Below are 140836 nucleotides of genomic sequence, written 5' to 3'. Positions count from 1 at the left end.
ATAATTTGCTCTTTGTGGCGAAGTTGAGAGAGAGCCTAGGTCTCTTGAGTTCCAGTCCACTGCTAACTCTAGCACTTACAGAGCCAGACACATATTTGGTGCGTGATGCATGTGCTGGATTGAATGAATGCTTGACAGTACCTTCTGGACTCAGCCTGCAGACATGTCTGGGTTGCTCTTCCCGTTCCTTTCTGCTTCCTATCTCACAGAGATTGTTCCCTGCTCTTCCGCTTTATGAAGCCATCCCAACTTCTCTTTCCTTTTCTTTTTCTAAATGGAAATTTCATTACACAAGGAATACCTTCCTATGTCTCTTTCCAGAAAATTAAGCAAGTAAAACCCATTCATTCTACCAGTAGTTATATGCACTAACAATTCTCACACATGTGCCGCAGGACACAGGTGCAAGAAGGTTCAAACACTACTATTTGTAACAGCAAACACAAAGAAAAAGAAAAAGAGAACCCATAGGTCCATAAACGGTAGATTGAACAATAAAGTGTAGTATGTTCACCCAGTGGAATACTCACCGAGTGGAACACTTAGGAGAAATGAAAACATCACTAATGCGGATGAGTCTCAAAGACACAATATCGCACAACCATGTGAATGTACTTAATGCCACTGAATTGTGTGCCTAAAACCCAGCTAAAATCGTAAAACTTATGTTATGCAATTTTACCACAATAAAAAATATATAAGCAAGCAAATAACACCATACTATTGAGCAATATTGAGGGAAGAAGGCAGGCCACAGAAAAGTACATGAGTAACATTCCATATATAAAAAGTACACAAACAGGCAAAACTAAACAGTTTGCTGTTCAGGGATACACACATAGATGGTAGAACTGGAAAGAGAAGTTAAGGGAGTGATGGACACAGCCCAGAGCTGGTCCCACCTGTTGGGGAAGGAAGGGTATGATCAGGAAGCTTCTGAGGTTCCGCTAATATTACAATCTTAGCATAGGTTTTCAATATTGTTAAAACTGGATAGTATCTTGTATATTGGATATAGTTCACAATGAAAAGAGTTAAAAATATAAATTATATAAAGGTATTTATATAAATGTATAAATAAAATGTCTGATAAAATAAACTGCAAAGCTACTTTAAGGGGACATGCCCTCAACCTAGTCCACCAAGTGTTCCAACAGAAAAAGCCTTGTGGAAAATGGACTCATGATTCAAAGAAAACACACCTGAAGCAGTTTGACCTTCGTCTAACTCAATCATTAAAACCAAATATTCGGGGCCAACCTGGGAGGCTCAGTCAGTTGAGCATCTGTCTTCAGCTCAGGTCATGATCTCAGGTTTGTGAGTTTGAGCCCCACATCGGGCTCACTGCCGTCAGCCTGTCAGCGCAGGGACTGCTTCAGATCCTCTGTCCCCCTCTCTCTTCCCCTCCCCTGCTTGTGCTCTCCCAAAAAATAAATATTAAAAATACCTCAAAACAACCAAATATTTGAACTTAGATTCAGATCTACCAATCACTATATATAAAGTATTGAAGCAAGAGTTTGTAAAAATGAGACACACTAAAACAGTGTTCTTACTAAATATTTCTGAATATACTTACGTTGTATAAAATTTTGTTATATATTACTATTTTAGTGGGAGCAAAAAGATCTTTTATGTTGTAAATAAGTAAAAATAACGTTATATTTGTTTTCCGCAACTTTATCTCCTTTTGTATTTAAAAAATTAGAAGTGAAAATGGAAAAAACAAATGGAACAATTCTAGATAAGCCTCAAAATCCCTTTGATCAGTTTTCTCCTCCAGCCTTCGTTCTCTCTCTGCCTCCTCAGAGGTATCACTGTTTCAAATTAGCAACTATTCTTCCAGAACTTTTTCTAAACAAACAAATAAATTATATGTGTATATGTTTTATTATTTTAGGAATGTTCATGACCAAAAATGAGGGAAGATCCCTTTCTCTTGTTACTCTGTATGGTAATAAACAGGTTCTTTTTTTAATTTTTATTTTTAAATGTTATTTGTTATTTTTTTATTAAAAATTTTTTAAGCGTTTGTTTATTTTTTGAGAGGCAGAGAGAGAGCACTAGCGGGGGAGGGCAGAGAGAGAAGGAGACACAGAATCCAAAGTAGGCTCCAGGCTCTGAGCTGTTAGCACAGAGCCCGACGTGGGGCTGGAACCCCGGGAACTGTGAGATCATGACCTAAGCCCAAGTCGGTCACTTAACTGAGTGACCCAGATGCCCCCCCTTAAAAAAATTTTTTTTTAACGTTTAAATGCTCATTTATTTTTGAGGTAGTGTGCACACGAGCAGGGGATGGTCAGAGAGAGAAGGGGACAGAGGAGCCGAATCCTGCTCTGTGCTGATAGCAGCAAGCCAGATGTGGGGCTCAAACTCATGAAACCATAAGAGCATGGCCAGAGTCGAAGTGAGACGCTTAACGGACTGAACCACCCAGGTGGCTCTTTTTATACAGCAGAGAATGGAAGAGCATAACCTCTGCAGACAGACATCTGTCAGCAAAAAATCAGGTGGATCTTTCTAGCAAAGTCTTTTGTTTTTTCTTTGCTTTTCTATTTTTTTAGTCCCTTTTCTTAAAATTTATTTTAATGTGTATTTACTTTTGAGAGAGAGAGAGAGAGCAAGCAGGGGAGGGGCAGAGAGAGAGGAGACACAGAATCCGAAGCACGTTCCAGGCTCTGAACTGTTATCATGGATCCCAATGTGGGGCTCCAACTCATGAACTATGAGATCATGACCCAAGCCAAAGTTGGACGCTCAACCGACTGAGCCACCGAGGTGCCCCTAGTACCCTTTATTTTCTATTTAAATATTATTAAGTGATAATCAAAGATTTCTTACTCTGATCCCAGTCCCTCTCCTACTGAGGACCCTCTCCTTGAATTTGTCAGAGCAGGGAAGATCCCTTGTCTCCCAGGAGGTGGGTGAAAAGCCTCACATGTAGCAGGTGGTCATTACTTCTCCCTAGCAAGGTCTTACGCCCCTCTTTCATACCTGAGATAATTGACGGTGAGGACACCTGATTTTAACTTTTCCTTTCTTATTTGGGGCATGGCAGTTTACCTCTTTTCTCTAAAGTAAATATTACACAAACCGGCAGCAATTCTCCTAATACAGAATAAGATATAAAGCCTGAGGAACAAATCATCCATTGGTTTTCGCCACTTATTAGAAAATTATCTCATGGGGGACACCTGGCTGGCTCAGTTGGAAGAGTGTGCGTGACTCTTGATCTCAGGGCTGTGAGTTCGAGCTCCACACTGGGTGTAGAGATTACTTAATACGTAAAACTTAACAAAAGAGGCTAAAAAAAAAATTCCCCAAAACAAAAAACAAAGCAAACAACAAAAAAATTATCTCTTGGAAGTGAAACAGCCCCAAGCCTGGCGATTTTACGCTCTTCATGTGTTGCTTTTAAAGCTCATCTTTGTCCAGATGAAGAAAAGATTCTTTTTTTTTTTTTATGTTTATTTACTCCTTTATTTAGGCTACGCACTGAGCGGAGCCCAACGAGGGGCTCAATCTCATGATTGTGAGATCAAGACCTGAGCTGAAATCAAGAATTGGGCACTTAACCGATTGAGCCACGCAGGCGCCTGGGTAAAGGATTCTTACTTGGCCTAGCATCTTAGCCTGCCCCTCAGAAATCTCCAAGGGCTTCCGCACACTGGTGTTTTGGGTTTTGTTTTCTCATAAGTGATATATATCATTCTAGAATTTGCTTTTTAAATCCAATAACATAGCTTGGAGATCATTTTATGATATAGAGCTACTCATTTTGTTAAATAGACAATGGATGTACATAGGGTTTTTAGCCATTCTCCTGTTCATGAACACTCCCCCGCCCAAAACATTTCATTATAACAAATGGTGTTGTATAAACATTTCATACCTCCCTGTGCATGTGGGAGTGTGTCTTCAGAATAAATACTGGGCATTGGAATCGCTGAGTCATAGGGTATGAATATTTTTCTCTTTAATAGATACTGGCAAGTTGCCCTCCAAAGTGGCTCTACCAACTCACACACCCACCAGCAGTGGAATGAGAACACGTATTTCCTCATATCCTGCCAAATTTCATATTAGCAAACCATTTCTGACAATCTAATTGGGGGAAAATGCTGTCTCATTGTTGTCTCCGTGTATGTTCTTTTGATTGCCAGTGAGGTCAAATGTCTTCCACAATTATTGGCCGCTTGTATCTCCTCTTTTGTGATGTCTTTATCCTTGTGACGCCACCAGTGTTCTAAAGTCCACTCTTGGCTCTTCTCTACAAAATCCTCTGCTTTGTGACCCAACCTTCAGGGCCTCTGCCAATCCCGTGGATCCCTTCAGATGTTCGCCATCTCCCTAGGAGCTGAGAGAAGCCACCTGGTGGCAGGGGAAGTCATTCTTGTCCCCCCACCTTAACAAGCCTCAGGATACTTCAGATCTGCTCAAAGGTGGTATTTCTTAGCTCAGGTATTTCTAAGCTGAATGTTGGGACTTGGCTGACCTTTATTTAGACTCCTCTGTTTCAGCACCAGATGCCTTCCTAAGATCTATACTGACCTCGAGCCCAGACTGAAGGACTCCTTGGTGCATGTTGACTCTTTTTAAGTTGAGATAAAATTAAACATTTTAATCATTTTATAACGGGGTGCCTGGATGACTCAGTCGGTTAAGTGTCCAACTCTTGATTTTTGTTTCAGGTCATGATCTCACAGTTGTGGGGTTGAGCCTGGTGTCAGGCTCCGTGCTGGGTGTGAAGCCTGCTTAAGATTCTATCTCTCTCTCTGTCTCAAAAAAAAAAAAAAAAAAAAAAAAAAAAAAAGTTCAACCATTTTATATGTGCAATTCAGTTGTGTTTAGGATTTTCACAAAGTTGGGCAAATAGCACCACTATCTAATTCGAGAACATTCCCATCTCTCCTAAAAGAAACCCCATATTCATTAACAGTTAGTCCCACTTGTTCCTTCCCCTCTCTGCCCTCCTCCACCCCCCCAAACCATTTTCTGTGTCTATAGATTTGCCTATTCTCACCATTTCATGTAAATGGAGTCATATAATATGGGGTCATTTTTATGTGGCTTCTTTCACTTTAGCATCATATCTTCAAATTTTATCTATGTTGTAGCATGTAACATCAGTACTCATTCCTTTTTATGGCTGAATAATATTCCATTGATGGATATACCACATTTTGTCTATCCATTTATCAGTTGGTGGACATTTGGGTTTTTTCTACTTTTTGACTATTATGAGTAATGCTGCTATCAACATTCATGTTGACACAAGTACAACATGTACAAGTTTTGTGTGAAGATATGTTGGGTATATACCTATGATTGGAATTGCTGGGTCATATAGTAACTCTATGTTTAACTTCTTAAGGAACTGACAAACTAACTGTTTTCCATAGCAACGGAACCATTCTGCATTCTTATCGATGGTATATGAAGATTTTCGTTTCTCTACATGCTTACCAACACATGTTAATTTCCATTAAAAAATTAGAGCTACCCCATTTAGAATGAAGGGGTATCTCATAGTTTTGATATGCATATCCCTAAGACTAATGGTACTTAGCATTTTTTCATGTGCTTACGGACCATTTGTACATCTTCTTTGAGAAATGTCTATTCCTTTGTTCATGTTTAAATTGGATTATTTGTTGAGTTGTAAGAGATTCTTTATATACTCTGGATACTAGACCCTTATTTGATATATGATTTGCAAATGTCTTCTCCATTTGATGGATTATTTTTTCACTTTCTTGGTAGTATCCTTGATACATAAAAGTTTTTAACTTTGATAAAGTCCAATTTCTTGTGTTGGCATTTTTTTCTTATGATTTTGGTGTCATATGAAATTGTTGTCTAATCCAAGGTCAAGCAGATTTATATCTGTTTCTTTCTAACATTTTTATGGTTTTAGCTCTTACATTTATTTTTTTGATTGATTTTGAGTTATTTTTTTGTATGCACTTTGAGGTAGGGGTCTGACTTCATTCTTTTGCCTGTGGATATACATTGTCCCAGCACTATTTGTTGAAAAGGCATTTCTGTTCACATTGAATAGTCTTGGCATCTTTGTTAAAATCAATTGGCTATAGATACATGGGTTGACTTCTTGAATTGATTCTATTGATCTATATGTCTGTCTTTATGTCAGTACCACACTGTTTTAACTACTGTAGCTTTGTAGTAATTTTTGAAATCAGAAAGTGTGAGTCCTCTGACTTCTTTTTCAAGATAATTTTGGTAATTTGGTGTTTCTTGCATTTCCATACGAATTTTAGGATTAGCTTGTGCCTATTTCTGCAAAACAAGGCAGTTGAAATTTTTATAGGGGTTGGATTGGATCTGTACATTAATTTGGGGGAGTATTGTCATCCTAATACTAATAAGTCTTCTAATCCATGAACACAAGGTATCTTTTCTTTTATTTAGGTCTCTTTTACTGTCTCTCAACATTTCGTAGTTTTCAGTGTACAAGCCTTACACTTTCTCTGTTAAGTTTATTCCTAAGTATTTTATTCTTTTTCGTGCTTTTCTAAATGAAATTTTTGTCTTAGTTTCATTTTCTAATTGTTCATTGCTCATGAAGCATGTTGGCTTTTGAGAGAGGCAGTGGTTTTCCCCACAGAGTTGGAAAGGGATGCCTTGTGCCGTAGGCGTGTTGCTATCACACCCTGTGGGCCATTGCTTGGGCTTACTTGGAACTTATCTGAAGTCACAGATGGAGAGTTTGATTCAGTGATGCAAAAGGGAAATATATCTGACTCATCTTCCCCATACCCCCTCTGCTTCTGAAGGCTTCCTCAACTGGGAGAGGAAGAGAGTGGGTTGGTGGCCAGGGCTTCCCCTTCTCTTACAGCTGCTTCTCCTGACCCTCTTCACCTTCATGGTTTTAAGGGCACCGCTGAAGTTATTCCTGAAGAGCAAGGGCTGTGACAACCTTCTCTCTCACCTGCAAATTGGGCCAGAATCTTTCCTCCTTTGGTGAGCATCTTGTCCATAGAGGAATGTTAAGGATGATAGGCACAGGCAGAGTCCTGGAGGTTGGGAGGGGATGGGTCAGAGGAATCTAGGGAGGGGGTATAAGGATCAACCAGATGGTAAAAATTTGACAAGTGGAGGACCAGTCAAGGTAGATCTGTGCTGCCTAGGCTATGTCCAAGGCCATTTCTCTTCTCGATCACTTGTTAGCTGGGCCAGTGACTCAAGTTGTGAGTCTGTTTCCACTGTAACATGAGGATGCTGATGCTTGCCTCACAGGGTAGATGTGAGCGGTCAAGTGTGGTAACATGGGGACACACCCTGCCGAGGGCTTGACACAGAAGGTGTTAGTAAATACTTCTGGGAGTAGGAGGTGATCATCAAACTCTTTTCCTTCTAGGGGTTAGGGCAATGTGAGAGCTCAGGATTCCTGAAGTGTCACAGAGCTAATAATGGAAGGGAAAGGGTGGAGAAATCCTTCAGGAAGAGGTATAAGGAAGGCCTATGGGACAAATTTCTCCTTTACTAGAGCTCAGAGTTAGCAATGGGAGCTTTAGGATGGGCAATGTGGAGGATTCTGGGGCTGAGAAGACCCCATTACATTTCATGCCATAGAAATGGGACAGGCTGGCTAGGGACAGTTGCAAGAAGTAAGATGTCGCAAGTTTATATGTTTTATATTTGAGAGCATAGAAAAATAGGCTATGCATAGTTACTAGAATTTTAAACAAATATTAGTTTATTAAAGTAATCAATGTCAAAATCTAATTTTCTTATGCTTTTTAAGTTTGAATTACAATTTTTATTATTCTATTTTGAATCTAAATAAATTTGAAAATCTTACTTATTGCTTTTCTTTAATTGCAGCCTATAGATTTTGTTTGATTATTTATAATATAGTAAAACAAAGACAACGATCTTCACTTTTGGGAGCACGTTTTTTTAAAAAAAATTTTTTTTTTTAACGTTTATTTATTTTTGAGACAGGGAGAGACAGCATGAACAGGGGAGGGTCAGAGAGAGAGGGAGACACAGAATCCGAAACAGGCTCCAGGCTCTGAGCTGTCAGCACAGAGCCCGACGCGGGGCTCGAACTCACGGACTGTGAGATCATGACCTGAGCCGAAGTCGGACGCCCAACCGACTGAGCCACCCAGGCGCCCCATGGGAGCACGTTTTTATTGTGGTAAAGTACACATAACAAAATTCACCATCTTAACCATTAAGTATACAGTTCAGTGGTATTAAATACATTTACATTGTTGTGCAACTATTACCATCTATTATCATCTTTATAACCTTTTTCATCTTTTAAAACTGTAACTCTATATCCATTAAACAAAAGCTCTCCATTCTCCCTTACTCCCAACCCTTGGCAACCACCATTCTACTTTTTGTCTTTATAATTTTGTCTATTCTAAGTACCTCATGTAAGTGGAATCATACAGTATTTGTCTTTTTGTGACCATATGACTTTCAGTATATTTTTCTTTTATTACCTATGCCTTTGATGTCATATCTAAGAAATCATTGCCAAACCAGTGTTGTGAAGCTTTCTTCCTGTGTTTTCTTTGACGATTTTTATTGTTTTAGGTCTTACATGTAGGTCCTTGATCCATTTTGAGTTAACAGGTGAGGGTCTAACTTTGTTCTTTTGCATGTGGGCATCCAGTTTTCCCTGCACCGTTTGTAGAAAAGACTGTTCTCTCCCCATTGAATGGTCTTGGCACCCTTGTCAAAATCATTTGAAAAAAAAAAAACGTATGTACAAAGGTTTATTTCTGAGCTGTCTATTCTGTTCCATTGGTCTATGTTTGTCTTTATGTCAATACCACACTGTTTTGATTACTTTAGCTTTGTAGTAAGTTTTGAAATCAGCAAGTGTGAGTTCTCCAGTTTGTTCTTTTTCAAGATTGTTTTTGCTATTTGGGTCTCGAGATTTCATATGTATTTTAGTGTAGGTTTTCCTATTTCTGCAAAAAATATCATTGGGATTTTGATAGGGATTCCATTGAATCTATAGATCACCTTGTGTAATATTGATATTTTAACAATATTAAGTCATCCAATCCACAAACATGGAATGTGTTTTCGTTTATTTATGTCTTTAATTTCTTTCAGCAATGTTTTGTAGTTTTTATTGTACAAGTCTTTTACCTCCTTGGTTAAGTTAATTCCTTAGTATTTTATTCTTTTTGAAGCTATTGTAAATTAAATAGGTTTTGTAACTTGGTTTTTTAGATTGGTCATCATTTGTGCATAGAAATGCAAGTGGTTTTTGTGTGTTGACTTTGTATCCTGCTACTTTACTGAGTTCATTAGTTTTAACAACTTTGTGTGTATGTAATTTTTAGGGTTGTCTACATATAAGATCATGTCATCTGCAAACAAAGATGATTTTACTTCTTTTTTCCAATTTGGATACTGTTTATTTCTTTTTCTTGCCTAATTGCTCTGGCTAAAACTTCCAGTACTGTGTGGAATATAAGTGGTGAAAGTGGCATTCTTTAGGTAATTTCTTATTGTAGAGGACAAACTTTGAGTCACCATTGAGTATGGTATTTTTGTGGGCTTTTCATATATGGACTTTATTACATTGAGGTAGTTCCTTTCTATTCTTTTTTTTGGGGGGGGGTATTTTTATCATGAAAATGTGTTGATTTTTGTCAAATGTTTCTTCTGTATTAATTGAGATGATCATGTGTCTTTTTTCCCTCTTCATTCTGTTGATGTGTGGCATATTACATTGACTGATTTTCATATGTTGAATCAACTTTGCATTCTAGGAATAAATCTCACCTAGAAGATTATGGTGTATCTGAAGATTAAGATTGGTGTATGGTGTATCTGAAGATTAAGAAGATTAAGGTGTATACACCTTATGGTGTATCACCTAGAAGATTATGGTGTATGGTAAGATTATATCATGGTGTATAATCCTTTTTGTTAAAGTTTATTTATTCATTTATTTTGAGAGAGAGAGAGAGAAAGAGAAAGACAGAGGGAAGGAGAGAGAGAATCCCAATCAGGCTCTCTGCTGTCAGTGCAGACCCTTACATGGGGTTTGACCTCATAAACTGTGAGATCATGACCTGAGCCTAAATCAAGAGTTGGATGTTCAGCCAACTGAGCCACCCAGGTGCCCTTATAATCCTTTTAATATACTGAATTTTATTTGCTAGCATTTTGTTGAGAATTTTTTTTTTTTGCATCAATGTTCATAAGGGATATTGGTCTGTAGTTATCTTTTCTTGTAATGTCTTTGGCTTTGGTGTCTGGGTAATATTGGCCTCATCGAATGAGTTAAGAAGTGTTTCCTCATTAGGGCACCTGGCTGGCTCAGTCAGTAGAGCATGTGACTCTGGATCTTGGAGTTGTGAGTTCCAGCCCTACATTGGGTGTAGAGATTACACCCAAAATAAATCTTAAAAAAATAAAATCTTAAAAAAAAACCAAAAAACAAGTCGTCTTCCCTCCTCTTAAATTAAAAAAAAAAATTGAGAAAGATTGGTATTAATTCTTCTTTAAATGTTTGGTAAAATTAATCAGTGAAGTCACCAGGTTCAGGGCTTTTCTTTATTGGGAGATTTTTTTTTAAGATTTTATTTTCAAGCAATCTCTACACCGAATGTGGGGCTTGAACTCACAACCCCAAGATCAAGAGTTGCACACTCTACCAACTAAGCCAGCCTGGTGCCCTGTTGGGAGATTTTTGACTACAGATTCAATCTTCTTACTAGTTATAGGTCTATTCAGATATTCTAGTTTTGGATATGTCTTGCGTTTCTAAGAATTTGTTCCTTTCATCTAGGTAATCCAACTTGTTAGTGTACAATTGTTCATAGTACTCTCTTTTTTTTTTTAATTTTTTTTTTAACGTTTATTTATTTTTGAGACAGAGAGAGACAGAGCATGAACGGGGGATGGGCAGAGAGAGAGGGAGACACAGAATCGGAAGCAGGCTCCAGGCTCTGAGCCATCAGCCCAGAGCCCGACGTGGGGCTCGAACTCACGGACCGTGAGATTGTGACCTGAGCTGAAGTCGGACGCTTAACCGACTGAGCCACCCAGGCGCCCCCATAGTACTCTCTTATAAGCCTTTTTCCCCTGTCAAATAGGTAGTAATGCTCCACTTTCATTTCTGATTTTAGTAGTTGAGTTTTCTGTCTTTTTCTTGTAGTCCATCTAACTAAATGTTTGTCAATTTTGTTGGTCTTTTTGAAAAAACCAAGTTTTGGTTTCATTGATTTTCTCTATTGTTTTTCTATTTCCTATTTAGTTTATCTCTGCTCTAATCTTTGTTATTTCCTCCCTTTTGCTAGCTTTGGGTTTAGTTTGTTCTTTTTTTTTTTTTTTTTTTAAGTTTATTTACTTATTTTGAGAGAAAGAAAGAGACAGAGAGAACAGGGGAGGGGCAGAGAGAGAATCTCAAGCAGGTTCCACACTGTCAGCACAAACCGTGAGATCATGATCTGAGCCGAAATCAAGAGTTGGACGCTTAACTGACTGAGCCATCCAGGTGCCCCTGTTCCCCTTTTTCTAGTTACTTAAGTTGTAAAGTTGGGTTGTTGATTTCAGATTTTTCTTATTTTCTTATTTAAAAAAATTTTAAATGTTTTATTTTATTTTTTGAGAGACAGAGTGTGAGCAAGGGAGGGGCAGAGAGAGAGGGAGACAGAATCTGAAGCAGGTTCAAAGCTCTGAGCTGTCAGCACAGAGCCCAATGTGGGGCTCGAACCTGCAAATGCAAGATCATGACCTGAGCCAAAGTCGGATGCTCAACTGACTGAGCCACTCAGGCACCCCATCTTATTTTCTTTTTAATGTGAGGATTTACAGCTATAAATTTACCCCATAGTACCACATTCATTGCATCCCCCAAGTTTTGGTATGAACCTTTTGGCTAGAACCACCATCTTCTGGTAATTTGCCAGAATGACCAAAACAAAGAGAAAGAGGAGGCACCTGCTATACGTTCTCTAGGCCTTTTAGAAAACAGAGTTGTTCCTTTGGCCATAAGCATGTGAATCTACAAGAAAGGTGATATTGTAGACATCAAGGGAACGGGTACTATTCAAAAGGGAATGCCCCACGGATGTTACCATGGCAAACTGGAAGAGTCTACAATGTTGCCCAGCATGCTGTTGGCATTGTTGTGAACAAACATGCTAAGGGTGTGATTCTTGCCATGAGAATTTTAATCTACGTGTTGAGCTTAAATATTAAGCACTCTAAGAGCTGAGATAGCTTCCTGAAGCATGTGAAGGAAAATGATTAGAAAAGGAAGGAAGTCAAAGAGAAACGTACTTGGGTTCAACTGAAGTACCAGCCTGCTCCACCCAGAGAAGCACACTTAGCTGCTGGAACCCATTACCTATGAATTCATGGCATGATATATATCTATATCTATATCTATCTATCTATCTATCTATCTATCTATCTATCTATCTATATATAGATAGATATCATCTAGACTCTAAAAATGTTTCTCTTAATTGAGTAGAAGTGTGATATTCCTTCTCCTAAAGAAAAATTTAAATCAACACACACACACACACACACACACACACACACACACCAAAAACCAAAGTTTTGGTATGTTGTGTTTTTTTTTTTTGAAGTTTACTTGTCTACTGAGAGAGAGAGAGAGAGAGAGAGAGAGAGAGAGAGAGAGAGAATGAGCAGGGGAGGGTCAGAGAGAGGGAGAGGGAGAGAGGGAGAGAATCCCAAGCAGGCTCTGCACTGTCAGCACAAAGCCTGATGTGGAGTCGTGAACCATGGGATCATGACCTGAGCCAAAACTAAGAGTCAGACGCTTAACCAACTGAGCCACCCAGCCGCCCCTGTTGTGTTTTTATTTGCGTTTGTGTCTAAGTATTTTCTAATTGCACTCGTGATTTCTTTTTTGATCTATTTGTTGTTTAATGGTGTATTGCTTAATTTCCATAATTTTGTGAATTTTTCAGTTTTCCTTTTGTTATTAATTTCTAACTTCATCTCATTATAGTCAGAAAAGATAATTTGTATGATATCTACCTTTTAAAATCTATTGAGACTGGGGCACCTGGGTGACTCAGTTCGTTGAGCATCCGACTTCAGCTCAGGTCATGATCTCACAGTCTGTGAGTTTGAGCCCCACGTCAGGCTCTGTGCTGACAGCTCAGAGCCTGGAGCCTGCTTCGGATTCTGGGTATTCCTCTTTCTCTGCCCCTCCCCCACCTACACTCTGTCTCTGTCTCTGTCTCTGTCTCTCTCAAAAATAAATAAACATTAAAAAAATTTTTAAAAATCTATTGAGACTTAATGCGTAACCTAATATATGGTCTATCCTGGAGAATACTCCATGTACACTTGAGAAGAATGTGTATGCTATTGTTATTGGGTAGGGTGTTCTATACATATCTGTTAGTTCTAGTTGGTTTATTGTGTTGTGTAAATCTCTGCTTCCTTACTCTCTGGTTGTTCTACCCATTACTGTCAGTGGGATTTTGAAGTCTCCAACTATCATTGTAGAACGGTCTATTTCTCCCTTCAGTTCTGTCAGTTTTTGCTTCTTATATTTTGATCGTCTGTCATTAGGTGTATAAATGTTTATAATTGTCATATCTTCTTGAAATATTGAACTTTTTATTAATATATATTAAACTTTGTCTTTTGTAACCTTTTTTTGGCTAAAAGTCTGTTTTGTCTGATGTTAGCATAGCCATTCTTGTTCTCTTTTGGTTACTTATTTGCATGAAATATCTTTTTCCATTCTTTCACTTTCAATCTGTTTGTGTGTTTGGATCTCAAGTGATTCTGTTATAGACAACATTGAGTAGGATCATGTATTTTCATCCATTCTGCCAATCTCTGTCTTTTCATTGGAGACTTTAATCCATTTACTTTTAAAGTAATTACTCATAAGGAGGGGTTTCTTTTGTCATTGCCCTATATGCTTTCTATATGCCTTATAGCTTTTTTGTACCTTATTTCCTGAATTTTTCTTTTTTTGTGCTTAGTTGATTAAAAAAAATTTTTTTTTAATGTTCATTTATTTCCAAGAGAGAGAGACAGACAGAGCACAGTGGGGAGAGGAGCAGAGAGAGAGGGAGACACAGAATCAGAAGCAGGCTCCGGGATCTGAGCTGTCAGCAAAGATCCTGATGCAGGGCTTGAACCCACAAACCACAAGATCATGACCTGAGCCAAAGTCGGACGCTTAACCAACTGAGCCACCCGTGCGCCCATATGCTTAGTTGATTTTTATACAGTGAAATATTTAGTGAAATGATGAAATACTGTGGTGAAATGAAGCTTGTATTTAACATCCTAAAGATATAACACTTTGGTTTGAACTTATACCATTTTAAATAGCACACAAAAACTCTACTCCTTTACAGCTCATCTCCGTCCCCTTTCAGTTGTTGTTGTCACTTTTTATACATTGTGTACCCCAAAACATAAACTAATCTTTATTTTAAGTTTATTTATTTATTTTGGGGCTCGGACTCATGAGCCATAGTCAGATGCTTAACCGACTAAGCCACCCAGGTGCCCCTAAACTAGTAATTTTTTTAACTGCATTAGTTTCTTATATTATGAAGAAAACAATATTTATTTATTTATTTATTTATTTATTTATTTATTTATTTATGTTTTCATTTATTTTTGAGACAGAGACAGAGCATGAGCAGGGGAGGGGCAGAGAGAGAGGGAGACACAGAATCTGAAGCAGGCTCCAGGCTCTGAGATGTCAGCACAGAGCCTGATGCGGGGCTCAAACTCATGGACTGTGAGATCATGACCTGAGCTGAAGTCAGATGCTTAACCGACTGAGCCACCCAGGTGCCCCTAGAAAACAATATTTAAAGTCACAAACCAGAAGTTAAAGTAATACTAGCCTTTCCACTAATAGTTGCTTTTTTCTTTAAATGTATTGATCTCTTAAATTAAAACAAAAAGTGAAGCTATGGACCACTCTTATAATACTAACTTTTATAATTGCCCATGTATTTACCCTTATTGAGATCTTCATTTCTCTACACAGCTTTGAGTTTCTGTCTAGTGTCCTTTCATTTCACCTTGCTGGACTCCCTGTCTTTCAGGGCAGGTCTAGTGGTCATGAAGCCCCTCAGCTTTTGTTTACCTAGGAATGTCTTAATTTCTCTCTTACTTTTGAAGGATAGTTTTGTTGGATATAGTATTCTTTGTTGATTTTTTTTTTCTTTTAGTACTTTGAAGGTATTGGCCCATTGCCTTCTGGCCTCCAAAGTTTCTGATGAGAAATCTGCTGATAATTTCATTGAGCACCCCCTTTATGGGATGATTTGCTTCTCTCTCACTGCTTTCAAGATTCTTTTTGTTTTTGCTTTTTAAAAGTCTGATTATATGTGTCCTGGTATGGGTCTCTTTGAATTTATCTTACTTGGAGTTCACTGAGCTTCTTGGATGCTGATATTTATGTCTTTCATCAAATTTGGGAAGTTTTCAGCCATTATTTCCTTAAATATTCTTTCTTCCCCTTTCTCTCTCCCCCTTGGCCTTCTGGACCGCTTTGATGCATATGTTGATCCTCTTGTTGTTGTCCTACAGGACATCATTTTTTCCCCCTATTCCTCAGACCTGATAATTTCTATTGCTTTATCTTCAAGTTCATGGATTCTTTTTTCTGCCTACTCAGATCTGCCTTTGAATCCCTCTAGTGACATTTTCATTTCAGTTATTGTACTTTTCAGCTCCAGAATTTCTTCATGGTTTCTTTTCAAGTTTTCTATCTCTTTGTTGAAATTTCCATTTTATTCAACACTATGTTTTCTTGACTTTCTCCACATCTTCCATTAGTTCTTTGAGCATTTTATCTTCCATTATGTCTTTTTCAAAGATATTTTCTGTTGATCAATTTTTTTGGAATGGGCTATACTTTGCTGTGTCTTTATATGTCTTGTGATTTTTTTTTGGTTGAACATTGGACATATGAATCTAATAATGTGGTTAACTCTAGAAATCAGATTCTCTCCTTTCCTCAGGGTCTTTTTTTTTTATTGTTGTTGTTAGCTTTCTCTGCACTGAGTATCAGCCTGAGATATAAACTTAAAGTTTTCTCAGATCTTTTCTGAGCCTTTCCCTGGGCATACATTGTCACTTTCCAGTTTTCCCCAAATATGCAGTTGTTTTTAAATGTGCTAGTTGTTAGTGTCTGGCTCCTGAAAGGGGAAAAAAGTGAAAAATTAAGGCAGGAAGGGCACTAGCCTTTTAAGTCCCCTTGACAAAATTTCATCCACAGAGGGAGCACCTTGCAACAACTGGGGGAGTTGCACAAACAGAGCCTCCTGCCTCTTTATCTGCACCTCTCTGACCAGAAGCAGCAGTTAGCTATCAGAGCATAGATTGCTGATATTTATAAGATGGTGTCTTTTTTGCCTGGCCCAGCTCTCCCAAGCTGTGTGCAACCTGCTCCAAGAACATGTGCACAGCTACCTGTCATGTGGCTGGGGACAGGGAATGGATAGTTGCTACTGTGATAGTAGCTGAAATTGACCAAAATTAACCATAATTTACCATCCAAGTCTTTCCCTGGAAGTTGAAGGCCTTCAACAGATTCCAAAACAGCTACATGAGACAGATTCTGCCAGTGCAGATGTTGTCTAGGAGAGGAGCCAGGTTTCTGGTGCTTCCTATGCTACCATCTCCCTAGAATCCCTCCAATAATCTTCACTTTTTTAACATTAACATTTGATTAACTTAAACTGAACAGTCTAAATTCCATGAACAATTTCACTTACAACTATAGCCCACTGAATGTTTTAAACATATCTAAATCTCAAATATCTGGTTTTCTTTTTGAGTGCTTAGATGCATGACTGGATAAGCGTATTGACCCTACAAGAAAAAACTTCCTAAATACTTAAATGGTTTTTGTAAGTCTAATAAATGTTTAGGCATAGTGAATCATAAGTTCCCTCAAACATGGTAATTCTGTTTATAGTAACGCCTTTTACATGCTTGAACTTAGAATCACTAATCGAAAATCAGTACACGTTTTTTTTTATTTCAGATTTTTATTATCACTTACAAATTGTATTTTCTCCTCTGATTCTTTCCATTTATTTGTTTGTTTGTTTTTTATTTATTTATTTTGAAGTATAATTGACATACAACATTATTAGGTATTTCAGGTGTACAACATAGGATTCAACCTTTGTATATATTATGGAATGATCACTTCAATAAATCTCCTTACCATCTGTCGCCATACAAAATTAATACAATATTATTCATTATATTTCTTATGTTTTACATCATGTCCCAATGACTTAGTTTAAAACTGAAAGTTTGTACTTCTTGGCCCCCTTCACCCATTTTGTTCTCCCCCCCAACCCTCTCCCCACTGGCCACCACCCATCTGTTCTCTGTAACAATGAGTCTGGGTTTTGTTTTGTTCTGTTAGTTTTGTTTTTTAGATTCTACATATCAATTCCACGTTTTTAATAAAATAATGAGGCTAATCTTATAACACTACTATGTTAAATTCTTTTAAGCATTACCAAAGCTTTAAAAAATTTTTTTTAAATGTTTTTATTTATTTTTGAGACAGAGAGAGACAGAGCATGAGCAGGGGAGGGGCAGAGAAAGAGGGAGACATAGAATCGGAAGCAGGCTCCAGGCTCTGAGCTGTCAGCACAGAGCCTGATGCGGGGCTCGAACTCACAGACTGTGAGATCATGACCTGAGCCGAGGTTGGACGCTCAACCGACTGAGCCACCCAGGTGCCCCAAGCATTACCAAAGCTTTAAATACAAAATATACATAGATTTTTCCCAATGATTCAAACTTATTTGAAACTTAGCATGAGTTTGATTTGCTGCATCACTTTTGATTTTTAAGAAAATTTTTTTTAATGTTTATTTTTGAGAGAGAGAGAGAGAGAGACAGAACATGAGTTACGGAGGGGCAGAGAGAGAGGGAGACACAGAATCCAAAGCAGGCTCCAGGCTCTCAGCTGTCAGCACAGAGCCCGACGTGGGGTTCGAACTCTCGAGCTGTGAGATGGTGACCTGAGCCAAAGTCCACTGCCCAACCGACTGAGCCACCCAGGAGCCCCACTTTTGATTTGTATCAGTGAAGGTTTGTACTGAGAAGAAAAACCACTATGGGTGACATGGAATAAGGAACTGGTGACGGATCTATGGATGTCTGTTACCTCTGCATCTGTGGTGGGCCTGAAATCGTCACAGGTCAGTGGGGAAGAAATACTGGATGTGAAGTTGGGGAGGGCAAGGGCCAAGTGGAATCTGTATCTGTCCCTCACCACCCCAACCCTGATGGTCTGGGATGTCTGCACAGGGACCTGGTGATGCATACATGGAGTTAGAACCTGAAGGAAGTTAGATGGAAGAGATCTGACAGGAGCTGGAGGCCCTGTGGGACTGGCTGCTACCCATGCCCACAAAGTGAACCAGAAGAGTAGCAACGAGATACATAAGCTGCAGCAGTCCTAGCACTCCAAGCTGACCTTTACAGCATCATGGCTGCTGCTTCAATTCTGCCTTTCTGCCTTTCCGACCTCATGCACGGTTGTCTTGTGGCCAATTCTAACCTTGAGTCATCCAAAAAATATGGCTTCATCATAGCTAAGCTGACATAGCACAAAGCCACCTTGTTAGTTCCAAACCTTCTTGGAGTTCAAAGGACATCTCTCCACTTAAGGCAGCAGTTTTCCTATCTCCCGTGGATGATGTATGACCATGATCTGTGATTACTATCTCAAGATGGCTAAAGTTGTCTATTTGCCAGAGACTTGAGGTTAGGATGCCAGACCTAGGGCTTGCAAACGATCTAGGTGAGTCTTCTCGACTTAAATGTTTTCAACTCCATTTATAAATGTAATATTTTTGATTTTGTCTAAGCTCATACTCTTCGGATGGGCTTAGATTTGCTTCCTGTCTTCTGTATCCAAACTGCACCCTCACTAGAGTACATGGCAGTGTGGGATCCCCACTCAAGCTGCAGCTACTCTTGGTAACTCTTCCCTTTGGCCTAAGTAAATATTGATCCTTTCCTTATTCTTGTCTGAGTGGGTCACTACTATAGAGATGTTTGAATGACATCCCATCTGCATAACCTACAGGGCTGGGTTCATAACCTGGAAATCATACTAAGGACTTCAAGCACTGGGTTCGGATCCTTCGGAGCCCCAGGAGTGACTCCAGGCAGGACATGGAGAGCAGAAGTGTGTGCACTATGTATATCCAGGACCAGGATCTTCATCGGGGTCACCTCTAGGGAAGGGACTGAAGTCAGCAAGAACCACACACAGACTTTGCATTAAAAAGAACAACAAGGTCCCCTGCAAGACATTGGGTGTGGGTAGAAGGGCTTTGTGGACCAACTGTATAACCAGGAGCTCAAGTTTTGGCTCAGTGCCTGGGGAACTGCTCTTGAGTCCTACTGAGCCGAGAAAAGATGCTTGTTGCCCCATCTGTCTGGGCTTTGAGTGCCACCTTGTGGTGGAATAGTGATTCTGATCTTCAGAGGGTCCCATGCCCTCACAGGAACCCAATCTTCTGGCCCCAAGGCCATTACTATTAAAACACAAGGGCGGAGGTGTCAGTCATTTGACATCTCCCCCAAAGCTTTTCTGTGTCTGCGGTGCAGGCTGGGTTTCAGTGAGTCCTAGGGATTTGGGGAAGCCCCTAAGTGAAGTCAACTGATAAGAGGGGAGGGACTTAGTTCCAAAGACTCCAGTCTGTAGTTGTTAAGGATTCTGTCTTTAATAAAATTCCAAAGAATGTGCCAGAGTATTATGTGATCTTAAAAGCCCCTGTACTTTCCAGCCTATTTTAGCCCAGGCTGCAGACCAGTGGCTCTTAGCTCTTTTGGGGTCAAGGGGGCTCCTCTGAGGATCTGAAGAAAGAGGTGGATCTTCCTTCAGAAAATGCACAAGCATACAATATTGTGAATAGAATTTCAGGGAGTTAGTGAACCCTTTGGGATCCAGGAATGCCTACGGTTTGTAAAACCTCTACTCTAGACGGCTGCCTCTGTTAGTATTTCAGAGGCTTTATGCCCTCAAATGATGTGCTGTCCTTCAGAGATTAACAATGTCCACGTAAGGACGAGACATCTGGAGACAGAGAAAGGACATGGTAAAATTTCTTCTCACAAGAGAAGTAACATCATTAGCTTCAAGATGTATAAGGAGCTGTCTTGTGTTGAGAAACAGATGTTCCTTTTGTGAAAATGTCTGAGAAAGACAAGTGACGGAAATAGATGATTTACATAATGAGGTAAAAGGCAAACCACTTTCTGGAAGGGTTTCCTAAGGCAATTCTTTTTTTTTTTTTCCTTCTAATGTTTATTTAATTATTTTGAGAGGCTCCTGGGTGGCTCAGTCAGTTGTGTCCAACTTCGACTCAGGTCATTATCTCCCAGTTCAGGGTTCAAGTCCTGCGTCGGGCTCTGTGGTGACAGCCCAGGGCCAGGAGCCCGCTTCAGATTCTGTGTCTCCCTCTCTCCCTGCTCTTCCCCTACTCTCTTCCTCTCTCTCTCAAAAAGAAATAAACATTAAGAAATTAATTATTTTGAGAGAGAGACAGAGAGAGAGACAGAGAGAGAGAGAGAGAGAGAGAGGGACCACGTAGGGGAGGGGCAGAGAGAAAGGGAGAGAGAGAATCCTAAGCAGGCTCCACACTGTCAGCACGGAGCCCCACTTGGGATTTGAACTCACGAACCATGAGATCGTGACCTGAGCCAACATCAAGAGGGGGATGCTTAACTGACTGAGCCACACAGGTGCCCTGGAAAAGAGGATTTTAGAGTTGGCAGGAACTTCAGGCATCTGTTATTCTGATCCCTTTATTCTCAGACAAGCAACATGAGGACCAGAGATATAAAATGTCATTCATTCATTTATTCATTCATTCAAGCTTATTAATCACTTCCTGTGTGTCAGGAATTGGACTTTGCATGAGGAATAAAAGAGGAAAAACACTGAGGATAATCTACTGGGTTAGAGAGGTATATAGGTAAATGGCCATAATCCAATAAGATTAATCATTTTAATGGAGGCTATTCAAAAAGCAGAGGAAGCTTACCAAAACAACAACAACAACAACAACAACAACAACAACAACAACAAATCCAATACATCTGCTACAGTAAGATGACTTTACAGAGGAGGTAGCATTTGAATTTACAACTCGATGGATGAATGGAGGTTTGCTAGGTGGCCTAGCTGTGTTTGTTCCAAGCTTCAGCAATGGTATCCAGGTTGGTCAATGCAATATGGTGCCAGGCCAAGGGAGGAGGGAGGCCTAAAATCCAGCCTGCACTCCACTGAGAGGAAGAGACGTCTTTTTTTATTTTGCACAAAGGCACAGTATGGGCCTCCAGTTCTGCGATGCAGGCGAAGGCATAGAAATGTAGAAGAGCGGGGCGCCTGGGTGGCGCAGTCGGTTAAGCGTCCGACTTCAGCCAGGTCACGATCTCGCGGTCCGTGAGTTCGAGCCCCGCGTCAGGCTCTGGGCTGATGGCTCGGAGCCTGGAGCCTGTTTCCGATTCTGTGTCTCCCTCTCTCTCTGACCCTCCCCTGTTCATGCTCTGTCTCTCTCTGTCCCAAAAATAAAAATTTAAAAAAAAAAAAAAAAAAAAAAAAAAAAAGAAATGTAGAAGAGCAGGCGTGTCTTGAGAACGATTAGTTCTGCGAAGCATTGGCTCAGCATTGCTAGTGTAAAAGTATAGAGTGAGAGGTGATGAGACCTGACAGGTAACGAGGGCTTTGTCCAGGACCATAGCTTGGAGTAGGACCGCTGGGAATGAGACCTGGGCGTCTTCCTTCCAGACCATTGACCTTTCTGCAGCACCAAATTGTCTCTGCTTAGACTGTGAGCTCTGGGCTGGGTGCTGGTGAACACACAGTGAGGAAGACACACAGGCCTTGACTGCGGGGTTTGCAATCCGGGAAGAGGGCAAGATCTTCGAAGAATAGGAACAGTGAAATGTGATAAGGAGCAAACAGGAGAAGAAGGAGCACAGGACACAGACTCAGGACCCAGAAGCGCTTTGCCTCAGGCCACAGACCAGGCCCTGAGGAGGATTCAAGGTCAGGGCTGTCTGACTTCAAAGCCTTAAAAATGCCCACGCTCTTTAACTCAGCAACTCCAGTGCTAGGAATCTATCCTAAGGAGACAAATGAAGATGTGTTCAACATATAAGGATGTTCTGTGAAAATTTTTTTATAACAACAAAACATTAACAAAAGGACAAAATCTAAATGTCCAACAATAAGAGATTGGGTAAGTGTATTGTATTAAAAACGATAGACTATCAGGGCCCCTGGGTGGCTCAGTCGGTTGAGTGTCCAACTCTTGATTTCAGCTCAGGTCATGATCCCAGGGTCATGGGATCAAGTGTTGCATTGGGCTCACACTGAGCATGGAGACTGCTTAGGATTCTCTCTTTCTCCCTTTCTACCCTTCTCCCCTCTTCATGTGCGCTCTTTCTCTGTAATTAAAATATTAATAATAATAAGTAATAGAATATAAAATAGCTATTAAAATTATGTTTTAAAAACTATATTAATAAGGAAAACGGCTCAGTACTTTATTGAATGAAATGAGCAGATTTAGCTACATACTGCATGATATTGTTTTTATAAAGAGACTGAGGAATTTATACCTGGTAGGGCAGAGTAGTGATTAACTTAAAGAGATGTGATGATGGGTGACTTTTATTTTATATATATTTTGCTAACCTGAATCTTCCGAGTTTTTCCTAAAATGAATATGTCTCACTTATGCAACAACAACACATAAAGTTATAACAGAGTATTTTACAAAGAGTTTCGATCTCCTCCCTGGTAAGATGGGGGTATCTGTTAGGATTAGATACGATAAAGCATTTAACATTCAGCACAGGGCTTGGCATACAGTTATGCGTCATTAAATGTTAACCACTACAGCATTAACTACCACTGCTACTCAAATTACTAGTCCTGTTATGGCAATAGAACTACCCCCACACCAAGACTATCACTACAACTACTGCTGCTGGTTCTGATTCAGGGCCAGGACTTGAAAGGACTGGCTGGAGCTGTGATTTTGGTTTTCAGGACACAGTCCAAGTAAGAGGCTTTGCTTCAGTAGCAAATTTGGGATGCGAGGCAGAGTCAGAGACTAGAAAATGAAGTAGAGACTCAGTTCTCAGTCCAGCTCCCGGCCTTGGTGATGTCAAGTTCAGTGCCAGAGTGCTGGGTTGGAGCTGCAGGTGTGCTAGGTGAAGGCCTGGGCGTGGGAGGAGGGGCTGCAGAGGCTGGGGGCTCCTTGGAGAGCCTCACTGAGCCTATGATTGTCATGAAGGCCCAGTCATGCTTGCCTTTGTCCGTACTGCTTGAACACACAGCAACTGAGAATCCTGCTCTCTCATGAGCCCACCCGGTAGAGCTCTTGCCTACGAAAACAGATCCCCTTTGATACTTTGTACCACTTCCCCCCAAGCTGTTACCCAGCTAGGGGTTCTCTTTCCAAAGCCAGGCCTTATCCAATCTTAGCACTGCTTCCCAAGTCTGCAACGGTTGGTGGTGGTCTCTGGACCATGTTCCTCTTCCAAAATTGTCTCCCACTATGAAGTATCAGACTGCCCCACAGCATCTTAGCCTATGCCAGCTGAATCCAACCACTTCTGGCTATTTAATTGATTTGTTAGCAGTAGGATCCCTACAACTTAATGCCCCAACGATGATGATTATGCATTCTTTGTCTTTGATAGCATTTTCTTTCTTTTTTTCAATGTTTATTTATTTTTCAGATATATATAGAGAGAGACAAAGTATGAGTGGGAGAGGGGCAGAGAGAGAGAGAGAGAGGGATACACAGAATCGGAAGCAGGATCCAGGCTCTGAGCTATCAGCACAGAGCCCCACGTGGGGCTCGAACCCACGAATCGTGAGATCATGATCTGAGCCGAAGTCGAATGCTTATCCAACTGAGCCACCCTGGTGCCACTTTGATAGCATTTTCTGAGAACACATGCAGTGTGGCAGGATGCAGAGGCATCTGAAAAGAGCTTGATTTTTTGTTTGTTTTAAAGAAGTTGACGCTTATTTTGAGGTGTAATGCATGTGCAATAAAACACATAACTATTAAGTGTGCAGTTTGATGAATCTTGACAATTACATACACACATATTATACCATTCTAATCAAGTTATGGAATATTTCCATTGCCCTGGGAAGTTTTTGTGTGCCCGTTTCCAGCGTGCCTCCCCCACCCCATGAAATACAACCATTGTTCTAATTTTTATCACCATAGATTAGTTTCGCTGTTTCTAGAATTTCATGTAAACGGAATTGTTATTTTTGTTTAACTTCTTTTTTTAAATATATATTTTTTAATTTTTTAATTTACTTTGAGACAGAGAGAGAGACAGCAAGTGAGCAGGGGAGGGGCAGAGAGAGAGAGGGAGAACGAGAATCCCAAGCAGGCTCCTCGCTCTCAGCACAGAGCCTGATGTGGGGCTCCAACTCACGAATAGTGAGTTCATGACCTGAGCTGAAACCACCAGTCGGACGCTTAATCGACTGAGCCACCCAGGCGCCCCTTGTCTTAACTTCTTTTGCCCAACATGACGTTTCTGAGATTCGTCCCGTGTTGCTGCCTATACCCATTTCTTTTTGTTAAGTGTATTCTACCATGTGAGTATATGACAATTTATCCGTTCACTTGTTGGTGGAAATGTGGGTTGTTTTCAGTTTTTGGCTAATCGTGTCGAAGCTCCTGCGAACATTCCTGTCAAAGTGTTTGGGACACATGTTATTATTTTTCTTAAATAAATACTTAGGAGTGGAATTGCTTGGCCATAGGGTAGGTGTATAGTTAGCCTTCTAAGAGACTCCCAGAGAGTTTGCCAAAGTAGTTGTAACATTTCAGACTTGCACCAGTGATTTATGAGCTTTCCAGTTCTTCTATGCTAGGGTTTGTGGTTGTCAGCCTTTACGATTTTAGCCAGGCTGTTTTATTAACCATGTGTTTTTATTTATTTTTAGCCATGTGTTTTTCATTTTTTTATTTTTTAACATTGATTGAGAGAGAAAGAGAGTGGGGGAGGGACAGACACAAACATACACACACACACACACACACACACACACACTCACAGAATCCGAAGCAGGCTCGTCTTTGAACTGTCAGCACAAAGCCTGATGTGGGCTTGAACCCACGAACTGTGAGACCATGACCTGAGCTGAAGTGGGATGCTTAATGGACTGAGCCACCCATGGCTCCCCTAGCCATGTGTTTCATTAATGCAGCACTGCCCTTAGACAGAAGCAAGGCTGTCCAGGGTCCCCATCTCAGGGGGCCCTGTGCTTTGGATTGCCTTTCTCATGAATTTTAAGTCCCCCTCCTGTGCCTTGGACCAGTGAGCCTGGCAGTGCCATCTTGGGGGGGGGGGGGCGGGGATGCCTCCAGACTAGACCTGGTCCTGTATGGATCCCTGCCACCAGAACAGTGCTGATACACTGGTTTAGAGTGACTGTCGAATTGGATATGTTCAGGCCTCTGGGATATTAATATGGCTCACTGCCAACCCTTGGGGCTTGAGTCTTTTGTGTGGGCCTGTGGGTAGTCTCTCCTCTGTTCACATTGCTACCATGGTGCTGCTTCCATTCTATAATGCTCAAAAGGGCAGAGGCATGGGCAGGCATCCTACCCTAGGTCACCCCCCACCCCCCGTACTCCAAGGAAAGTCAACCCAATCCCTCTGTAGGCTCTGAACTATGGGGTCCTCTCTTGCCTGCGGCCAATATGGACATGTGTGCTTTTGGCTCAGTCTTTTTTTTTTTTTTTTTTTAACAGTTTTGAGATATAATTCACTATCATACAGTTCACCTATTTGAACTGTGCGAGTCAATGGTGTTTAGCATATTCCCAGAGTTGTGCAACCATCACTATAATTTTAGAGCATTTTTGTCACCCCCCCCCCCAGAGAGACTGGGTGGCCATTAGCAGTCACTCCCTATTTTCCCCATCTCCCCAGCCCTAGGCAACCATTAATCTACTTTCTGTCTCTATGGCTTTGCCTATTGTGGGTATTTCATACAAATGGAGTCATATGATATGTAGTCCTTTGTGACTGGCTTCTCTGATTCAGTGTAATGCTTCTGAGGTTTATCCATGTTGTACCATACCATATATTAGTACTCCATTCCTTTTCATTGCCAAACAATGTCCCATTGTATGACTATACCACATAAAATTAAAAAAAAAAGTTTTTTGAGATATATTAATATACCATACAATTCACTTATTTGGCATGTATAATTCAGTAGGTTTTACTACATTCACAGTGTATACAACCATCACGGCAGTCAGTTTTAGAACATTTTCATTATTGCGCCCCCAAAAATGCCCACACTCCTTAACCATCTCCCCTCATTTTCCCTCAAACCCTCCCAGCCCTAAGCCATAGCCAGTCTACTTCCTGTTTCTATGGATTTGCTTACTCTCAATATTTCATATGCATGGAATCTTACAATATGTAGTCCTGTAACTGTAGTCCTCTTTGACTCAGCATCATGTTTTCTTGGTTTATTCATATCGTACTTCATTCTTTCGTATTGCTAAGTAATATTCCATTGCCTGGCTAAACCACATTTTATTTACTTATGTATCAGTTGATGGACATTTAGATTGCTTCATCTTTTGGGCTGTTATGAGTAATGCTGTTATCAACATTCGTGTCCAGTTGTACAACTTTTTTGTGCATGGACATATGTTTTTATTTCTCTTGGGTGTAGACCTAGAAGCAGGATTATTGGGTCATGTGGTAATTTTATGTTTAACCTTTTTAAGAGCTGTTAGACTGTTTTCCAGAGTAACTGCATTTTACATTCTCACTAGCAGTACACATGAACACTAGTTAGTATCTGCCTTTTTATTTAAAAAAAAAATTTTTTTTTAAGTTTATTTTTCAGACAGAGACACAGCATGAACGGGGGAGGGGCAGAGAGAGAGGGAAACACAGACTCTGAAGCCATCAGCCCAGAGCCTGACGCGGGGCTCGAACCCGCGGACCGCGAGATCATGACCTGAGCAAAGTCGGACGCTTAACCGACTGAGCCACCCAGGCGCCCCAGTATCTGCCTTTTTAAAAAACGTTTCATTTAAGTAATCTCTACAGCCCACATGGGGCTTGAACTCACAACCCTGAGATTAAAAGTCACAGGTTCTTCTGACAGAGCCAGCCAGGTACCCCTATTACCTGTCTTTTTAAAATTATAGCCATTCTAGCTGGTGGTATCTCACTGTGTTTTTTTTTTTTTTTTTTTTTAATGTTTATGTATTTTTGAGAAACAGAGAGACTGAGCAGGCGAGGGGCAGAGAGAGGGAGACACAGAATCCGAAGCAGGCTCCAGGCTCTGAGCTGTCAGCACAGAGCCCGACATGGGGCTTAGACTCACAGACCACGAGATCATCACCTGAGCTGAAGTCGGATGCCCAACTGACTGAGCCACCCAGGTGCCCCTCCTTTACCCATTTTTGAACTGGGTTGTTTACTTTTTTTTTTTTTTAATTGTGTCATAGGAATCCTTCATGTATTCTAAATACATAAAGATGTATGATAAAGATGTATCAGATGTATGATTTTCAAATGTACGCTCCCATTCTGTGCGTCGTCTTTTCACTTTCTTGATGGTGTCTTTTGAAGCACAAAGTTTTTAATCTGTTTTTATTTTTTTAAAGTTTTTAATTTTGATGAAGTCCAGTTTATGCTTTTTTCTTTTGTTACTTGTGGTTTTATTGTCATGTCTAAAAAAACCATTGCCTAATCAAAAGGGTTAAAATAGATTATACCCATATTCCTTCTCAGAGTTTTATAGTTTTATCTCTTGCATTTAGGTATTTTATCCAGTTTGAGTTAATTTAAAAAATATTTTTTAGCATTTATTTATTTTTGAGAGACAGAGAGAGACAGAGCACGAGCAGGGGAGGGGCAGAGAGGGAGACACAGAATCTGAAGCAGGCTCCGGCTCTGAGTGGTCAGAGCCTGCCCAATGCGGGGCTGAGGTCACATACCGTGAGATCATGACCTGAGCTGAAGTTGGAGGCTCAGCTGACTGAGCCACCCAGACACCCCACCCACTTTGAGTTAATTTTTATACACAGAGTGAGATGGGGTCAAACTCCATTCTTTTGCATGTAGATATCCAGGTGTCCCAGCACCATTTGTTGAAAAGACTATTTTTTTCCCATTTGAATTATTTTGGGACCCATGTCTGTCCTGTTAGTCTTAGACTATGCTTGATGAGGGATGGACAGTTCTCATGTGATTGGTTCCTTGGAGCATCACGCCGTAGTTTAGGAGTGAGCTAAGGATTTAAAAACATTTTTTAAATGTTTATTTATTTATTTTGAGAAAGAGAGGCAGAGAGAGAGGGAGAGAGAGAATCCCAAGCAGGCCCTGCATTGTCAGCGCAGAGCCCGATGTGGGTCTTGAACCCACGAACCATGAGATCATGACGTGAGCCGAAACCAAGAGTTGGATGGTTAACTGACTGAGCCACCCAGGCTCTTCAGTCAGCTAAGGATTTGAAGGAGCTTGCTGATTTGGGGGCTCTCTTCTTGTTCCTTCTTTTCTGAGATTGCCTTCAATTTCCAGCTCAACTGACGGTGCCAAAGTCAGACTCATTAACAAGAGTGCCAATTTCTCTTGAGCTCTATCCACCCACCTCCCCCATGCACATCATAAAAACCTCCAAAGTCAGATAAATATGGAACTCAGTATGTTTTCCTTTTTAAAAAAATTTTTTAAATGTTTATCTTTTTTTTGAGACAGAGACAGACAGAGCGTGAGCGGGAGAGGAGTAGAGAGAGAGAGGGAGACACAGAATCTGAAACAGTCTCCAGGCTCTGAGCTGTCAGCACAGAGCCTGACGTGGGGCTCGAACTCAGACTGCAAGATCATGACCTGAGCCGAAGTCGGACGCTCAACCGACGGAGCCACCCAGGTGCCCCTGTTTTCCTTTTTTTTAAGCGCTAAATCTCTTTCAGTTTCTATCCTTTTGGTCACTCTCTGACGTCTTCAAACAACTGTTTTTTATATTTTGTTATAAACACATATACAGTAGTCCTCCCTTATCTGTTGGGGATGTCTGAGAACACAGTGCTGAACCTATATATATACTACGTTTTTCTCTATACATACATACCTATAATAAAGTTTAGTTTATAAATTAAGCACAGTAAGAGATTAATAGCAATCACTAATAGTAAAATAGAACAATTATAACAATCTACTGTAATAAAAGATGTGAACATGGTCTCTTTATTTCTTTCTCGCTCTCTCCCATCCCCGCTCACAACACAAAATGTGTTGTGATGATGTGAGATGATGAAATGCCTCCAGGATGTGATGAAGTGACATGAATGGCATAAGCACTGCAATGTAGCGTTAGGCTACCTTCTGAGCATACATCAAAAAAGGATCATCTATTTTCGGACTGTGGTTGACCACAGGTAATGAAACCACAGAGACTGAAACTGTGGATAAGGGAGGGACTACTGTATATATATATATTCCAATACAAGCTTCTCTGACATTATCAGAACAGTTTGATCTTTAATCTCGTTGTCAGATTTCAGCTAGTCTGTGTAGAAGAGTATTGAAGGACCTGTAGTTTTCTGGGCTAGGAAGTTCAAGATTTTGGCAGAGCCTAAATCTTAAAGGGAAATCAGCTCATTCACTCATCCTTCTAACACTCAGTAGGTTCACTAAAGCATGTGTTAGATATTAGGCGTTATGCTAGTAGGAGGAAATGTCTGACACCTGATTCCTATCTTTAAGTTTACGGCCTAGTGAACAGACATTGGTGTAGTGTTTAACAGTTTACACAGCACACATTCTGTCACATTTAATATCACTACAACTCTGTTATTCCCCCCCCCCCGCCCCCACAGATATGGAAACTCTTTGACCACAACCTCCAGTTCTTACTAAATCACTCCCACTATGCCTGGTCTGCACTCAGGACCCCCAGTGTACTGTCTCTCCACTTGATTTTCAGCCATTAGCTCCTTCCACTTTGACTTCCCTGTCCATCTGAGATCCTACAGGCTACCACTATTTCTGTCGCTCTTTTGTTGATATTATAAAATCCTCTGTCTCTCTGACCTTTAATCACATCTGTGTGGGATACACCCCAATCCTGGATGGACTTCTGTATGCATATAACCGGGTCTCTCTGAGTACCCCTGGGCAGTCTCACATGTCAGCATAGATTGGTACTTCAAGTTTATGGTCACCAACTGTACCCTCAACACTGCCTGGTGATACTGCTCCGTCCTTGTAACTAACATGCCCTTCCCCTCCAGGCAATGGCTACTCACGCTCCCTCCATTCAACCTTCCAAGCCCTATCTCATCCTCCTGTTGTCAACAGCTGACCATCTTTACCAAAAAACTAAACACCACCAAATTTACAGACACACACACATTTACACATATCCTCATTCCCTGTCCTCCTCTACATTGGACGAAGTTCCCTCCTCCTATCAATTCCTCCACATGCACTCTGAACCCCACTTCTTGCAGCCTGGTCAGAAATCTTATGATATTGATTATTCCCTCCCTCTTGATATTTCAACCTCTTCTCCACACTAACTCCTTCTCCAAACCTTGTAAGTATGCCCAAATTTTTCCCCATCCTAAAAAAATACCTTCCACTCAATGTTGTTAATATATCAGTACTCCCCAGCTTGATCTGTAGACTCAACACAATCTCAACTGGAATCCCAGCAAGTTATTTTGTGTATATTGACAAACCAATCTAAAGTTTAGAAAGACCCAGAAGAGCCAACTCTGGATTGGAGAAGGATAAAGTCAAAAGACTGACACTACCAGTTTCAAGACTTACCACAAAGCTTCAGTACTCAAGACAGTATGAGATGGTGAAAGAATAAACAGAAAGATAAATGGAACAGAATAGAAAGCCAAAAGTAGACCCACACAAATAGAATCAACTGATCTTTGGCAAAGGAACAAAGGCAATCAGTGGAGAAAAGATAGTCTTTTCAACAAATGTAACAATAGACATGCAAAAAAAAAAAAAAAAGTCTACAACAGACCTTCTACTTTTCACAAAAATTAACTTAAAATGGATCATAGACCTAGATGTAAAATGCAAAACTATAAAACTTCTAGAAGATAATATAACAGAAAATCTAGGAGACCTTGAGCTTGGCAAAGACTTTTTCATTTATTTATTTTTTAAAGTTTATTTATTTTATTTTATTTTATTTTATTTTATTTTATTTTATTTTATTTTTAACGTTTTATTTATTTTTGAGACAGGGAGAGACAGAGCATGAACAGGGGAGGGTCAGAGAGAGGGAGACACAGAATCTGAAACAGGCTCCAGGCTCTGAGCTGTCAGCACAGAGCCCGACGCGGGGCTCGAACCCACGGACCGCGAGATCATGACCTGAGCCGAAGTCGGCCGCTTAACCGACTGAGCCACCCAGGCGCCCCTAAAGTTTATTTATTTTTGAAAGAGAGAGAGAGAGGACAGAGAGAGAAAGAGCTCAAGCAAGTGGGGGAGGGGCAGAGAGAAGGAGAGAGAGAATCCCAAGCAGGCTTTGCGTTATCAGTTCGGAGCCCCACATCGGGGGCTCATGAACTCATGAGATCATGACCTGAGCCGAGATCGAGAATCAGACACTAAACTGACTGAGCCACCCAGGTGCCCCTTGGCAATGACTTTTTAAATACAATAGCAAAAGTAGTATCTGTGAAAGAAAAAAATTGATAAATAAGACTCCATTAAAATGAAAAACTGTTCTGTGAAAGACATTATTAAGAGAATGAGAAGACAAGCCACAGACTGGGGAAATATTGGCAAGATGCAAGACTAATAAAGAACTCATGTTAAAAATATACAAAGAGCTCTTCAAACTCAACAATATGAAAATAAGCAACTCAACTTATTTTTTTTTTAAAGTAATCTCTACACCCCACATGGGGCTCGAACTCATGACCTCAAGATCAAGAGTCGCATGTTCCACCAACTGAGCCAGACCGGTGCCCCAGCAATACAATTTAAAATGGACCCCCCAAATGGGCAAAAAGCTCTGAACAGATACCTCACCAAAGAAGATATACAGACGGCAAATAAGCATAGGAAAGATGCTCCATATTATATGTCATTAGGGAATTGCAAATTAAAACAAGATACTACTTCACATCAATTAAAATGGCTAAAATCCCAAACACCAATAGCTGGTAAGTGTACGGAACAACTGGAGCTCTCGTTCGTTGCTGATGGAAAGACAAAATGGCATAACCAATTTGGAAGACAGTTTGGTAATTTCTTGCAAAGCTAAACATAGTCTTATCATATGACCTGGCGATTGCATACTTTGGTATTTATCCAAATGAGTTGAAATCTTACGTCTGCACAAAAACCTGCACATGTATGTTTTAGCAGTTGTGTTCATAATTGCCCAAACTTAGAAGTAACCAAGACATTCTTCTAGAGTGTCTTCTAGACACTCATTCTAAATAACTGTGGCACATCTAGATCATGGAATAGTATTCTGCAATAAAAAAATGAACTATTGAGCTCACCCCTGCAAAAACATGAAATAACCTTAATGCATATTGCTAAGTGAAGGAGGCCAGTTTGAGAAGGCTACATATTGTGTGTTTCCAGCTATGACATTCTAGAAAATGCAAAACTATAGAGACAGTGAAAAGATCGGGGGTTGCCAGGGGCTTGGAGAGAGGGAGGGATGAATAGATGAATCATAGGGGATTTTTAGGGCAGTGAAACTACTTTGTATGATACTATAATGAGGGATATACAACATTACACATTTGCCAAAACCCATAGAACCACACAACACAGAGTGAACTCTAATGTAAACTATGAACTTTGGTTAGTAATGATGTATCAATTTGGCTCATTAGTTGTAATAAATGTACTATAAGATGTTACTGCAAGATGTTGATAGTAGGGGAAGCTGTGTGTGGAGGAATAGAAAGAATATATGGACCCTCTTTGTACTTTCTGTGCAGTTTTTCTGTGAACGTAAGCTTTAAGAAATAAAGTTAATTAAATGAAGTGAAAGCAAAACAAAACAAATACTACCTTCCTTCAATTCCATGTCCCCCTCCAGCTATGGTCATTTCCGTCCTCCCATCATGGCCACTCTTCTTAAAAGAGTTTGTCTATGGGGCGCCTGGGTGGCTCAGTCGGTTGGGCGGCCAACTTCGGCTCAGGTCATGATCTCGTGGTCCGTGAGTTCAAGCCCCGCGTCGGGCTCTGTGCTGACAGCTCAGAGCCTGGAGCCTGTTTCGGATTCTGTGTCTCCCTCTCTCTGACCCTCTCCCGAGTTCAAGCTCTGTCTCTCCCTGTCTCAAAAATAAATAAACGTTAAAAAAAAATTAAAAAAAAGAGTTTGAGGACTACAGAAGATAATAATTACATGAACTGAATGCTTATTATGTGTTAAACATTTTACGAAGATGGCTGCATTCACTTCTCGCAACAGTCCTCTGTTATAGATTTGGACCCTGAGGTGTAAAATGTTTGAGTAACTTGACCAACTTCACATCGTTAGTAAAGGGTGGAATCAGTGCTTGAGGACAGGCTGCTGGGCCTTAGAGATTAGAGGTACTGCTCTTTTTTTTTTTTTAACGTTTTATTTATTTTTGAGAGAGAGAGAGTGCTTGTGTACGCATGAGTGGGGGAGGGGCAGAGAGAGAGAGAGAGGGGGATAGAAGATCCAAAGTGGGCTCTGCACTGAACAGTAGTGAGACTGATGCAGGGCTCGAACTCCTGAATCACGAGAACCTGAGCCGAAGTTGGATGCTCAACTGACTGAGCCACCCAGATGCTCCTAAATTAATGCATCTATGTGCCCCTCTCCAATCATAATCAAACTTTCTTTTTCCTAGAGCAATGGCTGCGTGGTCTTTGGCGATGATCATATTAGTTTCACCACTTATGTATGCATCCCTGAACAATGTAGTTTAGTTTTTTAAACTTTACGAATGAAATCACACTGTATGTTTTCTTTTCTGTCTTGCTTCTTACTGTCAACAAAATATGACATTCATATTTATTGTCATGTTTCACAAAGTGCATCCATTTTCAGTACAACATTGCACTGTGTGACTAAACCATTATTTATGACGATTAACATTGGGTTTATTTCCAGTTTTTGGAACTGGAATTATAAGCACTGATTCTGTTGACCCTATCATGCAGGAATCCTTGAAATAATATGCATACATCTCTCTTTGTATATACCTAAGAGTGGACTTGCTGGGCCATGCCAAACTCACTTCCAAAACGATTGAACCAATTTCCACTTCTTGGGCATTATATGGGAGTTCTGGTTGCTCCACACACTTATCAATATTTAACACTATGTACTTTCAGAGTTCTGAATTTTTGCCAATCTGGAGGGTGTGGTTTTATTTGTACTTCTCTGGTGTCTAATGAAGCTGAGCATCTTTTTATGGGTTTATTAGCCATTTGGATTTCCTTTTTGGTGAAGTGAGGGTTTAAGCTTTTGCCATCTCTATGTCTGGATTCTTACTGTCTCTTCTAGTAATTCATTATGATTGCCATCTCCCTGGTGTTTTTTCCATGATTTATGAAAAGTATCCATTATTTTTAGTTGCTTTCAGCCAGAGGTTTAGACTGAAAGAGCTAGTCCGTTATTACTGGAAACTGGAAGTTTTCTATTGGTTTCCTTTAAAAAATTATTATTATTATTTTTAAAAAAATTTAATGTTTATTTTTGAGAGAGAGAGAGAGAGAGAGAGAGACAGAGCATGAGCAGGGAAGGGACAGAGAGAGAGGGAGACACAGAATCTGAAGTAGGCTCCAGGCTCTGAGCTGTTGGCACAGAGCCCAATGTGGGCTCCAAAAATTATTATTTTTTAAAATGTATATTTATTTTTGAGAGACAGAAGGAGGGAGGGGCAGAGAGAAAGGGAGAGAAAGAATCCCAAGCAGGCTCCGTGCTGTTAGGAACCGTGAGATCATGACCTGAGCCCAAATCAAAAGTCAGATGCTTAACCAACTGAGCCACCCAGGTGTCCCTAAAAGGTTATTTTTAATGAAATATTTCTGGCATATAAAAAAGTATAGGTAATAATATAAATAGTCACACATGTAACCATGGGTCTGCTTAAAAAGTAAAACGTTGGATGTAAAATTAAGGCCCTTTGTATATCCCTTTCCCCCTTTTCCCTAGAAGAAGTTAATAACCTGAATTTGATTTCATCATTTCCTTGCATATTTTAATAATTTTTCTAGAAATATGTTCGTAATCTTCTTTGGTATTTTGCTTGTTTCTTAATTTCATGTAAATGGTATTTAACTGTATGTATCTTTTTAGCAGCTGATTTTATTTTGACACCTCTCTACACACACACACATACACACACACACACACACACACACATATCATGTGCCATGTATCAACATGGGTAAATTTCCAATATATATGTATATGTGTATATATATATATACACAATAGTAAGAACGAAAGAACTAAAGCTATATGTATCAAAATGAGTAATTTACTATTTTTACTATGGTATTATATTTATATTACATTATATAAATAAACCCCAATGTACATATCCATTCTATTGATGGATGTGGTTTTCACTTTTTCAACTATTAGAAAACAATACCCGAGTCAACTTTGTTGTTTATGTTCCCTTGTGCATGTGAACAAGAGTTTCTCTAGACTAGATATCTAGTTACCTAGATATGAAATGTGCATCATCTGTAAGAATATGTATCTTCTGTTTAGCAAGATATGACCAAATTTTGCTTCAAAATGATTTAAATTTATTTTGCCATTAGTTATGCATGAAAGCGCTGGTTGCTCCAAATTGTCACCAATTCTTGCTTTCATCAGATTTCTTAATTGTTGCTAAGTCTATATGTTTGTATTTCATGACCTAGTAAGGTTGAGCATCTTTTTTTTAAAGTTTTGATTTAAATTCCACTTAGTTAACATACAGTGTAATATTAGTTTTGGGTGTACAATGTAGTGATTCAACGCTTCCATACAACACTTGGTGCTCATCATGACAAGTGCACTCCTTACTCCCCATCACCTATTTCACCCAAGCCCCACCCACCTCCCCACCAATAACTGTTAGTTTGTTCTCTATAGTTAAGAGTCTGTGGTTGAATGTCTTTTTAAATTATTTTTTTGGCATTGGTTTTCTTCATTAATGAGTTGCCTGTTCATATTCTTTGCCTATTTTTCTTTCAGATCATTTGTCTTTTTCTTACTAATTTTTTTTTAACATTCTGGATGGTAATTCTTAGTCAGTTATATGAATTGTACATATCTTCGCCCAGTCTGTCCTGTGTTTATATGGTCTTTCAGTGCACAGAATTTTTATATTTTCATGTAATCAAGTTTATTACTCCTTCATAATTTTCTAGTTTGATAAATGATATTGCCACCCATTCAGTTGCTAAAGCCTGAAACCTGGGGTCATCCTTGTCTCTTTTTTTTTTCTGTCTTACTTCCCACATCCAATCAGTTAGCAAGTCTAATTATTCTACTTTCCAAATATCTCTAGAATCCATCTTTTATTCCCACTGCCACCAGCTTGCCCAGGTGACCATCATCTTGTGGGCTCCTCCTGATCTCTCCACACACCTCCTCTCTTGGTACCCCTGAATCCATTCTCCCTACTGTAGTCAGAGTAGTATTTTATTTTTTTATTATTTTTTTAAATGTGTATTTATTTTTGAGAGACAGAGACAGAGTGTGAGCAACGGAGGGGCAGAGAGAGAGAGGGAGACAGAATCTGAAGCAGGCTCCAGGCTGCTTCAGGAACAGCTTTATTGCCATAAATTTGATAACTTAGATAAAATGAACTGATTCCTTGAAAGACACAAACTTCTAAAATTCACTCATGGGAAAATAGATAACCCAAAAGAAATTGAATTTGTAGCTAAAAACTTTCTAATTAATAGAACTCCAGGCTGAGATTAACTCATTGATAAATTATACCAAACAGTTAAGGAAGAAATCTGTTCCAGAAAATAGAAGAGGGAACACTTCCTACCCAATAAAACTACCATTGCCATAATACCCAAACCAGACAAAGGTGTTATGGGAAAAGAAAACTACCAATACCAATATTCCTCATGAACATAAGTGTATAATTCCTCAACAATATCAGCAAATCAAATCCAGTAATATATAAAAAAGATACTACAGTATGACCAAATAAAATTTACAAGAATGCAAGTTTGATTAAATGTTAAAAAATCAATGAAACACATCATATTAACAGATAAGGTAGGAAAAACCACATGACCACCTCAATAGATGCTGAAAAAGCATTTGACAAAATTCAACATTCATTCATGATAAAAGCTTTCAGCAAAGAATAGAGGGGCTGATTCAAAGAATAAGCTATTCCTTAGCCTAATGAAGAATATCTGTGAATAACATAGAGATAACACTAAACCTAATGGTGACAGATTGAGTGAAGATTGGGAACAAGACAGGATGTCATCTCTCACCATTCCTGTGACATCATAAGAAATATATGCTTGGTTTCTGCCCTTAGTTCCTGACACAGAGCTCCCCAAAACCCTTGTAATTTCCTGATAGGAGAGGTTTTAAATTTTATTTCTATTTATAGATTCATGCAAAAATTCAGGTTTTATTTTTACTTATTTTTACATTGGTGGAAGCTGATGTCAGGAACTTATAAGAAAACAATAACTTTTGTTTTCTACCCCTTGGCTGAACAAATATACACACAGGGTGGCATTATCATTAAGCAAGACTTGCTTTTTTTTACATTTCATACATGAATGCAATGTTATCCTTTCTTGAACAAAACTCATCAAAATGCCCAGATTACTACGGAAGCCATCTTTGGAGGAAGTGTTTAATAAACCTATTTTCTTTAAATAAATCCTCCAGTAGGAAATGGGAGAATTCATTACCTTTTCCTAGAAGGAAGGCTTTGAAAGTTATTATTTGTTAAATTTATGTGTTCAGCTCACCAACATTTCCTTATTGGAAACATCAATATTTCCACATCACCGTTTCCCAATGATTTTAAAATCTCAAAATTCTGTCTTCTTTGGCTTGCTTCTCTCTTGATTCCACGCGGGCTTCATTAATGGTTCGCTTCATATCATTACCTTCATTTTCATAAATTTTCTTTAGAACATTCATCAATCCCTTGCTAGGATCTGTTTCAGTGTCCCGGGAGGGCTTTTCTTTCTCTTCTCATTCTTTTTCAACCTGAATCAGGTAGTGCCACTGCGTGTTTTCTGCTTTCTTTCTACATAGGAACTGTATCTGTCTTGACTTTTTTGAACTGCCTTCCACAGAGATGGATTTCAAGAGATTGTTCACCATCCTAGAGTAACTCTTCCCATTTAGATTCCTTACCAAAAGATCAAATAATCTCTGGGAAATGCACCTGCACATTCTCAGTGGGGACTTGGACTCCAGTTAAGGTAATGAAGATTTTCACAAACTCATCTGACTGATCCCATCTACAATTACTGATTTTCACTGTATATCCCGTTGTAATGGGAGGAACCACAGCAGCTGGTTTTTCATCGTCAAGAAATTCTGCTTTTCCCTGTGATTTCTGCTGCATCTTATTCTTGATTTCTGCCTCAAGCATGGATTTTTTCAGCTACAAGGTCATCATGTACCCTTTTACTGGTGGCCTTTTCCAGCAGCACCTTCACCTCTTCTAGATCTTTCTGTAGCTCTTCCAAAGCTGAAGTCATGGTCCAGCTGTGTCAGACGAGGCGCGAGCTGCAGCCACACGGGGGAGAGAACAGGAAACGCCACCAGGCGCGCACTCACCCAGAGGCAGACCCGCCGGCAGGAGTCGCAGCGCCCTTAGCCTGTGCGCACACCCAACCTACAGCCTGTGCGCACACCCGACCTACCGGCCTCCTGCACTTGCTGCCTCTCAAGTATGTTTCGCGTTAAAGTCGTGACTCTTGGTGTGTTCCTTCATAGCTTCAGGGTAGGAACTGGTTACTAGAAAGATTAAGCCACGATTAGAAGCTTGGAACTTTCAGCCTTACCCACCCTTACTCTAGGGCGGGGCGGGGGAGGGTAGAGATAGAGTTAATAACCCATTCTGCTTACATGATGAAGCCTCCATAAAAATCTCTAAACTATGGGTTTCAGAGAGCTTCCAGGTTGGTGAATGCATCCATGGGCACCCCAAGCTCCCAAGGTCTGGACTCTTCCAGACCTTGCCCTAGGTACCTCTTTATCTGGTTGCTCACTTGTATCCTTTATAATATCCTTTGTAATAAACCTGTTACTAGTTAGTAAGGTATTTCCTTGAGTTCCATTAAGGTGTTATAGCAAATTATTGTAGTTGAAGGGGGGGGGGTGTCTTGGGAGCCCCTGATTTGTGGACAAGTTGGACAGAAGTGTATGTAACCTACTAGCTCTGTGTAGTTAGTGTCAAAATTGAGTTAAATTGTAGGACATTAAGTCAGTATCTGCAGAGAATTGGAGAATTTCTTGGTGTGGAAAACCCATACATTTCACCAGTGTTGTGAGTAGAAACAGATCCTACTAACTGGTGTCAGACAAGTGGGATTTGCTAAAACAGCCACGGTTCACAGAAACTTACGGTTTGGGAAGAGAAAGTAAGAAAAGGCAGGGAATAAGGAAGCTTTGATTCCTGGACGGCCACTTAGTCCCTCATGGTCTGAAACTACAGCTGTGCTGAGATCAGTTATGATCCAGAAATGGTGCTGGATTTGATTCTCAAGGAGTTGGCTTATTAGATATGTAAAGAAATGCAAAATAATGAGAAGCATGCTAAATGTACAGTCCCCTGGTTATTATCTGTAAGAGCCAAAGTGAAAGTAAAAGAAAGTGGTGGGTCAGACCTTGATGGTGGATCACGAGCTTTAGCCACTAGTCCCAAAGTCTGAGCTTTAGCCTCTAGCCTCAAAGCAGCCTACAAGGGGAAAATTATGCTCTAAGGCCTCTGCTTACCACGAAGGTTGTCAAGATGGGGGGAAGACAAAATCAAGACACTACTGAAGCCAGAAGCATAGTGTGAAGGAGTTGTCTTATTTTGTAGATTGCTATCATTGGTTCCCTGAAGAACTTTTACTGAAATGGATTGTGAGAGTAATTAATTTGGGGGCTGTGTCCTTGGTTTTGAATGCTGCAGAGTGGAAGAGCATGTTTGGATTGATACAGGACTTACAGCTCATCCTTGAAAAATAGAAGGTGGAGATACATGATCCAGGAATCCACAAGAGATTATTCAAGAGGCAACAGCCAGCATGGTGGACTGGACAGAAACCACTGGAAGGCGTGTTTATCCTGAGAAGATGGACTACCCAAAGTCCCCTACAAATGCCAAGTGGAACACCCCAGATGAAGCAGCTATGTTTCATACACAAGCCATGTGGGATTGGCTTTGTGATGGCCAGGATGTTCACCTGCTGAATATGACATTACCTTTGATATATGGAAGTATGTCCTTGACACAGGAGCCAAGTGCCCTGGGAATTCACAACCTGTTGGTGAAGTTTAACAGGAGCTAAGATTGGAGTAGGCGGATATGCAGGTGTGGTAATTGATGGAATTGAAAGTCAGGATGGAAATTGATGGTGGTTCCAAAATGCATGGCCAGTATCCTGTTTGAAAAGCTGCTGTGTTAAGACTGTCAGATGGAAAGACTGGTAGAAGGTCGTCTCTCAATGGGTTGAACTGCGTGCTGTTGTCTAGCTGTGATGAAGTATTGAACATTGGTCAAAAACCCCTGTGTTTGGGTTTTTATGGACTCATGGGCAGTAGCCAACAGCCTGGCCATGTGGTCAAGGTAGCTGGGCAAGCAAAAACTGGACTATTAAGGGGCTGCCTGAATAGGGTGAAGCCATGTGGAAATCACTCTGGGGATTTAAGGAACACATTAAAGCAGGGCATGTTGATGCCCATTGGACAAACTTCCTTCCAGATTTACAAGGTGATGGAAACCACCAGGTAGACCTTTTGGTGCACTCCCTTGAGGTGGCCACCTAGTTTTATGAAATGGGTGGACACGTGGGTGCTGAAGCAATACAGAGGTGGGCTGAATCTAGACATATTCCTCTCGCACTTTTTGAGGCACAAAATGCTAACAAGAGAGAGAAAGACTGCAGATGGCGCTGGGAAAGATGCCCCCGGGAGGATGGCCCTGCACACAGCTGACATGCGGACTACATTGGACCAGTGCTGGTAGGTCCGGGGGACGATAAGTGGGTCCTAAGAGGAATAGACAGGCTGGACTGGGCTTTGCATTCTTGGTAGTAGACCCAAACACTTAAAATGCTATTAAAGGACTGGTACAGAAGACATTGTACCAATTTGGGCCACTGAGTAACATTTCTTCAGACCAAGGGATGCACGTTATAGCCCATAGTGTCCAACAGTAGGCAAAGAGATATCACATCAAATGAACAAATCATTGCATATCATCCTGAGAGTAACTCAGGCAGATGGTTGTGTAACTAAATCTTGATCAAATTCTTAGAAAGTTTCCCTGGTTATAACTGACAATATAATGGCGGAATGCACAAATACATATCACCCTTGTTTTTGTGGATAGAAAGCTAAATATGGATAGTTTTGTGGATAGATAAATATGTGGATAGAAAGCTAAGCAAAATAAGGAAAAACAACGAGCCTTGAAGGGATTAAAGTAACGGGCATCACCTGGTGGGTTCGAGTTCCCCTGGAGAATGGCCACACCCTGAGACAAGGAAGGCTGTGGGAGGTCTTGTGGCATAGTCAGACTAAGTTACATCTAGATGTGACTGCCTCTCATTTAACCCCAGTATAGGGAGACCCAACATTTTTGGGTAGAAAGTTTTGTTGTTGTTGTTTTTTAATGTTTGTTTATTTATTTATTTTTGAGAGAGTCAGAGAAAGAGTGCGTGCATGCTGGGGAGGGGAAGAGAGAGAGGGAGACGGAGAATCCCAAGCTGTTAGCGCAAAGCCCAACGCAGGGATCAAACACACCAACTGAGAGATCATGACCTGAGCTGAAACCGAGAGTTGGTCGCTCAACTGAATGAGCCATCCTGGCGCCCCAAGAAAATAAATGTTTTACAGATTGGAAAGGAAGAAATAAAACTATCTTTGTTTGACAATGACATAGTTGTCTGTATAAAAATCCCAAAGGAGCTACAAGAATATTCCTAGAATAAGTAAGTTTAGCAAGTTTGTAGGATACAAGGCCAGTATACAGAAGTCAATCATATTTCCATATATCAGCAATAGACAATTAGACTTTGAAATTAAAAAAATATGATTTATAATAGTCCTCCCCCCCAACACACACTTAAGTACTTAAGTAAAAATATAATAAAGTACGGGCAGGATCTGTCTACTGAAAACTACAGAACACTAATAAAATCAACAAAGATGTAAATAAATGGAGAGATATACTGTGTATGTGGATTGGAAAATTCAATATTGTATGGATGTTACTTCTCCCCAGTTTGATTTATAGAGTCAATGCATCCTCAATCAAAATCACAGCAGGCCTCTTTTTTAAATTTTTTAATTTTTTTTTTTTTTAGAAATTGGCAATGGATTCTAAAATTTATACAGAAAAGAAAAGGAACTGAAAGGAACTAAAAAAAGAATGCTAGCTGGAGAAATTACACTACCCAATTTCAAGACTTATTAGGAAACTACGGTCATCAAGACAGTGCGGTATCAGCAAAAGGGTAGACACATAGGCCAGAGGTACCAACAGAGAGCTCAGAAATAAATCCACACAAATATCATCAACTGATTTTTGACAAAGGTACAAAGACAACTTAATGCAGAAAGAACAGTCTTTTCAACAAGTGGTGTGGGAGCAAGTGGACATTTGTATGTAAAAAAAAAATTACACACATACCACAACACATTACACCAAAAGTAATGGCTCATAAGCTTAAATTTAAATAGTGAAATGGCAAAATATCTAGAAGAAAACACAAGACAAACTCTGGGTGGACCTTGGGCTTGGTGATCAGATTTCAGATACTACATCAAAAATGCAATCCATGGGGACACCTGGCTGGCTCAGTCAGTGGAGCGTGCGAAGCTTGATCTTGGGGTTGTAGGTTTGAGCACCATGTTCGGTGTATAGATTACTTTAAAAAATGCAACCCATAAAAGTAAAAAAATTGACAAAGTGGACCATATCAGAATTGAAAAACTTTGCTCTGTGACAGATATGTTAAGAGAATAAACAGGCGAACCACAGGCTAGGAGAAAATATTTGCGGATCGCATATCTGATAACAGACTTGCATCCAGAATACATAAAGAATTCTTAAGGGTGATAAGAAAAACAACTGACCCAATTTAAAAATGGGCAAAAGATGTAAAAAGGCTCTTCAACAAATAAGATATATGGGTGGCAAGTAAGCATATGAAAAGATGGTCAACATTTGTCATAGAGAAACGCAGTTAGAATCACAATGAGGTGCCAGTGTTCACCTTCCAGAATTGCTAAAAATCACCACCACCACCACCCCATGGGATGGAACAACGGAACTCTCATTGCAGGAAGAAATACCAAAGGGTATACTATAGGCATGCGGAAGGGCGGTTTGACAGTTTCTAATCATGAGAAAACATCAGACAAACCCAAAGTGAAGGACATCCTGTAAAGTAACAGATTAGTACTCTTCAAAACTGACAAGGAAAAAATGAGGGAAGAAAACAAGGAAAGAAATGGTTTTTCAGAGAAGACTACAGGGTCATGACCACTAAATAGAATGTAGTAACTTGGATTGGATCCTGGACCAGTAAAAGGACATTAGGGAAAACCTAGTGCAATCTGAATGAAGTCTATAGCTTAATTAGTATTAACAATGTTAATTTCTTAGTTTTAATTAACAAATCATGAGTATGTAAGATATTAAAATAAAGGAAGCTGGGTGAAGGGATAACAAAACTCTCTGCAAAGTTACTATCTTTGCAACTTTTCTGTAGTTCTATAATTATTCCAAAGTAAATAATTTTATAAGAAAAGAAACCCCACGGTGAGAAATATACTCATTAAAGTGGCTGATATCTTTTTTAAGTTTATGTATTGTGAGAGAGAGAAAGTGGGAGCAGGGGATGGGCAGAGAGAGAGGGGGGGCCAGAGGATCTGAAGTGGGGTCTGTCCTGACAGCACAGGGACTCAAATTCACGAACCGTGAGATCATGACCTGAGCCGAAGTCAGACGCTAAACTGACTGAGCCACCTAGATGTCCTAAAGTGGCTAATATAAAGGTGAATGACAATCCCAAGTTTGGGTAAATATGTGAAGCAACGGAACGCTCATGGATTGCAGGAGGGGATTGTAAATTGCATCATTTTAGAAATGTTTTAGCTGTATTAACTAAAACTATACATATTTCTACCTTATGATTTAGCAATTTTACGTCTAAGTATATACTGAAGAAAAATGAGTGTCTCTAAAAAGACATGTACAAGAATATTTGTAATAACTTTATTCACAATTGCTGAAAATTTGAAACAAGACAAGTCAAAAAGAACCAAGAGAATGGATAAATTTAGGTGTATTTATATAGTGGAATACTACAATGAGACAATTTAAAAAAGAAACCAAGCACCTGATGCTAGCAACAACAAGGATACATCTCAAAAACAGGATATTGATTAAAAGAAGTCAGACACAAAATGGTTAATATGACATGATTCCATTTATATGTAGTTCAAGCATAGGAAAGACTAATGGCTCGGGGTAAGTCATTAAATTAAATAGTGAATATCTCTGGAGATATCCTGTATCTCAAATGTATTGTATGTCTCCCAGAATAGTAACTGAGACCCAAGCAGTAAGGATTACTGAGGGGGGAGGGATGTGATGTCTTCTTCTAGGGTACTAAAAATGTTCTGGATTTTCTGGGATGGCAACATGAGTCTGTACATATGTAATAGTTCTTCAGGTTATACACTTAAGATCAGTACAGTCTATGTACTTTACCTTATGTATCTTATGACTTAATAAAATGTGAAATAAAAAAGAATAACAGGCACCTGGGTGGCTCAGGATCCTGGGTGGCTCAGGATCCTGGGTGGATCATGCAGGTCATGATCTCACAGTCATGAGACTGAGACCTCTGTCGGGCTCTGCACTAGGGAGGGAGCCTGCTTAAGATTCTCCCTCTCCCTCTCTGCCCCTCCCCCGCTTGCTGGCACATGGCTGTCTTTCAAAATAAATAAACATAAAAAAAAAGGTAAAAAAAAATCTTTAAAAAATACGATAAAATTAAATTTAAGATTCAGTTCTTCCATTGCACTAATCCCATGTCAAGCATTCATTAGCCAGATGTGACTGGCACCTACCATATTGGACAACACAATTAATGATTTTTATCATTACAGAAGGTTCTGTTGGACAATGCTGATAGAGCTTTTATAAATGGACTAATCCAAAGGGAGGCTTTAGGCCTTGAGTGTAAAAATAATTGCCTTTTTGAGGTCTTATTGCTCTGGAATGGCTTCTGCGTGAATCACCCTATTTTACTGGACAAGCCCCTTTATCAAACAGGTGTTTTTTGGTTTAAAAAAAATTTTTTTTTTACATTTATTTTTGAGAGACAGAGAGAGAGCACAGCGAGGGATGGGCAGAGAGAGAAGGAGACACGGAATCAGAAGCAGGCTCCAGGCTCTGAGCTGTGAGCACAGAGCCGGACGTGAGGCTCGATCTCACAAACCATGAGATCATGACCTGAGCCGAAGTCAGACGCCCAACCAACTGAGCCACCCAGGTGCCCCTCAAACAGGTGTTTTGAAGGTCAGTTCATAAGTTGAGGATATCAGAGGTATGTTACTTGTACAAGTAAATCTTTTCATGATAAGCACATAAAAATGAACAGATGCCTAGAAAAAAGATCTAACATGAATGGCACGGCTCTGTGCTGAGCAGCAGCATGGGTGGGGGACGTGTTGACACTGGGGTGGGGGAAGGTGAAAGGTTGGCCATCCTAGATATTAAACTAAATTAACTCTAAGGTATAATTCCTTAAGGATGAACTGTTATGTCAGAAATATAAATATAATTATAAAGCAATGAAGAACATAAAATAGACTAATAGTACAGGCCCAGCTCATTTATGAGAATCTGAATAAAATATTAGCAAACAGCATCCCAAAGGTACATTAAAAGAAAACAACAAGATCAAGTGTGGGTTATTCTAGAAAAGTAAAGATAGTTTAGTATTAGGAAACTGACTTATGCAATTCATCAGATTGATAGATTTAAGGAGAAAAGTGGTGTAATCATCTCTGCAGAATTTTAAATGACATTTGTTTTCCTCTTGTAAAAATTCAATATCCATTGTTAATTTAAAACTTCAGTGAAATACGGATGGGTACTTCCTTAGCATAATAAAATAAACATATCTATTGTAACTTCTGCTGAAAGGGGACATTTTCATTAAAATCAGGATCAAGACAATGATGTTCATTAATGCCATTACTATTTAACACTGTTCTAAAGGTACTAGGCAATGTATTTAGACAAGATTAAAATGTATTAGAAGTATAAAAATTAGACAGCAGAGATTAATTTCATATTATTTATTATAGGTGATAGTGTAAGAGAATCAAATGAAAAACTATTATAGATGAGAAGAGAATTGAGTAGGTAGCTGGGTAAAAAAAAAAAAAAAACAACAAACTAAGAAAAGATCTCATTTCCATGACACTTACACAGATAAAACACCTAGGAATGAACTTAACAAGAAATACTCAAGATCTATATTTTTAAAAAAATTGAACATTAAAACACTACTGAGGGATACAAAAGGAATCGATACACAGAAAGTTACCATGTTCGGGGCGCCTAGTTGGCTCAGTCGGTTGGGCATCTGACTGCAGCTCAGGTCATGATCTCATGGTTCGTGAGTTCCAGCTCCACATCAGGCTCTGGGCTGACAGCTCAGAGCCTGGAGCCTGCTTCAGATTCTGTGTCTCCCTCTCTCTCTGCCCCATCCCCACTCACACTCTGTCCCTCTCTGTCTCAAAAACAAATAAATGTTAAAAAAAAAAAAAAGTTACCATGTTTTTGAAAGGAAGACTAGTACCAGGAAAATGTTAGTTCTGAGTAATCTAGAAGTTTGGTAAGGCTCAATACAAATACCAATAGAAGTTTTTTGGGGGAGGGTTACTAAATAAGCTGATCTTAAAGTTCATTCGGAAAAAGAAATAAGAAAATATAATCAGGAACATTCTAAAAAAGGAGAATAAAAGGAGCTCTGATATATATTAAAATATAAAGCTAAAAAATGGAAAGACTGTGGAACTAGCAAATTAAAAAGATCAGAAGAGGAGACTTGAAAATCCAGAAGTAAACTCAAGTTCTTACACAAACCTGGTTTACGATAATGGTAGTGTTTCCAGTTAGTGAAGAAAAAAAAAAATCATTGTTCAATAGGTGATTTGGGGGATAGCAAGATTACATTTGAAAATTGCCCAACAGAAAAATAGTAAGCGAGATGAACAGACAGTGGAAAGTAGTTTACAAATGACTCTAATGTAATGAAAATGTTCACTCACAATGAAATGAAAATTGTCAGTCACAATAAGAAATGCATATAAGAGGTGCCTGCGTGGCTCAATTGGTTAAGCATCGGACTCTTTTTAAAAAAATTTTTTTTTCAACGTTTATTTATTTTTGAGACAAAGAGAGACAGAGCATGAATAGGGGAGGGGCAGAGACAGAGGGAGACACAGAATCTGAAACAGGCTGCAGGCTCTGAGCGGTCAGCACAGAGCCCGACGCGGGGCTCGAACTCATGGGCTGTGAGATCATGACCTGAGCCGAAGTCCCGAAGTCAGATGCTTAACTGACCAAGCCACCCAGGCGCCCCAGCATTGGACTCTTAATCTCAACTCTTGATCTCAGCCCAGCTCATGGTCTCACAGTTCATGAATTTGAGCCCTGAGCTGGGCTCTGCCTTTGCTGGCAGCACGGAGCCTGCCTGGGATTCTGTCTCTCCTCTCTGCCCCTCCTCCTCCCTCTCTCTCTCTCTCTCTCACTCTCAAAATAAACTTTAAAAAAAGATGCAAACAAAAATTACACTGAGCTAACATTTTTCACCTTGATGACCTCAAATGTTTGATAACACACCAAAGTTGGTGTTTGCACATGGAAATGGACACTCTTAAAAATAGCTGATGTTCTGTCTCTATGGACAGCAATTTGGTAATATTTATCAAAATAAAATATATCTGCCTGTGATCCCCAATTTTTTTGACACCAAATTTTATTTCTAGCATTTTTTGAAAGCAATATTCCCACATGTGCAAAATGACATAGTTTACTATTGTAGAATTGTTATTTTTTTTCATTTTTTTTTACATTTACTTATTTTTGAGAGAGAGAGAGAGAGAGAGAGAGAGAGAAAGACAGAGCTCAAGTGGGGGAGGGGCAGAGAGAGAAGGAGACACAGAATCTGAAGCAGGCTCCAGGCTCTGAGCTGTCAGCACAGAGCCTGACTCGGGGCTGGAACTCAGGAACCGTGAGATCACGACCTGAGTGGAAGTCGGATGCTTAACCTGCTTCCCAGGCACCCAGAATTGTTCTTAATAGTAAAGATTGGAAGTGAATTAAAAAGCCTCAAAGAAGTCTAGTTAAATGGAGCAGCCATATAATGGGATACTATGCAGATGCAGATATAAAAATTAAGGAGGAAGCTTTTTGATACTGATATGTAATTATGGCCAAGCTAATTTGATACATGAAAAAGGCTGGGGAAGGATATACAGAAAATGTGCTACCATTTGTGGAAAAAGGAGGAAGGGAATATATGTGTACATATTTGTAAATTACCTCTGGAAAAGCATCAGAAACAGTAACATTGTTTGCTTCCAGGGAGGGCAAGTTGGTGATTGAGGGTCAGGAGTGGAAGAGACATTTCACCATTTACTTTTTGATACTTTGTGAATTTTGAGCCATGTGAATAAATTACCTACCCCAAGAAAGGAAATAAATAAAGTTAAAATTAAAAAAGAAAAAGAAAACTTAACTTACTCTGGTTTACACAAAAAAGAATGCCTCATGAACCATGTTCTTTTCTTTTCTTCCAACACCTCCATCCTCAGAGGATTCGCTTTTTAACTCCATGACCTTTCCTTCATGACAGCAAGATGGCTGCCCCGAGCAAGATAGCAAGATAGGCATCATGTTCTCACACAAACATTCCCCAAACACGAAAGGAGGGACAAGGGAAGCCAAAAACTTATGTTTTTTGTCCTGGGAAGGAAGACTTCACTATACATGTCATTGGTCAGAAGTGGATCTCATGCCCATCCTAAACCTGGCAAAAGGTAATGGGCTTACTGGCTCTTGTGATTGGGGAAGGGGCCTCCCTTCCTAATATCATGGACTCTCTGCCCTAGTACAGAAATAAGGGTCTGTTTCTAGGAAAGGTATGGAAGTCTGTTGCGTATGTTGCAGAAAGAATTCATCACAGCTGTCAACGTGAACCACTCCATCTTTTGGAAAAAAAAAAACTTAATTACCCAAGGACAACATAGATAAGCATGGGCAGTGCTATAGGGTGAATTATGTCCTCTGAAATGCATACGTTGAAGTCCTAGGCCCTAGTACCTGAGAATGTGACTGTATTTGGAGATTGTCTTTAAAGGCATAATTAAATTGGGGGCACCTGGGAGGCTCAGTTGGTTGAGCATCCGACTCTTGATTTCAGCTCAGGTCATGATCCCAGGATCAAGCTCTGTGTCGGGCTCTACACTGAGCTCAGTGTAGAGTGCAGAGCCTGCTTGGGATTCTTTCTCTCTCTGTTTCTCTCAAATTAAAAAAAAAGAAAAAGAAAAGAAAGAGAGAGAGATAATTAAAGTGAAGTCATTAGGGTGGGCCCTAATCCAATCTGACTGGTGTCTCTATAAGAAGAGGAGATTAGGATGCAGACCATACAAAAGCCAGAACCATGTGAGGACTCAGGGAGAAGACAGCTGTCCCGCTAGCCAAGGACAGAGACCTCAGAAGCAACCAGTCCTGCTGACGCCTTGATCTTGGACTTTTAGCCTCCAGAACTGTGAGAGAATAACGTCCTGTTCTTTAAGCCATCCAGTCTGCTGGGCTTTGTTATGGCAGCCCTAACAAATTAACACGGGCTGATATAGTCCTAAATTTGAATGGTGTCACCTAGGACTGGGCCTCAGCACCATTTCTTTAAAAGATGTTTCCTCCTTTTATTTTGTTGAAAACTGTATATATATATATATATATATATATATATATATTTTAAATCTAAATACCTTGAACGATTATTAAGGATTCATGTTGTCTGGCTCTGGCATACTGGCCGAGCGGGGCATTAACTCGTGAAGATATAGCTCATGATGACTTACTTGTCAAGAAAGGAATTTGGATCTAATGTTTTCATGGTCAACCTTAAATAACCCATCCACTCAGTCGGATCAGATGGTCCCTGTAGCCACACCATCTTGATGAGCCCCAGCAACAGTGTTCTCAACATCAGACCTAGACGGTGGCCTTTTATGGAAGGATCTGTCGGCTGGCAGCTGCTTTCCTCCCAATCGTTCAAGTTCAGGTTGTCTCTACCAGGCAGTGAGGTAGACAAATTCTGGGCCCAACGTTTTCTAATAATAGAGCTTGAGGAGATTTAAAGTTCTATTTGAGAAAAATTAAATAAGGCAAAAGAGAATAAACAAGGAAAAATCATGAGTGTGCCTTGCGAGTGGAAGGAGGCTGGCCCAGATCTCTTCCCCAACAGAATGGGAAGAATATTTCACATTTTAGGGCTAATGTGCGTATCTTTCCCTTTGGCCTTGTGGAAAGAACACTCTTTCACTTTGCGTTGTGGCTGCGGGTAGGAGAGTTGGCTGAGATTGAATATGCCTGCAGAACACGAAGCAGGTCTGATTATTTGAGAAAACCAGCCCATTTTTAAACCCCTGTTCGGAGAAACTCTGTAGGGGTATGGTGTGTGAAGTTTTTACCCGAGAGGCCTCTACGGCCTAATGGGGTGCAAATCCAGCTTTGCCATTTGCAGCTGAATTAGGCAAGTCATTTACCCTGTCTGTGACTCAGTTTCCCCAATAGTTAAATGGGAATAGTAATACTATCTATCTCAGAGAGATGTTGTGAGGGTAACATATGTTAATATTATAAGGCATTTATTTACTTATTCATGTTTATTTATCTATTTTGGGAGAAAGAGAGAGATCCTTCGCGTGTGTTGGGGAGGGGCAGAGAGAGGGAGAGAGAATCCCAAGCAGGCTCCGCACTGACAGCAGACGTGGGACTTGATCTCATGAACCGTGAGATCATGACCTGAACTGACATTGAGGGTCAGACGCTTAACCAACTGAGCCACTCAGGCACCTCTATTGTAAAGCATTTAGAACACCATCTGGCACCTTGTCAGGGATGGCCGGCTAATACAGTTATCACCTGAATTACAGACACCAGCCTCTCATTGAAATACCTTTGTAGGATTATATTTTAATGTTTTGACCTTTGCCTTTGACATTGCCCCAATGCAATAGTGTTTCTATGTAAACCCCAAGAAAATGAGTGACCTAGGTCTCGATCTCCTCTTTATTTGCATGTGGTTACAATTTATAAATACACTTGCTGTTTTCCTCTCCCTCCAAAACTCTCCCTTCTACCTAGTAACTGTATCCAAACCCCCAGTTTTTAGTGACTCCCTTTCTAGGAGGAGAGGGGAGGGGTGGTCCTCCATGTAACTCCATCTTCTACAGGGTCTACTTCAGTCCATGTGAAGTGTGGGCTCTCAAAGGGCCTCTGAAGCTTGGGGATGAGCACCACGAATCTGCTGGAGGTCCCGCTGATGTCCTTGCAAGTGGCCATGTGGCTGTCCTCCTTCTGTGCCCTGCTTAGGGTGCAGAATGCTGTGGCGGGCAGCAGTTAGCATCGTTTGCCCTGTCCGTGCCCGAAGCCAGGCCAGTGCAGCCCCGGCGGGCAGGAGGGTCTGCAGTGAAGTCTCAGGCCTGCACAGGAGGCGGTGAGAGTCTTGTGGCACATACATACCCAGCCAGTGCCCGGCCCTGCTCTCAGAGATGCGTCTCAGGCCCGGCCCCTCAGGGTCTGCCTCTCAGGGGCCCTATCCAGGCCCTCTGTCAGTCCTGTGTGGTAGGGCAGCCGCAGGGAGAAGATGCTCTTGCACCTCCCTTCTCCTGGCTTTTCCCAGACACCAAGAGGCATGGGGGACAAATTGGGTCCTTGGCCCTGTTAGAGGGCATGGCACCCCAGTGTCTCTGTTTCAGCCAGGTGCCAAGCTTTGCCATCCTCCTGGTAGGGTGTAGAGAGCCCGGGGGGGCCTGGGGCACCCTCTTCAGGGGTGGGGTATGGAGGTTCTGGGGGAGCAGGGGGGTCTCCAGGGCCCCGTGCTCCCCCCAGTACTGGCCCGTTGTAGATGTAGATGTTGCCAGTGACAGTCACAGACCCGCCGGTGACATGAATGCCGTTGGTACCTGTGGGAAGGGAAGCAGAGTGAGAGGGGCCGACGGCTAGCTGTTGGAGTCTCTGTTTTGCTCTGCTTCTGTCTGGCTCACTTTCTCCTCTTGCACACCATCCTCCCACCCCACCCTTCCATGCCTCCTCTTCTCCCTCCTGCCTGCCCCATGCTCACCATGGGCCACCTGGCCTTGCTCTGGGAGCTCAGCCTCCAGCTCCCTGGCCTGGCTTAGAGGACTCTGCTGCTGTAGCACCTCTTCCTCCAAGCCTGGGGTCGCTGGGAGCCTGGCCGAGGCCGGGGCCAAGTCTCCAGAGAAGGGCAGAAGTGGCTTTACCAGGTCAGGGAAATGTGGATTGACCCTTGGAGGTTCCCAACTTCCATCAGCAGTATTTGATTCCTCTCCCTGCAGGAGAGAGGCAGAGAACCAACCAATGACATGGGCCTCAGACTCCATCGTTCTTTAATTCCCACACCCCACCCCATGCTTAGGCAGCTCATTGTTCTCTCTTCCACTTCTTGCTCCCTGCCACAGGGCCTTTGCACTTGATGTCCCTCTTCCTGGGGCACTTTCCCCCAGATATTCTGATGGCTGGCTCCCTCATTTCTTCAGCTCTCTGCTCAAATATCTGTTTATCAGAGAGGCCCTCTCTGTCCACTCTAAGATAACATACCCCCATCCTTTGCCACTGTCATTCACTGTCCTACTACCATGCTTTATTTACCAATTATGACTACCTGATAAATGTTTGTCTAACTTTATTCTTGCTCCGCTGGCATGTAACTCCAGGAGGGTAGGTACTTTGTTTTGCCCACTGCTATATCCGTGGTGCCCAGAATGGTATCTGGCACATGGTATACGCAATCAGTTATTAGCTGAATGAACACTGAAGCCTGCACACTCTTATCCTGCCTACCCCACCTGTTCATGTATCCCCGTCTACCCCTCCTTGTGGCCTTCTCAGCCTCCCCCATTACCTCTGGACGCCTCTTGAGCAGGGATCCTGCAATGGAAAATTAAAAGGGTGTGGAGCCTCCGGTATGGCTTTCACCCTTCCCCCACACCACGATGTTGCTCCCCACCCTGGGGTCACAGAAGGAACATGCTATCTTTGCCCTTATCTCCAGCCTCAGAATGGGGGTGCTGGATGGAGATGATGTCCATGCTGAGGGCAGGCACTGGGAGTCTTAAGGGTGTGGAGGGACAGAAGGGTTAGCCCTGGGGAAGCTGACTGTTCCCTCCAAACCCCCTTCCCCATCAGGTGGGGACGGACAGCCGGCCAGGCCTGCGTCCCTGCCAGCATCCAGCTCCTTCCTACCCAGCTTCCTGCAGAGAGAGGGGTGGCTCTTCCAGGAGCAGGCCAGGACCGTGGTGAGGAACAGGAGAGAGGCCAGCGGCAGCAGGATGGCCAGCACCAGCACGGTTCCTGCCAGGACAGCAGACGGGACAGCCGTGACGACCCCAGGAAGGGTAGAAGGGGAGGGAAGCTAAGGAACAGCTTTCTGGTCCTCTGGACAACTCAGAGAAAAGGGGCGGCAGCAGCTTTTCCCTTCTAGACCCACTGCAGTTCCTAAAGGCAGAATTGGAGAAACTTCCCTTGGGTTACAGAGAAGGGGAACTAAGTTGGACTGGGGCAGGCCCTCCTGACTGCCGGGGGAAACTCAAGCGAGGGTGGAGATCTCTGGAGGGCATGAATGGTGGCCACCATGTAGAGACCAAGGACGGGGGCAGTCTTGTGGGTGAGGACAGGAGTGTGGGCACTTGGTTTTCCAGGGTTGGAAGTGGCGGTGGAAGGCAGTACAGGGAAGGTGGGACTTGGGTTTGTAAGCAGACTCGGGCCACAGGGTAGAGCCACATTTCTGTGGACGTGACCATCTTAGAGAGAGGCTGCTATAGGAGCTGAGATTGCCCCTCTGTCTCTGTGGGGGTGTTTACAGGGGTGGGGGAGTGGGGTTTGCAAAGTCTCCACCCCCTGGCTCAAGGTAGGCTCCAGGAGGGGAGGGAAGGGAGGCTGGGAGCTGGGATTCTCAGGTCTTGGTGTGTAGCAGTGGATAATTTCTGTCTTTCACAGAAGAGTCTAGAGCACCCATCAGTTGTACCTGGGGAAGGTCAGGAAGACTTGGACATTTGTATACTGGGAGCTGGCCCTTTCTGATCCACCTAAACCTAGGGCCTGAGGGAGCACAGAATGGGAGGTGTGGGAAAAAACTGGACCTGGCGTCTGAGATGTCTGTGTCCCGGCCCAGTTGGGTGACTTTTTAAGCCATTCTACCTCTTGGAGCATCAGTCTCCTCAAAGATACAATGAGGGGGGTTTGGTACCTACTGTCTAAATTTCCAGCCCTAGGGGCGCCTGGGTGGCTCAGTTGGTTAAGCGTCTGACTTTGACTCAGGTCATGATCTCGGTCCGTGAGTTCAAGCCCCGCATCAGGCTCTGTGCTGACAGCTCAGAGCCTGGAGCCTGCTTCCGATTCTGTGTCTCCCTTTCTCTCTGCCCCTCCCTGGCTCGTGCGCTCTCTCTCTCTCTCTCTCTCTCAAAAATAAGTAAACATTAAAAAAATTAAAAAAAATAAAATAAAATTCCAGCTCTAAAGTGCCAGGTATATTTGATACATGGTTAAAAAGTACTAAGAGGACAAGGAAAAAGATGATATAGCTGAATGAAAAATCAAGTGACAAAATATTCAAATGACTCCACTTTTAGAAAACCAATTCTATATATAGACATCCATTGAAAAATGTCTGGCAGGATATATTAAAAAATGTTAAGAGTGGATATGCTAAGTGATGGTCCTGTGAGTGGTTTTTAGTTTTACTTCTCTGAATTTTCTTTTTTAAAAAAATTTTTAGTGTTTATTTATTTTTTGAGAGAGAGCACGTGTGCAAGTGGGGAGGAGCAGAGAGAGAGGGAGAGAGAAATCCCAAGCAGGGATGAGGGGCTCGAACTCACAAACTGTGAGATCATGGCTTGAGCCGAAGAGTCAGACGCTTAACTGACCGAGCCAGCCCAGTGCCCCTGTTTCTCTGAATTTTCTAATTTTCTATGGTGTGCGTGCATTATGGTACACGCTCTGGAGTAAGAAAGAACTGAGTACAGGTCTTTGTAATACCAGATACCAGTGAGTGATCTGGGCCAAGTCCCATAACCTCTCAGCCTCAGTTTCCTCCTGTCCTCAGTGAGGATAATAATAGAACTACCATCGACCCTTGAACAATGTGGGGGTTGGGGGCACTGACCCCCGTGTAGTCGAAAATCCACGTCTAACTTTTGACTCCCTCCAAACCTTAACTACAAATAGTCTACTGTTGACCAGAAATCTTACCAATAACACAGTTTGATTCATGCATCTTTTATATGTTATGTATTATATACTGTGTTCTCGTGATAAAGTAAGCTAGACAAAAGAAAATGTTATTAAGGAACTCATAAGGAAGAGAAAATACATGTATAGTAATGTTCCGTATTGATTGAAAAAAAAAAAGCCACATATAAGCGACCCGCTCAGTTGAAACCCATGTTGTTAAGGGTCAGCTGTACTTTACAGGGTCATTAAAAAGATTACATGAGCTAGTGATTGTCAAGTGCTGGCAGAGTGCCTGATGCCCTAGCTCTCAATAAATGAAAGCCATAATTATAAATATTTGGTAATTTTTAAAAAGTTAATAAACTCTCTCCCTGCTAATCATGTTTACAGTTATTAGAAATACCCCTTAATCATCTGTTAGGCTAGGAAACCAGCAATGTCACAGAAAAGAAACAAACAAAACAGAGTCAAATGTGGGATGAACTCTCTAATAATGAAAGTGTGTAATCTAGTAAAGAGATTTTTGGTCTGGTAAGTGGGTTATATGATGGTGGCATGTCCAAGACGAGGACAGTAATGTCAGTTACAATTACATCTCAGGGTAGGAGTGTTCCTTGGCATAATAGTACATGTAACTTACAAGTTATGTGTATAATACATAACTTAAAAAGAATGTGTAGATCAAGCTTGCCTAGGGATACTCCAATTTTTCCTTAGGGAACTTTTCTGCTTGCCCCAATTCTGAGAGAAAAGGATTAATCTTTTCCCCATCTTTTTAGCTGGGAGAAATGAAGGCATTTTCCCAGATTCCCCCCATGTGCCCCTGGGCCCCAGACTCCTCACCTGGCATCTCAGGGGACTCGAGTGGATTTCTGCAGCTGGTGTCAGACTGGGCAGTGCCTGGAACTGCCTCTACCAGACCCTGTTCCTCACACCTGTGAAGGAAAGGGAAGCCCAATTCAAGCGGGCACAGGGCTGGAAGTGGAGGCTAGCCCATGCATGCGAGCATAAGGGTGGTCAGCAGCTGAGACTTCTGGGATGGTGGGAGTACGGGGTGGGGGTGCACTCACCTCGTGTGGGGCTGGCAGCGGGCCCTGGGGGAGGAGGTATTCTGGAAGTGCCCTGCCTTACAGGGAACACAGTTTCTCTTAGCCTCCCCGACTTCATCTGGCAAGAGAAAAGCAAGGCCAGCCAGGGTGAGTGGGCAAGGGGCGTCTCTCCACGCTGTGAGTTTCCTTTATTCCCACTGAATGGCCCTCCCTGCCCGTAGCACCTTTCCTGATCTTCCTCTGGCCCGAGCCTCCCTGAGCTGAGAGAAGCCTCCTTCTGAGGCCCCGAATCTGTCCCCTGTCCCCGTTCCATTTCTCTGCAGACCCCTTCTGTGGGCCTTTAGCCCAGGGAGGGAGAGGAGGCTCTTTATGTCAAAGAGAACTACCTGGGGGCTCCCTACAGATGAAGTACACGCTCCTGGCCCCATTCAAGATCACTGGCACCCAGTCTCCTCCCCGCCTTCTGCCCACGGTGGCCTCTGACCTTTGAGCTCCACCTCGGTGCCAGGTGGGCAGTTGGAGAGTGGCTCGCAGTGCACACACTCGGTGTCCCAGTGCACGCAGAACATTCCGGGCTGGCAGCGGCACTGGGTTTTCTGTTTGCTGGTGCAAGGCACAGTCTCCTCGAAGCCCAGCACTGGTGGAGAGACAGACAGGGGAGCTCGGTGGAGGGGCTGCGCTCCAGGAGATCCCAGCCTCCCCGGGTACACGGCCACTCACTCTGGTCACAGGGGCGGCACATCTGGCAGAAGGAGAGATGGTTCCAGTGCTCGTTGTAGGAATTCTCGGGGCACATGGCACACACTGTGTTCTGGCCGCGGCTGCATTCCACTGAGACACGTGTGCCTAGGATGTGAGCGAAGCGATCCGGGTGTCAGGGGAGCGGGGCTCCCACCCTCACCTCTGCTGCCTGCCTGCCGTGTGACCCTGCCCTCTTGGGGGCCACGTCCGACGGATGGCCGGCTGCTTTCCTGATGCAGGAGAAATGCCTCTCCTTTCCAGGGGAGATGGTGTCTGTCTCCCCTCCGAGGCGGTAAAGGTGGGCTGGAGTGCCCTGTAACCCACCTCCCGTCCCAGGCGTCCTGTGGCCCTCGGGTCTCACCTGGGGGGCAGCGGGAGCAGCAGACCCGATGCTTGGGCTCGTAGTACTCCTTTTCCCGGTCCTGGCACGTTTGGTTCTCCGTGTGGTATGGGGGCGCCTTCAAGGGGAGATGGAGGTGGGGGGAGAATTGTCCAGGGGGCACCTGGGGAGGGCAGAGGGACTAGAGGGAGGGCTGCCCAGACCCCGCTTCCCCTCCGAGTCTGCCCTCACCCACCTGCGCCGGCCCCTCCCTCATCAGTGGGGCCTGGGATGCTGCCAGGAGACTGCAGAGGCCCAGGACGAGTGGCCCCCAGGCCAGGCCGCAGGGGGAGGCGGCCCACGGCAGGCGCATGGCGGCCAGTCGGCCAGTCGGCCAGATGGGTGGAGGCCTGGGGGGTAGGTGGGAGGCCTGCACGTCCCGGGCAGTGGTGGCAGCGACCTCCCCCCCGAGCCCAGGGTCTGGGACAAGGCTCGGGCTGACGTGCCCCTGGGGCCGAGCGCCCGGGCCTGGCCTGGCCTCCAGGGCTCCAAGAGCCGGGCTCAGGAAGTGGGAGTGGAGCAAGCCGGCCTCGGGGCGGGGACAGGGAGCGCTGGGAGCAGAGGCAGCTGTCGCAATCGGGGAAGAGGAACAGGCTTGGCCGCCCCGATGCAGGGCGGGAGGGGGCGGCCGGGAAAGCACGTGAGGGCAGCAGGGCCGGAACCGGGCCTCCTCCCTTCTTCGGAAGCCTGGCCGGGAGGAGAGGACCGCTAGGTGGGAATGGGCCACAGAGCCAGTGGACAGTGCCCAGATGGGCCTCCGAGAGCAGGGCAGAGCTGACTCGGAACAGAGGGAGAGCCGGAGCTGGGTCCAGCTGGGTGCCAGATCTCAAAGTGGAAGGGCCTGTGAACGGCAGACACGGAGAGTGCAGACACCCGCCGAGGCCCACGGCCAGCCAGCTGCAGCATCTGGGAACCAGAAGTCCCAGTTGGCATCCATCTGGACTCCTGGGGGTTCCTGCCTTGTTGTGTGACTTTTAAAGATAAGCTGCAGAGGAATAACAAGCCAGCCAGCCCTTCCGTCCCCTGATCCACCCTAGTGCACGCATTAGTGGGCACAGGTCACCCACAAGACACTGCAGAGAGTGCTGTGGCCTCTGCTCCCTTGTCCTTTGACGACGGAGGACCACGTAGACCAAATTCCCCATGAATAGGGGCAGCTGCACCGGAGCTGGGTAGCCACAGTCTTCAGTCCCAGTTTCCTCACCCAGGAAGGAGCCTCTGAATCCTTCTGAACTGGAGGAAGCTGAGACACCACCAGTCCAGCCTCTTTGCCTTAATCATGAGAAGATGGAGGCTGAGGGTGCCACATAGAGAGAGACCAGGATTCCGGGGGGCTTGGTCTAGTCCCTGCCCGCTTTCTTCCCACCATTTCCCGGCAACCCGTTAACAACAGCCCCTGCCATGCCCCCTTATGCCAGGCTCTCTGGTCTTCAAGTTGCTGTGCTCCTGGCGAATTTCCACCTGTCCTTGAGGCTCGCACGGGCTCTGGGATACACCCCCACCCCAGGCTGCACAGATCCCACGCAGACAGCGGTCTGGGCTTATTCTTTCCCGCCTCACCAGGCTGTGAGCTGTGCAATGGCCTAGACTGCATCTTTAGGACTGGGTCTCAGTGCTTGGCCGAGTCTGGCCCATACCAAGTACATGTTTATGGAATAAACGATGATGCCTTGTCCACATCACATAGCCAGTCTGCGGCAGGACTAGCCTAGACTCCAGAGTTCCCGATTTCTGGGTCCCAAGCTCATTCCTGCCTGAGTTTAGATATTTCACTCTCCTCTCCTGGTGCAGACCTCAGACCTGTACTCTGCAGGCAAATGTTTATATGGACGGTCCCAGGCAGCCGGGAAGGGGAAGAAATACCAGAGGAGCACACCCTGCTCAGGGCTGCCACTCTTTCAAAGTCCAGGGAATTGGGGGCTGAGACTGGACTCACCACTGAGCTCTTCAATGCATACAGGTATGTGCATGCAGTGGCCTTAGATTCCTTTTCCTTTTTATTATGGAAATTAACACACCACACACACACACACACACACACACACACACGAGGAGAAAATAATACTGTGAACTCCAGCTTCAGCTCATGGCCAGTCCTATTTCTTCCACACAGCCCTCCTCCATTCTTCTGATCTCCTTTTAATTATTTTGAAGCAAATCCCAGACATATATCATTTCGTTTGAAAATATTATAGGATTTTATCGAAAAGAGAGATCTCTCTCTCTCTTTTTTATTATTGAGGTATAACTTATAAACAGTGAAATGCTTGAAGGACACTGATCTGATGGATACAGATCAATGAGTTTTCACTTTTGTAGGTTCTTATGTATCTCCCCCAGAACATTTCCTGCACTTCAAAAGGCTCCTGCTTCACAGGTAAGCCCTATCTCAGATCTTTTTTAACCACAGCTGGCTGAACTGTATCCTTTCTGCTGCCAATCTCATGCTGTCACTTCAGCTTTCAAGGAGTCTCTGGGTCCTAAAGAAAGAGCCTTCAGATCTGGACTTTAATCCTGGTCCCGACACTTCCCCTCTCTGGGCCTCTTTTTTTTTTTTTTTTTTTGTATTTGCCAGTCAACTGCTGGTTTGCTTACAGATCTGTCCTCCCCTCTTCCTCTGCTGTTTTGTATCACTGCTGGGAACTACATTTCCCAGACTCCTTTTTCCTCGGGCTTCTGGGTAGTTTCAGCCAATAGGAAGACAGGTGAGTGAAGGACAGGTAGGTGGGAGGAGGAAAGAAGCCAGGCTATTTCTCTGTCTCTCTTTGCTTTCGGACATCGGATATCACCTGTGTTTGCCTGTGTTTCTTCCTTCCCTCCTGTCATAATCCCATCTCCTGTCAGGCAGTCCCCACTATTTACTTCCTGCCAAATAACGCAGGAGGCCTCTGGGTCTATGATGCTTAATTACCCCGCTGTCCTTCCAGCCCTAGAGATGTAGCTGCTTCGTGCTTCGCTGTTTTCTGGGTTGCCTCGCTGTCCCCCGTTGGCTTCTCATCTCTTTCATCACCCGTGTACCAATTTCTTGGGTTAACTTTCTTCCATTTGGAAGACTTAAGAGTGTTTGCTGTTTCTAAGCTGGACCACAATTGATAAGTCTTAGCAATAAATGGTTATTATGCCTACCCAACCTTCTCCAGGAGGGTGAAGGAAACTCACAGGGGGATCCATGAATTCTTTGTGGGCAGGGCGTTGTCTTGGTTTCTTTTTCTTTGTGTTCTTTGCCAGCTTCCTTGAAGCTCATTTCCATTGGGCAGCACCAGGGCTGGACTGAGTACCCCACAGATTCCCAGAATGTTTGGCCTTCTTCCGAGAGGACTGCTGAGAGACCTTCCTTCCCAGAGGTCTATGAAGAATCCAAAAAGGGTGCCTGGTGGGAATGGATTCTTCTGGATACTCTTTCCCACACAGTTCTTAGCCAACTGGTGCTCTCAGAAAGGGTCTGGTAAATACGGAGAGATGTGTCATGGGTGAGGGGGTCATCCTTCTCCGGAGACTTTGCATTTTCATTGGGGACCATCCCTTTAAATAAACCCAAAGAATTATCCAAATGTCAGTTGTGCTGAGGTGGAGAAATCCTGCCTTGACCCAAAGGAATAAACTTCTAATGGTGAACTTCTAAGCCTCCTGCCAGGTGACTTGTGTAGGAGTGGTATGGAGGAGTTTTCTGGTCATTCCCACCATATAAGCGCAGATAGAAAGCCCACTGTTTTCCACAGTGGGCAGCCCAGTGTTGAAAGGCTCATTAATTCCAAGTAGTAAGAATAAAGAGCTGCATTTAATTGTGACTCATTTTTTACCCTAGAAATGGAAAAAATGAAGGAAATTTAGGCAAATTAGTAGATGACAAATTAATGAGTTATCAGAGGAAATTAGGATGTTCAATGGAGATGCTTTCTCATAGCACATCACTCTCTGCCGAAGGTAAATCTTGAGTCTTAAGATGCTCATTCTGCCATCTTCTGCAGATTGGGTCAACAAATAGTGACCACTAGACAGTGGGACGACCAAGATGAATAAGCCTAGAGCTTGTTCTCAGAGAACTCATAGTATGATCTGTGTATACGCACACGCACACATGCACATACTAGGCTAGTAATCATATACAGTGGTAAGTGCGGCCATAGATTCTCAACAAGACTCTTTCTGGCAGTGTGGAAGAGAAAGTGATTATTTCCATCATCTGTTCCCCAGAGAGCAAGAGGCAGTAAGCCCCTTTGAACTCATGACCTTCATCCCATCGCAGACTCCCTATTTCACTTCTCTCCCTGTAGCCTTTGCACATTTATGGCCACATAGGGTTAGGGCATGGCTAGTGCCAGGAGGGAAGGAACAGCTCCGGTCTGGGAGAGCATTTTCCAATGCTGGGGAAGCTTCCAAAACAAGGACCACACGGCTGTGGGACCCCACAGAGCAAGAGTCCACTTCTCTGGAAGTCAGGGGAGCAGCACTGAGCATGGAAAGGAGAAACTCAGCTCTCCATCTGGCCCCACTCCTAACTCCTCACTCCTCTGGGCCTCAGTTCTTTCTTGTGTTAAGCAAGGGTTAATGCACAGTCAACTGGAAAGGGCTTTTGGGACCATCTGGGACCCTCACTCTCCCTTCCCCCTGCCATTTCACTTTTCAGATCAGAACGCAGGAGCCCAGAGAGGTATAGTGCCTTTTCCAAAGTCACATAGTTTAAAGGCAAAAATGGAAGTCACAGAATACCTATAATATGGTCCCGTTTATGAAAAAAAGTATAAATGTAAAGAAATGCATATAATTCTATAAAAGCACACAAAAGATACAGATGGATATACCGATTACAACAGCCCTCCTTGGCCTGAGGGGTGGGTAGGGAATGGGACAAAGGGAAGCTTTTGCTGTTCTGTATATTTCTGTCTTGTTGGAAAGTCGCATTGTGGCAAAAATGTATTTGGGCATTATTTCTGCACTTTCAAAGATAATACTTAAAATGGAGCCGTGACAGAAGTGCAGATTTCTGTGTTTCTCACAACAAACTTGCTCTGGTCCATTCCAGATCTAGAACGACGCCTTCCCTGAGCATGGGCTGCCCCCCACCCACTGCCCCGGTACACTGACAGGCACTTCTGGGGACACCATGTCCACGTGCTCCGGCTCAGCCCAGACCCGTCCTTGTGATTCTTCTCACAGAGCCCTTGAGATGAGAACTATTTGCTGTGCTGCTTTGAGCCCGTGGTTGGATTTCAGACACCAGCTAGCAAACAGAAAAGGCAGGGAGGTGCCTCTCCTAACCTTTGAGATCAAACAGGCAGGGTGCTGTGTACTCCATTTGTTTAAGAACCTGGCTCCGGGGAGAATAGGGGTTCTAAGGCTGTCTGGGTCCTGTGGGAATGTGGGGTCAGTGTAGAGAGCTTTCCACAGAGCTGGGGAGATAAGCCGGGACCCAGATTGCTGATGAGCCCATGAACTCTGCGTTTGAAGCTCCTAGGTTTCAAAACCAGGTACAGGGGGGCTCCAGTTCCCCATGAGTCTGCAGCTGGTTTGTCATGGGAAATAAATGGCAAACGTCCTAAGTAGACATCCCTGCAGGAAAAGAATTCTGATTTTGTGTTTCTGTCGGCTGCTGTTTCGTTCTGTGCCCTCAGAAAACTGGCTTCTCTTTATGGAGGGTCGGTTTCTTCATCTGGAAAATGAAGGAAAAACCTGCCTTTCCCTTCCCAGGAGGGCAGCAGGCGTCAAGGGGAGTGATGGGACCGGGTTTGGAATCCTGGCTGACAGCAGCTCTCACTTTAAGAGGCCACAGGAGACCTTCTGCCCTAAGAGGAAGCCGCAGGGCCCAGCTGCACCCTGAGTTTGGAGTACCCTGCTTCCCTCTTACTTGTCTGGCACACCCCTTGGTGTTCCTCAAGACCCAGCTGAGATGTTACCTTCTCCAGGAAGCCTTCCTGAGTCTCCTCAGGGTGAGTGCCTCTGCCTGCCACCCCGAGGCTCCCTCAGCACTTACTTCTTATCTCTGCCACTAGAGTCCTTATCTTATGTAGCATGACTGCCTTCTTCTGCCACTCTCCATCAGTGCTCAGGCTGGGCCTGTGTCTGCACATCCCAGGCCGGCTTCCCCCGGGTGCCTCCGGTGAGGGTCCGCTGTGGCCGACCTCCTACCATCAGGCGCGGGGCCTGGCTTGTGTGGTTGGGGCTCCTGTACCTCCTTGGGCTGTCTCTGGGCCCTCTCTCTGACCCTTCCCTTTCTGTGTGCTGACTGCTTAGGCTTCACTCTTTATCCTCTTGCTGGATTAAGTTCGGAGCAGAGATATTGGAGGAAAAACACAGCCCCTACCAGCGAGCCTTTCCCTCTTCCCAGGGCTGGTGTCCACTTTGGGCCATGCCCACCTTCCTCCTTCCCCACACCCGGTGCTGCCTACATCCCTCCCTATTCGCTCAGGGCCCACTGTCCCTAGAGCTCCTCAGGCTCCAGGTCTGTGCCCAGGTGCCCTGCCTGGCCCCTGTGCTGCCTCTCGGTGACCACATTCCTGCAGCCCCGTGACCACAACAGGGGACATTACACATTCCTGGCCTGGCAGCCAATGGTGTAAAAAAGAACAGAATGTCCCAGGGCCCCGCCCAATCTCCAGCCTCACCTGGGCCCCTCCCTGGCCTGGACGAGGTAAGGGGTGGTAGTGAGGAGTCAGGAGGGAGAAGGATGGACCAGGAGGGAGAGGCAGAGGGGCGCTCTGTGCCCCAGTGCCCAGTGGGGCCAGGAGGTGTCCCCACTTTACTGAGTAGATACCCCTTCTTCTTCTATAAGACCTGGGGGTGAAGCTGACCTGTGGGTGCCTTTGGAAGGAGTGCCCAGAGAGGGGACCCAGCTCCTGGAAGCCCACTTAGGGCTTCATCCCCTCAGTCTCCTGGCTCCACCCCTTCACCCTCCTCTCTCAGCCTCTCCTCCAGCCCTCCCTCCCAGGCCTTCATCCTGTCTTCTTCCATCCATCTCCCTTTTTCTGCCTTCCCTGTTCTGGTCTCCCCTGCCTTAGTCTCCCTCATCCTGGCTGGTTCTTTTTTCTTTGTTTTGCCCTCCTGGGTTTGTGTTCAGGATCTCTCTCCTAGTCTGAGATCTCTGGCCCTCCCCCTGCCCTTTTGTCTCAGATCTCCTTGCCTGTCAGCCCCCAGGGCCGTTACTCTTCTAGGTGGGGGGCGGGGAGCACCCACCTCCTCCAGTCCCACACTTCCGGGGCACCTGCCCTCAGGAGCCCTCCTCCCTTTGGAGAACTCTCAGCTCAGACTCCTCCTTTGCCCCTCCCCCTGCCCTGCTCACCTTTAATTGAGATGCTAATGAGGCTTCTGTCGCTTCCATCCCAGCCTGGCGGGCGGGCTCCCTGGCTGGGCCGCTGCACCTGTCAGGTGAGGGGGAGGAGAGGCTCGGCTGCCAGATTCAACTGGAAAGGAACCAGTCCCAGTCCAGCCACAACCTGGGAGCTGGGAGCAGGAGGCCGTCCAGACCTCCTGGAGCCCTGCAGTCCCTGGGACGGACACAGCCCAGGGCCAGGGCCAGAGGCGGAGGAGAGAGCCCACTCAGACAGAGAGGGAGCAAGGCAGGGAGGAAGAGGAAGAGAGGCAGGACCAGAGAGCCTGGCACACAGACAGGAGACAGGCAAGGAAGACGAGAGCTGAGAAAGAGACCCAAAGAGAAGCAGAAAGCAGAGAGATTGAGAGAGAGAGAGAGAGAGAGAGAGAGAAGAGCTGGGACACAGAGGTCCTGGAGGAAGGAGACTAAAGATAGACTGACTAAGCAGGGCAGACTGACAGCTGAGGAGACAGAAAGGGAGGTGCTGGGACAGAACTCCGAAGGGTGCTTCTCAGGCAAGCCCAGCTACAGGTCTCCTGGCCCAGACTCCAGCAGGTCAGCCGGCTCCTGGGACGGTGGAGGGAGGGAGGGAGGGGTAGAAAAGAGTGGGCTCAGGGCGGGATGCGGGCCTGGCCAGGAGCAGCCTTGCTCTGGGTCAAGGAGTGAGGCACCAGAGCCTAGAAGTCAGCCCTGACCCTGGCCCTCCATGACCCCCCAAGGCTCATGAAAGGAGAGCAGCATGCGGAGCAGGGGCTGGGCCCCGACCCCGCGGCACCCCCGCAGCCCAAAGAGGAGGAGGAGGCCCTGATCGAGTTCCACCGCTCCTACCGAGACCTCTTCCAGTTCTTCTGCAACAACACCACCATCCACGGTGCCATCCGCCTGGTGTGCTCCCAGCACAACCGCATGAAGACGGCCTTCTGGGCTGTGCTCTGGCTCTGTGCCTTCGGCATGATGTACTGGCAGTTCGGCCAGCTGTTCGGGGAGTACTTCAGCTACCCCGTCAGCCTCAACATCAACCTCAACTCTGACAAGCTCGTCTTCCCCGCCGTCACCATCTGCACCCTCAATCCCTACAGGTCAGTCGACCCCTCTGTCACTTCCCCGGCGCCTGGAAGTGGGGGACAGAGGGCGCCGAGGCCGACCTGCAGACCCGGGAGTAGGAGGGGATACTCCTGTCCCTAGGTAGACCTCCCTTTGGGCAAGATAGGGAGCCCCCGACTCGATGGGCTCTGCCCATCCGAGCGGCTCTGCCAACGGGGGCCCTCCAAGTGCCCACAGCTTATCCAGAGTGTGGTTGTTGGACTTCCCTTCCTCCTCCCACAAGTGGGAGGGCGAACAGATGAAGTGAGATGCGGATAGCTCCAAAGAACAGGGTAGAGATCATTCCCATCCCTTCCCTGGAGCAAGAGGAGGGCGAAGAACAAGGCCTCCTCCACCTCGAGAGAAGAATCTAATGGACAGGTGAAGCTGTTGGCAGGTGCTGTGGGGGTGGGTGGTGAAAGCTGGCGGGGCTGGGCCCTGGTATGTTGGTCTCAGTATAGAAGGGGAGTTTGTTTTGGGGAAATCAAGGTGGGGGCTGGTGGCAAAGGGTTGGAGAGCCTTGAGGCTGGGGGTAGAGTCAGAGGGAAACCAGGACAGGACAGAAAGCAGCCCTCCCCTCCCCCAAGATCCAGTTGACTCCTGCTGGGCTGTGTACTTCACCTGCCCAGGTGCCTGACTTTTAAGTGCTCGGGTGTGTCCTGAAGGTTTGGGTTTCATCGTTGCTCTTTGCCAGTTTTTCTTCTAGAAGCCAGAGGGGATGGTAACCATGGAGAAGAAAGGAGGGCACAGCTAGGTGTTTATCCACACCTCTTATTTGTATTTACTCAGTCATGCAACACGTGGGGGATACCTGGAGCATATGCCCAACACTGCTAGGCACCTGGCAAATGGGTTCATTAATAATTCATTCAGTCTTCACTGAAGGCCAGGCACTTTGCTAGGTTCTGGGGACAGAAAGATAAAATACGGTGGAAGAGACAGGCGACACAGATAACAGCAGGACAGTGTGGCTTTGAGAGTCAGTCTCTGCCCTTAGGGAGTGTAAGATTTGTGAGTGCCTACAGGTGTGATTGCATGAGTGTGCATGTGTGTGTGTATGTGTGTGTGTGTGTGTGAGCAAACATTGGGTATAGGTATGATTATGGAGGATGGAGATTGGTCACATATTAAGGATGAAGGCCCCCCATGTGTTCCATGGTGTCCAAAGGTGTATCACGGACTAAAAAGGGTTGGGACGTCCCGTGCTGCAGGGAAAACCCTGCTGGCCGTTTTCATGGATTAGCCTCCATATGCTGTCCAGGCGAAGGGCGCGTTTCCTAAGAAGCTGCTTCATGCACCAGCCACTGCTAAGTACTCTGTGGCACCCCTAATTCTTCCAGAAACCCCACGAGGCGGGGACTATTGTAATCCCTGTTTTGCATTGGAGGAAACCGAGGCAAAGGCAGACAAGTCACAAGGTCACACAGACAGTGACGGAGCTGTGGTTCACCCTCGGATCACAAATCTCTCCTTTTCTTGATATCCAAGGTGTGGGACACGGAATCAGCGAAGTGTGTAATCAGATGTGTACATCTCATTTCCCAGCTCTCCTTTTCTGGCTCAGCCTCATTTCTCTTCCTTGGTGCCTGTGAGCTTGGCTCCTCTCCTTCCTGACCCTCTGCTGCTTCGCTACCCTGATCTTTCCCCTACTTATTTCTCTTCACCCCCTTGGGCCATGGTGGAGGGCACTGAGTCAGCAGGGAGGGGAAGGCAGGCAGGCAGGCAGGCAGGAAGGACTAAAGGCTGGGTAGTAGGCTGTCAGTAAATGTTTGTGCTTGAAAGACATGGGTGGGAGATGGAGAGCAAAGGGCTACATCTGTTGAGGCCTGCTTAGGGCAAGGTCATGGACAGTCTACGAAAAAGCCCCAAGGGATGAAACCAGAGCCCCTGCTCCTGAGGCCTGCAGGCTGGGAGACAGGTGTCCACACAGAAAGAAATCCCTCCTGCCTAACTAGCGTCCACAGGGCTTAGAGGGGAGAGAGCCCTCGGGGAGGGAGGGGAGTCAGGGAAGGCACAGGAAACCGTGTCGAACACCTGCTACATGCTCACCCTTTGCTGGGTCCTTTATAAGGACTATCTCATTTCATCTTGACAAGTCCATGGCGGTGGACATAGTTATTATTTCCATTTGAAAGTGGAGGCAAAATAATTTGAGCAAGGTCACACAGCAAATAATAAAGAAATAGCAACAATAATAGTGAACACTTCTTCAAAAATTTTTTTAATGTTTATTTATTTTTGAGAGAGGGAGAGAGACAGGGCACAAGCAGGGAGGGGCAGGGAGAGAGGGAAACACAGAATCTGAAGTAGGCTCCAGGCTCTGAGCTGTCAGCACAGAGCCCGACGGGGGGCTTGATCTCACGAACCTCGAGATCATGACCTGAGCCGAAGTCAGATGCTTAGTTGACTGAGCCACCCAGGCGCCCCAAGAACACTTCTATAGTACCTAATGTGCACCAGATATGTTACATTTTATATGAAATTATTTAATTCTCACAACAGACTTCTGAAGTAGGTACGAGTATTATTCCCATTTTATAGAAGAGGAGACTGAGGCCCAGAGAGGTTAAATAACCTGTCCAAGTTCACACAGGTAGCAGGTGGTGAAACTGGGATTCAAAAGTCACCCACCCACCCCACCAAGCAGCCAGTGCATTTCTGGTTAGCAGCTGAGTCACAAACCAAGTGTGTTTGATATCAAAGCCCTTTATCACCTCTACACTTTAAGAAGGTGCCACAGGGTTGCCAGCTGCTGGTGGGGGCTTATGGGTGAGACAGATGAGGGGTACTTGTCATGAATGGAGGAGAGAGGGATGCAGGGCTCTTGGCTCCTATTCCAGGAGAGAGGCAGGGGTGGGTAGACAGGTTAACACAGCCTGGTGGGTGGTGACCTGAGGGTGAATCACAGGTGCTGGCTTTCGGCAGGTGCAGGGGACAGGCCAGATGAGTGATTCCTACTGAAGCAGCAGGGAGGAGGTGGAAATCTGTGGACAGGATAGATGAACTGGTGAGATAACAGGAATGAGGCAAAGTCAGACCAGGGATGCCCAGAGCTGGTGGGCACGGCCGGATGTCCACAGCCCGCAGAGGTGGAGGGGTTCTGGGTTGCTTGGGAACTTCTGAGAGAGGCTGCAGGGGCCACAGTAAGCAAGAAAGCGCGAAGAATCCACTGTGAAGGGTCAGCCACTGCAGTTGCTTTCTTTGTGGCCAACAAAGGGCTTTATTCATCCAGGAGAGAGGGCCAGTCTTAACCACATCCACAGAAAACAGAGCCCAAGAACATATTTTTCATCTAGTCCTGGGAGGGACTGAGGTTGGGCTTAAGGAAGAGCTCAAGATCCTGAAACATCACAGGAGGTGATGGAATCCCTTCCCAAGATGGCAGAGCAGAGGCATGGCACAGGAGTGGGGAGAGGAGAGGGGCAATTCCCTAAAGAGGGAAGCTGTGGACCTTTTTTTTTTTTTTTTTTAATTTGAGAGAGAGAGAGAGAGAGAGAGAGAGTGCGTGAATGGGGCAGAGGGGAGAGGCAGAGAGAGAGAGAGAGAGAGAGAGAGAGAGAGAGAGAATCTTAAGCAGGCTCTATGCTCAGCATGGAATCTGACATGGGTCTCTCTCCCAGGACTCTGGGATCATGACCTGAGCCAAAACCAAGGGTCAGACGTTCAACTTCCTGAGCCACCCAGGCACCCCTGAGCCTAACTCTGCAAAGTAGGGCTAGCAGTTCACTCTGTGATGGCAGGCCTGGCAGGGACAGAAAGCCAGGACTCTCAGAACTGCCCCCCTTGGCCCCCAGTGCTGGGCTCCTTCTCCTGTCGGGACCCTCCCTACCTCTGTAGCAGCCGTTGTTAGAAAGTTCTTTCTCAGGGCACCTGGGTGGCTCAGTCGGTTAAGTGTCTGACTCAAATTTGGCTCAGGTCATGGTCTCACGGTTCACGGGTTCGAGCCCCACATTGGGCTGCACGCTCATGGCGCAGATCCTGCTTGGGATTCTCTCTCTTCTCCTCCCCACCTCGCTCTGTCTGTCTCTCTCTCAAAGTAAATAAATAAATAAAAACTTTAAAAAAGAGAGAGAGAAAGTTCTTCCTTAGGTAAAGCTGCAGCTGACCTCGTTATAACTTCTAGCTTCTGCTCCTGGTTCTGTGTCTTTGACACAACCCTAAAGATATCTCCTTCCTCACCCACCGGCCACCAGCCCATGGTAGCAGCATCTTCAAGGTAGCTTGCAAAATTCACCACCGAATTCAGATCCTCCTAACAAGCTTGTTAGATAAGGAAGGAGATACCCGCCCCCTCCCCCCTCCCAGTCAGATGCGAAAACTGAGGCTCTGAGAACCTGCAGGCTTTGCAAAGGTCACCCAGCTGTTATGTGGAGGGGTCCGAATTGGAATCTGGTCTTAAGTTCTACTTTTTTAAGACCACAAAGTCACGTGGCAGCTAAGTGGCAGATAAGTGGCAGTCCTCCTGTGTCTCCTCCGCCTGCTCTTCTCCAATAACAGCGCTGATACGAAGACAATAGCAGTAGTTGTACAGTGTCTACTCGGCCAGGTATTTTTCTCAGTACTTTTCCTGTATCAAATCATTTCACCCCCACAATAACCCTTTGCCACAAGGACTCTTTAAAAGAAATAGATTTATTTAAGTAATCTCTACACCAGCATGGGGCTTGAACTCTCAACCCCAAGATCAAGAATCACACACTCCTCCGGCTGAGTCAGCCCGGCGCCCTGGCAAAGACTATTAATAGTCCCATTTTACAGATGATGAAGCAGAGGAACAGAGCTAAGTAACTTCTCCAAGGCAAGCCATCAATTTTTTAAAAAATGTTTATTTTATTTTTGAGTGAGAGTGTGCGTGTGCAAGTGGGGGAGGGGCAGAGAGAGAGGGAGACAGAAAATCCCAAGCAGGCTCTGAGTGGTCAGTGCAGAACCCGATGCGGGGCTCAAACTTACCAACGGTGGGATCATGACCTGAGCCAAAGTCAGATGCTTAACCTACTGAGCCATCTAGGTGCCCCTCCAAGGTAAACCATCCAAACGGTGGGCAAGGCTTAGATAATACACCTGGAGAGCTGATTAAAACTTAGTCCCTGCAACTTTTCTTTGGATGAAATGGTTTCTAGAGCTCTTACCACCCTGGCTGTTCATCCTTGGAACAAGCATTAGTTTGTGAACATCTGTTGGTCTAAAATGTTGCAGCCATGGGGCGCCTGGGTGGCTCAGTCGGTTAAGCGTCCGACTTCAGCTCAGGTCACGATCTCACGGTCCGGGAGTTCGAGCCCCGCGTCGGGCTCTGGGCTGATGGCTCAGAGCCTGGAGCCTGCTTCTGATTCTGTGTCTCCCTCTCTCTCTGCCCCTTCCCCATTCATGTTCTGTCTCTCTCTGTCTCAAAAATAAATAAACGTTAAAAAAAATAATAAATAAAAAATAAAATGTTGCAGCCAGGACGGAACTGAACATGTAATCTGAGACTCAGAACTGACCCTAGAGAGGCTGACTCTGTCTTCAGGAGGGCTCCGGGCTGAGGGGCTGCTTGAGGGCACCCAGAGCTCACAGAGGCCCCAGGGAGGAAGTTGGAGGTGCTGAGATGTGGAGGAGAATGGGGCTGAGGGAGGGGCCAAAGAAAGGGAGGTCAAGGTTGTCCCTGGAGGAAGGAGGGTGCTGGGTAGGTCCCCAGATGCACCCTGGCAGGGGAGGAAGCTGGTGAGTTTCCAGTGCCCAGTTCTGCCAAGTGCTTCTGGAAGGCTGGCTGAGAACGCTCCACTAGGGTCCTCTGGGGGCACGGGGCGGGGGGGGGGGGGTGATGAGAGCCTGGGCAAATCCAAGGCTGCTTTGTGAGAAGGGCTCTTTTGTGAGAGGGGGCCACCGAGGGGAAAGGGGGAGGGAAGAGATACACATAGGAAGATAGCAGGGGTATCAGTCCTTAAATCTCTCAGTATCCCTGCTCATGCTAGTCTGTCTTGGGCAGAGAAGAGGGGATGCTGTGGCGGGGGGTTGGGGGGGGGGTGACGGCCCGCTGCAGGGAAAGGAGATTTTGCTGCCCATTCTCAAGTGCCTCTGAGCCCGGAGGCAGAAGTAGTAGAAAAAAGCAGGGACCATGAAGTCGGACAGGCCTGGGTTCAAATCTTGACTCCGGTACTTCCTAGCTGAGTGGCCCTGGAGAAGTTGCCCAGTTGATGGTCCTCAGTTTCCTCAACTGTAAAATGGAGTAGTAATGCCTGCCTGATTGAATTGGCAGGGCTCCGATGTCGGGCTGTCAGCCAGCGCAGATGAGAGTGGGGGTAGTGACCGGGACTCGTGCAGGAAGTCAAGGTTAGGGCTAGACTGTCTTGCTGCAGCTCCAAGTATGTATTCTTTATCCGCTCTCCAGCCCTGGTCTCCTCTTGCCAGGGCCCTCCTGCTTGCAGGATAAGATCTGATGGCATTAGTGGGGTTTACTCAGTGGTCAGTTTTCTTAGTTCTAGGTGTCAGCTGAAAGGGAGAGATTTCTTTTCTGAAGGGGTGATATGGGAATATCTCTTCCTTAAGGGCTCCCCACCAAAAGGAAAGTAGGCCTTGGGAGGGAGGGTGTTTTGTATGGAGCCCAGCCTCTTCTGGAGGTGGGGGTTGCGGTCTCATCAGAGGCCTCTCGGGAAGAGGCAGGAAGGAGCTGAATCTGAGGGAGACCACTGAGGGGAGACCTGGCTTACAGACAGCTTGGGGCTCTGTGGGGAGGAGCCTTGTGGCTACAGAAGGTGACAGACAGCTCTGAGTCTCTGATGAGGATGAGGCAGGTGTACAAGGCAGAAGGGGGGCACAGGGTGACTTGAGACGGCTTAGAGGGGTGTGCCAAGAGAGGCTCAGCCAGAGATGTGGTGGCTCAGGTGGAAATGACTCCAGCCATGGTGGGAGACCTGGATTCTTCCTGTGTGACCAAGTTGAGTTTCTTGGGCTTTGGGCCCCCATCCATGTCTTCCTGAGATTCAATGGCCTCTTCATTTTGTGCCACTGAATACTTTCTCATTTAACCCTGTAAGAGCTTCATGTGGTATGCAGATCTAGTGTTATGCCCATTTTACAGATGGGGAAACTGAGGCCTGGATTCAGGAAGGTTGAGTTCCTCACCAACATTCCCCAGCTAGAAGTGTGTGTCTGGAATGCCAGGCCCCGCATCCAGTCAACTCTGGCTCTGGTGCTCTTTCTGGGGCACCTTGTCCATCTGCTAAAATAGCCAGAGCTAGCAGGGACAGAGCAAAGGACAGTGTGATGGATATAGTGCTTTCTGACCTGGTTCCTGGCTGTGTGACCTTGAACAAGTCACCTGCTTCAGGTTTTTCACCTGTAAAAAGTATTAGCTAACAGTGGCAGATAGTTTTCTGAATTACACTGAAGATTAAGTGAGTGTTCATTCGAATACCACAGGGCCAACCTCATAGTAAGTGCTCAATAAATCCGAGCTATCACTGCCATTCTTTTCATTACCAACCACAAGCAAGTCTCTTGGAATGTCAAACACACACCTTGGTTGGACCTGGGCTACATTTTCTGAGGGCATGAGGGGTATCTGGAGCTGATGCCTAACGGCCTAGCCAGCTAGACTTTATGAAGGAAAGAGAAACAGAGCCAAGTGGAGTAGACAGTAGGGTATGGCCTAGAGACTGGTTAATGTAGCTGCACTTTAGGGCCCCTGGGGTTCTTGTAAAACAACCTTGTTTGGGCCCCACCAACATTCCCAGTAAACACCAATCTCTGGCAGGGCCCCCCTAAACACAGGTATGTGACTTTTTCTTTAGTTGAGGTATAATTTACTTATGATAAAATGCACAAATCTTTTTTTTAAATGTTTATTTTTGAGAGAGAGAGAGAGAGAGCAAGCGGGGGAGAGGCAGAGAGCAAGGGAGACACAGAATCTGAGGCAGGCTCCAGGCTCTGAGCTATCAGCACAGAGCCTGATGCGGGGCTCGAACTCACAAACCGTGAGATCATGACCTGAGCTGAAGTCAGACGCTTAACTGACTGAGCCAACCAGGCCCCCCTAAAATGCACAAATCTGAAGCCCTCACTGAAGTTTGCTAATCAAGGTACTGAACATTTCCATTACACAATGGCCCTCTGAAGCCCATTCCTCTCTCTCTCCCACGGCCATTCTCTGACTCCTGTCACCATCAATTAGTTTGACTTGTTCTCAGACTTCACATCAAGGGAATCACACAATGTGAATTTTTTTTTAATGTGTCTGGCTCAACGTACTCATTTTACTGAACTTAATATTTCTCAAATTCTCTCATGCTTTTTGCCTGTATCAGCCCCCCCCTTTAAAAAATTTTTTTTAATGTTTATTATTTTTAAGAGAAAGAGAGAAAAACAGAGCACAAGAGGGGAAGGGGCAGAGAGAAAGGGAGACATAGAATCTGAAGCAGGTTCCAGGCTCTGAGCTGTCAGCACAGAGCCTGATGTGGGGCTTGACCTCATGAACTGTGAGATCATGACCTGAGCCAAAGTCAGACGCTTAACTGACTGAGCCACCCAGGCTCATTTGGGTTGTTTCAAGCTTTGTGGCAATTATGAATAAATGTGCTTATGAACATTCACGTACAAGTCTTCATGTTTTCCTTGTGCTTGAGTAAATAGCGGGGAGTGGAATCGGGTAAAATATCCAGAAGTGAAATTGCTGGGTCATAAGGGAGATGTATGTTTAACTTTATGAGAAGCTGCCAGATGACCCACCAAATCGACTGTGCCGTTTGACTCTCCCACCAGCTGCAACCCCAGCTGCTCTCCATTCTCACCAGTTGACACTGTCCAAGTCTTTTACTTGTTTGGCCCTTCTAACGGATGTTAAATGGTGGCCTCATTATCTGTTTTTAGAAGTTTGCCTTTTTTAATTGTATTTTTTTGTTGTTGAAGTAGAGTTGATGTGTAATATTCTATTAGTTTCAGGTATGCACTACAGTGAATTGATCATTATGGTTTTTTTTTAAATTTTTTTTTTAACGTTTATTTATTTTTGAGACAGAGAGAGACAGCATGAATGGGGGAGGGGCAGAGAGAGAGGGAGACACAGAATCCGAAGCAGGCTCCAGGCTCTGAGCTGTTAGCCCAGAGCCTGATGCGGGGCTCGAACTCACGGACTGCGAGATCGTGACCTGAGCTGAAGTCGGACGCTTAACTGACTGAGCCACCCAGGCGCCCCGATCATTATGGTTTTAATTTGCATTTTCCTGAAGGCTAATTATGTTGAACACCTTTTCCTGTGTTTAGTGACTGTCTATCTTTTGGTGCATTTCAAAAAATTTTTTTTTGCATTTATTTATTTTTGAGAGACAGCGTGAGCGAGGGAGGGGCAGAGAGAGAGGGAGACACAGCATCTGAAGCAGGCTCCAGGCTCTGAGCAAGAGCCCAACACAGGACAAACCCACGAACCTTGAGATCATGGCCTGAGCCGAAGTCCAAAGCTTAACCGACTGAGCCACCCAGGTGCTCCCTTATTTTGGAGAGAGAGCAGGGGCAGAGGAAGAATAGAGAATCCTAAGCAGACTCCATGCTCCAAGCAGAGGGGAGGGCTGGGGGGAGGGCCCACATGGGCCTGACTCAGGGCTTGATCCCATGACCCTGGGATCATGACCTGAGCCGAAACTAATACACAGCTGCTCAACCCTGACTGAGCCACCCAGGAACCCCTAAACAACCTGTCTTTTTATTGCCAATTTGTAAAAAGTCTTTATATTTCACAATAAATTCTTCCTTAGATACTTATTGCAAAAAATACTGCCTACCTCAAGGTCATGAAGATATCTTTGATGTTTTCCTCTAGAATCTTTCTGGTTCTGAATTTTATGTTTAGGTCTGTGATTCAGACTGACTTAATTTTTGTGTAGAAACTGAGGTGGAGGTTGAGTTTCTTTTTTTTGTTTTTGTTTTTTTTTTTTCCTTTCTCAATAGAGCATACTCTGTTTTAAAAAAAAAAGATTTTCCCCATTGAATTGAATTGGTGTTTTGGTCAAAACTCAGTTGACTGTATACGTGTGAGTATATATCTGGACTTTATTCTGTTCCATCGATCTACTGTCTGTCCTTACATAAGCACTACACTGTTTCGATGACTGTGGCCTTATAGTGAGTTTGAAGTCAGGTAGAACTAAGTACTTCAATTTTGCTCTTTTCCAAAATTGTTTTGAGGGGCACCTGGCTGGCTCAGTCAGAAGAACATGTGACTCTTGATCTCAGGGTCATCAGTTCAAGCCCCATGTTGGGTGTAGAGATTACTTAAAAATAAACTTACAAACAAAATTGCTTTGACCACTCTACATTCTTCACATTTCCACATACGTCTTAAATCAGCCCATCAGTTTCTTCAAAATGTCTGCTGAAATGTTGATAGGGATTGTGTTGAATCGAAAGACCAATTTGGGATACATCTTAACTATACAGAGTTCCAGACCCAGGAACTCATGTAACTCTCTATTTTGGTTTTTGAGTTCTCTCAGCATGATTTTCGGTGTAAAACTCTTGCCTCTTTCATTAAATTCATTCCTGGTATTTGATGTTGTTTATGCTATTTAATATGGTGGTTTTTGTGATGTAATTTTCCATTTTTTCGTTGTTATTATGTAGAAATACAATTAATTTTTGTACAATGGTTTTGTACGCTACAACCTTGTTGAATGTATTAGTTCTAGGTGTGTTTGTTTTGTTTTGGTAGATTCTATCCCTACGGCGCTGCTACTATGGACTTTCATGACGGAGCGGGTAACAATGCCTGTGCTGAGAAGGAATGTGATGATTTATACTGGACAGCGTTTAACTTATGGTGTTTGGGCCCCACCCATCTCATTAAAACTGAGTCTTTGATGGGGAGGGGCCGTGTGCAGCATCTGTAGTTTTAAAGTTCCTGGGGAAATTCTAGAAGTGCAGTTAAGCGCCCCTAATTTAGAAGGTGCCAGGCGGCAGACAGAGCCAAAGGCCACCCTTGCCGGAGGAGGCCAGGGTGGGTTGACCTGCTCGCTGGGTCTGAGGGAGCTTGTGGGCGAAGGCCGCGGCCACACCCTCTCCCGTCTTGGAAAAGGGCAGACGAGTTCCGGGTTCCCTTCGCGGCCAGGGCGAGTGGGAGGAGAGGGCCTCACCGACAGGAGCCTCCGCCTCTCCCTTCTGATAAACAGGCCGTAATAAATGCCGTCACCGCCGTCACCGCCGGGGCTCATAGTCGCCTCCACTAACCCCGTGGAACACCAGTCTACACCCTCACGTCCCCATCCCTCCGAGAGAGCCTTGGAAACACCAGAGTTATTCCCTGCAGGCTTTTCCAGGATGGACCGACCTCACCGGTTTCTGGCGAGGAAACCGAGGCCCTGAAGGGCCAGGGACTAGCGCGAAGCCGCCCCCCAAATCCGACCCTCTTCCCATCGCCCCTTCCAGGTACACGCAAATTAAAGAGGAGCTGGAGGAGCTGGACCGCATCACAGAGCAGACGCTCTACGACCTGTACAAATACAACTCCTCCAGCACCCTGGGGACCCACCCCCGCGGTCGTCGCGACTTGCGGGAGCCCTGGCCGCACCCCCTGCAGCGCCTGTGGGCCCCGGCCCCGCCCCCCGGGGCCCGCGGAGTCCGCAGCGCCGCCTCCAGCGTGCGGGACAATAACCCCCAAGTGAACAGGAAGGACTGGAAGGTCGGCTTCCAGTTGGTAAGCCCCGCCCCCGGAGGCCCCGCCCCCGGCCTTCGGGTCCCGCCCCTCCTGGTTGCCCGGACCCTCCGGTTCTGCCCACTCCCCGACAGCACTCCCTTTCCGGACCCCGCCTTTGTTGCCTAGCGACAGGAGGCGGGACCTCGTCGGCCTGCTGGCAAAATACATAACTAAATAACATCTCTCTGAACGCCAGCTTGTTGGGGGGTCTCCTCGCTGGGGCCTCTGTGGGAGGGTTTAAACGTCTGGAAGTCAAATCTGTGGCGGAAAAAGCACCTTTCTGAATCGTCAGCCCCCCAGTGGTCGGGACTCGCTGGGGACCCTCCCGTATGGCAGGGAACTGGGGCTCTGCCTGCCTGAGATAGAGAATAAGGAATCAGTAAAATGAGAGACTTAAAAAAATTGTTTTAATAAAAAATAAAAGGGAGAGTAAGTGGAAGCGGGAGAGGAGCAGAGGGAAGAAGAGAGGCCCCCTTTGGGGAGAGTGGACCGCACAACCAGGAGACCTGAGTTCCGGTCCTAGCTCAGTCGCTAGGGCAAGCCTCTGGATTCCTCCGTCTTCCCATCAGTAAAGTGGGGAGATGAATCCTTGCTCCACCGTCTTGCAGAGGCTGTATAAATGACCCACACTTGGGGGACCACAGCTCCTGGTCTCCTTGGCCAACTGCTCCCTTAAGCCTAGGCTCTCCTGGTCCACTCTCTTCCGGGCTTCAACTTCTGCCTTCTGTTCTTCTGCACTCTTGGCTCCCCACCCCAGTCCTCAGGACCTCAGACCACTCATTCTTTGACGTTAGCCTGCCCTGCCGCCTGTCCCCCGCTGCTGATCCTCTGATGCTCTCTGTGTTTAGTGCAACCGGAACAAATCGGACTGCTTTTACCAGACGTACTCGTCAGGGGTGGATGCAGTGAGGGAGTGGTACCGTTTCCATTACATCAACATTCTTTCTCGACTGCGGGACACTTCTCCATCCTCGGAGGACATGCTGGACAACTTCATCTTTGCCTGCCGCTTCAACCAGGCCTCCTGCAATCAGGCGTGAGTCCCTCCTGCCTGGCTCTGTGCTCTCCACGGAGTCTTCTTTCTGAAGTCAGCCTGAGGCTCAGATGGGCAGCACCCAGGAAAGGCCTTTGGGCTAAATATATGCCTGCAGGGAGGAGGGGACGCACTGACCTCAGGTCTAAACTTCTGCCCCATGGATTATCCTGCAGGGCTGGGTCTGAGTGAGGCAGCCTAATATGCTGCCCTGGGAAGGCTGTAGTTGAGGTCTGGCTTTGAGAATCCAATGGCTGGAAGCATGGTTCTCCATGCTAGTGACAGGCCCCTCTGTCACTAGCACCAAACTCACAGGTGCCCGGAAGGTCATCTTCTCAGATGAGGTGGACAGCAGTGGTTTGGAGGAAATAGCATGGGTTGAATGAAGGAGGTGACCTGAGGTGACTCTGGGCATTTCACATCCCTCTTCAGAAACTGTTTCTTTGTAAAATGCGGGGAAAATGAGATTCATTCATTGTGTATTCCGACAAATACTTTTTACTGTCTGGGCTGTGTGCCAGTCATTTAGGCATTTTAGGCATTTGGGACACATCAAACAGGGCAATGTATATAATCCGTGCCCTTCTGGCACTTTTACTCAAGTGATGAAGATGTTGATAACACCCGTCTCCATGTTCATGAGATACGCGGGAGGGCATTTTGTAAACTGCAGTGAAAAATGGGTCTCTGTTGCTCTTGAACGGAACAGGTGAATGTGACTTGCCCTAGGCCACCAGGCCAGCCCTAGCTAGCTAAGGATCCTTCCCACTCAACTGCACTGCCCGCCAGGCATTCCCTCTGCTATAGATCCAGTCACAATGTCCTTGCAAAGAGGTCATGGCAGCTGGGCAGTTCTCTGAGGCTGTAGCCTCTGGCCCCTCCTACCCCACCCTTCCCCTCCTACTTCTCCTTGGTTTTCACCTTTTCGGGCAGGGTGCTGATGCAGCCTCTCCACTCTCTAGGGGCTCTTCCCGCCCCCATCGCTGCAGAATGGCAGCAGGGCCAGGTGTCACCTGCTTCTGCCCCACCCTCACCTTGTGCACACACTCTGGTCAGCATAGGATTTTGTTGTTGTCTCCAATCTTCTTGTTTGTTTGAAGACAGGAGCTACCTGCTGGGAAATGAGACAGTAGCAGGGCCTGGGCCCCAGTCATCTCACCCTGCCACTGGGTGTCTCTAATTGTCACCTTCCCACCAGTCCTCTTGCTCTGCCAGCCCCATGCTCCTACCTCCCCATCAACGGAAAGTCTGTAGTTCATCTCAGTCTTGACGGTTAGGTCACTTCCTTAGCTCAGAGCCTCATCATTTCTCACCTGGGTTATTATAGTCCCTTCACCTCCCAGTATCTTTCTGCTGCCAAAGCCTCTCATTATTCTGCAACTCTTCCAGTTAGTCCTGCTCAAAATCCTCCACGGTCTCTTGTGGCCTCCAGAACCGAGGTGAAGCTCCTTATCGTGGCTTTCTCATCCCTCTCCTCCCCATGTCATCCTTTCTCCTTCTCTCTGTAATCTTTTCTCCAGTGACAGCTTGATTGAGATACAGTTCCCACACCACAAAAGTCATCCTTTACATGTATACCATTCAGTGATTTTTTAGCATATTCACAGAATTGTGCAAGCCCTATCTAATTTTAGGACATTTTCCTCACCCCCAAAAGAAACCCTACACCTCCTAGCGGTCACTCCCGATTCCCTCCCCTCCTCCCAGCCCTGGAAACCAGGAATCTAGTGTCCATCTACATGGATTGCCTATCGCGGGCGCTTTGTAGAAATGGAATCCTACACTATGCAGCCTTTGTTCCTGACTTCTTTCACTTAGCATCATGTTTTCAAGGCTCATCCATGTTGCAACATGTGCCAGAACTTCATTCTTTTTATGGTTAGATAATATTCCATTGTGTGGATATCCCACCTTTGATTTATCTGTTCCTCAGTTGATAGACATTTGGGTTGTTTCCACTTCTTGGCTATTACGAGTAATGTTGTTAAGAATATTCCCGTACCAGTTTTTGTAGGGATGTATGTTTTTATTTCTCTTACGTATATACCTGGGAGTGGAGTTCCTAGGTCATGTGATAATTCTATATTTTGAGCAACTCTCAGATGGTTTTCCAAGTGGCCGTGCTATTTTACATTCCCCGGGCAGTATATGAGGGTTCTAAATTCTCCCCACCCTCCGCTTGTTACTTTTTTTTTTTTTTTAATGTTTATTCATTTTTGAAAGACAGAGACAGAGCACAAGCAGGGGTGGGGCAGAGAGAAAGGGGGACACAGAATCCGAAGCAGGCTCCAGGCTCCGAGCTGTCAGCACCAGAGCCCGACGCGGGGCTCAAACTCACGAACTGCGAGATCATGACCTGAGCCGAAGTTGGACGCTCAGCCAACTGAGCCACCCAGGCGCCCTTACTGTCTGTTTCACTTTAGCCACCTTAACGGATGCCTGTAACCTTAAGAGCAAATGTATACAGCTCTTACTAAGTGCTAGGCACCTTCCAAGTGTAATTTCAACCTCACAGCATCCCTGTGAGGCAAGTCCTGTTCTTATCCCCATTTTACAGATGAGGAAACTACAGCATGAAGAGATTAAGTAACGTGATTGGTCCCACAGCTAATACTTGTTAAAGCTAGGGTTCAAATATGGGTAGTTTAGTTCTGGAGTCTGTGCTCTTAACCCTCACGTTATATTGCTTCTCATATATTCTCCTATGGATATATAAATGACCATGTCTCATTTCCCCTCTTTTTTCCTAAGCTCTGTTTTTAAGATCCATCCATGTTGTTCCATCTAATCGGTTGATTCCACCTGCTGCATACTGTCCATGGTGTGTGTCCATCACATCGTACCTGGCTGTCCCCTCTCCGCCTGAGCAGGGCTTACAGGCCCTTCAGGACTGGCCTCTGTTCACTTCCGTAGCCTTTTCTTTCCTCCCTCCCTGAATCCTGCCTTAGCTCTGGAAATGCTGGCTTCCTAGCACTTCCTAGAATGTGCACCAGTATTTCATATTTCTAGGCCTTTGTTCTTCAAGGCCAGTGGAATATTCCAGATCATCCAGTTCCAGCCTCCTTGTTTTACAGATGAGAGTAAGCTTAGAAAAAATGACTTGCTCAAGGCCATCCCACCAGAACCCTCTCCCTCTCATATCTGTCCTGGGATCTGACCTTCCTCCTCTCAGCTCTGTGTTCACCACTGCTCTCACTGTCTCCCCAAACTCTGTTCCCTTCCATTTCTCCACTTCATTCATTCGACCACTGTTTATTAATGATCTTCTGTAGGGCCTGTAGGTCAAGAACTATTCAATTAACCCAGAGATGATACAGAGATGAAGGAGATGTGACCCTTGTCCTCAAGGAGATCACAGTCCAAATGGGGAACTAAGATTTAGATTCATGAGAAGCTAGGGACACTGCCAAAGTCTTCGTAATGCAACAGAGTGACACAAGAGAGGTCACAAGGCCAGTGAGGTCAGGTGGCCTGGTGGGGAGGAGACTGCATTAGAAGGTAGATGACCTGTGTTTGAGTCTCAAGTTTGTCATCACGGTGTGACCTTGGGCAGCTACTTGACCTCTCTGAGCCCTAGCTTCCTCTTCTGTGACGTGGGGATGATGCCCTCACAGGCTGTTGGTTGGAGTGGCTGAGGGAACATGGGGAAAGCTTCTAGCACATAGTATGTGATCAGGAAACAAAGGTCACTGAAAGTCCCGCTCTCTCTGACCCCCCCCCCCCAACTTTCTTTTTTGACTCTACTTTTTCTCTCTCCCGGATAGGAATTACTCCCACTTTCACCACCCGATATATGGGAACTGCTACACTTTCAATGGCAAGAACAACTCTAACCTCTGGATGTCTTCCATGCCTGGGATCAAAAATGGTGAGCAAGCCCTCATTTCCACAATCCCTGTGCCTCAGCACTTCTCACGGCCCTGCCCACCCACAGTTACCCACCTTGTGCTCATGTCCTAGACATGCTGTGTGCCTCTGGGCCTCCCCACAACGTGCCCGTCTGCATCCTGGAAGGAGTCCTCTCTGTTCTTTGTCCCCCATGGGTACCACAAAGTCCTTTCCAGGTGTTATAGGAATCTGGTCCCAGTTCTTCCTGCCCACCCCTGAATCCAGCCCAGGGGCTGCCAAATCCCTATGTAGGTCTTCTTGGCCTTGCCCTCGGTGGAGCATTAGAAACTAGGCGCGTGGAAGGGGCTTTCCATCCCCCAACACTCCTCCAGGACCTCCCCCACTCCACTCCCTCTGCACCCCTAGGTCTGTCCCTGACGCTGCGCACAGAGCAGAATGACTTCATCCCACTGCTGTCCACAGTGACCGGGGCCAGGGTAATGGTGCATGGGCAGGATGAGCCTGCCTTCATGGACGATGGCGGCTTTAACTTGAGGCCTGGTGTGGAGACCTCCATCAGTATGAGGAAGGCAAGAGAGGGCCGGGAAGATAGCAGGGGAGGTGACTCACCAGCCAGAAGACTATAGAGGGAGATCGTGTGGGGTTGGTCTGAGGCAGGTGGCCATCTTCAGAAGCAGAGTTAGGGGCGAGGGGCTGGCAGAAGGAGGGACCTGAGGAGGAACCTTGGGTGAGTGTGCTGAGAAGGGTTCAGGATGTGCTTAGGGTTCCGGGGGTGCTCTGGAGCCAGTGTCCTTGAAAGTAGCACCCAGATGGGCGTTGGGGGCTGCTGGGGCGTGTTTTGAAATTGTGAGGCAGACAGGAGAGGCTGGTAGGTGTGAGATACAAATGGCCTGGACCCAAGGGAAGGTGGAGAATTCAGGAAGAGGTCTGGGCCACTTGCTCTGACTTCCGACCTCTGATTTGTTTGTGTGTGGGGGTTTACAGGAAGCCCTGGACAGACTTGGGGGCGACTATGGTGACTGTACCAAGAATGGCAGTGAAGTCCCCGTGGAGAACCTTTATCTTACCAAGTATACACAGCAGGTGAGACCAGCCTGTTTCTATGGCGACCATCTCCCAGGCCTGCCCTGTTGGTCAGTCCAAGTTGGAGGGGTGTGTGTGTGTGTGTGTGTGTGTGTGTGTGTGTGAGCGAACGGGACAGGTGGAGAGAGGGGTACAAGTATGGTGAAGAGCATTGTTTGTCCTCCCCTTTCCTGCCTCTTTTGGGCTGTGTGTGGGGAGAGCAGACCTGAACCCCCTTTCCTGTCACTCCTGTGTCCCCCAGGTGTGTATCCACTCCTGCTTCCAGGACAGCATGATCAAGGAGTGTGGCTGTGCCTACATCTTCTATCCGTTGCCCAAGAACGCGGAGTTCTGTGACTACAGGAAGCATAATTCCTGGGGTGAGACCACAGGGAGCCCCTGGCCGGCCCCTCTGCCCCAGGACTCTCACAGACTTCCTTCTCAGACCCTCTGTGACCCTCATTCTCCCTCTGTCCTGCGCTCCAGCCCCTCCATTTCCTGTCACTCCATCTCTCCCTTCTATCCCCTTCCTCCCTCGGGCTTCTCTCTCTGGGTTTTGGCTTCTGTGTATTTATAGAGAAAGGCCCCATTTAAAAATAACCTGCAGCAGAAGGAAGGAGGAGCACGTGAAGAAAACCTTTCTCACTCCACACTCTGCCTGTAGCTTCCCTGTCTCACTCTTCTGGTGCCGGGCGAGGCACAGGACAGCTCACCAGGTGCAGGAAGAAAATACTAGAAGTTGGATGTATCTATCTCATTCCCTAACATCTTCCATTTTATGTATGTTTTATAATGTACTTAATGGATCAATTCTATAGTAGCAAGTTTGTAATTTATAAATCAAATACATATGTTGGAGTTACTTAAGACTTTTTTACCTACAGGTGGGCACAATCAAAAAAAGTTTGGAGAGCACTGAGATCTCCTTTTTTTTTTTTTTTAATTTTTTTTTTTAATGTTATTTTTGAGACAGAGAGAGACACAGCATGAGCAGGGAAGGGGCAGAGAGAGAGGGAGACACAGAATGTGAAGCAGGCTCCAGGCTCTGAGCTGTCAGCACAAAGCCCAACGCGGGGCTCGAACTCACGAACTGTGAGATCATGACCTGAGCCAAAGTCAGATGCTTAACTGACTGAGCCACCCACGCACCCCTGAGATCTCCTTTTTAATCCTGGATTAGGAGTAGACAGATCCCTGTTCCTTTCCACTATAGCAGAGTTATGCCCCATGGAGGCTCTGTGGTAGGAAGCTGAGAGAAAGGAAGTCCCAAACAAGAAACTGGACTGGAAAGTAGAGGGTTAGAAATCCTGGTGCACAGGCTCTCAACTGGCGCCTGTGACCTGAGGGTCCTCCTGTCTGGCTCCCTTGGGCCCAGCTCTCCCTCTGCTGGTGGCCACTGCTGGAGGAGATGAGCCTCCACACCTCTGAGGGGACGGGACAGACCCCAGGGGTTATAATGTCTGCCTCTCTTGGTTCTGTCCCTGTGGATCTTCCTGCCTCCTCCCTTCCCTGGGTCTGCTCCACACAGCTCTCTCCCCTGCCCTGCATTTGGTTCCCATCTCTCCCACCTTATGTCAGAGCACATCAGAGCTGGAGGGACACTCAGGGGCCCAGGGGGAAGTCATGATGTCATGTCTGAGGACGAGGAGGATGCGCAGAGCAGGGACTCCCTGCCCCCTGCTCCCCGCTGCCCCCAAACAATGATTTCTAAGTGCTTGTGAGTTTGAGGATCTGTGAGAGGAAAAATAACAATGCTGATGGCTGAGAAGCCATGCGGATGGGGAGAGGAACAGTCTCCCAAGGACTGTTTACTCCCCGGGGGAAGGGGCCCAGCTGCTCCCCATGCTTCACCGTTCCAGACCCCCAGCCCTCGTAGATGGAGGGATTTGGGTCAGAAATGGAGAAGGACTTCTGGACCAGGCAACTAAAAGTAGCAAGAATGACACAATAGAACATACTTACTTAGAACTTGGCGAATAGGGGAGAAGGGAGATCCATAGACTCATTCTCCCCACCCTTTTTTTTTAAGGTAGCAACTCAATTGAGATGATTTCTATCCCAAGTAATTCACCCATTTGATTTTAGTATACTTTTAGTCTTCAGTATAATCATGGAGCTGTATAGTAGTGGCCGGTCAACTTTAGAACATTTCCATCACTCCACAAAGAAACTTCTTACGCATCAGCACTCTCTGAGCTTCCCATCCTCTGCACCCACAGCCCCCCACCTCACCCCCAGAAACTACTAATCTACTTTCTGTCTCTACAGATTTGCCTGTCCTGGGCATTTCATATAAATAGAATCATCTGTGGTCCTTTGTGACTGGCTTCTTGTATTTAGCACAGTATTTTCTTCTTCTTTTCTTTTTTCTTTTTTTAGCACACCATTTTCAAAGTTCATCCAGCTCGTAGCATCTGTCAGTACTTTGTTTTTATGGCTGAATAATGTTCCATTGTACAGATTCATCACGTGTGTTTATCCATTCATCAGTGGATGGACATTTGGGTTGTTTCTATTTCCTGTTTCCATTTTGTGTGTGAACATATGTTTTCAGTTCTCTTGGTATATACCTAGGAGTGGAGTTTCTGGGTCATATCATAACTCTGTGCTCAACATTTTGAGGAACTGCCAGACTCTTCCAAAGTGGCCACACCATTTTATGTTCCTAGGAGCAATAGAGGAGCATTCTAGTTTCTTCACATCCTCACCAATACTTACTTACTTATTTATTTTTAATAGCCATCCTGGTGGGTGTGAAGTGCATCTCATTGTGGTTTAATCTCATGATTCTTCCATAACAATTGTTCCCAGTTTTCCTTTTGACTTTTATTTTAGAGAGAGAAAGAGAGAGAGAGAGAAAGAGTGTGAGGGAGAGAGTATGAGTAGGGGAGAGGGGCAGAGGGAGAGAGAGAGGGAGAATCCTAAACAGGGTTCAGTCCCATGACCCCGAGCCATCAATCAGTGAGCTAGATGTTCAGGTGACTGAGCCACCCAGGCACCCCTCTTTTTGAATTTTAGAATTTTGTCCATATCCTACTCATCTTTACATAAATGAGTCCTGGGTTGTTTTTTGTTTTTTTTCCTTACGTAGCTTCATTTTTTCAACATTTTCGGTGTTGCCACTCAGGAGACATCACTGATGTAGCATTAGCTACTTGTGATGTGGGAACCCACATATCTTGGGAGACCTCTTGGGTTCGGGGTGCAGAAGGTTGAGATGCCCTAGGGAAATGGGCATCTCTCTGCACCCGCAGGTTACTGTTACTATAAGCTCCAGGATGCCTTTTCCTCAGACCGCCTGGGGTGTTTCACCAAGTGCCGGAAGCCGTGCAGGTGAGTGTCCCCTTCCCCTGGGGCACAGGTTGGGCAGCTAGCCACTTGACTGGGTGGGAGAATGCCACCCCCATCACTGAGCTCCTTTCTCCATCCCCAGTGTGACCAGCTACCAGCTCTCTGCTGGTTACTCACGATGGCCCTCAGTGACATCCCAGGTAATGTGGGGAAGGGGAGGGATACGAGGGAGAGGGGATGTGTGTGTGTGTGTGTGTGTGTGTGTGTGTGTAACACTGTGGTCTTTTCTGGGTGTATGTATGTGTATGGATGTGTTTGATCTCACCCCCCACCCTGTAAGCCTGAAGAATATGGGGTGACCCCATTGACACCCCCATTCTTTTCTAGGACTGGATCTTCCAGATGCTATCCCGACAGAACAATTATACTATCAACAACAAAAGGTCAGTCCTACCCTGATCCAGCTGAGGAGGACGAATTCTTGGGAGGGAAAACTGATCTGGGAAGAGAGGAGGGTGTTTGTAAGGGTCTGAGAAGTGAACCCATTGCCATTTCTCCCTCCCTTCTCCCTGACTCCAAAGAAATGGGGTCGCCAAACTCAACATCTTCTTCAAGGAGCTGAACTACAAAACCAATTCTGAGTCTCCCTCTGTCACGGTATGTCCTTGCAGTTCTCTTGGAGATCTTGGCGGGTGTCTGTCAGAGAAAACAAGGGGGTGCCTCTGTGGGGCCAGAAGGTCTGGGCCTTGAGGGCAGGGGACCAAGGAAAGGGGGGGGCGAAGGTGAGGTTGCAGAGGTTGGAAGAAGGGGAGCTTGGCTGGGGAATGAAGTCTTTGGGTGTGGTGGTGGGGGGGGGAAGGATGCGCCAGATGGGTATGACTAGGACAGAAGGGGTCCAGGGGACCACCAGGAGGCTGAAAGGGGTGAGGGAGGACCTCAGGGAGGGAGAGATGGGGCTCTTCTTCTAGAGCCCACCCAGGGCCCTCTGCCCCAGTGGTCAATGTGCCTTTCTCCCTCGCAGATGGCCACTCTCCTGTCCAACTTGGGCAGCCAGTGGAGCCTGTGGTTCGGCTCCTCGGTGCTGTCTGTGGTGGAGATGGCTGAACTCATCTTTGACCTCCTGGTCATCACGTTCCTCATGCTGCTCCGGAGGTTCCGAAGCCGATACTGGTCTCCAGGCCGAGGGGGCAGGGGTGCCCAGGAAGTGGCCTCCACTCCAGCTTCCTCCCTCCCGTCCCATTTCTGCCCCCACTCCACATCCCCACCAGGCCCTGCTACCTCCCCGGCCTTGATGGCCCCTCCGCCTGCCTATGCCACTCTGGGTCCCTGCCCATCTCCCTCCAACTTGGTGGAGGCCAGCTCCTCTGCCTATACTCTGGGGGAGCCTTGAGAGGGAAGGAAAGTGCCCTCCCCCCACAAGGCAGGCGCTTCCCCTGGTGGGAGGGGAGCAGGCTTGGCAGGATTAAAGAATGTCTTGGGACTTCCTCTCAGAGCTGCCTAACTGCCTTTGGTGTGGGGGAGGGAAGCAGGGTGGATAAGGGGCTACAGAAATTGCCCAGGAAATGGGGGCCAGGGAACCTGCCCATAATTGCCCTGGCTTCTGTCCTGTGCCCTCTGGTCCTGCCTCTAGAAGACTCTGATTTCCCTACCCAAGTGCAAACAAGTCTCCTTTTCCCTGGGATCAGCCAAGCCAAACTTGGAGCTTAGACAAGGAACCTTCCTAGGAAACCACTGGTGACCGGAAACAAAACACAAGCAAGGGCACACAAAGGCATACACAGGTTTCCTACCCAAAGATGACTGAAGCCAACCCCGGGCCTGGCCACACTGCTTTCCAGTGACACAGACATTTGATCCTCTTCTTGAACTTGAGTGGGGAACCCCACCCAAAAGCCCCCTTTGTTCATTCTTGGGCAATTCCCCTTCCTAGGGCAGGGGCCGGAGCAGACCAATGTAGTCAAGGCTTAGCCATTCCTGGTTGGCTCCAGGCCTTTTCCAGCCTCATCTAGCCTGTGCCCCCACGGAGCTGTACCCCAATGCCTCTGTGTCTTTCATACCTCTACATATTTGCTCAAGCTATTTCCTCGGCCTGGTAGCTTTCCACACCATCTGGAGAACTCCTGTGTATCCCTTAGAACCCTACTCAGACACCTCTACTTCTGTGAAGCCTTCTGCCCTTTCTTGTCTGCCCCAGATGTGCTCACTTCCCTCTCCCCTGGCCTCCCATAGCACAGCATAACGTCTCTTGGGGTGCTGATGTTGCATCATACCTTCTTGTTCACTTGTGTCTGCCTCCCCAGCTAGACTGTGAGCTCCTTGTGGTCAGGGAATGAATCTTGTTCATTTATGTATCCTCAGGGTCTAGCCCAGTGTCCCACTTGGAGCAAGTAGGCAGGTGCTCAACAACTGTATGTTGCATAAGGAATGTCTGGAGGGCTGTATGGGGGTAGGGAGTGGATGCAAGTCCCTGGGCCCCAGACTTCCACACCCCTTGGCTTCACTATGGAAGGGTCCATTCTTCAGGGGCATTGGCAGAGACAAACTTTGCTGCCAGCTCTTCCATGGGCGTTGCTGAGCACGTGCTAGGTGCCCATCACCAGGTTAGGGTGCAAGAGCAAAGTCATGGTGCTGCTCTCCTTGGGAGACCTACTGGGCAGTGCTTGGGATGACTTACCGTCGTCCACTGTCTGGACTTTCTTGTCCTCCCCAACTTTACTTACTGTCATCAGTAATCCTCCTCTGTGATAACTGAGTGCCACCTTCCATGCAGCTGTAAGATAAAGCCCTCACCTGCCCACCTCCCCATCAACTGTCCGGTAGTGGGGGTGGTGTGGGAGGATGACACTCAGGCCAGTTTCTTCTGGAACTTCAAAGCCTGCTATGCTGTATTCTCTCATCATTGCAGAGAGAGCAGCAGCAGCAGCAATCCCCCCCCGCCACGCCGCTTTTAATAAAGGATAAACTGAGGGGTGTGTGAGTTGAACCCCAGTGTTGGGAACCCTGGTTCCTTTCTCTAGCATCAGACCTGGCATCCGGAAGTTACTATTCCTCATTATCTTTGGGGACACTTCCCTTGCTGCCTTGGTCTTACCCCTCTCAGTTACAATCTCCCTGTCCTGGGGGCCATGGGAACCTTGGGGAAAGAGGGGGAGATGGTGAAGGAAGTGGAGAGGTAAGAAAGGTTGTGGCCAGGAACTGACGTGAGGACTTCTGACTTCCCTTTCCTGGACTCAAACTGATGGGGGGAAATGGTGGTGTCACAACTACCATTGGTGTCCAATGGTGTCCTCGTCTGAGCCCTCTTGTCTGCTTTCTGCCGCAGCCCAGCCTGGGCCTTGCCCCTCCAAAGGCCCAGCCCCTCTCCTCTGGCAGACTTCATTTATGGATGATGGCAATCAGTTCCTCTACCCCCACCACCCACCCCTACTAACCATGCTGGAGTTTCCTTATCTCCATGCCCTATCTGTACGTACCTGTGGATCCCGTGGTTTAGGAGTTAGAATTGGTGTCAGAGAAGAAAGGCTTTAGGTTGCCTCCTTTTCCGTCTAGGGCAGGTTAGCAGGTGAAGTGACTTGCCCAAGTTCATGATTCTTACAGACCCAGCTTGGAGCCAGGTCTCCTGCTATGACCCACCATGTCTCCGTGCCACACATGGAGTCGGATGGCAGGGCTGGGGCTAGAACCCACGTCACTTTGACTTGGAATCCAGTGCCTTTGCAATCACTCTGTGCTGCTGTGGGGGCGTGTGCAACATGTGATGGGGAGGGGTCTCTGCTCTTCTGTCTTCATCCATTGCTCTACAAGCCATAACGGCCAATTCCATCATCCCCTAGTCGCCCCTCTGCTATTTCCCCATCTCTCCATTCTCTCCCTCCATTGTTTCTTTTTTGCCCTGGAAGAATTATGGCTACATTCTCACCTCCTCCATGAGATTAGTTAGCCTTTCATAATCCTTTTTTTTTTTAAGTTTTTATTTATTTTTGTAGTAATCTCTATACCCAAGGTAGGACTTGAACTCCTGACCTGGAGATCAAGATTTGCATCCTCTTCCTACCGAGCCAGCCAGGCACCCCAGCCCTTCATATTCTTACAAGCATCCATCCCTCACCATTTGTTTCAACATTTATTTATTTTTGAGAGACAGAGAAAGACAGAGAGCGAGCAGGGGAGGGGCAGAGAGAGAGAGGAAGACACAGAATCTGAAGCAGGCTTCAGGCTCTGAGCTGTCAGCACAGAGGCCAACACAGGGCCATCGGGGCTCTAACTCACAAGCCATGAGATCATGACCTGAGCCGAAGTCAGTTGCTGCACCGACTGAGCCACCCAGGTTCCCCAAACCAGAATTTATTGAACAAATTAATATATTTTTCAAAATTTAAAGTAAATACACATTTATCCTAAACAATTAAAGAAACTCTCTTTTTGCACCAGGCTACATATAATGGCTTTGACAATTGACACAGACTATTAAAAATTCCTTGTAACACTAAAAATTAGGACATTAAAGTTATTAATTGTGAATACTATTAATTGTGCAACTCTTTTTTTTTATTAAAAAATTTTTGTGTTTATTTTTGAGGGAGAGACAGAGAGCTAGCAGGGGAGAGGCAGAGAGAGAGGGAGACACAGAATGTGAAGCAGGCTCCAGGCTCTGAGCTGTCAGCACAGAGCCCAACATGGGGCTCGAACTCACAAACCGTGAAATCATGACCTGAGCTGAAATCAGTGTTTGACGGACTGAGCCACTCAGGCGCGACGAATTGTGCAACTCTTAACATTGCTACCGCTTACTGAATGCTTCATATATGGTAAGCACTTCTTTCTTCAGAAGCTGGAGGATGGGGTGGAGTGAAGTCAGCCGGAGAGAGGTGGGAGGCATCTGAGCTCCACTGTCATCTACAGATGCCCTACTCTTGGGATCAAAGAGGGGAGGCCAGGGAGAGCCAGGGAGTGTGGAGTCTAAGGTGTGGGGTCAGCTGGAAGATCAAGGGGAGAGGGAACCAGGAGCTCTGATTCCAAGTCACAAAGACCTAGGACCTCACCCTCCAGTCTCCCTGCGTTTCTAGCAACCTCAGTAGATGGAGGACCTTGGGCCTGGATGGTGTATAGTGAAGGTCATTGTGCCTATAGGATATTTGGGTGAACGTTGTAGCCTTGTTGTGGGATTCATCTGGGAGAGACCCTGCACAAATGGGGGTGGCATGAAATACCCAGAGTCAGAGTGTGGTGTCTGACTCAAGGGGACGGATAGAAAAGTGGCAGTGTGTCTATCATAGCAAAATGGGCCCTTGGACTGAAGTTGGGGCTCAGGGGTTTCAGCTGGCGGTGCAGAGAACATGCCTTGTGTGTCCCCGGGCCTCGGTTTTCTCTGAGACTTCGCCTCAGGTCATGATCTCACCGTTTGTGAGTTTGAGCCCTGTGTCGGGCTCTGTGCTGACAGCTCGGAGCCTGGAGTCTGCTTCGGATTCTGTGTCTCCCTCTCTCTCTGCCTCTCCCCCACTAGCTCTCTGTCTCTCTCTCAAAATTAAACATAAAAAAATTTTAAATAAAAAAAAGAATCACACGATTAATCTATAAAACAAGGTGCTGCAGCAGATTATGTCTAAGGTCAATTTGGATTGATGTATCAGAGTATTTGGGAAAGGGGGCACTGAGAATATACTGGTAATACCTGATCCAGGTATCTGTGATTTTCACGAATCTCATCAAGCCTCATGACAGCATTTTTCCCATGTAGGCGGGCTAGGCATTGTTACTGTCAATAAAGGAGGCTTGGTGGAGATTTTGCGTTCGTTGTTTTTTTTTTTTTTTTTGCGGCAGAGCCACACCAGCGCCTGGGGGGTCCCAGCCCCGCAGAGAGTGAATGAGCACCAGATTGGGGGTGGGGGTGGGTGGGGTGGGTGGGTATCAGGGCCCCAGTGAGGGCAGAAAACTAGGGTTTGGGTTTACTCCAAGTTTGAGTTTGGGTCGGAGGGGTAAATTCCCAAGAAAGCAAGAGATTTGGGGTGTCGGTGGAGAACTCTGGGGCTAAGGGAAGAGTTCTTAAGGAACACCGAGTACCTGTCATGGATCAGATGCTTACCTGTCCTGTCTCAGTCATTCCTTACAGTAACCCCATGAGCTAGGTGCTCTCTCTCCATTTCACAAACTGGAAAACAGACCCATAGAGTGTTGGTTATTTGTCCCAGACCACCCAGCTCAAAGGCAGAGGATTCTGAACTGAAACCCAGTGATTTTGACTCCAAAGCCCTGAATCGTTCCAGTGCTGTTCACGTGGGGAAGGCCGGGTGACTGGGTGAGGAGGGAGGGGCTTATCGCGCCGTGGGGGGGGGGGGGGTCGGGAGGGGTCCGATTGGTGGGTTGCGGGCACCAGGCTGCTGGATCCGGGACTCTGGCGCCTCTGACTGAGCTACGAAGGGTTAAAGACCTTCGCCCCCTCCTCCCGCCTCCTCCTGTCTCCTCCCCCAGGCTCTTCCTGTCCCGAAGTTGCAACACCCCATCTGCCACTCTCCCTTCCCTTCTACCTCCACTCTCCTTTCTGCTTTAGTTTTCTCCCAGTTCTCTGGACTCGGGCTCCGGCTCTGGCCTTCGGGGTGTGAGGTCCCTGGGATCAGGCGGTGACCTTCACCCCAACCCTATCCCGCTCAGCTTCCCTCCCCGGGGCGCGGGCTCTTCTTGGGACCTCCCGACCCCGCGCATCCCGGACTCCGGTCGCCGCCGCCGCCGCCGCCACTGCCTGAGCCCTGATGGGGGAGTGAGAAGCCACAACTGGCCGGACATGGGCCTCCCCACCGTGCCTGGCCTGCTGCAGCCACTGGTAAGACCCGGGACGAGGGCCTAGTGGGCTGGGGGCGGGGGAGGGGGGGGGGAAGGGCGCCGCCCCGCCGGAGTGGGCCCTCGCCCCGGGCCCCGACCTTCGGCCGGCGTGGCCCAGCTTCAAACTCGGCCAGAGTTCGGGTTTCCCATTCTGAGGTCTGCTCTGAGTCGGAGGCAAGGCCGAGGGTGAAAGGGAACCCGAGGACAGCCAAGGAAATTTGCTGGGCTTTGGGGTGGCCGGGAATGTGGGGGCAGGTGATCCCAGGAGGCGGGGCGCATTTCGGAAGGGTAAGGAAAGGAGTGGAAGAAGGACGTTTCGTCCTCTCGGAGTCCAGATGATTCAGAGTTCTGTCCTCGGGTCAGCTGGCCAGCCGGTGTGTGTGGGGTGGGAGAGGTGAGGCTGCCCGTGGGCCCTGGCTGAACAAACCTTGGCAGGGTGTAGGAGTTGGATGCTAGTGAAGGGGGAAACTGAGTCCGGGAATGGAGATGGGCTGGTGGGTAAGTTTGGGATGCTGTGTGTGTGTGCCCGTGTGGAGAGGGGGTATTTGGGAGTGGAGTGGGAACCGGATAGGGACAGGGCAGTGGAGAGCCCCCCAGGGCCAGGACGCCCACCTGCTGGCATTCCCCACTCTCTGCTTCTGGCTCAGCTTCTAGGCTGGTGCCCTCCGTTGGACTGACTCTAGACAGCTGCCAGCGCCTCCACCTGGTCCCCGACCCTGTGGCCAGCCTTCAGCCCCCTCCCCACAGACCCAAACAACAATCTCTTCGTTTCTTCTTCCACAGATCAGTTTGGGGAAGTTAGTAGAAAGTTGTTTTCGTCACTGGAAAATGTCCCTTTCTTGTGCCTCAGCCTTGTTTCAATGTATGCTCCATCTCCCTGCATGTCCTGGAGTCAGCCTGTGCGATACCGGGAGCCCCCCACCTAGTAGGGCGGATTTTCCTGGCCTGTGGTTGGCCAGTTTCTCCTGGGTCCCTGCCTGTCTCTGGCCCCCATCTTCCCCACTGTCCTCTCCTCTGGGTCTTGTCCTGTCTCTCCTAATCATTTCTTCCTTTTCTGTCAGTTTCCCTAGAAGTCTCCTTTCTGAACCTTTTTCTCTCTGGTGCCTCCCTCTCCCTCTCTTTTCTGCTGGGAGTCCACATCTCCAGACCGTGATTCCCCGTGCAGCACCTCTCTCTCAACCTGAGTTCTTACTGTTTTTCTGACTGTCTCACCTCCTGTCTCCCCAGCCTGTCTCTTGACTTCTCTCAAGCCTGTCCTTCTCCCAGGCTCCCTCAGCCCCCATCCGACTGCCTTGTCTTCTCTTCTCTCTTTGGGGGTACATCACTTGGATTCAAATCCTGGCTCCCTCACAGACTAGCTGCCCGAACTTGAGCAGGCTATGTAACCTTTCATGTCTTAGTTTCTTTATCTCTAAAATGGATATAACGATCACTACTTTCTAATGGTGTTTTGAAGATTAAATAGATTGACACACAGTTGACCCTTGAACAAACATGGGTTTGAACTGTGCACGTCCACTTATATGTGGATTTCTTTCCCATTAAATACAGTACTGTAAACATATTTTCTTTTTCTAATTTTCTTACTAACATTTCCTTTTCTCTAGCTTACTTTCTTGTAAGGACGCAGCATATAATACACGTAACACACAAAGTATGTGTTCATCAATTGTTGATGTTATCGGTAAGGCTTCCAGTAAACAGTAGGCTATTAAGTTTTGGGGGGAGTCAAAAGTTATACATGGATCTGTGATTAAGTGGGGGGGTGCCGATGCTCCTAATCTCTGCATTGTTCAAGGGTCTACTGCGTGTTAGATCTTCAAAGTATTAAGTGCTGGGTCTGTGCTAGACATTATTTTAAGTGCTGGGGTGACAGCAGTGAACGAAATCTCTGCCCCCATGGAGTCTACATTCTAGTAGAAGAATAAGGTCTAGCAAATAGAAAGCACTCAGTAAGCGTTAGATTTGTTTTGTTAGTATAGTAGGGATTACTCGGTGGCTCCTGTGCTTGGAAGACAGAGGAGGCCTGAAGAGATAAAGGGAAGTGCCTGGTGGCAGGGGCGGAAGATGGCAGGTGGGAGGTTGGCTGTGAAGGGACCCAAATTCAGCTTGGAGCTGGAGGGGAAAGAGAAGGAATGAAAGGCCTGAGCTGTTTTCAACTGCTCACCAGTCACTGGGCAATACCCAATGCACCAGAGTATACGTGTGGGTGTGTGTGTGGGAGGTAGTGGAGAAGAATACAGGAGAGAGTGTGGCAAAGCTCCTAGGATTTTGCTGTTCTCAAAGAGCTTGCAGTCTGGGAGCCAAGATGGCTTACAGCAAAAAAATGAGCTCAGAACAGTCTGGGGAGAATATCCACAAAAGCGTTTTGATGTGGTGCCCTGGGACACGGATGGGAGGCAGGACCAGGGAAGGGAATGAGCATCATCCAGCTGCTTTTTCTTGCTTAGCTGGCCTCATGTCTGGTGTCTCTGCCCCAGGAACCCCTCCTGCATAGACTGCAGAGCCTACAATGAATGGATTGTCTCTGACCTGGCTGAGAGCTTGATAGCATGAGTGGCGTGAATTCACTAGGTCCCTAGCAGCTATATGGGACCTGGTGCCCATGTGATGCTCCCTAACTCTATGGAATGACTCGAGGAACAGGCATTGGTAAGATGGAATGAGGAAGGGAAAGCCTCATAGAAAAGTGGATTTGGAGTTGAGATTCAAAGTCACTGACTGGCAGCGTGGCTAGAAAGAAGGGAGACTGGTTTGAGGGAGAGTAGGGGAATGGAGAGGTGGGATATTGTGTTGGGGATGGTGGTGGCAGGAAGCTGAACACCTTGACTGGAGATGGAAGGACCATGTTGAGGAACAAGAAGATGTGAGAATGAGAAAATTGGAGGGAGTGGGGACGGGGATGAAGAGAGACTTTGAATGTAGTCCCAAGTAGAGGAATTCGAGGAATTCATTCATTCATTCATTCATTCAGAAGCAGTTCTCTGAAAGACCCATGGCAGCTGAGAGTGTGTTCAGAATAGCAGTGAGGTACCTCTGCAAGTACTCACACAGGGAAGGAGTGACTTGTGTGGAACTGATGTTCAAGGTCAGGTTCTGGAGAAGAAGATTCCCACACATGTGGGTGCAAGTTGAAGCATGAACACAGATAAAGTGCGTAGGATGGATTGGAGCAGGAAAGAGGCTGGTGGCTGGGCCATCAGCTGGAAGACAGTTGCAGTAATGCGAGCGTGAGGCAACCCATGGTTATGGACAGGACTGAGAGATCACGGAAGACGGACTGGCGAGATGAACTGACAGGCTGGATGGCCGCAGGATCGGGACGGGGGACCTTGAGGAGAGAAGGGTGGCAAAGCTCTCACACTGTGGGTGCTGAGAAGTTGGTGGTGTGACATTTGTCTAGACCAAGAGGTTGATGAACTGGGTTTGGGGCATGTTGAGGGTCCGGGAACAGCTAAATGAAGTGCGTACCTAACAGACTAGAGCAGGGCTTCTCAAACTCTTATCTGCCTTCGGATCATTCACCAGTGATACTCAAAAGGGAGTGTGCGTGTGTGTGCATGTGTGTGGGAAGGGGTGGGCATAGTTTGACCACTCTCCCCTGGCGATGAGTATGTTCCTTCATGGGAGCCCTGACTCTTCTATTTCCCTCTCTGGGAATCACTGGCTTTGACTGGAGTGGAAGACAGATGAGTCGTTAGATTGGCCAATCAATGATTATTCTGCTCCTTTGGTTTTGGGGGCTGAGAAGATACCCAGGACCATAAGACACTATCTCTGACCACACACACTCTTTCTGATCGCTCATCTCATAAGAGTTTATGGTCCTTTCGGGGAGATCATATCTACACGCTCAGGATAATTATAGTATAATAAGATCCCAAAGTAGATATAGTTAATTCCTGTTATTGGACTTCACAGGGGGCTGGGCATCTAATGAGCTCAAGAGGAGGAAGTGGCATTAATGGAGGGCTTCAGCAGAGGGAGGTGGGATCTCAACCGAGCTCTTGGAGGAGAAGCTGTCATAAGCTCCCCGAAGATTGACATTAAAAGAACAAACACATTTTAATTTTGTGAACAAGTTAATGCAGGGGAAGGGCACAGCTAGGTCATGAGGTGCCGGGTCAGGGTTAGACCACAGGGTCGCTCTGCTCTCATCCTCTCCGCCCCTTCTGCAGCCCTGGTACAGGAAGTCTCACTTTAAAGTCTCCCCAAGCGGAAGTTGTGGGGGAGTTGGAGGGGTGCTGGGCCACCCCCTCAACTGTCTCTCCCCAGGCACCTCCCAGCTTCCTGCCCTTCCCCTGCTCCAGGCGACAGGTGCAGGCTGGCTAGGGTCTTTGCTCTCAGAGCTCACCTCCTAATTCAGCTGCAAGGTGCAGCTGCTAAGAAGGACACGCTCCCCAGAGCCAGCTGGTGCCGACTGGTGGGGGCCTGAGGCCCTGGCTAGGAGGGGTCAAGAGCAGACTGGCTGGGGCACTGCTGGGGACTATGAAAGACCTGGGAAATAGTGCTGGCTGGCTGTCTTACATCCCTTCTTGCCTGCCTCCTTACTCCTGGAAGTGGGCGTTCAGGGCTCTGGAGTTTTTCCTGTGCTGCCAGTAGACTTGCAGGGAGGGGCTGTGGAAACTCAGAACTGGCCTTATTTCCTAAGGATTGTTTGGGGACCCCAGGGAGGTCCCCAAACCCAATCCAACTGGCCAGAATCAGTCAGGCTGTGGGAATGCAGTGAACCCCGGGTGGGAGGGCAGCCTTAGTTTACTTCCTTTTGGAACTGGGGGGTGTCAGGGGCCTCCTGGGAGAATCCAGGGAAAGGGCTGGTCGGCTGGGGACTGGTTGGATGGGGAGGAGGAGCCCGGGTGGGGCCTGGTCTAAAGGAAGGATGCTGAGGGGCGGAGAAAGAGCTGAGTGGCCCCTCAGTGGGGGTGGGTAGTGACCCGCTGGGAGGAAGCCAGGGGTTGAGGAGACTTCCCTTTGGGATGGATTGGGAGAGGGGGCCATTTCCCGAAATATGCGGGCCAAGTGGGACAGGGGTCTGTTGCCGACTCTTTTGAAGGGGAGGGTGGCGGGGGGAGGAAGTGTGCTCCGAGTGGGGGTTGGAAGGAGAGCCTGGCCCACAGGACAAAGGGCTCAGATGGGGTTCTCATTGCTGGCTGGTCCCTTCAGCCTTCGTGCTGACTCATGACCCTTGAGGAGCTGGGGAAGCTGCTGGTTCTATCTCCCTTCCCCTAGATGCCCTCCCTCCCTGGCCTGAGTCACTGGGCGGAGTTGCTGGGAAAAGATTTCTCTTTCCCGGATCTGACTTAACCCCCAAAGTGCTGGAGACGCAGGGGGATGCTAGGCTTGAGAAAGCCTCTCTCCCTCCCTCCCTCCGTCCTTCCTTGGAAGCTTACTCCTCACAGGCCTGTGGTCCCTGAAAGGCTCCCCACCAATGCTGTGGGGGGTGGGGGGGGCAGAACTGGAGCCCCCAGTTTTTCTTCCTGACTTTGTCTCTGCCGGTTGGCTTTGCTCCTGCAGGAGGGGGCCCTGCATGGAATTTCAAGTGCCAGTAACCTTGGGTCCTGAGAGCTCTTCGGGGAAAGGAACCACAATTTCAGGATTGGGAAGTTCTTCCCATAACCACCCTGAATTATTCCTGTGGCCCTGGACGCCCCAGTCTTGTTCAGGGGAGACGGCATGGTCCAGTGGCTCAGGGAGGGGACTGCTCTCTGAGTAGGGGAGCGCAGCCGTGCCTTGGCCGCTGCTCTATTTCTCAGTGTGGCTTCTGATTGTGGCTGAGGCTCCAGCTTCCAGGCTGCAGTGTCTCCCAGAGGGTGACTCAGGGCAAGCACGACCTGCCTGCCTGCCTACCGGTCTGTGGGCTGCTGTGCTGTCCTGTCTCGGACTGGGGTTTCTGTGATCAGATTAGTCTGTTTTTCTCCAATTTTAACACACTTTGAGGACATCCTCTTATCTTTACATAAAGCAGCTCTTATAGCAGAGGGAAAAAAAAGAAAATCAAGACCCAGGGAAAGCCAGAAAGAGGCTGATTAAGAGATCAAGGAAAAAAGTCTAGGCTGGAGCTCAACACTGACTCCTGGCTTTGCTGTCCCTGGCTCTGAAGCCAGAACTGGGCAAGTGATTCAGCTGCTGAGGGCTTGCCCTGAGGCTGTAAAAGGTGCCTCTCAGAATGCCCCTGTGTGCAAAGGGCATCAGGACTCCGGCCCATCCTCAGCTCCTGACTTGATGGTCACCTGAGCCCGATCACCAGCCTCTGGATACATACATGTTGTATGTAACCTACATGCCTTTTTCCAATCCTGCCTGGACCTAAACTTTGTCAATCTCCTACCTCATTCCCACCCTGAAGCTTTCCCTTTCACTGCCCTCCCCGTTTGCCCTGGCCAACCTGGGGTATTTGTGCAGATTTAGTGGATGCAGCATGAGGTCTGAGGGCAGAATCCTGAGTGAGGTTTTGATACAGATTTATGAAGAAACTCTTCCTTTTGCCCACTCCCTACAAATGGTGCCCACAGAAACATCACTTACTTCCACTCCAATCTGATTTTATTTATTTTTAAAGTTTTATTTATTTATTTGTTTATTTATTTATTTGTTTATTTTGAAAGAGAGAGAGAGAGAGCGCAAATAGGGGAGGGGCAGAGAGAGAGGAAGAGAGAATCCCAGCTAAGCGGGCTCCATTGCTGTCAGTGCAAAGCAGATATGGGGCATGAACCGTGAAATCATGAGCCGAAACCAAGAGTCTAGTTGGACGCTTTTAACCAACTGAGCCACCCAGGTGCCCCCTCCAATCTGATTTTATAAACATACCCTTTCTACTGGAATTACGCAATCCAGGAAAGTGCACAGATCCTAACTGCTCACCTCTGTGGATGTTTACAAAGTGAACACACTGTGAACATAGCACCCAGAAGGAGGAACACCACTTTAATATCCTTAAGGCTCCTTGTTGGAAGTAAGGGCCCCAATTGAGGTAATCAGTTCCCAATCAAAAAAAAAAACATTCCTTAAACACCCGCCCTGTGTCCAGCACTGTTAAGTGCTATGGGGAAATAAGGATAAAATATAGTCCAGGCCTGGGGTCTGCTAGTCTTAACTCGGAGGGACAAAAAAATTAGTACACAGAACAACTAGAGAAGAATTAAGCACTAGATCACATGGGGCCAGCTGTCTAAGCTTAGAGGAAGGATATCCAGTGTGAGCAGGAATGGCCCGGGGGCAATGTTCCACTGAGAAAGGACTTGAGCTGGGAAGGCTTTGAACTTGCTACCTCTAGGGTTCCCACCCTCCCTCTCCTGATAGGATCTCCTCTGTCTGATTCTTCCCCAGGTGCTTCTGGCTCTGTTGGTGGAAATATACCCATTAAGGGTTACTGGACTGGTCCCTCACCTCAGGGACCGGGAGAAGAGAGCTATTCCGTGTCCCCAAGGAAAATATATTCACCCTCAAGATAATTCCATTTGCTGTACGAAGTGCCACAAAGGTAGGAGAAAGTGGGAACAGTGAATCACCTCAGTTACAGGGTCCTGCTTCTTCCTTTGCTTTTTTCCAGATATTCTAGAACTTGGGGATCTCTGACCTCCAGGCTCCTAACTTTGCTGCCTCTTCTGGGCTGGGATTTTCTCCCTTCTTTCCTCTCTTACAGACTTCAGAGGGGTGGCCCTGGCTATTCTCTCTAGCATAGGGCTCCTTCCTTGAGCTCCCACTGCAACCTAACTGATCCCCCATCACAGGGACCTACCTGTACAATGACTGTGCCGGCCCAGGGCTGGACACGGACTGCAGAGAATGTGAAAACGGCACATTTACTGCTTCAGAGAACTACCTCAGACAGTGCCTTAGCTGCTCCAAATGCCGAAAAGGTGAGTCTCAGGAGGTGGCGAGGGCTCTAAATGGAACGTCAGGCGGATGTGTTAGAGCAGTGGGCTCGCCTGTCTGTGTGTGAGGGCAAACACAGGAATGTGCATGCATAATTGAGTGCAGGGGTGTGGGCGTGTATACAGAGAAAGACACACACGGTGGGGGGGGGGGGTTGTGCTCACACCCTGTCTCCTTCCCCCTCCAGAAATGTACCAGGTGGAGATATCTCCTTGCACAGTGTACCGGGACACCGTGTGTGGCTGCAGGAAGAACCAGTACCGGTATTACTGGAGTGAAACCCATTTCCAGTGCCTAAACTGCAGCCTCTGCCTCAACGGCACGGTGCAGATCTCCTGTGAGCACAGCTCTCCATAGCCCGGCCCCACTCCCCGCCCCAGGGTGGGCCCTGTCTCAGGAGAAAGGCCTCTGCCTTTCTGTACCCCAGCCCCCTGACCCCACACTTCCTCTCCTTCCCATTCCCGAAGTCTGTGGGGCCATTCTGGCCATCTGCCCCCTGCCCCTCCTAGCTTTCCCTGTGGTCCTTGGTGCAGGGTGCCCCTCCTCCAGCTGGATTGTATCTCTCCCCACAGGCAAGGAGACACAGAATACTGTATGCACCTGCCACGCGGGGTTCTTTCTAAGAGGGAATGAATGCGTCTCTTGTGTTAAGTGAGTATCTCCCTGGCTGCTGGGCACTGGATCGGGTGAGGGAGCTTGGGGTGGGGCGGCGAATGGGGTGACTGCAGGTGAGAGCCACCAGCAGGGCAAGAGAAACAGCCCAGGATGCTCTGGTTCTTACTGACTGGTTGACTCTTGGTGTCAAAACACCAGACAGTCCTTCTTCCTGCCCTCCCGACCCCCCGCCAGAATTGTTCCTAAAATCTGAAGAAGTCTTTGGGAATAGAGGCTCATACTCCACGGACTTGCAGTTCTTTGAACTTCGACATTTGGATTTTGGGGTGACAGGGTCTACTACATATAGTTCATGGATTCTAGGATGCACATTTTCATGTCTCTGAAATCAGACTGCATCTTACAATTGATGATGTATCATGGTTTAACTGGCAGCTCTGTGTGTGTTTGTAGTATGTAAACGATGGTGCTTTTTAGTGATGGCATCTTTGAGGCAGTATGGTATTTCTTCCCCAGTCTCTGTTCAGGCCTCCTCACGTCTTTTGGCTCCACAGGGTCTGTTCTTGCATACTTGCTTGCAAAGAAGGAACTCTGAGGGCTCTACAAGTTCAAATCTCAGCCTAGCCACTTATGTGTGACCTTGGGCAAGTTACTTAACATCTCTGAACCTTAGTTTTCTTACCTTTAAAGTAAGGATAATGACATCCACTTGGCAAAGCTGTACAGCTATAAAGTAACACCAAACTATTTGTTTTCTTTTTCTACTAAGTGTCTTTTCTCCTTCAAAGAGCTTTTACATTCATTCCATGTGGTTCTCACTGTGAGTTTGTGAGGTCGCCTCTTCCTGCGGAGCATTGACCTTCCCAAGTTCCTTCTAGCCCCCCATGGAGTTCTCATTACTCCTGCTGCCCAGTGACAGCTTCCAGCGGGGGAAAGATGTTCTTGTTCTAGAGTGTTCTCTGGCTGCCCCCCAAAATAAGTCTTTTTAAAATTTTCACATGCATGTTTGACCCCTCTTTCCACAAAGTCAGGGATTGTCACTAGCAATGTCATCTCAAGAAAAAGCTCTCCAACCTCTCTTTGCCATGGGATTCTCACAACAGTTCAGTGACAGCCACCATTTATGGAGTGCTTCCTATATGCCAGGCATAATGATCTCACTTCTCAATTCTGACAGGTGGGTAAGAGTCTTACTTTACTGATGAGCAAACTGAGGCTTACAGGTTAAATGACTTGCTTGGAGTCACAGTGCCAGCCAACGAATGGACTGGAATTCACACCCTGCCCCTTACTGCTTTGAATTAGTTCTTTCTACACAGCCTCTTTGAGATGACTTCCAATTCTAAAAGGAAATGATTTTGTGATTGGCTTGCGTTTCATTCCTCTGAGTCAGGAGAGGTTTAATTTCCATTATTTCAAGAGATAGCTAAAATGTTTGGAAAGCAAAGAAATTTCCAACAGTGTGGAGTTTTCTTCTTTTTCCTTTTTCCCCTGTCTTCCTCTTGTGGGAGGGCCCCTACGTACCTGTGCGATCTCTTCTTTCAGCTGTAAGAAAAACACAGAGTGTACGAAGTTGTGCGTACCCATCGTGGAAACTGTTAAGGACCCTCAGGACCCAGGTGAGGAGAAATAACCTGCTTCCCATGCTCACCTGCCCTCTCCTAATCCTCGCCCCTCCACCTACCCAGCCAGCCCTGCCCTTCCTGCTTCCCTTCTCCTCTCACCACAATCTGCCTCGCCTCCAGGCACCACAGTGCTGCTGCCTCTCGTGATCTTCTTCGGCATTTGCGTTTTATCCTTCTCCATTGGTTTAATGTGCCGCTACCAACGGCGGAAGTCCAAGCTCTTCTCCATTGGTGAGTGGGGCCCTTGGGAGGGGAAAGCTTGCTGCTGGGGGATGTGGGAGGGGGTTGAGTGGGTGAGAGGGATCAGCATGGAGGGAAATGAGGAGTGTCCCCTTAGCTTGCTGCTGAGGACCCCGTTGGCAGGAGGTGGCCCTGATGGCTTGGTGAGAGGTCACAATGCATCAGTAGGTCTCTTGTCCCTGGGGCCACTTTGGCCCTGAAGCATGTCACCACAAGTCCCCAGGGCCAGCCCCGGTATGGGCGCCAGGGCTGAGAGAGGAAGTGAAATTTGTGACGCTTGGTTTCTTTTTTCTCAGTTTGTGGGAAATCAACACCTACAAAAGAGGTAAGATGAAACCAGGAACCTACCCCCAGTCTTTCCCGCTGATTGTCCATTACAATCTTGTAATACCTAAATGACCCTCGGTCACCCCTAATTCCAACCCGCCTCCAGAAATAAAGAAGGTTCGGGCTGTTTGTCCTCTCCTCCACTAACGCTGTGCCTTCTCTCTTTCAGGGAGAGCCTCAGCCCCTGGCCACAGGTCCAGGCTTCAGTCCCATCCCCAGCCCCACCTTCACCCCCAGCCCCACCTTCACCCCCAGCCCCACCTTCACTCCCAGCCCCACCTTCACTCATAGTGACTGGGCTAATTTGAGGGCTGCATCCGTCTCCAGAGAGATGGCTCCACCCTACCAGGGGGCTGGCCCCATCCTCTCCGCGGCTCCAGCCTCCAGCCCCATCTCCACCCCAGTTCAGAAGTGGGAGGACAGCACCCACACTCAACGCCCAGAAGGTGAGCTCCTTGCAGGGGCAGGTGGGTGGAGCTCCTGGAGGGCGCGTGCGCGCGAAGGGACGGGCGGGGCCACCTCCGCGGCCAGAGGCTAACGGCCGGGCTTCCTCGCAGCGGATCCCGCTGACCCGGCGACGCTGTACGCGGTGGTGGACGGCGTGCCCCCGTCGCGCTGGAAGGAGTTCGTGCGGCGGCTGGGGCTGAGCGAGCACGAGATCGAGCGGCTGGAGCTGCAGAACGGGCGCTGCCTGCGCGAGGCGCACTACAGCATGCTGGCGGCCTGGCGGCGACGCACGCCACGACGCGAAGCCACGCTGGAGCTGCTGGGCCGCGTGCTCCGCGAAATGGACCTGCTTGGCTGCCTGGAGGACATCGAGGAGGCGCTGTGCGCCCCCGCCTCCCTGTCGCCCGCGCCCCGCCTCCTCCGGTGAGGCCACGCCCCGCCCCGTGAGGGGCCTGCTCTGAGGACCGCTGCCTACAGGCGGGGCGGCCCAGAAGGACGGTGCGAGGTGCCCTCCGGATCCTCTCTTTCTGGACAAGGGACACGAAGGGGCAGGCAGGAGCTGGCAGCCACCTACTTGGTGCTACTCCCTCAGTGTACACAGAATTTTCTCCGTTTTCGGAACACTGCCGGAGGGTCAGCCTTGTGTGTGTGACAGATGTGTGCGTGTGATCCTGAGAGAGGCTGAGTGTGCCAGGAGCCCCAGCTTGCGGTTGTAGAGATGAGGGGCGCCATGCCTCATCACCCACTTTGGGTTTGGAAAACCCAGCAACGCAGCTTCGGGGCCTCTGGGTGATCCCTGGGCCGTGGTCACAGTAGATAAGCAATCTTTTTTATCAATTATGTTACACTAATAGAAACTGGGCACGCCTCTGCCCCCTGCCTGGACAAGCACAGGGTGAGCTGACCTGTCCGAAGGCAGGGGCAGGCACAGAACAATGGGGCGGCCAGCTGGAGCTGGAGCTGTGGACTTTTGTAAATACACTAAAACTCTGGAATTAAAGCTCTGCTCCTGGACGGGGTGGTCCTTCTGAGTGGTGGGTGTGGGAGGCTGGGGCAGAGACTGCGATCCTGATGGCGGTGGGCTGGGAAAAGCCCTGAGCTTGGGCCAGGTACCCCACCACCATGATCCCAACTGACAAAGGAGCAGCCTGTGCTCACTCTCTGACCCCTTCCTCATCAGGTTCTCTTTCTTCCCACCCTTATCTAGTAATGACCAGGCGGTCATTTTTATGTACAACTTTATGTGGGGCTCTGGTATGTCTATGATACAAAAATGTACAGCACTTGATCCCAAAGCCCTCAGAGCAGGAAGGGCATGGTGCCCGGGCCAGGCTTCTTATTGGGAAGTGTGGTCCTTGAGGTAGAGTCCAGGGGTGGGGTGGTGACCAGCACTCGTGGGGAGAGATTTCCTCCGGGAGAAATGCCAAAGGTCCTGAGTGTTCCTCACACCTCTCTGAAAAGAAAGGAGGTGGGTGTTAGGCAAAGTCAGATGTGGGGTGAAGAGTGAGGCTAAGTACCCTTCCTTGCCATGGCCCCTGCTCCAGTATTACCCTCCTTCTATACTCTGTCCCCACTGACATCTTTGGTACCCCTCTCACTCCATACTGGCTTCTCCACCCCCTCCCAAGCCACTTTCCCTTCAGCACTTACGATGTGGACAGGGGGGTGTCCAGCTGAATGATGTGGGGCCCACGCATTCTCCGCAGTTGGACCCGGGTCAGCTTCTGAGGCCTGTTGTTCCTCCGAGGCTCGGGGATGCCCTCAATCCTCTGGCTGGCCAGTTCTTCCCGGATCTCTCTGAGCATGTCCTCAGCCCGGAGAGGGCGAGGGGAGCGGGTGCAGTCAGGTCTCAGGAAGAGGGGCCCTTCTTCTTCATCCCCTGAGGACTCCCAGGGGCTTTCCCCAGCAGAGTCAGTGTGGGTTGGGGATGCGGGGAGCTGTCCCCGAAGTTGGGCCCTATGCAGCGTTTCTGCTACCACATTCCCATCTACTGAGGTCCGGTCTTCTTCTTCAGACCAGGTTGGTGGATCTCGCCTGGGAAGGCTGCTTCCTCTTCGGATACCGTCCCCTGGCAGTTCAGGGGCGCTTTGGCGTTGGGGGGCTTGGGGGTTGGGAGGTTGAGGGCGCAAAGGAACATCTCGGAGGTCCAGGGTGGAGAAGGTGAGACGAGGGTCACGCCGAAGGGCCTGTGGGCGTAGACGGCTCACAGAATGGGGCCCCTTGGGGGAGCCTGGGATCAGGGTCCCATAGCCAGAGTCTGAAGTATCATCTGCTACCAACAGAGGCTCTTCATCCACGTCTTCTGTCACCACCAGCTGGGGGATGACGGTTGAGAACTCTGGAGTCCTACAATTTATAGGAAGAGTAAATGGTCAGAGTCGGGTGCTGAGGGGTCAAGTTCAAGTCCAGGAATTTTCCCTTGATCTTCCTATCCAGAAACAGCCCCTCCTCCAAACTTACTTCGGTACCACCTTTACACTGCACGATTATTTTCTCATCTTGCTGGCTAGACTGTAAGCTCCTCTAAGGTATTTTAGCCACAGCAACTGGCCCAGGACCTTGTACCAAGCAGGTGCTCAGCTATCTGCTGAAGCGTTCCTGAGCTCCCCTGAGGCAATCCCCCAATGATGGATCTTTCTTCTCCTTAACCATGCTGCTGAACAGATGTGTTCCTGTGAACGAACCTCTCGCCCTCTCTGGGGATTTGGACTCACTGGATCCTTGCAGCTGCGACATTCTGCAAATCCCATACTGGCTCTCACTCTCCATCCCTGGCCTGGGGAGCCTGCTCCTCAAGGAGCTTGCATCTCTTGTGTCTGTTTCTGTCACCCTGGCAACTGTTGACTAGTGCCAACCTGTTCCACTCTAACCGGTAGCCTGGGTTCCTCTATTTCCAATGTCCCCAGAAGCTGTGTTGCCACTTCTCTGCTGCGTGGGTTCCTCTCCCCTCTCTCCCTGCCTGCAGCCCCCCTACTTTGAGAGACTTGTGGTCCCTGTGGGTCTTACCTCCCCTCTGCGCTGCTCTGAGAGTCCTCCGGGGAAGGTGAGGAGGGCCTGGTGCATGGGGCCTCCCGGTCCTGGTCCCGATAGAGAGCTAGGAGCTCCCTCTTCTGTTGGACATACTCCTCTGTCTTCAGCTTTTGCAGGGTGATCTGGGGTGGGCATACTTTCATTAAGAGCTCTCATTTATTGAGACTTGCTGTATGTCACCCATGTGCTAAGTGCTTTACATACATATTATTTCATTCAATCTTCACAGATTATGACTATATTATGAAGGCTATGAGGCAGATATTATTTGTTACTCCTACTTTACTAGGGAAAAATGGAGACTCGGTATAAGTAATTGCCAAGGTCATGGGGCAAAAGAGAGTGGGATGGCGCCAGGAATTGAACCCTCCAACTGGCTCTGGGGGTGGGTGAGGTGAACAGAAGACCCCCTTTCCTGCTTGTGCGGTTATTCCTGCTTCTTATGCCCCCTTGTTAAGCACTCTATCCAATCTCTTCCCTCCTTCAGGAAGCCCTCCCTGATATATGGTGATGGTGGTATAAGTGTTCTAAATGGTGGTGGGCCCTCAAATTACTCCTGCTCCTGCTGCCATGGTGGGCAGGGTCAGGCTTTGTCCTCTGCTGTCCTTCAGAGATGAAAGCAAGACCATCCCAAGAGGAATGGAGGAGGATACACTGTATTTTCTGTCTTCTTCCCTCAATATTTTCACACAGGTGCCCTCAGAACAAAATAGTGACATCTGAGAAGCACCTTATAGGGCACCTTCACATGCATGTGATCATTTGATACACACCATCACCCTGTAGGTTGGAAAGCATGGATATTAGCCCATTTTACAGATGAGAAAACAAGACTTAGAGAGACAAAGGGACTTGCTCAAGTCCCACGAGAAGAGAAGCAGAACTGGGACTGGGCCTTCTCTTTGAGTCCTGGTTCAGGAACTACATTGACTTTCAAGGGCAGCCTTAAAGGGCAGAGTTGCTAAAGGACATTTGCTTGGGGAGGGGGAGGGAAGGCAGCAGAACCCACAGACAGGCTGAAGGCACAGGCTGGTCAAAGGGAGGTCCTGGTGGCAGCTGCGGGCAGTGCTGGTATCAGTACTCACTGGTATGGCCATATCATTGTTAAAATATTGGAGTACTTCCATGCTGGTAAGCAAAGGGCTGCTGTCCAAGCCTCCTGCCTCCTTTCCCTAGGACTGGTAACCCCATCCTTCAAGATCCAGTGATAACATGTGGCACAGCAGGGGACCTCTAGCACACTCCCAAGCTCCCAAGATGCTCCACTCTAATTGGATGATGGCCATGCCATACTGGTGGTTAAATATTTTGATTATCTCTCCAGCTTAGGTATCTGAACCAGCAACTCTTGGACACCTGGACCTTCCCAAAGCCTCTCCAGAAACACGGGGGTAGCTGGTTCAGGACAATAGACATGTTGGAGAAATGGATGAACAGGGATAGGAAAATGACATCAGGTTTTTATTGCAAGTTTCCTTTCTCTGGCTCTCCAGTCCCTCAGTCCTGTGAGTGACAAAGCAGTGCAAAGATTCTTAGCAGTCTCATAAGACTAGTCAGTTGGCCAAAGCAAGGGATGATGGTACCTGGGTGCAGAGAACCAGCACAACAGGGCCAGGTCCTGTGACCTCCTCCCTCATCTCCAACGTGGGACGGAACAAGAAGCAAGGATGCTGGGTGGGGTTGTTCTTGGGGCCAGGGTGGAGTGGAGCAGCCTGCTTGTTGGGCTGAGATGACCTGCCCTTGGTTCCACATGACCCAAGTTCAATGGAGTGTTTGGGAAGTCCAGGATAGGATGGTGTGGGGAAGGAAAGAACTGGGAGGAAGGGGTGGGGTTCGTAAGGAACATCTAATACAAGTATCTCCATTAAACGTGCCCCTGGCAGTTGCCCCTGGCCCAACCCTAGGAAAAAGCAGGGAGGGAGGGGGACCTGAGGCATCAGGGAATGGGGCTGTTTGAAGTCCCCCCCAGACACCCCAAAGCTTCTCCAGCAACCCTGGGAGGATCTTCTCAGCTTGGGTAAGAGGAGAATCAAGTTGGGAAGGGAAGAGGAAATCGGTGCCTGAGCCAAAATGTGGCTCCTCTACAAAGCTGAGAAGAGGAAGGGAGGGCTCCCCCAGCATGATTCTTCTTTCTTTGCCCTGGTGGAAGACATAAGCCTTGAGAGGAAACACCTCTTCTCCCCACTGCCTCTGGGGTTGCTCCTAGATTCATCTGCTCCTCCCAAAGTTCCCCAAGTGGACTAACACAGATCTCTCAAAGTGCCCACGAACTCTGAGCAGCTGTGAGGCCTTTCCCTAGTCAGCACCTAGCCCCGCCCAGGCGCCACTGATCACCTCCTTCTAATGATAATTACAAACATTTATGGAGCGCCCATTAAGTGCTGGGCCTCGTGCCAAGCAGCAACAATAATTGTCCCATCTCTCCTACATGATTGTGCCCACTATCACTGCAATTCCCCAGATGGGGACTGGGCTTGGAGAGATGACATAACCCCTGCAAGAACACAGATAACAGGTGAGAACTGGGCTCTGGCTATTACCTTAGCAGCCTGCTTCAGCCTCCTGCCATTCATTTTTTGACCTCTGTCTCTGACAGCTTTTTCTGTTCCTGTCACTCGTTCCTTTTTCCTCTTCCCAGTCCCTAATCATGGGCATTTCCCAGGATTTAGTCTGTCTTCCCTAGAGAAGCTAATTTTTTTTTTTTTTTCCCTAAAAGTTTAAGCTGCCCTGGCTAGAGCTGCAGGGAATAAATCTACATCTACATTTTTGTGAGGGGGAGAAAGCAACAGTCCCACCCTTGGGTGGTTGCTCTATCAAGGGGACCAATAGATATTCCACTGCCTTTATCAGTTTACAAAGGCTGATAGCAGTAGAGAGCAGTTTTCTTTAAGAATTCAGCATGAAACAATAGCAGGACAAACTAATTTCAGTTTCAGTGTTCTTTGTTTTGCTAAGGAAGGCCAGGGAGCTTGTGCACTGCTTGGTTATGTATCAGAAGTGACCTCCTTTCCTCTGTTAGCCAGGAGTGAGACTGCCCGAGGTAAATTAGTTTGAATAAAATCCCAATAGTTTGTAGTGGTCCCTTGGGGGTTCTAAAGGGAGGCGGGAGGGGGGTGTCATTTTGGGACTGAGAACCAAAGGAAGAAGACAGAATTCTGACAGTGGGGTGGTGAAGGAAAGGGCCTCCTGTGAGGGCCCCCCACCTGGTGCCTTAGGGAACCCTGTGGCTTGTTTTAGGTATTCAAGGAAGTGGCAGTCCTACAGGGTCCTACAGGGTTGTAAGACACAAGATCTTGAGGTTCCGTCTTTAATTCTTATTTCATGCCTTTTTTTTAATGGCAAAATCCTCATATTTACTTTCTATTCTCCTAATTCATGGTTTTTAATACACTATTTAAACAGAGACTAAGTTCTGGATTTTCTTTTCTTAAATAAGCTCTCCACATTATGATATGATAGTATAGATAAGATTTCAGGAAGAATGCTTAAAATTATTTAAAGAGCAAGACTATTTTCACACATTTTCAAAAGTTCCAGAAGCCTTAACTACCTAATGTGCCAAGGACAAATCATTACTATCTATTCATTAAAGCAAGCCCTATGAGAACCACTAATTTGATTTTAACTGTAAAAATAATGAGGTTGCATTCTTTAGAAACAGTCTACATTAAGATTTCTTGCTTTGTTCAAAATGCCCTTTTTTTTGGTAATTGAAGTATAATTGACATAACATTATATCACCTTCAGGTGTGCAGTGTAATGATTCAACATTTGTATAATGAAATAATCACCTTGGTAAGTCTAGTTAACATCTGTCACCATACGTTTCACAAAAAAATTTTTTTTCTCTTGTGTTAACTAACAACTTTTAAGATCTACTCTCTTAGCAATTTTCATAGTTCATCCCTTGTCCCCACCTGAACCCCAGGGCTGTGTTCTATACTTCCCAGAGTCCCTAAGGTATGTCCACTTGCCTAGCCCCCACCGCATCACTTTCAAAGTGCTTCTGTTTAAAACTTACTACTGCTCTAGACCCACCCCTCCCAGGAAGCAACAACCAACCCAACAGGTTTCTCTCTTTGTATTGATTTCATTTCACACAGAGGGGGCTGCCAAAGCTGTCTTTCAAAGGGGAAATCATCCTTTGTCCTCCCTAATCTGTGACCTGCATTCGGGTGCATTTACCTAGAGCTGGTAGCATGCTGCCTTGCTTAATCAGAATGACTTCTTGGGGCGCCTGGGTGGCTCAATTGGTTAAGTGTCCAACTTCGGCTCAGGTCATGATCTCACGGTTCGTGGGTTTGAGCCCTGCCATCAGGCTCTGTGCTGACAGTGTGGAGCCTGGAGCCTGCTTCAGATTCTGTGTCTCCTTCTCTCTCTGCCCCTCCCCTGCTTGTGCTCTGTCTCTCCTTGTCTATCAAAAATAAATAAAAATGTAAAAAAAATATTTAAAAAAAGAATGATTTTTTGGGCTCCTCTCTATGAGGCAAGGACTGCCATTATTTATGTCCATTTTGCAGGTGAAGAAATGGAAACTCAGCGGACCACATAACTCACCTAAGGCCACCCAGCTAGGAAGAGGTAGAACTGGTGTCTGAACCTGGAGTTTCTTGCATTCAATATAGGTTTTTATTTATTTATTTATTTATTTTTAATTTTTTTAACGTTTATTTTTGAGACAGAGACAGAGCATGAACGGGGGAGGGGCAGAGAGAGAGGGAGACACAGAATCCGAAGCAGGCTCCAGGCTCTGAGCCATCAGCCCAGAGCCCGACGCGGGGCTCGAACTCATGGACCACGAGATCGTCACCTGAGCTGAAGTCGGATGCTTAACCGACTGAGCCACCCAGGTGCCCCTCAATATAGGTTTTTAATCACAGTCTCCCAAAGGCTTCTCTTCCTTCTCTAGCTCCTTTCTCTAACCTGCCCCCCTCCAACTTTTCCCCCTTTTTTGCAACATGTCCCTAAGAATATGACACTAAACCTCAATATTTCACACTCAAACTAGTACAGTAAATCTCCTGCCACCAATCTCTCTTGCCTCCAGCCCACCTATCACGCTGCCAGCTATCAATTCAAGATGAACACACTGATTTCACCGTGGCATTCCCTTGCTCAAGAATCTATGGTGGCTCTCTCTTGTCAACCCAATTCAATTCAACCTTGTCCCGTCTGCCCTCTTCTGTAGCTTTTGGGGTCCTGTAAAACCTGGCCTCTCCTCACTTGTTCACATAAACCCTTGGCTCAGACTTAGACAGATGTGGTCACTGTCCCCAAAATAATCCAACCCAGTTTCTCCCTTGATTCTTTTGTTCCTGGTCTTCCCTGTCCTTAAAAGGCCAATTCAAATCTTTACTTTTTGGCCATTCTGCTCCTATGGTGGGTTGAATAGAGGCTCCAGAAAGATATGTCTAGGTCCTCACCCCCAGAACCTGTAAATGTGACCTTACTTGGAAGAGGGGTCTTTGCAGATGTGTAAAGATCTTCAGTTAAGGATCTCAAGATGAGATTATCCTGGATTTAGGGTGTCTGTATAAGAGACAGGAAAGGGAGATTTGTACACAGAGACAGACCGAGAGGAAGGCCACATGAAGACAGAGGCAGAGACCGGAGTGAGGCAGTCATGAGCTAAGGAACACCAGAAGCTACCAGAAGCTGGAAGAGGCGACCAACATCTGGCCTCCAGAACGGTGAGACAATGTTTCTGTTGCTTTAAGCCATTAAGTTTATGGTAACTAGTACAGCTCCATTTGGATCTTTTGAATTCCTCTAGCTTTTATCGCATGAATCTGCCCTGTTAAACACCTTCTCTCGATCCTTGTCATCGATAGGACAAAGTTCAAGTTCCTTAGCATAGCACCCAGTAGTAGACATGAGCTGGTAGTACCTACCCCCTGGCCTCTCTGCCACTATGCCTGCTCTGTCCTGGTAATATCAACTATGAGGCCAGTGGTTTTCTCAACACACACACAGTTTCATGTTTCCCACATTTGCACAATCTGCTTCTCCATCTGGAATAACTTTCCTTCCCATCCTTGTTCTCCTCACGAACTCCTAGATATCCCCCCAAACAGGGCTCAGACAATAGCCTCTCTGTGAAAGTATCTCAGCAGACCTCCCTCTGCAATGTCCCCTTTCCCAACCAACACACCAGACAGAATGAATTACTCCCTTCTTGGTCATAGTTCCATTCTGTGCTTTCTATTATCTGTACATTAATATAATTTGTACACTAATGGAACATAGTTCCATTCTATGTTTCCATTATTTGTACACTAATTTGTCCAGCTAGGCTGCAGTACATATTCCGGGGGTGGGGGTGGGGGTGGGGAGTGGTGTTTTATTCTTTTCTGATTCCCTAGCACCCAGCAAGTGCTCCGTTAATGTTGAACGGAAGATGAAGTTCAGAAGATCGTGGTTTCAGGGTACAAAAGCCTTTAGGGGATGCTGTCTTGGGCTCTCCCAGTGACTGGCACAGTAGCTGGCCAAAGGCTTTCTTTCATGCTCTTGTCAAGGCTGTGTCTCCCTCCTGAGGGCCCGAACCAGACTGAACCTGCATCCACCTCAGCCTCTTTCTCTTCCTCCCTCCCTCTTGTGTTCCCTTTTCTGACCTCCGAGGGCCCCTCCCCGCTCTCTACTCCTGGCTTTCACATACCTGGGCCTCCTGGGTCTTCTCTAGCCACCGGGCACGGTCTGCAGCATTGGGACAGTGCACAACGAGGGCACTGGAGACGCACTGGAATTCAGTGAGATGGATCACCAGGAAGCTGTCTGGGTAGAGGAGGTGAAGGTCTGCTCAAGGGCTAGACCATATTTGATCCCCATCCTGACTGCTCCTTCCCCTTGCCAAGAGGAAAGGAGAAGGAAAGTGTCCCCTCAGGAGAGACATACTAGGGTCTCGGAGTGGTCGGCACACAAGCTTCTCCAGCATGAGTGGGGGACGGATAACCTTGGCTTTGTCTGCCTTGCGTTGGGGCTTGGTCACCAGCAGCACATCAGAGAAGAGGAACAGGTGCACATCCAGCTGGGAGGCAGGTGTCAGAGAGAGACAAGGGTCAGCTGGAGCAGGGGAAGGGTGGCACATGGACTGGGGCTCCTGCATGGTGTGCGTGCATGGGTGCACATGTGCACAAGGGACAGAACTGTGGAACGCTAGAGCTGGAAGGGGTGTCACTTTGGTCCCATCTCTTGTCTTACAGGCTGATTCAGGGGCATACAGACAAGCAGAGCTTAGCCACAGCACGTCCCCTTCTCAACACACACAGACACACAAACATCTCTTTGCCCAATTCCAGCTTTTCTGACTCTTATCCTGTGTCCTGGCACCCCTCCCTTCTCTTCAGTCTACCTGCCGTCTTCTCCAGTCTTCCCCGTAGCCCCTCACCTTCCCTTCTCGCCCCTCCTTCACTCGCACGGGTCCCTCCAGCAGCAGCTGCCTGGTGTGCTCGGGAGCGACCCCCAGCACGGGCGACATCAGGTCCAGGGTGCAGAATGGACGCAGGTTCTGAGGGACACAGCGCGGAGAGGATCACTGCCTCCCCCCCCCCCCTCCCAGCCACCATGGGTCTTTGTTCTATCACCAGCACCTTCTCCCCTCATCCTCGCCTTCTTGGAGGGAGAGGAAGCAGCCAGTAATTCCTTTTCACTCTTTAGAACTCTGACCCTCAGCCCCTCCTCATGGTGAAGGAATGGTGGGCACGGGCCCTCTGTGCCACCTCTGCCCCTTAGCCTCCAGGCCTCTGCTTCATCTTTTTTCCCAGGGACCTTGTTTTGCTGAGCCCCCTTCCCCCTGCCCTCCCTCACCTTCTCCACCTCCTCACTGGATGGCTCCAGCACTTCGTAGGGCCCAATGCGTTGGGCTGCAGCCACCAAGCTCTCCTGCTCTTCCCCTTGGCGCACCTGTTTATTGACGTATCGCAGGAATGACTCCACAGCGGCAATCTAGGTGACGGGCAGGATGTGGAAGAAGGAACAGCTCACCTCCTTACCCCGTACATCTCACCCCACCAAAGACAACCCAGGCGGCCAGTCGGTGCCACACTGGCACGTACATATGAGGAAAGAGACCCTTAAGAGCCTTAAGAGTTCCTGGAAATCAGTTCCCACACACCAGCCCCCAGCACCCAAGGCACGGCCCTGCCAGGCCACATACCATGGCGCTCAGGCCCTCCCGGGCACGTGCCTCAGGGCTCCTCTTAAGCACAGCCTGGAGCAGCAGTGGGTACTTGGTGATGCGCTGGTGGGGCTTGATGAGCAGGTCACCCAGCATCTGCCTCCCCGAGCGCTTGTGCTTCTCACACCACTGCCAGCAGAAGAGGGCAGGGGGTCAGGAGTCTGAAGGCCCCATGCTGCCCTATTCTAGCGCCGGACTCAGCTTTGGACCCAGCTGGAGATGCTGGATGATCTGGTTGTTTCAGGTCCCCCCCGGCCCCCTTCCCAGGCGCCCTCTCTCCCACCTGCACAAAGGAATGGAAGAGAGGATTGTTGTCTTGCTGTTCCCGGGCGTAAGCCATGGTCTGCTTCACTTGTAGGCAGTATTGGACATAGGGCTGGAACCGCTGGCTGAACTGAGGGGACAGATAGGGGCAGGCAGGGGGAAGGTCATGAAATACAGGCTCCAGCTGCAGAACACGGGGAGCACGGAGGAGAGAGCCTCCCACCGACCCTTAGTCCAGTTGGTGCCAATCCCTACCGTCCATGACGCTCTCCCCCATGACTGCCAGCCCCTCCCTCTGGGTTCCAGGGAGAAACTGAGATGCCAGGAGGCTGACCCATGGCCACTCTCTGAGCTCCCATGCACAGCCCCTACTGTACCCTGCTTCTCTGGACGGACTCTCCTGTCATCAATAATTCAGCTGGAATGTTTTTAGGACACAGCAGGTCTCGTTTCACACAGAGGTGGGTAGTGACCTGAGGCTTGCCCAGAAGCCCTATTCCTATGGAAGGGGGTACCAATGGCTCCCAGGAGACTGTCTCCCCACCTCTGTCCCCTATTCTGGCTCTGCAAGGCCCACATTTTCTTGATTGGGTAACACCGTGGAAGAAAGTCCGACCCCAGGCCCCTTGCTTTCTTTCTTTCTTTTTTTTTTTTTTTAATTTTTTTAATGTTTTATTTATTCTTGAAAGAGAGACAGAGCATGAGTGAGGGAGGGGCACAGCAAGAGAAGGACACAGAATCTGAAGCAGACTCCAGGCTCTGAGCTGTCAGCACAGAGCCCGACATGGGGCTCAAACTCACAAGCTGTGAGATCATGACCTGAGCCGAAGTCGGACGCACAACCGACTGAGCCACCCAGGTGCCCCAGGGCTCTTGCTTTCTTATTACATTTCTCCATGCTCTGGGTGCCCTGTGGCCTTTTACACCCCCTTGCCCCACCTCCCCACCCCCCAGCCAGTTGCCCAGGGGATGCCTTGCTTCGGCCCCATTCTTCTCGCAGCTGTTTGTCAGAGGCTTTCTGGCCAAGAAGTAAGATTGTATAGTTAAGAGATTCATTGGAACCCTTCTCTGAGATAGCTGCATTTCATTTCAAAAGAGTCACCAAAAGACCAAAGAACTTTTGGGACAGAGGTCGTATCGGTGGAATGAAGGGCAGGAGGTGAGGTGATATTCTGGGGGTGGGGGTGTGCCCTCAGACTCCCCCAACTCCCAGAAGGGTTTGAGTGGCACAGGCTGATCCTGCAGACAGGATCTCTCTGGGCTCTCCCAGGCCCGCCCCAGCCACACGTGGCCCTTCGCCATGCCTCACCGTCAAGAAGCCGTCTTGTAGACTGACAGGGTCCAGAGGCTGGCCTGAGGCTCGAGCCTCCCCCAGGGTGGGCCCCAGCACCTCCTCCCAAAATCTCTTGTGGACTCGAATCAGGCTGGGGACATTTCCAAACAGGGTCTCAGCTGATACCTGGAGGAGGGAGCAGAGCTTAGCCACAAGCCTTGGCAGGTCACTGTCAGGCAGCACTGGCCGTGGACAGGCAAGGAACCATAAGCTTGGATGAAACTTGCGGGGGAGCTGAGAGATGGAAGGGGCTGGAGTTTTCCCTTCTATTTCTCTGGCACATTGGCGCAGCTGTGCTGAGCACCGGAAAAGAGCAGAGGCCAGCCTGCTTGGGGTCGAGAGCAGGAAGGGGACCAGGGAGGGCAGAGGGTGTCCTAGAAAACAGAGAATTTGGACAGCAGCCTGTGGGGCTCTCTGCAAGCCCACTCCCACTCTGTGGGCTCAGGGCTTGGGGTGTGGAGGGTCCTCCAGAGTACCCACTCACCTCGGTCAGGAGCCCCACTCGCTGCAAGTTCAGCAGACCGGCGGCCAGGAGCTGGATGCAGGGAAAGATGAGGGTCTCAGTACCTGACCTCTACCTTTGGGACCCCAGCCTAGTCCTCTGAAGTGTCTCTACCTCCAGATTTACCACTGCTAACCTTCTTCCTAAGATCCCGGGGAGGTCTCCAATGGGGGGGATCTCTCAGCTGCCTGTCCCCCACCCCTACGTTCCTCCCACCCCTTGCCATGGTCCTCCCTTCTTGGCCTGGGGAAATGGGGAACAATGCAAGGGAGATGGGTAAGTGGCTGAGGTGAGGGCCTGGGCTGGAGCTGGGGGCAGCTCACGTCAGTCATGATCTTGAGCTTCCGCACATAGATCAGCTCGGTGGTCAGCAGCTCCCACAGTGCTTCCTGTTGGTGGCAAAGCTCCCGGCTCATCTCCTGGGGTAGGGACAGTGCTGGCTCAGTTGGTGGAATAATGACAAGAACAGCAGCTGTCATCTGTTCAATGCTACTAGATCTACTTCATAGATGACCTTTTAATCCTCAAGTGTGTAGATGATGTTATCCCCATTTGACAGATGAACCAACTGAGGCTGAGAGAGGTTTACAGTCTCGAGCAAGGTCTCACTAGTCAGTGGCAGAACCAGGAGTTGAACCCAGAACAAGATGTGTCCAAATGCTTTCCCTACGTGACCCCACTTCCCAAGGCCTTTCTCTCTTCCAGGGCAGAGGGGAGGTGTATGTGTGCGTCTGTGACACCACAGGGACCAACACTGTGTTCCAGGCCTACCTTGTGCCCAGGCACCAGCTCCTTCCAGGACTTCTCAATGACCAGGCAACTGTCAGTGCCCTCTCCTATCTCCCAGTGCTGACGGTCCTCAGGGGGCAGGCGGGGCATCCCAAACATGCTGAATGTATGCAGCCTCATCTCCAGTTGTTGGGCCTTGGGGACTTCCTGGGAGAGCCAAGAAGGGGACCAGTCCTGGCCATGTCCTGTGCACCCAGACCCCTGGTCTGGGGAGGGCTGCATGTGCGTGTGTGTGTGCGTGTGTGTGTGTGTCTGAGAATGGGAGGTAGCAAGCAGCACTGTCTGTGAGTGGGGACACGGAGGCCTGGGGGACAGGGGTTGACCCCGGCAGGGATTACAGGTGAAAGGGCATCGCTGAAACACGGATGGAGATGTACCTTAGTCTCCAGAAAGGTGCCTGACAGAGGAGTCTGACCTAGGCTCTTTGACCAGAAAGATACTTTGTAGGGCCCTTCTGAGGCAGAACCCTTTAGAGGGACCTTTGGGTGGAGACCAGACAGGACTAGAGAACCAGTGGTCTCAGGCAACATTTTGACATTTGCCTCTAAAATGAACATTTTTATGAGGCAGCATGGTTTGGAGATGCATCCTTGAGAGGGTCTCTGGACAGAACCGGATCCAGCTTCTTGGAGGAGCTGGCCATGCTTTTGGCCCTGACCATCTGTGGAGGACACTATGGCTTGGCTATGAGCATGGGAATGGGAGAAGAGGGGCCCCTCACCTTGAGTTTGGGGGAGTGTGGTGGGCCAGCCCCCAAATGGCCTCCATGCCTTTTCTCATGCTCTGGCTCTCGCAACTTCAGGGGAGACAGGCCTCGGACCTGGCCGGAACCCTTGGCAAAGGGGACGTAGTCTTGGAAGCGTCGGCGACTGGGATCCTGGAGGAGGAGGAGTAGGGTAAGTTCTTAGAGGGGCCTCCCTTTTCCCAGAAGTCCCAGAGTGGTAGTGGGGGCTTGACTCCAGACGGTGTCCCTCACCGCTGCAGGCAGGGCGGGCTCACCTCTCCCCTCAAACCAGTTTGATGTGAGCCACTCCCGCCCTGAGTCACAGCACCTGCTGCCAGGGAGGCCAAGTGGAGCTGGGCAGGGGCATGCCAGCTTGGCTCCCCTAGTGGGCCCAGGGGCACAAGTGGGGGGCCTACTGTAGAGCAGGCACACAGGCACCTACACGCCTGGGCTCTAGTGTGTGTGTCCCCCAGCATCTGCCCACTCACAGGCGTGCTTCCTGTACCATGGGCTTGCGTTGCACAGTGCATTCTGGGTCCCTCGCAGCTTCCCTCACATGTGGGGATGAGGGAGCACGCATGTGCGGCCTCCCCCCTCCCCCCCCCCTCCAGGGGCATGCAGCCTGTGTCCTTTCCAGTTGGGAGTGGCTGCCCTTCTACATGAGAGATTGAGACCAAACGCCGGCCACACACGTCCTCCTCCCCCCCCCCCCCCCCCCCCCCCCCGGGGCAGGCCTGGTCACATTCCTTGATCTGCCTGTGGCCTGACTAACACTGCGTACTTCCTAGTCTCCCTTCCTGCCCTCAGCCTGGGAGAGTCCCTAGCCGTCCTCCTTGTCTCCCAGGGCAAAATCCTCTTCCAGTAAGACAGGGGATACCCCAGCTGGAAGCAGAACTGTTCTCAAGGTGACGGGGTAGCTTGGAGGCTGAGGGAAACACTGCTTGGCCTCCACACCCCTTTTCTTGGTCAGCATTTGAGGCAGGCCAGGAGGGCGGAGCAGTGGTGAAGCCCAGGCAGGCCTCCGCACCCCTCCCGCTTGCAGAGTAGGGACATCCAGAACCTTTGCTCTTCCTTCAGTGCTGACTCAGAGGGAGCAGGTCTCAGGGAGCCCACAGGCTCCTCCCAGGTAGAGGCGGGAGTCTGGGAGGTACCAACCCCAAGGGTTGATACATGCCACTCTCTACCGCCCCCCACCCCTCACCTCCATGCCTCAGACCTGTCTAACAGCACCTCTTCTGAGGACCTGGCTTCTCCTGGCTCTCTGCCTCACCTGCCGCATCTGCCTGGGATGGGTGTGGAGTCCTGGGAGTCTGGCCCAACCCTGCCCTCCTCTCCCTCACAAGCCAGGAAAGAAGGTAGGGGTGAGGGACAGGAATAGAGCAGCCCATGAACCTGCAAGAGAGACCTGAAAGCCTTGGTATCCTCCCTCTGCCCCACCCAGGTCACTTTGGGGGCAGCCTGGACTCACCAGCACAGGCCCTCCTCGGGGATAGAGACTGCCAGCAGGATTCTGGGTGGTGGCCCGATGCCGGCCCCCATAAGTCTCAATGCGGGAGGCCACAAGTCCTTGGAGGGGACCATCATCTGGAAGAGCAAAGGTCTGCATCTTTTCTCTCCTGGGTCACCTCGGAAGGGTCATAGCTTCAATGTCCAGGAGAAAAGGGTCCCCTGAGGCTGCACAGAGAAAATAGAGAAATGAAAGGGCCAGCCTTGATCAGTGGGTGGCTCCAGGTTGGAGACCAAGGGACAGAAGAAGGAAAGATGATGGAGTGGGGGAGGAAGGAACAAGAGCTTGTCACTTATTGTGGGGGCATAACTGCCTATCTGTGACACGGTGGAGTTGGGTAGGACCCCACATGCTGGGTGGAAGCCCCCTTGAAGCTATGCCTCCTTCCTCACGTGTATGCACATTTGGGGTACAGGCTCCCTCGTCTGCCTCAAAGGATGCTTGTAGTCCTGAGTAGCTGGGAGCAAGAGCCATAGGCAGGTCCCCAGGCTTCCTGGATGCCCCCTTCCAGTGGGGGTATTTCTTTTGCACCTAGCCACCCACCCCCAGCCCAGGGAAGAGCTGCAGGGAGAACACGGGGTGGGGGGCACTGGACACTGAACCACCTGCCTACTGTTTTTGTACAGCCCGAAAGCTAAGAATGCTTTTCACGTGTTTGAATGGTCGGGAAGAAAAATCAAAAGAAGAATAATATTCCAGGACACATGAAAAGTGTACAAAACTCAAATCTCAAGGTCCCTAAGTAAAGTTTTAGTGGAACACAGCCACATTTACTCCCTTCCAACTGTCTACCACTGCTTTATTGCTAGTTGTGACAGAGAGAGTTCCTATAGGCTTCAAGTCTGAAATACTTACTCTCTGGCCCTTTATTCAAAGTTTGCCTACCCCTGACTGGACCCTCCTGGCAGACAGGGAGGTGAGGGAAGACAGCTAGCAGGCCGCTGGGCTTACAGACAGAGGCAAGGGCAGGAGGGTATGTTTGGTGCTCCCCAACCTCTGGGAACACCTCCAGAGAGCCGAGCCCGGAGCCAGGTGGGGGGATCCATCTCTTCCCCGTAAACCTGGATAGAGGACCTACCCTTTGAGTGGGCAGGGCCTGGAAGGCAGAGGCCTTCTAGGTAGCTGCTTGTGCCCCTCCAGATGGGCCTGAGGCCCCTGCTCAGCTCCTTACTTTTCTCCGGTTTATGAGCAAGGGAGGAAAACGTTCATTGTCCCCCAGGTCCCCTCCCAACAATCATCTCTTCAAGGGCTGCCTGTCTCTCTCTCTCTCTCCCTCTTCCTACCCCCGGACCTTTTCGAGATCTGACGTGGGCTTCCCTTCCCTTCTCGCCCCCGCGCCGCCAGCCTCGGCCCCCCCCCCCCCCGCCCCCAGACCGTCCCGCCCCCGTCCGTCCGGCTCGCAGCCGCTCACCTGTGCCCGCAGGTGTCCCGGCGCCCGCCGCCCGCGCCGCCGGCCCCCCGCCCGCGGGGCTCCCGGTCGCCGACGGCTGCTCCGGCAATGCCAGCCCCGCAGCCAGGCCTGGGTCTGGGACCGAGCGGCCCGCGGGACCCGGGCAGCACAGGGCCGGGCCGGGAGGGAAGGTGGAGGGAGAGGGGCGGGGACGCGGGCTGGCACCGCCCTCTCACCGCGGGCTCCGGACCGGCTGTGCCGCGAGGGCACCCGTGGGGCCCCGGGGACAGAGGGTGTCGTGCCAGGGACGCAGCCACCTCTCCCCGGGCCAGGAGAGCTCACTGCGCAGCCCCCCCTCCCCTCCCTCCTTCGCACCCGAACTCACCAGCTACCCGGACTGTGCGCAACCTGGAACCGCGCGCCACCCTCCGACCCTGCTCTCCCGGCCAGACCCCTGCGAGGCGCCAGAGTAATGAGGCATAAATGCGAGGCTGGGCGTCGCGGCAGGTGGTGAGGGTAAGGACCCAGTGATCTTTGGTGTCCACCTGGCTTTCAGGTGCAGCGAGTGGCCGGCTATCCCCTCCTCTCCCAGCCTTGTCTTCCTCCTTTAACTGGGCAGGGGAGTGGGACTGCCAGTAGAAGGGGTACAGGGGCCCGTGTTCTCTGGCAGAGTCCAAAGTGTGACCCTTATCTCTCACATGCCTGCCCTGGCCATCGGGTCGAAAGCTGTCTCTGGACTTTGCCTTTGCTCCTGGGATGGCACTTGGTGCCCCTCTGAGGCCGGACCCGGCGCTTCTCCCACCACCCAGGACTAGGGGCGGGTGGACAGGGGTATCAGATGGGGACACCCTCACACTTCACTGGCACACAGGCACATCCCAGGTTTCACAAGGACCATCCTGGCACCTGCAGCGGCTGCTGACATGGTCACTGTTCCAGCAAGGGCTCTGGCTGGACATTACACGAAAGGACCACATTTTTACATCCCCAAATCGTGACCCATCACCCGGCTGAAGCGCTGGATATTGGATATTAGAAGTGTCCACGGATGCGGGGTCGTTATAATCTTACAATCATGAAGCCAAAGAGCCTGTAGTGGTGGCGGCTGGGCAGTCTTCCTCCCACAGATCAGCTACGCAGCGATGGATACGACTCCTTCCATTTGTAGAACATTCTGAAATTCATGAAACATTTTCAAAAGTATAATTTCATTACATCACTAGGGGAAAGGGTCTCCATTCTTCTCTCCCTTCTGACATATTTTTTTTTAACGTTTATTTATTTTTGAGACAGAGAGAGACAGAGCATGAACGGGGGAGGGTCAGAGAGAGGGAGACACAGAATCCGAAACAGGCTCCAGGCTCTGAGCGGTCAGCACAGAGCCTGACACGGGGCTCAAACCCACAGACCGCGAGATCGTGACCTGAGCCGAAGTCGGACGCTTAACCGACTGAGCCACCCAGGCGCCCCTCTTCTGACATATTAAACACATAAGTGATTGGAAGTGTTCTAGTCCTTACTCCAATGATTCCGTTTTGTTTGGGAGAGGAGTCTTTTTCATTCCATGGCTTCTAATTTCATCCACCCTCCTTATATTTGCTCCTTCAATATTCTCTTTTTTCTGAGCATGCTGTTACGGGATTGCTCTGTTGTTTTGGAAGAGTACCTCTAGCTCCCTGCGTCCTACCTCCTGTTTCCTGCCTCCCAGTTGATCAAGATTAGTTTTAGGGAGAGGAGCTGAGTAGGGCAGGAACTATAGTGGAAAGAAGCCCCGTTCTTTTCCATTCACACCATGTGTGTGTGTGTGTGTGTGTGTGTGTGAGAGAGAGAGAGAGACAGAGAGAGAGACAGAGACAGAGACAGAGAAAGACACAGAGAGACAGAAAGAGACAGAGATTCAGGGATGCCAAGAGTAGCCATGAGGGAAAGACAGCTAATAAACCAGGAGATGGTGATTACTGGCAGTATTAAATGACACCCCAGAGAGAGCTGGTGCCTAGGGCCCCTGGCTTCTCCTCCCAAAATCTCCCAGAAGGAGGTGGAAGGAGGAGTAAGAGGGAAAGGGAAATGGAGAGAACACCAGAGACAGGTCTGGACTTACAGGGCTCTGGGGTGAGCTAGCTAGACTGGCTCAGTGGACACAAGGAGAGTTAACCCTTTCACTGCCCTCAAGTCAGTGATCCAATCTCCACCCGCCACTGCCTTGGGGCCTGTCTTCAGCCTCTCTGGGAGGAGAGGTTCCCAGGGAAAGCTGGAGTCTAAAAGCGGGAGGTGTGGCTGGGCACAAGCTGTGAGCTGGGAGGCGGGACTCCTCTGATCTAGCCATTCTATTCCGGCCTTGTTAGATCCTCGCCCTCACAATACCTATTTCCTCTTGGGAGGTTCCCCTGTGGAGAGCCCCCTTCAGACAGGCTGAGGGGGAACTGGGCTCAGGGAGCTGAATGAAGCCCAGAGACTTGGTGGGGGGGGAGGGGGGGTTGCAGGGTTGGCCTCTACTGTGGGGCACTGGGGAGCACTTGGCCCTTGGTCCAGAGAGGGGCACTGGATGCTTGTCTTTCCTCTTGGTAGGCCCAGACTTTCTTCACATCTCTAGCTTGAGTCCTATCCCTCCTCTGACCCTGAGTTTCTCCCTTAGTGTGGATACCCTCTGTCAGGGTATCTGCCAGCCTCACCCCACAGCTGATGAGAAGGTGTCTGTGTGTCCAAGACCAGAGCTTTGAGGATTCAGAGCATGAGGGTAATCTTCTGGGGGCGGCATGTGGGGCTCCATGTCCCTTCTCCCTGCCTCCACAGGCGGGAAGGTCAGGGAGACTCCCTTGAGCTCAGAGCTCTGCCCAGCCCACACCTCTCGGGGCAGGGCAGGGCGGGAGCCATCTGGGTTAATGAGGTGCTAGCAGGTGCATCCTCATTAGTCCAGGGTCAGGGAGAGGAGGGGAACCTGAGGGCTTGAGCTGGGAGGTGCCGGGGCATGTGAGGCAGCTGAAACCAGGAGGCCAGGCCACTGGGCACAGCTGCCAGTGCCGCAGACCAGGACTGATGCCCTCCTCCCCTTTCCTGCTTCCCTTCTCCCTCCCTCCCAGCCTTCCTTCCACACTTACTGACAGTGTTCGTCTGTGCAAGAAGGTACTGGGAGTGTATAGAGCAATATATTCCCAGTATGAGGATTAGTCCTATTCCTAGTGCAAGAGACAGTCCCTGGCCTCCAGGCGGCTACAGATAAGGGAGAGACGGATGGATGGTGAACAGAACACCGATCTATACGTCATACATATAACAAATGAGCCAAGAGCCACAGGAGCTCTTTGGGGGGACTAATAGCTACATGAAGGAGCCAGGGAAGCTGCATAGAGGAGGTGAGCTTTGTACTGGGACTTTAAGGATGAGTAGGAGTTTGCAGCGCAGAAAAGGAGGAAAGGGCATTTCTGGAGGAGGGAACAGCGTCGACAAAGACCCAGAGAAGTGGAGAAGCATGTTTAAAAGAAAGGGGGAGGAGCACCTGGGTGGTTCCATCAGTGAAGCTCCTTCAACTCAGGTCATGATCTCACGGTCCTGATCTCATGGTCCTGAGTTCGAGCCCTGCATTGGGCTTATTGGGCTCATGGGGCTTGCAATGCCTGATGTGGGGCTCAAACTCACGACCATGAGATCATGACCTGAGCTGAAATCAAGAGCCAGATGCTTAACCCACTGGGCCACCCAGGCGCCCCTAACAGATACCACTCTTATTCTGCCCAATACTGTCACTATTGGATATGCTCATGTCCCTCACTAGACTCCAAGCTCATTGAGAGCTGGCCCCAGCCTAGGGCCTGGCACAGGACTGGCATCCAGTATCTGTGGGGTTGAACTGCATTGATTCTCTAGAGGATCCAGATGGAATCGAGTTGTGGGTAGACTCGCCTACTGTCATCTCTCTACCTCTGCTCAAAGGAACCACCTTTGTTTTTTAAATAACTGGGATTCTGTCCTAACTTCAGTTTGGCATTCCTGCTCCATGACTGTAGCTTCAGCATTTCCTCGCTGCTTCTTCTAAAGGTTTCTGTCTCATTAGGACAAACATACCATGTAAGTTTCACCTTGCACATCACTCCTGATGGGTTAGTACTGGCCGCCCTAGCATATTATGCCAAGAAGGATTCTGTGGATGATGAGGACTCAGAAGAAAGAGCCCTATGATGGCTTAGCAACATTTGCCATGTGAGGAGGCACGGCTCCCTCTGCCTTCTGTTTATCAGATACTTTTCTTACATGAAGCCCAGACTGGGGCACTGTGAGAGTCTGGAGCCTTTCCCTCTGGTGGAAGCCGAGGGAGGAGAGGGAGCAGAAGAGGAGCTGAGGGCTCCAAAGGTATGTTTATCTTCTTGAAGTTTCCTAGAGCAGTCAAGGGTCTGTGCTCTTAGTGTGCCCTCTCCTGCGCTTGACGTGATCAGTCCCCAGAGCTGGCTGTGGACTCTTAGCAAGACCAATAGGGCCTCGTGGCTCGGGATGCCCAGCAGGTTCCTCAGCAGGTGAACCTAAGGCAATGGCCCTGAGTTCCCCATGTGTGGGAATGTTCCCAATTCCTCTCTCCTCCTAGGCAGCCGAGGCTTCAAGAATGACAACAATGTATCAACATGTAGAGATATTTTATTTCTCCTCTATCTTTGCTGCATTGCACCTGGGGGCCATGGTCTCCTCTAGTGTCATCCCCCCGAAATGCTATGAGATTTGACTTGGCTTCTGGGGCCAGGAGTGGACAGGCCCCCAAGCCCCACCCTTTTCCACTTGAATAGGACCCATGTGGTCTTGCAATCCAACAGTCCTCCTCATGCAAGAACACTGGCTAATGACCTTGACAGATAGCCCCATTATCAGTCTCTACCTGATAACCTCCAGTAATGCTGCTTCTAGATTCTGTGCCTTTGTTCAAGTGGTTTTGATTAGTGGAGGTGTGCTCACTTCCTTCAAGCCCCCTTCCTCCCAGGAATCACCTGATTTCCTCCCTCAGGTCTATACTGACAGTGGGTCTCCACCTCTTCGGCCCAGGGTAACTCAAAAGTACTTGTAATTGTGAAATTTAAGGCTCTCATTGGTCTTTGCAAATGCTCTCCACGTTAGAACAGCCTGGCTCCCTGCCATAGTCAGTTTCTAGCTCTGTGACCCTCATTGCTTCGTCCAAGGTTACAGCCAGTCCTTGCTCTTGGACCGTATATTTTGAGGCTTATTTGCCCAGGATGGCTGACTGTCTCGTCCCATATCATTATTTTACATGTTGCCCAGTCCAGGAAGATGGACAGATATTTTACTCTTTGAGTAGAGGCCAGCACCACAGTCCTAAATCATTAGTTCTAATTTAAGTTGACAACCTGATTTTCAGGAAGTTCTTTCTCATCTCTGACCCAAATACCTCCAGCTCACGCTGAAGATAATTTCCTCATACTTTGGGAACTATCCTTCTCTGTATCATGAACCCCTTTTTGGATAATTGAGCCACAATCTGGGTCATCTCAGAGACCATCCTTTAGAGACCTTAATTCTCAGTTTGGGTTCGTGTGGACAGGCACATAGGTCTGAGGCACCTAGGTCTGGTGCCAGGCACTGTGCTGGATGCCCAGTGTAGTTGATTGATCAACATTCTCTTACTACAACCCAGTGGAAACAGGTACTACTGGTATTATCCCATTTGATAGATGCAAGGTTGAGTCTTGGAGGTGAAGTAACTTGGCTAAGGTCACAAAGCCAGCACACGGAACACTTGGGATCCAATCCCCACATCTAACAAGGCTTTAGAGCCGGGAATTGGTCCAACCACTAGCCTCCGAACAGGAGATCTTTGTGAGCATTTAGGACAGATACCTTCCTCTGACCTGGCTCCCATTTTACATTGGTCCCCACCCTAGTCTTGCATTAATCCTTTCTATCTGCCTAAATGACCTTCGGTCATAGCCCTACACCTGCCTTAATGGTCTTTGTTCCCTGTCAGTGTCTTTGTTCAAAGGCAAGCCCTTCACAAAGGCTTCTGGGGCAAGAGGACTTGACTTTTCTAGGTCTCCATCCTTATATGTAAAATGAGGATAATAATATTAAATTTTAGGATCATTATAATAATAACAGCTAACATTTTAATAAAGCAATTACTATAAGCAGGCATAATTAAGCACTTGACATGTTTCACTTCATTTAATCTTTACAAAAACTCTATTAGATATTATCCTCCTAGGACACATGAAGAAACAGGCTAAGAGAGGTTACATAACACGCTTCAGATGACTAAGTTAGCAAGAAGAAAAGCCAGGATTTGCTCTCATGTTTTTGCCTCACACCGAAGCTGGCACTTTTAGCCCCTGTCCTATGGGAAAATAAATGGGCTGCTCTGTGTATGTAGCTTGCCATGTGACAAGATAAACAAGGAAAATGGACTGTCTTGTTTCAACCCTGAAGGTCACCTCAGCATTCAAAGGAACAGAAATCTAACCCCCGAAGCCTTGAGAAGTAACCTTGGTCTTTGCTAAAGGCTGTTGACCTGGAGCCTAGGGTCTTGCAGCCTACCACATGGCAACAATTCCTTAAAAAAAGGTCTTTGCACATCATTCCCTGTCCCCCAAAGATCCCTTCTCATCTGTTCAAACCTCTCCCCCCCCCCCGCCCCAGCTCCATTCCTTTTCCTTTATAAAGCCATCCATTGTCACCTTCCCTTGTGCAGCTCGATCCACCCTTCCGCTCAATAAAACCAAAGATTTTTCTGAAAACCTACCATTCTCAAAAGGGGGTAGTAAACCCATATACAAATTGAATAGGATTGTCCTTGGCATGCTGGGCACTGAATGCGTGTCCAGGGGAGGTGGAAGGAAACCCTAAGTGGCTGAGGACACAATGAAGAGGGGATTTAGAAATTGACTTTCTTCCTAGGTCCCTCATTCCACCCCTTTTCTTTCCCCTCCTTCAGTACCTGGGGGAGTGGAGAGGAAATAGAATTATCCCACTCTCCTTACTCATCATTTGACTCAATGTTGCATGTTGTGCAAGACCCAGATGAACCCCCCACCCGACCTTCCCCACCTCTCCAGTCCACAGTACCCTTTCCTACCTTTGATTCCTGTTGCTTTCATTCCCTTACCATTTGTCTTGGTTTCAGTGTCATCAACCTTTCCACGGTGGTGTCTCATCTCCTAAACTAGGCTGTAAGTTCCTTGAAAGTAGGACCTTGCCTCTCCGTTGAGCACAGCAACATGCTGGGCACACACAGTGATGGAACTTGAAAAAGATATTGTCAAAGATTTGCTAGGGAGGTGGCTGTGAAATACTGGTTAAAAGAGATCTCTGAAGTTTGCATCGTGGCTCCATCACTGTGGATCGTCCCTGGGTTTTTATGCCTCTGTGGCTCTCTGTCATCTGAGAGCACATTGCCACACTCCCTCTGGGCTTGGCCTGGTGATTTGCTTTGGCCAATAGAGTGGCAGAAGTGATGACTTACTGGTTTCCAGTCTTGGGCCTCAAAAGGCTTTGTGTGCTTTCATTCTCTCGGACCCTTCCCACCATCATGAGAACAAGCTCAGGGTAGCTTTCTGGAAGACGAGAGACCATGCAGAGGAGACCCAAGTCATCTCAGCTGAGGCTGGTCAGGCAGAATATATTGACCCATGGCCACAAATGCATGAGTGAGCCCAGCTGAGGTGAGCCTTGCCTGGCCCAAATCAGCAGAACCTCCTAGCTGACCAATAGACTCACTCGCAAAAGTAATTATTATTAGCCTGTTAGTAGAGGTTTTGTGGATGTTTGTTATGCAGCATCAATGTGGCAATAGCAAGCTGACACAACCACTTACTGGCTCTGTGACCTGGGGCAAGCTATTTAATCTCCATGTGCCTCAACTTCCTTATCTGTAAGATGGGGATGCAGCAGAGTTTTCCCTTCCATGGATTGCTTCAGATGAAGAGCTGCATTACTTACTCAAGTGTCTGCCCCTTCCCCTGGGGCAGCCTATGTCTGATAACCGGCTGATGTGGAAGTATAAAGTTCTGGCCCCCTTGTTCCGATTTGGGACAACCTGCCTGGCCATCCCAGCTCCAGAGGTGTCTGTGGGATCAACTAAGGCTTTTGTTGCAATTGTGTCATTGCCCTACCTCTCCCTCTGCCCAGTCCTGCTTCATTTGCCCTCTGCAAGGGTTGAAGCCAAGAGTGCTTCCAATAAACTTCATCTATTCATAGCTTCATCTTAGAGGCTGATTTCCTGGAGCTCACCAATGACAGAGGCTGCAAGTGACCACGTAGTGAGTTCTGGCCAATGGGTGAAAGCAAAACATGGCAGTTTTCTGAGATGTTCTTAAGACTGCTATCTTCAAACTTTGTACTCGTTACCACTACCAAAACAATTTTGGACAACTATATACATCCTTGCATAGTTTTTAGGTCTAAACTTTTTCCTTATGTTAAAAATTTTTTGGGGGCGCCTTGGTGGCTTGGTCGGTTAAGCGTCTGACTTCGGCTCAGGTCATGATCTCACAGTCCGTGAGTTCGAGCCCCGCGTTGGGCTCTGTGCTGACAGCTCAGAGCCTGGAGCCCGTTTCGGATTCTGTGTTTCCCTCGCTCTCTGCCCCTCCCCTGTTCATGCTCTGTCTCTCTCTGTCTCAAAAATAAATAAATGTTAAAAAAAAATTAAAAAAAAATTTTTTAAATGTTTTTATTCATTTTTGAGAGACAAAGAGATATAGAGTGCTAACAGGGGAGGGACAGAGAGAGAGAGAGGGAGACACAGAATCTGAAGCAGGCTCCAGGCTCTGAGCTGTCAGCACAGAGCCTGGCACAGGGCTTGAACCCATGAACTGTGAGATCATGACCTGAGCTGAAGTTGGACGCTTAACCAACTGAGCCACCCAGGCGTCCCTTCCTTATAGTTTTAAATGTAATTTTTAGCATATTATATTAACATTAAAAAATTCTTCATTTTTTACTTAACTTACTTAGAGAATTCTAAAATCAAAAAATTTTTTAATGTTTATTTTATTTTTGAGAAAGAGAGAGAGACAGAGCATGAGCAGGGGAGGGGCAGAGAGAGAGAGAGAGAGAGAGAGAATCCAAAGCAGGCTCCAGGCTCCGAGGTGTCAGCACAGAGCCCCATGTGGGGCTCGAACCCACGAACCGTGAGATCATGACCTGAGCCGAAGTCAGATGCTTAACTGACTGAGCCACCCAGGCACCCCCTAAAATTTTTTAAAAGTTGCAAAATGATATGATAACTTCTTGTATACGCTTTCCTTGGATTCATCAATTATCAACATTTTGCCCTGTTTGCTCTCTGCCATACTCTACACATCGTTAGAATCATTAGTACAAACTTGATCAAAGCAGAAATATATTTCAAATACACATTACACTTAAAAATTTGTTGGACTTGTACTTCCCCAGAGGGATGTCCAGAGCTTTCCCTGACCTTAAATTTTTTCAGAGAGGCAGCCTCATGCAGTTTAGCTCATGAATGTAGTCAGCAGCCTGGATTAGAAGCCTGGTTCTGTCACTTATTAGCTGTCTGGCCTTGGGTAAGTTATTGAATCTCTCTGTGCTTCAATATCTCCATAATAGTAATACCTATCTCATATGGTTGTGAGAAGGACCCAATGAGTTAATATCATAAGGTGCTTAGAACTTTACCGGATACATTGTAAGTGCAATTTATGTTTATGATATAGATAAAATGCACCAATGGACAAATAATTATTTATTGCTAGAATAATTAGAGTTAAGAACAGATTAACATGAAGAAGAAAATATGTATTACCAGTAAATTGGAAGCTTACAAAAATAATGATTGTTGTTGAATACGTTATTTATAGGAGATCACATCACAGATGTTATTAAATTAATCTAACAAAAACATGGTAGGAATAAAGGGTCCCAGAAGTGACTGATAATTTATAGCAAGCAGGAGACATGTACACAAATTAAAAAAAAGAAAAGAAAAGAAAAAGAATATGACTTTTCATTATCCAATAATTTGGGGGGCAAAAGTTAATGAAAATTTTTTTTGTACAAGTCAGTAAATGTTTACAAAAATATGAAACACTAGGGGCGCCTGGGTGGTTCAGTCGATTGAGTCCAATTTCAGCTCAGGTCATGATCTGACGGTTCGATGAGTTCTAGCCCCACGTCAGGTTCTGTGCTGACAGCTTGGAGCCTGGAGCCTGCTTCAGATTCTGTGTCTCCCTTTCTCTGCCCCTCCCCTGCTCATTCTCTGTCCCTCTCTCTCTCAAAAATAAATAAACATTAAAAAATATTTTAAAAATATGTGGAACACTTAAAGTGCCTCTGATACATGTTCTTTTTCTTTAAAGCTGTCATGTTCATCTGTTGAAAGTAAATGTGAAACTTTTCACTTCCTCCTCCTTGAAGTCATGCAAATGTGCAAAGGAGAACAGACCCAGACAGGATGGCTGAGGACGCTGGCCACACTCTTTCTAACTGCTGACTGCACATTGAGGGCACTGAGTAAGCTTCCTAGTGGGTCGACATTGCCCAGATCCTTTTTGGGAATCACGAATAGTTTTCAGATGGATAGATAAGGCATGGAGCTCTGTCATGAGTTTGTCACCTGCATGATATGATACCTTTAGTATTTCATTTCTTTGTGTCCAAGGGATTCTCCCTCGGGACATGGGCATTCTTGAACAATTTGGGGGGCATGGAAATTAACACCACCTTTCTGCTGCTCCACTCTATGCTATATCTGAATCCAGAACATCCCAACATGAACCATAATATCTTCCTTCTTTTTCTTTAAGTAGGTTCCACACCCAGCATGGAGCCCAATGCTGGGCTTGAACTCACGACTCTGAGATCAAGACCTGAACTGAAGTCAAGGGTGGGATGCTTAACTGACTGAGTCATCCAGGTACCCCATAATATCTTTCTTCTTTTAATGTTTATTAATTTTTGAGAGAGAGAGAGAGAGAGAGAGAGAGAGAGAGAAAGAGCGGGGGAGGGGCAGAGAGAGAGGGGGACAAGAGAATCTGAAACGGGCTCTGCACTGAAAGCAGCAAGCCCAATGTGGGGCCTGAAACATGTGAGACCTATCACAGGTTTGTGGTGATTTGATTACAGGGAGTCTCACCCTATTTCGGCATTTTTTTTGTTTGGGGCCACAAAACTTTTACACTCTAAGCATTAGATCTTAAATTCAGGAGGGATGACAGCCTCAGGCTGAAGTGTTTGACACCTTTTTCCTCTTTTAGACAAAATTATTTTTAGCAGTAACCCTGAAATGAAGTAATTACATTTCATGCCTGCTCTTACTAGACAAAAGGGGTCCAACTTGGAATCTGCCCTCCTTTTCAGTTTGAATTTTTAAACACAAATAAAAAATCCAAGGAAACAGGTAAAATAACTCAATTTATTCCTTTTGTCTTTACATCCTTAGCGCTGTCATTGTTTCCTTTGAATCTCCTGTTTAAACCAGAGATAAGTAGTGTGCCCAGATGGATGGGCTGACCTAGCATGAAGGGCCATCCCACTGGAAAGGGGCATGCGTGGCTGAATTGGAAGTCGAGGGGACCACCGTGTAACTGGAGTTTCCGGAATGAAATTCTCTGTAGAAGATAATGTTTCTTCTTATTTTTTGCAAGTTTATTTATTTATTTTGAGAGAGAGAGGGAGGGAGAGAGAGAGTGCGGGAGTACAGTGGGGGAGGGGCAGAGAGAGAGAGGGAGAGAGAATCTTAAGCAGGCTTCATGCCCAGCATGGAGCCTGACGTGGGCCTCGATCTCACAAACCGTGAGCCAAAATCAAGAGTTGGATACTTAAGCAACTGAGCCACCCACGTGCCCTGAATATAATGTTTCTTAAAGATATGCTATGAAAATATGCTAATATCTATTATTGAAAGCCAATGGCAACCACAGCATTAGTTTAGATTTATTTGTTTATTATTATTTTTTTAATGTTTATTTATTTTTGAGGGAGACAGAGACAGAATGTGAGTGGGTTAGGGGCAGAGAGAAAAGGTGACACAGAATCCGAAGCAGGCTCCAGGCTCTGAGCTGTCAGCACAGAGCCCGACGTGGGGCTCAAACTCACGAGCTGTGGGATCATGACCTGAGCCGAAGTCAGATGCTCAACCAACTGAGCCACCCAGGCGCCCCTAGGTTTAGAACTTAGACCAACAAGATATATTTTCGGGAAGGAATATTTTGTTACTGATGTCGTCTAGAATTGCTGGTTGAGGTGATAATAAAGAGCAGCTGGCTTTTGGTTGATTACTGTTTTAAAATTCTCGATAGACAGTGCACCCCTTTGCCTCCCCTTGGTGGCAGGGTGACAGTTTCCACTACCCTGCTTTTGTGCGCAGTTGATGAGAGGTCTACCTTTCGTTTATAAAGTGGCAAAACAGTGCCTCATGCCAACAGGCAGGTGGGACAAGAGAATTGGCAGAGGCCTTGACTGTAGGCAGAAATATCTCAGGAAGAAGGTGACAGAATATGAGCTGGTGGAAATGAATTGCCCTTCCAATGGTGCTGAGTACCTGTTGGCAGATTTAATGACCTCTGTTTTACACAGCTGCCAACACAAGCCCTTGGCCCCCTTTTCCTTGTCTCTGTCTCTATCCTGCAATCCCGATGCAGATACTGCCCTCCTTGACCATGAGGCAGAGGGACTGACCTGTAGGGCTGGCAGAGTGGGAAGCAGCCTGGGACCCCAGGACTCCATTAAGAGCCCTCATATCTCCAGACTTTACTCAAGTGAGAGATAAATGAGATTCCATGCTTTCTGGGGTTTCTAGCACTTCCAGGGGTCAGGAAAGGCCCTGACATTTAAGGGACCTAATATTTAAAGGATGAATGGGTGTTTTTGGAGTAAAAAAGAAGAGTGAAGAGAATTTCCAGGAGTAGGAAGTTCATGTAGGAAAGTCAGGAGCCTAGAGACAGCATGGCGAATTTAAGGAATGGAAAGGAGCTCAAGGTGGGGAAACTCAAAGTTCAAGGGGATTTGGGGGGTCTTGAGAAGGAACTCCGGAAGAATGGCAAATGATTTGTCTGTGTTTGTTAGCCTCACCTAACATCCCAGTTGGGGAGCTCTGCTGTTCTAGGAGGTTCTCAGAGGCCAAACCGAGAAATCCAGGGCCCTGCCCTCCCAGGGTTGCCCCAGGCAACTTCTATTAGTAAAGAATCCTGTTTATTACCATGTGACTCACAGGCACCTGTGGTTTCCATGGTTGCCACCCACAATGAAGCATAAGTCCATTCCTAGAGGGTGGGGTTTGCTGGTGGGGCTGTTCTCTCCCTTGTCTGGTTCAGCACCCCAGCAGAGCTGCCCAGCATATAGTAGAGGAGATCGGTGGGGGGACTCTTGGGGGTGAGTTCTTTGGGAGGGGATGAGAGAGAGGCTGGGGCACGGGGCTGAGTGGGGTTAAGGAACTGAGTGGGGTTACCGTGTGTAATGGAGAACTGTGCAGCCCCTACTCTCTCCAAATACAGGAGGATCCCAGGAGATGGAGAGACAGGGAACCTTGGGACACGGAAGGGTTAGAGCAGGATTTGGGAGACCTGGCCGACTTCTTCACCAGGGACAAGCAGGGTTTGTTCCCCATTGTGGTGGTAGGAATGATAGGCCAAGTATACAAATGCAAAGCCAGGGGGATTGGGCTGTTTGACAACTGGTGGGGTTGTACAGGAAGGAACCAGAAGAAGAGGAAGCTAAAATATAGACAGCATTTTAAAAATTCATTAACTAATTAATTTTTAAAGTTTATTTATTTTGAGAGAGAGAGAGGATCCCAAGCAGGTTCTGCACTGTCCATCACGGGGCTCGATCCCACGAACTGTGAGATCATGACCTAAGCAGAAATCAAGAGTCAGACGCTTAACTGATTGAGCCACCCAGGCACCCCATATGGCATTTAGGAAAAATGATTTCATCTCATACATTTGCATAGTCTCACAGGTTACAAAGCATTTGAGCATCCATTGTCTCATTTGCTTTTCACAGAAGCCCTGGGAGAAATCAGAACAAAAAAATACCAATGTACTCTAAACTGGGGAGACTGGGGTTTATAGAAGTTATTTAACATACCCAAGGTCAAAACCAGGACTAGAATCTAGCCCTCCTTGCTCCCTGTCCAGTTCTTTGTATTAAATCTGTGTTTCTTAAACTTTGGTACCCATAGGCCATTTTAATGGATGTCTGGTACATAAAAAGTTCCTAAATTTAAAAAAATGTTTATTTATTTTGAGAGAGAGAGACCGCACAAGCAGGAGAGAGGCAAAGAGAGAGACATAGAATGAGAAGCAGGCTCCAGGATCTGAGCCCCCAGAGCCCAACGCGAGGCTCAAACCCACGAACTATATCACAATCTGAGCCGAAGTCAGATGCTTAACCGACTGAGCCACGAGGCACCCCATTTTGATAAATTTTAAAAATTATCACAATTTTTAAAATAGTGTAATAAAACATGTAAAAGTAACAACAATGGCTTTGTTTTAAATCAATGAGAATGATATGTTTGTAATCTTCACTAAGGTATTTGTATTCAGCTCGATATCAGATAGTTTGAGCCATAGCTTGGATCCCATAACCAGCAGGGCTGTTTTTTTTTTTTTTTTTTTTTTTTTTAAACGTTTCTACTAAGTTAAGAAAATTGAAGGAATGGCATTAAGTGCTTCATCAGCCAGTCCTGGGTAAGCCGATTAAACTTGGACTCAGAACTGTGGAGAGCATTCTTAGTGACAATTGTTTGCAAACTACCAGGACCTAGGTCTATAAGCACATGACGCACAAAAGTTGGAATATTAACTATTGTAACCTAGGAGGTGGGGGCAAATGGATTTCTTATCCAATCCTCAGCTTTGTTCAGCTTTGGAAAGCACTTCTTGTTATGACGTGGAAGTTCAAGTGTGTGTGTGTGTGTGTGTGTGTGCGTGTGCGTGTGTGTGTGTGTGTGTGTGGTAAAATACATAACACAGACCTTTCCGTTTCATCAAAGTGGTTTTAAATATGCCCAATAACGTGGTTTTTTTTATTTCTTTCTTAAATAAATCAAATATGGGACGCCTTGGTGGGTCAGTCAGTTAAGCGTCTGACTTTGGCTCAGGTCATGATCTCACAGTTTGTGAGTTTGAGCCCCACGTCGGGCTCTGTGCTGACCGCTCAGAGCCTGGAGCCTGCTTCAGATTCTGTGTCTCCCTCTCTCTCTGCACACCCCCTCCCGGCTCATGCTCTGTGTCTTTCTGTCTCTCAAAAATGAATAAATGTAAAAAAAATTTTTTTAAAAATCAAATGTTATAAAATAGTAAAACTTTGATGCTGCCATAGTTCTAGTTTTGAGAAATCCCCATATTGTATTCCCAACATTAAAATTGTGAAATTTCACTCAGAACCTGAGTTCTGAGTTTCTGACATATTGCTAAGGTATGTGAGTAGACCATTTGCAGTTGGAGAGATGTTCTTTGTTGACATTATCAACGTCATGAAGTGTCACCGCGCATTTCAAAAACTCATATAGTGAAAAGGAAGAAGTAGAACTATCTTTGTTTATCTTTATAGTAAAACTACTATATATAAAAAGACATGATCTTTTATCTAGAAGACCCTAAAGAATTTACAAAACACCAATTAGAACTAATAAATAAGTTCAGCAAAGTTGCAGGATACAGGATCAATATACAAAAAACAATTGTGTTCATACACTAGCAATAAACAATTTGAAAATGAAGTTAAGAAAATTCCATTTATAATAGCATCAAAAATAATAAAATCCTGGGGCACCTGGGTAGGTTGGTCCTGGGTAGCGACCAACTCTTGATCTCGGCTCAGGTCATGATCTCATGGTTTCATGGGTTTGAGCCCCACATCGGGCTCTGTGCTGACCATGTATGGAAACTGCTTGAGATTCTCTCTCTCTCTCTCTCTCTCTCTCTCTCTCTCTCTCCCCACTCTGCCCCTCCCCTGGTCTCTCATTCTCTCTGTCTCTCTTAAAAAAATACTTAGGGATAAACTTAACCAAAAAAGTACAAGACTTGTACACTCTGAATCATTGTTAAAATAAGTTAGAGATGGTCTACGTAAATCTAACCACATCCTGTGTTCAGTGTCTGGAGAGTTTAGTATTGTTAAGATGGCAATACTTGCCAAATTGATCTCCAGACTCAGTGCAATCCCTGTCAAAACTGCTTTTTTTTTCCAGAAATGGGCAAGCTGATCCTAAATTTCAAATAAAGCAAGGGACCAAGAATAACCTGTAAAACAGTCTTAAGACAGGACAAAGCGGAAAGACTCACACTTCTCAATTTCAAAATTTGCTACAAAGTTACAGTAATCAAAATAGTGTGGTACTGGTGTAAGGAGACCTATAGACCCATGGAGTAGAATTGAGAGTCTAAAAACAAACTCATATACTTACGGTCAGTTGATTTTTGACAAAGGTGCGAAGACAGCTCAATGGGGAAATTTTTTTTCAACAAATGATGCTGGGACAAGTGGACATCCACATGCAAAAGAATGAATTTGGACTTCTATCTTATGTCATCTACAAATCTTAACTCAAAATAGTTCAAAGATCTAAATAAAAGAACAGAAAGTAGACAACTTTTAGAAGGAAACACAGGTGAAACTCCACATGGTTTCAGATTAGGCAATGATTTCCTAGAACACCAAAAGCACAAATAAAGAAAAAAATATATCAATGCGACTTTATCAAAATTAAAAATTTTTGTGGGTTTAGGGTGCCTGGGTGGCTCAGTTGGTTGACCGTCTGACTCTCAATTTTGGCTCAGGTCATAATCCCAGGGTCGTGGGTTCAAGCTCCATGTTGGGCTCTGAGCTGAGCATGAAGCCTGCTTAAGATTCTCTCTCTCTCTCTCTCTCTCTCTCTCTCTCTCTCTCTCTCTCTCCCCCTCCGCTCCTCCCCCACCCTAAAATTAAAAAAAAAAATGTGTGTGTGTCAAAGGACACTAACAAGAAAGTGAAAAGACAATAGAATTAGAGCAAATATATGCAAATCATATATCTGATAAGGGTCTAGTATCCAGAATATATAAAAAACTCTTACAGCTCAGCAATAAAAAGAAAACCCAAGTAAAAAATGGGCAAGAGATTTGAATAAGCATTTCTCCAAAGATATACAAGAGACCAATAAACACATGAAAAAATGCTCAATGTCATTAGTTATTAGGAAAATGCAAATCAAAACCTCGAGACACCACCTCACACCCACTAGAATAGTTATAATAATAATAGTAATTACAAAAAGGAAAATAACAAGTGCTAGTGAGAAGGTAGAGGAATCGGAACCCTCTTACACTGCTATTGGGAATGTAAATTGGTTCAGCAGCTGTGGAAAACAGTTTGGCAATTCTTCAAAAGTTTATAGAATCACCGTATGACCCTGTGATTCCATTCCTGGGTATACGCCTAGAAGAATTGATAACACGTTCACACAAAAACTCATACATGAATGTTCAGAGCAGCATTACTCACAATAGCCAAAGAAGTAGAACCAATACACTGTTCGTCAGGTGATTAATAGACAAAATGTGATATAGCCATGTGATGGAATATTATGCAGCCATACAAAGGATTGCAGTATTGAGGCCAGCTACAACATGGGAGAACCTGGAAAACATGATGCTAAGAGAAAGAAGCCAACCCTAAAAGACCACGTACCATGTGGTTCCATTGATAGAAAATGTCCAGAATAGGCAAATCCTTAGAGACAGAAAGTAGATCAGCAGTTGCCAAGGGATGGGGGAAGGAAGGAATTTGGACTAACTGCTGATAGGTGTGGGGTTTCTTTTTGAGATGACAGAGACGTTTGGAATCAGTAATGCTGGTTACATAACATAGTAAATATGCTAAAACCTCTGAGGTATATCCCGTAAAATGGTGAATTTTATGTTACATGAATCATATCTCAATGAAAATGTTAAAACAAAACAAAGCCAATCCATGTGACCACCTTTGCCCTCTAGAGTCAGA

The 140836-nt window shown here is 47.0% G+C and overlaps 4 protein-coding genes, 3 long non-coding RNA genes and 1 pseudogene across 11 annotated transcripts in view; 4 read left to right on the top strand and 4 right to left on the bottom strand.

Moving 5' to 3' along the window:
• The first annotated feature begins 4255 nt into the window (after positions 1 to 4255).
• On the top strand, positions 4256 to 28833 carry LOC102964074. 2 transcript variants are annotated; one of them, XR_006219763.1, is made up of 3 exons: positions 4256 to 4442; positions 9768 to 9894; positions 28795 to 28833. It is a non-coding gene; the product is annotated as an uncharacterized LOC102964074 (long non-coding RNA). The 2 variants fall into 2 exon arrangements; XR_006219764.1 differs by lacking the exon at positions 4256 to 4442 and adding an exon at positions 6573 to 6984.
• Positions 28834 to 37922: 9089 nt separating this feature from the next.
• LOC102964263 lies at positions 37923 to 38946 on the bottom strand (annotated as a pseudogene).
• Positions 38947 to 51594: 12648 nt separating this feature from the next.
• On the bottom strand, positions 51595 to 58514 carry LTBR (lymphotoxin beta receptor). Its single transcript, XM_007089642.3, is given in 12 exon segments — positions 51595 to 52261; positions 52263 to 52285; positions 52287 to 52504; positions 52663 to 52891; positions 53464 to 53489; positions 53805 to 53912; positions 56634 to 56725; positions 56861 to 56957; positions 57324 to 57476; positions 57560 to 57685; positions 57942 to 58038; positions 58156 to 58514. Coding segments are annotated over 12 exon segments (1413 nt in total). The 5' UTR covers positions 58273 to 58514; the 3' UTR covers positions 51595 to 52134.
• Positions 58515 to 63652: 5138 nt separating this feature from the next.
• SCNN1A (sodium channel epithelial 1 subunit alpha) lies at positions 63653 to 88732 on the top strand. 3 transcript variants are annotated; one of them, XM_042991642.1, is made up of 13 exons: positions 63653 to 63886; positions 65985 to 66344; positions 77740 to 78007; positions 78856 to 79043; positions 82805 to 82908; positions 83295 to 83458; positions 83874 to 83972; positions 84214 to 84331; positions 87206 to 87284; positions 87385 to 87442; positions 87630 to 87685; positions 87824 to 87899; positions 88264 to 88732. In XM_042991642.1, the coding sequence occupies exons 2-13, from the start codon at positions 65989 to 65991 to the stop codon at positions 88630 to 88632; spliced, it is 1935 nt and encodes a 644-aa protein (XP_042847576.1). In that variant the 5' UTR covers positions 63653 to 63886; positions 65985 to 65988; the 3' UTR covers positions 88633 to 88732. The 3 variants fall into 3 exon arrangements, with proteins under 3 accessions (XP_042847576.1, XP_042847574.1, XP_042847575.1); XM_042991640.1 differs by lacking the exon at positions 63653 to 63886 and adding an exon at positions 65241 to 65321; XM_042991641.1 differs by lacking the exon at positions 63653 to 63886 and adding an exon at positions 65344 to 65820.
• Positions 88733 to 93713: 4981 nt separating this feature from the next.
• On the top strand, positions 93714 to 106201 carry TNFRSF1A (TNF receptor superfamily member 1A). 2 transcript variants are annotated; one of them, XM_042991638.1, is made up of 11 exons: positions 93714 to 94059; positions 101385 to 101538; positions 101789 to 101917; positions 102121 to 102270; positions 102506 to 102584; positions 103576 to 103725; positions 104094 to 104167; positions 104294 to 104404; positions 104710 to 104738; positions 104910 to 105186; positions 105298 to 106201. In XM_042991638.1, exons 1-11 carry the CDS (start codon positions 94021 to 94023, stop codon positions 105612 to 105614), a joined length of 1509 nt encoding a protein of 502 aa, XP_042847572.1. In that variant the 5' UTR covers positions 93714 to 94020; the 3' UTR covers positions 105615 to 106201. The 2 variants fall into 2 exon arrangements, with proteins under 2 accessions (XP_042847572.1, XP_042847573.1); XM_042991639.1 differs by lacking the exon at positions 103576 to 103725 and having other exon boundaries at positions 93716 to 94059.
• LOC122240284 lies at positions 102705 to 105192 on the bottom strand. Its single transcript, XR_006219762.1, has 3 exons — positions 105020 to 105192; positions 104273 to 104727; positions 102705 to 104093 (listed from the first exon to the last, which is right to left on the bottom strand). It is a non-coding gene; the product is annotated as an uncharacterized LOC122240284 (long non-coding RNA).
• Positions 106202 to 106295: 94 nt separating the features above from the next.
• PLEKHG6 (pleckstrin homology and RhoGEF domain containing G6) lies at positions 106296 to 122935 on the bottom strand. The gene is made up of 16 exons (XM_042991637.1): positions 122921 to 122935; positions 121471 to 121676; positions 120000 to 120155; positions 119261 to 119425; positions 118813 to 118908; positions 118472 to 118522; positions 117964 to 118113; positions 116674 to 116784; positions 116370 to 116519; positions 116021 to 116158; positions 115602 to 115721; positions 115109 to 115241; positions 114873 to 114988; positions 108194 to 108339; positions 106838 to 107533; positions 106296 to 106640 (listed from the first exon to the last, which is right to left on the bottom strand). Exons 2-16 carry the CDS (start codon positions 121606 to 121608, stop codon positions 106631 to 106633), a joined length of 2376 nt encoding a protein of 791 aa, XP_042847571.1. The 5' UTR covers positions 121609 to 121676; positions 122921 to 122935; the 3' UTR covers positions 106296 to 106630.
• Positions 122936 to 136126: 13191 nt separating this feature from the next.
• The window catches only part of LOC122240585, a 5764-nt gene continuing 1054 nt past the window's right edge, over positions 136127 to 140836 (top strand). Inside the window, exons 1-2 of the long non-coding RNA XR_006220374.1 lie at positions 136127 to 136219; positions 140830 to 140836. The exon at positions 140830 to 140836 is cut by the window's right edge and continues 1054 nt beyond it. This is a non-coding gene — a long non-coding RNA (uncharacterized LOC122240585). The remainder of the gene's footprint in view (positions 136220 to 140829) is intronic.

This window comes from Panthera tigris, chromosome B4 (genome assembly GCF_018350195.1).
Source record: "Panthera tigris isolate Pti1 chromosome B4, P.tigris_Pti1_mat1.1, whole genome shotgun sequence".
Lineage (NCBI taxonomy): Eukaryota > Metazoa > Chordata > Mammalia > Carnivora > Felidae > Panthera > Panthera tigris.
The sequence above is the reverse complement of the archived record's forward strand: the minus strand, read 5'-3'. Positions and strand labels throughout refer to the sequence as shown.

Coding starts and splice junctions, on each gene's coding strand:
- SCNN1A (XM_042991642.1), top strand. CDS start 65,989: ATGAAAGGAGAGCAGCATGCGGAGCAGGGGCTGGGCCCCGACCCCGCG. Junction 82,909..83,294: donor CATGCCTGGGATCAAAAATG/GTGAGCAAGCCC, acceptor CTGCACCCCTAG/GTCTGTCCCTGACGCTGCGC. Junction 83,973..84,213: donor TTACCAAGTATACACAGCAG/GTGAGACCAGCC, acceptor TGTGTCCCCCAG/GTGTGTATCCACTCCTGCTT.
- TNFRSF1A (XM_042991638.1), top strand. CDS start 94,021: ATGGGCCTCCCCACCGTGCCTGGCCTGCTGCAGCCACTG. Junction 101,539..101,788: donor CTGTACGAAGTGCCACAAAG/GTAGGAGAAAGT, acceptor CCCCCATCACAG/GGACCTACCTGTACAATGAC. Junction 104,168..104,293: donor TAAGGACCCTCAGGACCCAG/GTGAGGAGAAAT, acceptor CCTCGCCTCCAG/GCACCACAGTGCTGCTGCCT.
- PLEKHG6 (XM_042991637.1), bottom strand. CDS start 121,608: ATGCAGACCTTTGCTCTTCCAGATGATGGTCCCCTCCAAGGACTTGTG. Junction 120,156..121,470: donor CCCGAGGAGGGCCTGTGCTG/GTGAGTCCAGGC, acceptor CTCCTCCTCCAG/GATCCCAGTCGCCGACGCTT. Junction 116,520..116,673: donor TCTTCCATTCCTTTGTGCAG/GTGGGAGAGAGG, acceptor TTCTGCTGGCAG/TGGTGTGAGAAGCACAAGCG.